We start from the raw sequence: 129,371 nt of genomic DNA, 5'->3' as shown, positions 1-129,371 counted from the left end.
AGTTGTACACGCGTATTGCGTAGATGTCCCCCGCCGGCCCCGCAAGACACCCGGGAGTCTGCTCCAGTAAGTCAGGCGGGGGGCCAGAGGTAAAACGCATCGTGCGGTTAGACAACCGCACGATGCGCTTAGACAACCTCCCGTGCCGGCACCCCCCCGTGGGAAGTGCTGGCAGGGGAGGCTGTCTGAGCGTATCGGGGAGTAGGATGCAGGTCCCCTGCACCGCTGCGGGGGATCTGTATCCTAACCCCGCTGCCTGCCCGGCGCCCGGGACTGCATGTCCCGGGCGTCGGGCGCTAGACCCCGAATATAGGCCGCACCCCCACTTTAAAGACTTAAAGTGGGGGAAAAAAGTGCGGCCTATATCCGAGCCAATACGGTATATATATATATATATATATATGATTAACAGCAATCACATTCCTATCATGCCCAGGCATACCCAGATTCCAGGGTTTACTCGCAGACTTGGCATGATAGGAGTATGATTGCCCTATCTACCCCTTCTCACTCTCTTCTGCCCTATCTACCCCTTTTCACTCCCTTCTCCCTATCTACCCCCTTTCCCCTGTCTCACTCCCTTCTCCCTATCTACCCCCTCCTAACTATCTACCCTTTCCCTCTTTGAAGTTCACTTACCTTTCAGGAGTCCTGCGGTGGGGGTGCAAGGCCTCTGCCTCCCAGCTCTGTATGGAACAGTATAGAGTGATGGGAGTTATGATGTACTTTTAGAGCATAATAAGATCATGAAAAATACATTGGAAATGGTACAGCATAACACCCATCACTCTCACACATTTACCAATCCACACATATACCAATCCACACGTATACCAATCCACACATATACACTAATCCACACATATACACTAATCCACACATATACACTAATCCACACATATATACCAATCCACACACATACCAATCCACACATATATACCAATCCACACATACTAATCCACACATACTAATCCACACATTTTTACCAATCCACACATATACCAATCCACATATATATACCAATCCACACATATATACCAATCCACACATATACACTAATCCACACATATATATACCAATCCACACATATACACTAATCCACACATATATACCAATCCACACATATATACCAATCCACACATATATACCAATCCACTCTCACTGAATGCTTTCCTACCTTTCCTCTTTTCTCCTTACAGCTCCTTTTCCTCCTCTTCGTTCTTCTTCTTCAGTTCTTCTGTCTTCTTCCGGGTCAGAGGGCACGGACAGCGGTGGGCGCGGCTTCAGTGTTGTGCGCCGGGATCTGACAACAAACCCCGGCGCACAGCAGCTGTTGCCGCGCGGATAACAAGGGAGCGGTATCGGAGGTCTTTAACAGACCTCCGGCTCCCTTGAGTGAGTTTAAGCCGGGTTCAAGGGAGATCCTTGAACCGGATTAAAATCACTCAAGGGAGCCGGAGGTCTGTTAAAGACCTCCGATACCGCTCCCTTGCGAGCCTGCTCCTCCAGCGGCGGACATTACTGTCCATCTCTGGAGGGGTGCCGGGTGCCCCCCTGATGAGCGGCACCCGGTGCGGACCGCCCCCCCCGCTAGGTACGCTGCTGGCGGGAGCGGAACGCCACGGTGGCGTCGGACCCCGCGGCGGCGTCGGATCGCGCGGCAGCGGCGGACCCCGCGGCGGCGCCCCCTGGAGTGTGGCGCCCTGTGCGGTCGCACACCCCAAAGGCCGGCCCTGACTGTAGTCATTCCAGTCTGTCTCTGACCCATTCTTATGTTAAAGAATAAATAAATTGTATTTTACATTAAAATTCTGTACAGATCTTTATAGGTTAATAACAGGTTCTGTAATCTGTTTTATATAGTATCTTTTTTCTGCACATTTCTTAGTATTTTACAGAAAATACTGGTATGTTTTCCCCACGGCTGGTTTTGCAATGGAGGCAGCAGGTAGGCTGTCGATGCCGTCAGCATGAGAACGTGTTGGCCGCCAGCATGAAAACCTGTCAGACAAGTTAGGATGGTGAAGTCAAGAGAAGAATATTAACCTTCTTATATACTGCTTTTCAAAGCAACTCTAGGAAAATGCACAGGGAAATTTCTATGACATATTATATACAAAATATTAATATTAAACACATTACTGTTCCTTTCAACATTTGGAAGAAATCAACTACAAGATCAACCAGGATAAGAAGCATTCTGCTAGACATCTAGCTAGTTGTGAGAGATCCAAGTTGAGGGGTATGAGGTATTGACCCGGTTGTGGTCAAACAGAACAATGGGAGCCAAGTTGCAATGTATGGGATCTAGCGGGGAACAGCTAGGCCAAGTAGCCAGGATATAATTTAGACCACATATGATAAGGAACTAGGGCAAAATGTTAAGCACTGGAAGCAGGATAAAGGACCTTTAAGGTCAATAGGACAAACTTGACTTATTGGTCTCTCAAGCAGCAAACATTCACTCCCCTTTCTACCCTGATTGTTCCATCTACCCCGTTTTCACTATTCCATACCTTCTTTTTTTCCTTCCTTCATCTCCGTTTCATTGTTACCCTAACATTAATATAGACGTATGACCATAGGCACAAGAGCAAACCCATCCTCTATAATATGAACAATTCCGCTCTGCTAGTTTTGAGGATTATCTATGATAAAATAATTGAAATTCATATAAATATATCATAGCCCATTAAGAGTGTGATTGGTGATATCTTATTTGTATCTTTTTATCTGTTCTTAGTATATCTTCATACTAGTATGTGTACGTGGTAGTTAACGTCCCAATAATGCTGGTGGATTTTTTTGTATTTGTCTGGATCCCTCCAGGCTCTTGTGTTTGCATTGCAGTATTTGAAGGACTATGGGCTGGTTAATGGTTTGACCGGTTAATGGGTTATGCCGTCCATGTTCAATGTCCTCAGGTCGCTTTCTCTACATGTTTCCCGATCACATTGTAACAACATTCTTACCATATCAGCATTTCTTAGCTAGAACACGAGTAGTATTACCGCAAAACTCTTCTAGGGGTTGGCAGGTTATAAATCTTATATACCTTCTTGGCTCGAATATAGGCCGCACCCGATTATAGGCCGCACCCTTACAGTCTGGTGCTATTTTAAAGAAAAAATACACCTGAGTGGAATGGTAAAACAGTAATTTATCCAATGAACAGGAATTTTGCCTTCTTTTGGATCAACAGCAATAAATTAACAGATATAGGAAAGGCTGAACTTGATGGACGCATGTCTTTTTTCAGCCTATCTAACTATGTAACTATGTATTTTATCATTTTTTGGTATCAGTTTGCCAGCATATGTTATATACAAACAGAAAACCAATAGCCATTTTAAGGCCCCCCCTTAATTCATAATGTACCTTACTTATAGATATGCGCCTCTGCCTCCTGATATGCCACTCTGCCCCCCCCAGATATGCTTTATAACCCCTGATATGCTTTATAACCCCTGATATGCTTTATAACCCCTGATATGCCACTCTACCCCCCCAGATATGCTTTATAACCCCTGATATGCTTTATAACCCCTGATCTGCTTTATGCCCCCAGATATGCCCCCCTGCCCCCCAGATATGCTTTATAATCCCTGATAAACTTTATAACCCCTGATATGCCACTCTGCCTTCCAGATATGCCACCCTGCCCCCCAGATATGCTTTATAACCCCTAATATGCTTTATGCCCCAGATATGCCACTCTGACCCCCCAGATATTCTTTATGCCCCCTAGAAATGCCCACCTTCCCCCCCCAGATATGCTTTATTCCCCCTAGAAAATGCCCACCTGCCCCCCCAGATATGATTTATGCCCCCCCAGATATGCTTTATGCCCCCCTAGGCACCCTTGGCAGATTGTCTGCTTCTCTGTATAGGTGGATTTTTAGTGAGCATTTAAAGTTAGAGTAGAGATGTAGAGAATCCCAGAGAATCGGAAGAACATACGTAAAATCCTAGATACCTGTGCGGTAAGAGGCGGAAGAGTGAAGAGGATGGTTTGGACAGTATTTGGAGATAAGAAATATGGAGGTTAAAATGTTTCCAAGGGCTCTGTAGGTCAGGAGTTTAGACCCGGTGGATATGGGGAGTCAGTGGGGGGACAGAAACGATGGGACAGCAAATCAAGAGCCACACAATCCCAGAATTAGTCTGTCAGCAGTTTCTGTACGGACTCGAGTGCGGAAAGGCAGGAGAGGAGGAGGTTTAGTAGTACGGAGTTGCAATAATTCAGGCGAGATATCACAAGGGAATAGATTAGTAATTTGGGAGTCCTTTGCGTGAAGACATTTTGAAAAACGTTTCAAAAGGGAAGGGACAGGATTTGGTGAACAGCTGTATATGAGGGGTGTAGTGTGACACCAAGGCAGGGAACGTGGTATGTTGGGGAGATTGACGGAGATATCAGGAATTGTGGGTAGTGAAGGTGGGGGAATAACCAGCAGATCAGTCTTGGAGAGACTGTGCTTCAGGTAGTGGGATGTCATTTCATAAAGACAATGAGTAAATTAGTGCCTCTTCTTTGGTGGTACCAAAAGAACAAATTAGTTGTCCAAGGGAGGAAATGTAGACATTGCGAGTGGAGTAGAGGTCCCAGTACTGAGCCCTTTTAAGCACAAAAGGGAAATGTACAAGAAGCTATATGATACGGCAACTGCTAAGTTTGGCCATAGGAATAGCCAAGCAGACATTGCAAATACAGCTATCACAGACTGCCCTCTGCTGTTGTAACTGCTAAATATTGTCGATTGCCAGAATCTAGCTAAAGAACATGTCAAAACAAGCAAATAACATATGTAGGGCCAGTTACTGGCCTTTCAATGACGCAGGCAGGTGCTTTCATGCTAGTGGGCAATACGTCTTTTACTATTCCATTCATTTCATTACTGGGGCACCAGCTGAATCAGAACACTGACCACGTCCAAGAGAAAACCATCTGACAACCGGCACAGAACTCACTGGGCAGACCATCAAAAAAGGAAAGGGAAAAATACATATGGGGTGATTCTGCAGAATCCTTCCATGCACTTCAAAAGGGATAACATGAAAAATGTAAATGGACCACAGAGCTATCAGTTAGGGGGAGGATTAACAATAGAGCCAACTAGGCAGTTGCCCCAGGGCCCATGGTGGCAAGGGCCCCCCCCCCTTTTATTTTTAGTCAGATACTAGTAATACTTTGTAATTGTGTTATAAAAACAACAAACTCAGAAAAAACTATCAAGACTTGCCAACAGTGAAATTGTTTTCAAACAATAAGAGTGAAGTGTCATCTGTGATGAACAGATTGCATGCAGGAAAAGGTCTTTCACAACAGAACAATGAGATGTAGACTTTTCCATTGGCAGAGCCAGCATCTGGGATAATACACGGAACTGAGGCAGAAAGTGTCCACAATTTGACCAAATCAGGGGCTATCTAATGTCAAAACATTTTAACTACAGCAGGTATTTATTTATTTAGGGGATTTTTGACACATACAAAACCAAAACTCCAGCACCCACTTTCCAGAGCACCAAAAAACATCAAACGTCAAATTATGAGCAAGAAAATATCGGTTGATAACACTACATTAATTCAAAATTCTAGATGGAACCACCATCAGTTGCAGGTTATTCAATACATCTACTACTCTTTAATATACAAGGTTTCATTTGTTCCTTACACTGTTCTAAAGCTTAGTGGACACAGTCATTCTGAAATATAGTAACTTTTACTATCAATTCCCTTTTAAACATATATTTATATATCTTTATTTATACCCACTTTAAACATATGCATTAGGCATTCTTGTGAAGGTAGAGATACATTTTCAATTTTTTTAATTACTAAAAGTGTAATGCAAAATACCGCAGTTAAACCAGAATTGAAACTAGTACTGATGTCAGGCGCGGAAACCATTAGGAACACCTAATAGCATTCTGAAAATGAAATGCAATGCCTACAAAATAAAAACCATTCTTAAATATTGTGCACATTAAAATAAATGAAGAGCTCTTTTTCTTTTGCCTTTCTGTTATTATAAAGCTGAAGTTGCAGATGCCAATTACTCAGCTGTAAGAAACCCATAGAAGAGTATTCTGTTACCATTTTATAATATATATGATCTTTCAGCCCAAACTTTACATTTTATTTGGCTTCTTCCCTCCATACTGACACTTTCTGCCTTTTTTCACCTTCCTCGTACCATTTCAAATATTGTTCCCATATTTCTAAGTCCTATTCTGTTCTGTTATTCATGTAGACTTGTGCAGCACGAGACCGCTTGTATTTAGCAGGCATGAGCAGTGATGATGATGACAGGTAGTGAGGGGACCCCGCTTGCTACGGTAAAGGGGTCTGAACTTGAGAGCAGGAATACAGGTGCGCTGGGTGGTGTGGGGGCCGACTAGGTGCATGGGGCCCTCTACTGCAGCAAGACAGACTTAATGTCATGTGACAGATCAGCCGGTATTAGCTGCTTTTGTGATCACTTGCTGCATGCAGTAAGAGTGGAAGCTGTGTGGCTGCCCGCTAGTGTAATGTATGGCTGAGAATAACAGTGCGAGGATCCCCCAGGCAGGAAGCTGCAGCTACAGGAGAAGAGATACTCTGCAGGTAGGAGTTCCCATCGGCGTTTATGAACGTCAGTGGGATTTATTCACTGAAAGCAGAGTTGGCAGGAGAGATATGGTTTCAGCACCTTAATATGGGAATCTTAAATACGCATAATGAAGATGGAACTCTTATGAGTTTCTTCTGCAGGATGACCTTTACCGCCCTATATAAAGCATATTTAACTCATCCAGATTCCTTCAGAGTCTGCTCAGCCATGTAATAATGCATTATAAAGAGCCAGCACTTGCTGGAAAAAACCTACCAGCTTTGGACTTTCATAATGAATATTAATGTATGGCGTTGAAACCAAAACTCCCCCTTTAGTAGAAATAATTATTTTTGTGTGCAAATGTGTATATTCACAGTATGTGGGATAAACGGCTGCCCTGCAGCATGTGGGATCATGAAGAATTGTTTTGGTGTGTAAATATACATAAAAGGTAAATTAAAACTGACACTGTGGGGCCCATATTCTGACTATATTAACATTGTTTTCATTAATTAAAAGTGAATAAAAACGTTTCAGAATTCGCAGATAACTCGCAGATATCAGTGGTGTTATATATCACTATTATTTCACTTTACATTACTTTGTCATTATTATTGTTACTAAAGGGGTGGCATCTGCAAGTCAACTGATAGAGGAAGTATTTTCACAATAGGAAGTATTTTCGCATCCCCCTTCCTTACATAGTTACAAGGAAATGGATACATTTCTAAATATTACAATGATACTTAAAATCTGCAACAACATAATAGGCCAGGGGTGTCCAACCTGCGGCCCTCCAGCTGCTGCAGGACTACATCTCCCATAATGCTCTTTCAGCTAAGAGGCTAGCTGAGGAGGATGGGAGACGTAGTCCTGCAGCAGCTGGAGGGCCACAGGTTGGATGCCCCTGTATTAGGCTTTTGTAACGGCAATACTATGAAGTTTTCTTCAGTGACATGCACCCGTTTAAGAAACTTGGTCCTGGAGTACCGGTAGTATAATGAAGAATTGAATTGTGTCTCCATATCCTACATCTTTCCAGTTATTGTTATACTTAGGAACTCTCACGCTGTGCTCCGGGGTCTCAGGATTTGTACACCAGTCTCAGGGTTTCTATGTAAAGGGGCAACTTTTGTATACTTTATTGTGTTTTATTGATGATTGAGCATCCCGATCACTCCATTTCTCTCTGGTATATAATATCTGAGTGCAACTGAGTGCAAGAAGACTCATAGAGCCAATGTCATTATGGCATAACTTGTTTAGTAGTTTCCTCGTTGTTTATTAGTTTCATGATTCCCATGAAGACCTAAGCTGTAGATACCGCCCATCACCTTACAAAATCACCAAAACTAAGTAAGAACAGGTAAAAATTGCACAGCCATAAACAGTCAGCTCGGAACGGTGTGAGTAGGAAGAGTCATCTTCACATGATGGCTTATAATGGTGATCCATAGGTCTGCATATCAACAAAATCGAAATCAGATTGTAAGCTCTTTTGAGCAGGGCCCCCCTTACCTCTTGTTTATGTTATACACTCATTTTATATCCTTTTTAATGGAGCTGTGAAATATAATGGCACTATATAAAACAAGAAATAATAATAATTACTATATATATATATATATCACTGTATTTCAAACTCAAAGAAAAATATTGTTCCATAGGACTGCCCTAATTAAGTGTCAAAGCCATCTGACCTGCTTTTGAAAAAGTAATTTTAAAAGTCTTAAATAATAGAGAGGTTCAACCTGGAGGGTTCAGAAAATTTCCTATGGATTGGCTATTACACAAATGTATGCGTCTCACTTATAAACAGAAATACCAAGAGAAATACTAACATAGAAAGGGGAGTATGTTCAGTGAGGGTGTCCCTGGGAAGTGAGAGCGGATAACTGGAAAGAGTTACAATTAAAGGCATAAGACTGAAAAGAGGAAGCGAGAAAGTTTAGGGCGGAAAGAATTTGAAAATGGGATGAGATAAAATGCAGGGGAGGGGAAATTTCACAGTGAAAATAATCTCAATGCAACCCGTGAGTTACATTTCACAGAAGCTGGACACACTCTGCCTTCTGTTCATGTGTTATTCTCGTTCATAATATCCCCCTCCCAGACCTCATACCAGACTGGAGCAGACAGAGGGCCGGGACACACAGCTTGCTAACTTTTTGGATCTTCTGGGGACATGGACATTTATCTGTTGGAGAATGTCTTTGTGGACCACGAAAGAGATCATTTGGTAAACTAGACATCCTCGACTTCAAAGGTTCTAAATGTCTTGTTCCTGGCACAAGATCATCATGTGTCCTGAAATAATGTCCCCAAAGTATCTCTTTCAGGTCATCGTTTGTGTTACACTTTCACTCCTAGTATGTTTTCCATCTGCCAGTGCTGACCCTGTTCTTAACGGTCAACCATTTGTGACGGTTTGGAATGCCCCAACCGCTAGATGTTATGAACATTTTGGAGTGACTCTTGACCTGGGAGCCTTTGATATTGTGAAGAATCAAAACTACTCATTTCTGGGCTCTGAAGTAGTGATCTTCTACAACACCCAAATAGGTCTCTATCCCTATTTTGATGAAGATGAGAACCCTATTAATGGTGGGCTTCCCCAAAATGCCAGCCTAAGAGACCATCTAGCTAAGGCCTCTGTTGACCTGGAGGCAGCCATACCTGATCCATTTTTCAAGGGGGTAGCTGTGGTAGACTGGGAGAACTGGCGACCTCTGTGGATACGTAACTGGGATAAAATGACAGTGTATAAAGAGCGTTCAGCTGACCTGGTGAGACAAAGATACCCAGAGTGGCCACAACAAAAGATATTGAAAGCTGCCAAGTTGGAATTTGAAGCCGCTGCTCGGGAATTTATGCAGTCAACTTTGGAGTTGGGATGTAAGATGAAGCCAGGTGGACTTTGGGGTTTTTATGGGTTTCCCAGCTGCTATAACTATAACTACAAGAAAACCAGACAAAATTACACAGGCGAATGCCCAAAAAGAGAAATACGAAGGAATGACCTTCTGTCCTGGTTGTGGGGGGCTAGCCGAGCCTTATTTCCGGATATATACTTGGAGCAGGATTTGAAGATGTCAGAGTATGTTGGAAGGTTTGTGAAACACAGGATTGAGGAAGGCTTCAGAGTTTCCAAGTTTGCAGGAGGGGTGGAACTACCTGTCCTTCCCTACGCTCGTATTGTGTACACATACAGCATGGACTTCCTCACTCAGGTAAGGTAGAGATGCTTCGTATAACCAACTTATATTGTCACTGGTTTCCTATCAAACAATATCATACAATGACAAATTGATGGAATATAAATCAAACAGGGGCAAAGGTTCATCATAACATACACTTGATGTCAACCATGCAGGTGAGTTCCAACAGCCATTTACCATGATGCACCTGTCCCGTAGTAGTCAACAAAGCTTCATGAAGAACATGGGTTGAGGGCAACAGAGCTTAGAAATGCCTGAAGTGGGGTACTCAATGTGCCAATGCCCAAATTATTAGTTTTTTAACCACTGGTTCATAAAGAGAAACTCACACGTTCTTTTTTATTGATGGTATAGTTTATGGGTTATGCGGACTGTTTATGGGTGTTAGATGCTATTTGTGACATCTGTATTCACGTGATTTCGTTGCTTGGTACATTGCGAGTAACGTAATCAGTGCAGTGTTCTGATCTTCGGCTTCAAAAGGAAAAGCTTCACGAGTATAAGAAGATCATGGGTAGGTAAGATGTGAAATACCAAGGTACATAAAAATGTACGTATTGCCTTTAATGATTAATTCTTCGTTTGAAAATAGTGGACAGGATGGTGGGAGTTCTTTTTTAATGTAATGTATGGGTCTGGCTAAGAACCAATGTGTGGATGGCTCAGCCAACTAAGAGACAATTTGAAATCACCTCCATGTAAAGTTATATTGATTATATCGCCCCATTCCGTATAGCACTTGAGTCTCTTAAAATTGGAAGGTTTCATGATACTTTGCAAAATAAAAGTACAGATTTTGAAGATGGCTACAACATAGAAGAGGCAGTCCATGAGAAGGGAATGTAGGTCCCAGATAGGACATTTAACATAGAAACATAGAAACATAGAACCTGACCGCAAATAAGAACCATTTCGGTTCATCTAGTCTGCCCAATTTACCTGGCGTAGAGACCTTAACCAGTCATTGGTCTCGTCTTACTTCCAGAATAGAAGTGATTTCTCCTCACCTTTGCATACCAAAAGCTATGTCAGGTCAGTGACTGTATTGAGCATTCAGTGATATTTTACTGGTAAGTGTATAATACATTTATTCATGGAGCACTGGAGTGGCTCATCGCTGACTCATAAATATGAGCCAGCTGGATGCATTCAACACAAACTAGAGAAAGCAAAGGAGCCAGAGATCTGGGAGGTCTGGTGTGATCTCAGTAAGACTCAGAGAACTTCTGTTAACCCAGGGTCGTGAAAAAACTGTAACATCGGCCAACTTGGCCTTGAATACTGAAAATCTAGATAGAAACATAGAATTTGACAGCAAAGAAGGACCATTCGGCCCATCTAGTCTGCCTGTTTTTCCTGAAGTAAATTTCCCAACTGTATTTAGCTTCTACCGCTTCTGAATTTCTCTGAAAGAGATGTGAAAGCTTCAGCCAGTTACCTTGGATGGATGTATGATGAGGTCAGACATAGGGCTTATTCACGAAACAGGGACTTATTAGTGCATTACCATTAAATACAAAACCTTATCTCACTACATTAACTACTATGCAATATGGGAAGCCAAATCCAACAAATGTCTTGGGGAAGAAGGGATAAGTTGGTCCTTCATAAAGCAAATTCATTAGTTTGAGCTCACATTCTTCATTTTACTGCAATTCATAGAGAATTAATTCCCAAATGGTATCACACGCATAAAGTCCAAAGAGTGACGACGCATCAGACTTGCTTGGCTTGCTATGTTTACAAGCAATGAGCCATATTTATAAAGATCACTCTTGAATGTTAAGCGGTCATTATGGAACATTTCAGGTGATTGCTGTACAATTAGAATTCTGCCCCCCAAAAATGCTGTAAGTAAATTATTGTTCTAATTTAGAACCCAAAACAAATGTTTGTTGATGTGAACGATACCATAATCTCTCTGACGATTGCACACTCAGGTCAAAGGCGCTCAGGAAGCGCTTTCAAAATGTGATTAACGCTATCGAGTGTTTATCTCAACTCAGTAGGAAATTGCTAAACACATTTTTTGCTGAGTTCAGGTCCTTGCCAAGTTAAGATTTCTGCTTACCTATTTAAACAACATACAGTATGTTAACCACATAAAAAACTAGAATGTTTCCTGAAAACTGTTGTGTATTACACATCCCGTGACTTGTATTTACCTTTATTGTGTATGTTCGCTTCAGGAGGATCTCATCCAGACATTAGGACAGAGTGTAGCTTTGGGTACAGCTGGTGTCATCCTCTGGGGAAATGCAGACTACAGTGTGAGCAAGGTAACTAAAAACGGAATATTTAACACTAAAAGGATTCAGGTCTCCTCTGACTTTATCACGTTCCTTTCTGGTGGTTAGCAACTTGGGTGATGCTCCTTAAAGGCTATATTGATTAGTGGATCGCACAGCCAACAGCTGTAGATGCAGTAGCTAGATCTCCTATGTTTTGGAATTGTATAATTGTGTAACCGAAACAGTGTATCACTGAGTGACTGGGCTATCAAACCTCCACAAGGACTTAAGTTTGATAGCCCAATACTAAGAATTTACGTCTGTAGCCAGACCAAAGCAGCTTCTGCCATTACTACGTTTACTTGCAGATCCGACTTCATTCCGTTCTATTTTATTCCCATTACTTGTTCTGATATTTTTGTAGTTGCTTTGGTCCTGATGATATATTTATAAGAACCATTTTGTACTTTATGTCATTTAATATCCCAAAATAATGTTTGTAAGACCCCCAAACAATGAAATAAATTGTAAGCCCTTTTCTGTGTATAATTAAATCCATAAAACTTTTGAACACTTCCAAACCTAAATAACTTTCTTCTGTTTATGGCTATGTTAATCTGGGTCAGAGAGATCTGATCCCTTTTTAATAATAAATATCTTTATCATTATCTTGATGTTTTCAGGAGTCTTGTCTGGCTGTGAAATCCTACATAGATGACACCTTGGGTATGTACGTGGTAAATGTGACCACTGGAGCTATGCTGTGCAGTAAGGCTTTGTGTTCAGGGAATGGCCGATGCGTACGTAAAGATAGCTCATCTGAGGTTTATCTTCACCTGGACCCGGGAAGCTTCATTATCAAGAAGAACCTTGTAGGCCAAGGATTTCTTGTGTCTGGGCAGAGCACCAAGGAGGACATCACACATATGGCAACATATTTCCAGTGTCGCTGCTATTCAGGGTGGAAAGGAACTGATTGCTCTGAAAAAAGCATGGTTGTGACTCAGTCAACTTAAAGGCTACATATATATATATCTGAGAATACAGCGTTCTTGGCATACATTGCCATTTAGTATTTTTCCTCTTTCTCTATATACTTGTATAGATCTGCCTGAAAGTGTGCTTTTGTTATTCCTACAAAAATAATAAACATATCTTAAGAAAAGCAGACTTTTGTAATTGCAATAAAGCTTACAACAAGAGTTCTTATACAGAACACCTCACATTCTCTGTTCTGGTGTAGCAAAGGTGCTTTGTGCATCTAAGAGGAACCGTCGCCATCACTGCCCTTGTCAATCAATGATGTGTCTCGGAGTAACGGAGCTTACATTATCTGATCAATTTCCTGTCCAGAGGTTCTCTCCCTTCCTCTCACTTACAATTTTTAAAAGTTGCCTCCTACAGATCACCAAGGAAGATAAGGAAGCCAGTTTGGGACCAGGGCCTTAAAATTCCACTGAACGCAGAAAGGGGTGGTAGGCCCAGGCAGTGGCATAACCAGTTATGGTTGACTGGGGCAGAATAAAAATCATGCTGCCCCCTCATCCACCCTGTTCCTGTGCACCTGGTTGTAAGCCTACAGCCTCACACACATACACTGCCCTTACACACTCCTGTCCAAACATACACATAATCACTGCCCATGTACACACATATGCACATACACTTCCCTACACACGCCAGCCCCTACATTCACACACGCATAAACGCTGCCCTCACACACCTGCTAATACATACACACATATAGATATGTGTGTATGTATTAGCAGGTGTGTGAGGGCAGCGTTTATGCTTGTGTGAATGTAGGGGCTGGCGTGTGTAAGGGCAGTGTATTTGTCTATATGGGTAGAGCATATGTGTGTGTAAAGACAGTGTATGTGTATATGTGTATACATGGGCGGCGAATATGTGTGTGTATGGGCAGGCCTGTGCAAGGGGAGTATATGTATGTATGTTTGGACAGGAGTTTGTAAGGGCAGTGTATATATATTTGTGGCAGCATATATATATATATACTGCCTTTACACAAATGCCTGTTCATATACACATACACTGCCCATATACATACACTGCCCTTACACACATATGCACTACCCATATACACACAACTACACTGCCCTTACATACACTGTATACATGTCTGCCCATACACATGGATGTTTCTCCATTCACACAAACACATTGCCTACCCTTACAGTCCCCCTTTTCCCCATCATCTGCCCCCTTTTTCTCACTATCCTCTACCCCCTTTCTCCCCATCTCTTACCTTTCTCGTTTTCCTCTTCCATCCTGTCGTGGGAGCGCAAGGTCTATTACTCCAAACCTCTGGTGCTGCCTATGCACTATGTGCTGCCAATTGATGCCGAGCCCCGGGATATGGCATTAATCACCGGCGCTTAGTGATTAGAAAGCACGGAAGCCAAAGTATGAAGTAACAGACCTCCTGCTTCCCTAATGTTGGTCCAGTTAGAGGGAGATTGTGATCCCCCACGGCGCACGCTACCCAGACCAGCGCAACCCTTGCACCCAGTATTTGGAGGTTGGAGAATGCGGAGCGGGTGGCTGAAGAGGTGAATACATCTCTCAACATAGAAATGTAAAATTTGACAGCAAATAAGAACCATTCGGCCATCTTTCCTGATGTAAAGACTCGGAACTTAATCAGTCCTTGGTCTTGTCTTAGATACAGGATAGCTTTATGTCTATCCCATCCATGTTTAAATTCCTTCACTGTGATTGCCACTTCTGCTGGGTGTCTGTTCCATTTATCTACCAGTATGTATCTTTGTATGCATCTTAATAAACAAACACGAGACAACTAACCGACACAAAAGAAGATAAAAGGGGGAGAACGTGGGCTGGGTGATTTAACTACTAATTTCAAGAACTCACCTAGGTTTCTGTAAACCAGACAGATTTGTGTTTATAGACAGCAGATAGGCTAGCGTTAAATGTATTAAGTATGTGTAAAAACACCTTCAGGATGCCCCACGCTGCCATGAAAACAATGGGCTCTAAAGCGTGAGGGCCCAGCTGGAACCAATAACATCCTCTGTAGGTAAAAGGATACCTGCGATAACGTTTCAGTGATAATGTGTGTAAAGCACCCACTGGATTAACTTCTGCCATATCTACTGGAAAGATGTTCCATGTATGGAATACCCTTTCAGCGAAGTAAAACCTTATGTTACATCTTAGGCTCTAAACCTCTAGTTTTAGACCTCATGCCACGTTACCTCCTTGAAAATCTGTACAGAATTTGTCAGCTTGTAACATATATATAGTTTATAGAAGTTTTCACTCTGAGACACCATTTCACTGTCCCGAAATATTTTACACCGGTAAAACTTAACAGGGTGCTTTACAGACATTTACCAGGAGGGGGCGCGCTAAGAACTACAGGTTCCAGCATGCACTCGGTGACCTTCGTTTGGCCTGTGACATCCTGGAATCTGATTGGACGGGCAAGAGAGAGCCTAGGAGCACATGGGGGACCCTTCAGGAGAGAGGTGAGTGCGGGTGTGATTTGGGGTTCGTGAGGCTAATACCTACCTAACTCATATGCGACCTCATACGGTAGTTCATGCAGGGAGTGGGATCGCCTTTCTCTTTACGTTGTGCCACAGGGCTGGGAAACAGTGTCTTCCAGCTAATGTCCTACCACAACTCCCACCACGCTCAGTAAGCAGGGGAGTTGTAGTCCAGCTAGGGGTCTCTCAGGGTCTTGCTCTCCGTGTTGGATGGGTTTGTGTTATGAGCTGTTTTTTTGGCTGCTAGGTATATATCCTTATAAGGGCAAATGTATATATAGAGAAGCCTGCGTAATGGCAATAACCCTATAAGAAAAAAATAACTTATTAATTAAATCGTGGAATTGTATATAATATGGCATTTTAAAATGTCTTGTTCTTTATTACACAAGTCTCTCGACTTCCATGCTTGTATATCAGCCAACCGACCCCTACAATGCAGTGCGTGACTTTGGGTACAGTCCGCGCGGTGCCGGATGTGACACAGGGTGAGAGTAGATATTTTTATTTGGCATAGACCATAAAATGAACCCCCTTTGGCTTCCCTCATTTCGCTCATTTTCCAGAAACGACCGTCTGCCATGAAAATCACCATTCTTTCTCTGTTTCAGGGTGGTTTTGCCATCTGATCTCGTCCTCGTCCCGTTGCACCAGCGCCCCGATCTGACAGCATCCTGCGCTGACCTCCTGAACCAGACATGGCGCAGAAGTCTGGGTGCCCGAATGCACTCGTTGGAGCGTTCAAGCGATGATTTCCCCGTGTGTCTCGTGCTCGTCAAAGTTTCTGGTGGCCCGGTCCTCGGCCATGTCCGCCTCTGCAAAGTGATAGGACTGTCGGACAGCCTTTTTGTTGAGTCCGTGGTGGTCAGCGAAGAGTTACGCGGGAAAGGTTACGGGCGGAAGCTGATGGAAGCCACTGAGAACTACGCTAGAAGAAGAGGTTTCCGAAACCTTCACCTTACTACCCACGACAAGCAGTACTTCTATGCACACCTGGGGTACGCGCTGTCCGAGCCTGTGCAGAACATGGGCACACTGGGCACATTGCTGCCTTCGGGAATGTTTCAGGGTGCGATGAAGACTGACTTCACCTCAATTAAGAAACCTCGATCACCCCTACGCCCAGCATTTCCTTCTGCGCCCCCTCTACCCCCTTCTGTATCACCACCATCTGTTATCACACCTCTACTTCCTTCTGTATCACCACCATCACCTCCACCTCCTGCAGCCTTTACTTCTGTATCCCACCATAGTAATATTTCTTCTCCGTCTCCATCACCCCCTAATATTTTATCTTCCTCGGCACAACCATCAACTCTTCCTGCTCCATCTCCACCACCTCCACCTCCTCTTCCCTCTTCATTATTACACACAAAATGTCTCGTTCCACCAGCTCCTGTTTTCACCGCACCTTGTTCAACGTCCGCCATGCCGGCACCTTCCTTTCCTTCATCTGGTGTTCCTGTCCCTCCTTCCCTGCCTTCATCTGCACTCCCTCCACATCCAGTGTCTTTACGTAGTCCTCACCCCCAGGAAGAAGGACAGGACGGAACTGCATGTAGTTTACAAACCCAGTATCGGGATTTCCGTGGGCAGCCGATATTCTGGATGAAAAAGCACCTCTGTGAAGGCGTGTGACAAGGAATTATTCTGAATCACATTTCCCATATCCTCTAGATTGTAAGCTTGTGCGCAGGGCCCTCTTTACCTAATGTATCAGTTTCTCTTCAGTTCTAGTTATACTCAATGTAAGGACTGTAAGAAGCGCTGCGTAAACTGTCAGTGCTATATAGGTAAAATAACAAGTAAGACAAGTCATTTTAAACGTATTTATTAAAACCATAAACATTATTTGTGCATTATAAGTGTTTTCTTTATAAGCGTATCAAATATGAAGAGGTTTATGCTCAGCCAACACGGCCCTTGCTGCAGGAAAAACTAACCAACATTGGCCCTTCACAATAAAATGTTTCATCTCTCAGTAAATACCTATATAAATAAATCCCCCCTGCCTCTTAAACCGTGTTGTCTTTACATATATTACGTTTTATGTATATGACCCTAAAACATCTTCCATGCAAATCATTATATTTAGGGGAACAGCCGTTTCCGGAAAGCTGTATGTTTGCTATAGGTTTGTGTTTTAGCTCTGTTGGTTTATCTAATCTTGATGTCTCATTTATTTTATAAAGGTAGAGGCGAGAGTTTGTACGCAGAAGTCTCATTGGCACATTTAAAAGCAGATACAGTGACAGCCTGGAGTCTACCCTGTCGGCAGAACGCAGCATCGATGGCTTCCTGCCATCTGATCGTTTGTGATGAGCGCCGGTACACCATTGTTCAAAGAATGCCTGATCGCAAGATCGGGCATTTCCTTCTGTTATGTGTCAATGCTGAAGCCCACCAAAAGTTCACCTGAGGACCGTAGCGCCTCGTGAGAAAATGTTGTTGGGCTCTCCTTTTGCGCCCTCTGCTGGCTGATCGCAATTACTTTGGGGCCCTGCTTGCTGATCACAGTGTGATTAACACAAACAGATCAGGAGGTGGAGAGAGAGAAAAATATGTTCTCCCCTTCCAAAAAATGAAGAACAAAAAGGGGAAAAATTAAATCTAAATGAAATTAAAAAATTAAATAAAATAAATTAGGAGCCTGTGATGTGCCAAGATATAAAAAATGTATGAGAGATCCCAAAGGGATCTCAAGCCATACTGCACCACAAACAAAAAATAAATATATATATTAAAAAAGTGCCGCTTAGCCCTTCTATATAAGTAAAAAATGTAAAGCATGTATACGGCCCTCTGGAAAATATGTATGTGGAGAATGGCTACCGGTCGCAGGCGGTTCTGCTGATGTAAGTGGGCGGTCCTGCTCATAAGTGGGCGGTCCTGCTCATATAAGTGGGCGGTCCCATTGATGTCACGTGATTGGGGTGTGCCACAACCCCCCTCCCATGACCCGGAGTTTCCCTGTGCTTCCCGGAGAAGAGGCGCTTCACTTAGAGCAGGGGTTCTCAAACTGCGGCCCTCCAGCTGCTGCAGGACTACATCTCCCATACTCCTCAGCCAGCCCCTTAGCTGAAGGAGCATTATGGGAGATGTAGTCCTGCAGCAGCTGGAGGGCCGCAGTTTGAGAACCCCTGACTTAGAGAGTTTCCAGGAAAATAGCTATATGTTTGCCAGCAAGAAGAAAAAAATACAGTGTTTTAAATGCTTTATTCCTTGTTATGCAACATGTACATGCGCAGGCAAAATATACTTCTTTCCATAGAGAAATTGACAACAGATGTCACCAAAAAAAAAACTACAAAATACCGTGGCAGGCCCTGTGATGTTCAGAAAATGATGAAAATCCATAATACTAGGAGTTTAATATGGGAGATCCCCACCCCATTTTTGGTCAAAATACCATTTGTGATAAATGTGTATAAAGCTTCTAAAATAAATGTATGAATAATTACACCTGGTGATGTAGAAATGACAAATATAATGTAATTTAATGACAGATCAACCTTTACAAAGTATGTTTACAAATTGGGAAAATGCATGTGATGTTTTTCTTTGGAAATCCACTTTTTATCCGAGGCTTGAATTCCCATCAATACATTGGGCTGATTCGCTCAAAATGGTAATAAATCATTAAAAGTTAAAGGGCGCACTTCTCCATGGACCCAATTCAGAAGTCATGACCAGCTATGTGCTGGTATACAAGATGTACAGAATTTTATGCAATTAACGTTATCTGCTTAACTCCCATCAATGCATCAAGTGGCACAAAGCTGGTTCCATAGGGGTTTAAAGTTAGATGACCAGAGAGCTTACCCAACGATCCTTCCTGCCAATGAAGGGCAGAAACGATTTGAATGCCCCGACATATATTTTAAGTTTGTCCCCGGTTAGAGGAGCTGCCTGGCTACCCAACTCCTGTCTTAAACACCTTGACTTCAGTATGGCCAATGTTTCACAGCCCTGCAGGCACGGGGTCTTTACTTCCCACAATATTAGACGAGGAAGATAGTTATTGGTCCTTAAAGAGTCACTAACACTCATTTTTATAGACAATAATCGTTCTGCATTACCACAATCAGAGCCAATGATGAACAACCGATGTACTATTGTCATGTAAAAGGGAATAGTAATCTCTAATAAAAAGGGGTTTTAGTCCACTGGTCCCTTCCGATGGCAGACAGACCCTAGGGATCTTATATACAGCCATTCAACAATTTAAACGAATACACCTAGCAGTAAAACCAAGTATAACGTGGTAAGCGCAATCATTTGGTTTCATCGTTTGGAGTCCCATTGGTAGAATCAGTAGGTGAAACGTGGGTTTTCCTACGATATGCGCCACGTCGGATGCTCAGGCTTTACTGGAGTTCACGTGGAGCCACAGCTGGAATCCTATATCCTGAAGCCGATGTAAGGCATGATTTTGAGTGTCCAATGTGTTGGAGAAGGATCTCACAACTGCGGCCAGATTCACTGGAAGAGGAGAGATCATGAATTGTGTGATGCTCCAGATACAGTTAGTTTCCAGTGATGCAGTGCCGAAGGAGAACAATTAACTACGTGCTATCTCTACTTCTTTAATCTTGAATGTAGTTCTTTATCGGGTCCAGGGCGTCCCAACATTAATTCTTAAACATCTAATCTTTACTGGCAAAATCTGGCATAGTTGTTGCAGGTAACTATATGACCTGTCACTCCCAGCCATTTAAAAAAGCATGCTGGGACATACATTCCAGACGCAATACTTTCTCTGGCACCCTCCGGCCCAGTGGGCAGAAAAAAGGCAAGTGGCCCCTACAGGCCTCTTGTCCCCACATACCCACCAGCACACATATTTAAACACATACTGTCACATTTACACCAACTTACATATTCACACTAGCACATACGCGTATACGCTCACGCTAACACACAGTCCCTCTCACACACACATACACTCCCTAACATATCTATACATACATACATACTCCCTCCCACCCTAATCATTATGTTCCAGGTCACACCAGCCCTATGTGAACAATTTAGGACTGCCAGCCCCTGACCCTCAGCAACTAGAAGCTCCTGGGGTTATGGACTGTAATTTCCGTAAAATAATTCACACCTCGTCAAAGTGTGTAATCTGAGGTTTTTTAAAGAAATTATTGGACCACAAGCCTTATAACAGCCATGGGGAACAAAGAACAAAAAAAACAGACAGGCACAAAGTTTGTACACGAGCAAAGCAGCTCTGGGCTCTCTCCAGATACTCACCACAGACATGAAGGGTTAACGTTAGCAGGATCAGCAATACGATAATGAAGAAGATTGTCACAATAAAACTAAACAGTATACAGGACTGTCGGCAGCTGGCCTCGTTACAGTAAGAGCCCGGGAAGCACCGCTCCTTTCCAGGAACAACGCGCTTCTCAGACCGCAGGGACTGCAAGCTTGGGGCACGACCTAAATAAGAAAAAAAGGAGAGTCGTAACATTAAAGGGGCTTCTTACCCACCATTAAAAAAAAATAATAAACATGGTACCCAGATATGCCTTATACCCCGTTATATGCCCCTCCAGAAATGCCTTTTACCCCCTATATGCCACTTTGTCTCCCAGATATGTCTCTTGACTCCCTATTTGCCAACCTTCGCTGCTGCTGCCGGCACTTCCATGAATGAGCACCGGAAGGTCATGTAATGCCAGCGCTCCGTCATAGAAGCCCCCAGGAAGTGCCGGCAGTAGCGGAGGTTGTCTGCGGGCATCGCACAGACCTCCACTGGCTGCTGGAGAGGAGGATCCGGATCCTATTCTTATAGTCAGACCTCTATTAGAGGTATGATTAGAAGACGACCTCGAATATAAGATGATGGTTATTTTTCAGAGCATTTGCTTCCTTCGACTATCACAGGAAGGGCACAGAGTCTGATAAGGGCTCAGTACAGCTGGAATAGTTGTTTCTACCCTTACGAAAAATTACTGCAGTTTTTTCTGAAGTAATACTGCAGTTTGTTTGTAAAAAACTGCAATACTGCACTTTTACTGCAGTATTATTGCAAACCTACAGTTGTACTTCAATGTACTGCAGCTTTATTGCTGTAGTACAGTGAAGTACAAATGCAGTAAAACTGCAGTAAATGTGCAGTAAAAGTGCAGTATTGCAGTTTTTTCATGTCCAAAAAACTGCAGGATTACTTCAGAAAAAACTGCAGTAATTTTTTGTAAGGGAATGAGTCTCGCAGCACAGATGCCGCATGTTTCACACCTCATATGGCAGGAATTGGCAGATCCTTGATCGTTGTCACCCGTGTGGTGAGCTTCCAACATGTATTGTGACGACAGGTGAGGCAGGCGACAACAGTCCAATAGTACAATTATTTTTAACAGCCACCATTATATAGCCTTACCTTTGTTGTAGTAACCAAGTGTTAATAGGAGGTAGAGGACTAAAATACCACATAGGTTAAATGTATTTAAAAATGATTACTAAAGAGCAATTCTGCTGCAAAGTGATATGGTTGGAAAAAGTTTAATAGGTTGCTATGGTAACTGCCCTAGGTGCGCCACTTTACACTCTTTAAGGATCACTTACCGACTTGTGCCCCTGGAGGTTCTATCTCTAGAGACACGGCGTGCAGGTCGTTGATGGATTCCACAGACAACAGGTGGACTTCAGGCTGGAGATCCTGGTCCGGACTAGAAAGCCCCTTGACAATGGGCTCCGCGTGCAACATGAGCCTGCTGAACTTCAAGCTGATGGGGCAGTTAGGGGCAACAGATGGGATAGCCAAAAAAAATATATAACGGAGAGAAACTAGGTGAAGATTTTGGGTCAAAGGGCGTATTAAGACAGTAAACTGCGTTGAAACACAGTATGGAGGAACGGCAGATAGATTAAGATGCCAGTAAGCGTGGAGAGGCAGAGACACAGGCGAGTCTGAGCGCACAAAATTCCCGACTCCCTAATATAGGACTGGGAGGAATGACTTGGAAGTTATTAATAGCCCACTGGTGGGGGTGGGCAGTGATGGAGAGAAGTCCTGTCACCTATCCGTCCCGGGAACAGGTGGCACCTTCACACACATCGCTTACCCTGCTACATACATAATGGGATTTGGCTGTTAAATAGTTAAACAAAAGAGGAACACAACACAGATAAACATTAGCCTACGCATTCTCACAACTCCTTCAGTGCCAGATGTCATTCCACAGAACTCAAATTCGGTTTCTAGGTTTAAGTTGTGATATTTTGTCCATGTCTATAATTTTACCTAAATAATTAGCATTAAACTAGAGTCAGAAATCACAAAATATGCTCATTTTTGCCACAAGTGCCTGCAAAGATAATTCAAATCAGTAATATGGCTTTGTGGACATTATTATTTCTTATTTTATATTCTGTAGCACTGACTATGTGTATTTATGTGAACTATCAGACCACACGATGGTTTAAGTGATAAACCTGCAATCTATTTAAATAAATTCTAATCATTGTTTTTCTTTTAGACCTTGAAACACTTTGTATCATACATGTGCAATAATTTAGTGCAATTCATTTTTTTAACTCCAACTTTTTTATTATTATTACATTTTAAAATAATAAATGGAAACAAGGCAACAATGTATTCTATGACTCAAATTGTATGAATGGATAAAACAGGATAAATGTCCTGTGCGGGTTTCAAATGTATAGGTCATAGCATTATATAAGAAAAAAAGATTAAGATTGTTATGTATCCTATACAGAATTACCTGGGCAAGACAGAGGGGTGTTGAAACAAATTGTTACATTTTCTTGAACTTAAAATTAATTTATAGTCCACATAAATTAACAAGCAGTCCGGCTGGACTCCATCCAGATGTCGAAATTGTCCAAGTATATGACCAAAACCCCAGGAGGTGGAGAATAAAAACATAATCCCATCACTAGTGTTTAGTATTGTGAGAGAGGACAGTGTAGGATACACAACTTGAAGGCCATAGAGGCAGCTGCTGAGAGTGTCAGCCACAGAATGGTTCCAGGAGCCAGCTGAGAAGCCAACTACAGGACTTGTCCAGGAGTTCAGAGACAGGTTACAGGAAGAATAAGCCATGACGCTCACCCTATTGTTGCCGCTAGAGAAGACAACATGACATGTAGGTTCCATGGTCTGTGGAGACCATACAAGTGCTGTAAAGCCTACTTCTTCATTGATGAGGTGTCCCACGCGGGTGATCCCTGTACGCTTCTTTTCACTGCTACGCTATTGTCCGGGTTTGAGGAAATCGCTCCCCTTTACCTTGTTGGGAATGTTTTTTGACAGGAAAGGCGCACATAGGTTTGGTGTAGTTGGAACGAATGCATCAGGAGCAGAGGATATGCTGTGAAGACCAACTTAGGGTCATAGTGACTTTGCAGGAGTACCTGGAAACGCAAGGAGCTCGCTCCATCCAGTGGGCACCTCTGGGCTTAGGCATTACGCGCAGTCACTCACAACTCAGCGCCATCCTTTATAACAGCAGATCTTGACGTCATCCCTTTTCCAGCTACTTACTCAACTTGAACTGTCCAAAATGTTAAAACGGGTCAATTAAAAAAGTTAAACAAAACAAGAAATGAACACATTTAACCAACACAGCTGTTTTAATGCAATTTGTCTGCATTTTAATTCTTCTTGGGCCTGTGAGGGGGTTTGCGAGTCTTCTTTTTAATTTTTTTCACATCTGCGGTTTCTCCAATAAAAGCCTTAGCCTTGTCTGGTTTCGCCTGCTTTACAGTATCCAACTTCTGCTTGAAATTTTTATTTTTGGGTTGAGATGATGGCTCTGTCACACAGCGTTTTATCCGCAGTTTTCTTCCCATTAGCTCAGAGTTGTTTAACTTAAGAGCAAGCTGGACGGCATCGGAAGTCTCAAATAAAACATAACCAAAACCTTTGCCAATTCCTGTGGCTTTGTCTCTAATCACCCGGACGGCTTCGACGTTTCCGCATTCAGAAAAATGTTCCCGCATTGCCTCTTCGTGTATTTCGTATGAAAGGTTTCCCACGAACACAGATCTCTTGTTGTCATGGGACTTACTCTTTGAGGCCAAATCAACTCTGATGTGAACCCCACTTCCAACTTCCGCCCCATTCTTCTTAAGGGCTCGAGCAGCACTATCCTCTTCTGTAAACACTACGTAAGCGTTGATATTTTTTCTTTTTGGGTGTGCTTTGCGTTGGATAGTGGCAGCTTTTCTTGATAGTTTTGCCTCTTCTCTAGCTATCGATCGGAATCGTACAGATTCTATTAGCCCAAACTCTTTGAAAAGGTTCTTGAGAGCCTGTTTTGTGCAGTCCACTGGCAAATTCCCCACAAACACCGTTCTTTTGCCTTTTACCTCCTCCTCTTTCTTCTGTATCTTTCTCTTGATGCGCTTTGTGATCGCCTCTTCTCTTGTGATTTCGGTTTTCGCAGTCTTATGTGCTTTCTTTTTTTGTTTCTGTGCAATCTCTTCCTCGTCTGCCTTTGTCAGCGCTTGCTCTCTGTCTGCTACCTTTCTTTCAGCCACAGAAAGCTCCTTGGATTTTGCCTTTTTAGTGGGTTCTGGGATTTCAAGCTGTGTTTCTTCTGGTTTTGTGACCTCAGCTTCTGGTAGCTTTCTTTTGGTGCTAATTTTTGGAGCAGGAACATAGACTGGCTGGACTGTGACAGCCTTGGAGTCAAAGAGTGAAAATAAACCGGTCTCTTTCTCTCCTGGTTCCTTCGCAAACAGGCTGCCGGCCACTTCCCCTGCTACATAGCCGCTTCGGTCTCCAGACGGCTTCGCATCCCCGTTGCTTGGCGTTTCGGGGTTGGAACCCGATTTCTTTTTGATCTTTTTCACTTTTTTATCCATTGCGATCGCTTCGTATTTTTGAGAAACAACCCCACGTTTCCGAAGCTGGCAGTCCCCTAAACACGTGCTTCCGGGACCCTTCCCGGCGCGTACTGATTACGTCACGATTCTGCTTCATCGCTGTAATACCTGCCCTATAGCTGGTATTTTGGGTACGGCACCGGGTAATCGCTACCGACCCATTTACCGACAACTGGAATACGTTAACGTTTCATTTTCGTCTCCTGTAAAACTAATACAGCTTGCAGGGTTAAATCCAATTCATTGCACTTTAGAGCTGTCATTATTACATCTAAAACAATGGGGGTTAATATATTAAACCCGTAGCAGCCAGCATCGCTTTATTTTGTATCCTAACATCTGTCTGCACAGAAAGTTTAAATCAGAAGAGAAATGTGAGAGCAAGAGGCGCAGATGTAACATAAGGAAGTGGGTAAGTTGAACAGGCGCCCAGCAGATGTGGTAGTGTTTATGATAGTAAGGTGATTTAAACATGCATGCTGTCCAGAATCTAAGGACCGATTAAGATCTGAGTCTGTGCAGCAGCAAAGAGAAATCAGGCAGATGAGATGGCAAAATGGTTCTCCGCTGTCATCAAAGTTTGTGTTTTTGTCCCAGCTCTGCATGTGCCTTGGCATCAGGCATACATATGTTCTTAAAGGTGCTACATATATATATATACATAGATATATATATATATATATACACACACACACACACTGTTAAGGAAGTATTCTATTCAACATCAATATGGATAAAGAATTACTCAGAAGTTATTCAACCCAAAAGTATTTTTTTGCAACCTAATAGTTTTAAAAACTTTGCAGAAAAGGTAATCGTGTCTGCCTGGTAATACATCAGCGCACGACACCCACTTAGTGATTTTCCTCTTCTAGCTGGCTTCACGATTGAATATATCCGCTCGTCTCATAGCGTCATATCCAGAGGTTATCTTTGGGAAACAGACGTACGAGTGCTGCCAGCATTGCTGCAGAGGTTGAAGGGGTGGGGGGTCAGCCTGTCCGTGCCCAGACCATACGCCGCACACGGCATCAAATTGGTCTGCATGGCTGTCACCCCAGAAGGTGCACAAGAAAGCCCGCAAACAGTTTGCTGAAGACAAGCAGACTAAGGACATGGATTACTGGAACCATGTCCGACGAGACCAAGATAAACGTATTTGGTGCAGATGGCGTCAAGCACCTGTGGCTGCCTACGGTCAAGCATGGGGGTGGGGGTCTCATGTTCATTGAGGGAACCATAAATGCCAACATGTACTGTGACATACTGAAGCAGAGCACGATCCCCTTCCTTCGGAGACTGGGCCGCAGGGCAGTATTCCAACATAACCCCAAACACAACTCCAAGACGACCACTGCCTTGCTAAAGAAGCTGAGGGTAAAGGTGATGGACTGACCAAGCATGTCTCCAGACCTAAACCCTACTGATCTGTGGGGAACCCCCAAACGGAACGTGGGAGAGCGCAAGTTCTCTAACATCCACCAGCTCCGTGATGTCGTCATGGAGGAGTGGAAGAGGACTCCAGTGGCAACCTGTGAAGCTCTGGTGAACTCCATGCCCAAGAGGGTTAAGGCAGTGCTGGAAAATAATGGTGGCCACACAAAATATGGAGACTTTGGGCCCACTGTGGACATTAACACTTAGGGGCGTACTCACTTTTTTTGCCAAGGTTTAGACATTAATGGCTGTGTGTTGAGTTAATTTGAGGGGACAGCACGTGTGCACTGTTATACAGGCTGTACACTCACTACTTTACATTGTAGCAGAGTGTCATTTCTTCAGTGTTGTCACATGAAAAGATAATATTTACAAAAATGTGAGGGGCGTACTCGCTTTTGTGAGATACTGTACGTCTACATACTAAAACTAAAAAAAGAACATAACATACCATGGGTGCTACTGTGCTAATAGACGACATACCGTTACCATCGGGCAAGGACCGCATACACACATACTTTCCCAGTATCAGTTTCTTTTAACGGACGTAACGTCATCACAATTCATTTACGCTGAGAAATCCTCAGTTACAGAACGGCCAGGACTCCCTGGACTCTCCAGCTTGTGGAAACGGATAGTTCCGCAACTCTATTAGCGGATTTTTACATTTCTCGGAGACAGGTTATATATACACAATACCTTACGTTACTAGTTTGTACCATAAATTTCTGTAGATTGTTTGCACACGTTGGAATTTTTTTTTTTTAAATAACTCCAGATCTACGTACATGGGGGACGGTCCGAACCTGAATCGTTCCCATATTCCACACAACCCCACCTTCATGATCCCAAAAGGTACAAATGCATATAAGAATGCCCTTATTTGACTGGTTGGGTTATGGTTGCAAGCCAAGTCTTTTGTTTGCTAACAGAGATTGACAGATTAAGCAAAACACACCAAAGCAGCAGATTTTCTCTTCTTCTTTATATATGCAATAAAAATAGAAATTTTTTTCCTCTTAATGTTGTTGAATTTGCCCCGAGAGACAAAAGCGGGGATCATAACCCCCACCCTTTCCCATTGTTAAACACTTTTTTTCCTTTTATCCCCTAAAAAAGTATTTTGTAGAATTCATTGTATAAAATCCACAAATATAAATATTTTTCATATTCCGATATTGTTGTGATGCACCTTTTTAATACACAGTAGTTTAGGCACCCCCCCCCCCTAATTGTATGTGAGATCAAGGCTCTGTTGTTCAGGCAGAAGGGATATTTTTTCCTCTTACTTACTGGACCTTTGAATATTTTTCCATGTAAACACAGAGAACTGGAAGCCATTATGGAAAGCAGATGGACACCAGGTTCCAAAAGCTGGGGGTTTAAATTTGCCTGCTATACAAGTTAAAGATAAATTAACCACGTCACTGCCACTGATTGACAAACCTTTGCAGAGCTATCCTGGAACACATGAAGCCCGTTTAAGTTTAAGAAAGTAAAATGAATGTGCTTAACCCAGAGCCTGCTGTGCAAAGGCCCCAATACGTCGCATAATTATACTAACAATGGTTAAGTCTCAGTTTTCCAAAATATTGAGAATTCATTTCCGGAGAGTAGTTAAAAATTCAAATTTTGGGTTCTGTACAAGTAAAAAAGGCATTAGTAAGTGGGCTGTCATACTTTTAAGATTAGATTGTAAAGTAAGTGGTTAATGCGCCCCAAAGGGCTCAGGGAAGAAGTAGCAGAGTGATCTGCAAAGCACCATTCGGAGCAGACGAAGGAGGTCACTTTTAAAAACTTCCCTGAAGGATCCTGCGACTTATTGCACAAGCAACAATGTCCGTCTGAGAAACTTGTACGCACAGCACAGCGATACATTCCAATTAAAACGTCGTGATAAAACAACTCCTGCTGTCATTATTTCAATCACACCACTAGCATTGTCTGCTGTGTCTTTTCTATTTCTGCAGGAGCTGGCATCAATAGAAAGAAAGTCATTGAAACAAAGTGGGTGGCTTCAGTGATAGCGTCCGTTAGAGGACATCGGCCCGCTTGTCCCGAACTCTGTTCCGTGCTTTCGTTCTGGCTTTGAAGGCAGCTGAGTTAAACATGTGCTGTATAGAGAGAAATTGCAGAGATATAACACGTACATTTACACATGCTGCATCACCAATATATACCAGATTTGCTCGATTATAAAACACCCAAAATTTCAATATTAATTTAGAAGAAAAAAGCCTCAATATAAAACTACCCTATAGGAAAAAAAAGTTACCAGTAAATATTAATTCATATGTAAACTATTTTTCATATTTAATAAAAACCATGCTTGAGAAAAATGCATTTTTTTGTTTTAAATTTCCTTTTATTTGCCAGCCTGCCCCCCAGTTATGCACATCTGCCCCATGGCTTGCTACTCTGCCCCACCCAGATATGCCTTTTACCCCCCCCTATATGCCACTCTGCCTCCCTGACATACCTTATAGCCCCCTATATGCCCCTCCCCGACTCATCGAAGCATCCACAGACTTGTCCCCTGTGCTCCACACTCCCTGATGTCAAGTGGGGACAGCCGGTGGACGTCTGCGTGATGCGCGCACATAACCTCTGCGGCCACCCGGGACTTCTGCCGGGGCTTCTAGGACTGAGTACCGGAAGGTCACGTTACATCGGTTCTCTGTCACAGAAGCCCCGGCCGAAGTCCGGGGTAGCAGGGGAGGTTGTCTACGTGCATTGTGCAGACATCGACCGGCTGCCAGAGAGGAGGATCCAGGTCTCCTGCAGAGCTGCGGGGGGATCTGGATCTTAGTCTCATAGTCGGACCTCTATTTGAGGTCTGATTATTAGATGACATCAGATATAAGACGAGGGGTAAATGCTCTGAAAAAACCTTGTCTTATAATCGAGCAAATGCGGTATATTATTAAGCCACAGCAACACAAGAGAATATAATACATGTGCACGAGTGTACCCGTGATTTACATCTTACCCCATCTGGAATAGCAACCCTTTACTAATTAGCTAAATACAGCCACAGATATTGGTAGAAGGCAGATTATTGAAATGTCTGCCAAATGCCATTACGTCTTAGCCCCAATTTCAACTCGCCATACTACGTGATGACGTATGGAAATTGGGGCCACAAAACTAGGAGGGTCGTCATATAAATACATAAAGCACAATATCAAAACATTGTTCACAATTTCCTTTCTGGAAAAAAAATGTCATTACCGCTAACCACATACCTTCTCTACTCTAGAGATTTTACTGGCCTTGATAGCTGCTGCATCCAACACAAGTGGTGAGCCCAGGGAGAATATATCACGCAGAACTTCATTATACTAACAAGAGATCAAAAGCAGATTTAGTACATAAAAGGGAAAGTTCTGGCCAAGCATTTCAGGAAATACGTATGTGTGTGGTGCTTGTGGGGGGTCTGCTTCAACCACATTGCGTTACCTGCAAGTGAAATCTTATTCCAGAGCCCAGGGCTTCTTTGAAGGAGCTGTAAGTTCTTCTACGTGTCCAGCTGTCCACATACATCACCTCTAGACCAAACTTGATGGTCTCCTCCTGGAACTCACCACTCTGCACGAGATGTAAAACGGAGAACAGATGTACAAGGATTGATATGGAAGGTACAGTTGTGTTTATATTAGTGTTAAAAAAATAAATAAAATCAAGTTACATTAGAGTTCTATATGCCAACATCACAATAACCTTCATATGTATAAGAACACTCCTTCAGACTTTCATACCTCTACGTAGTGTAGGACATCCCTGAAGATAGACCGCTGCTTGCGTCGGTCAGTCTTCGCCCGGTATTTATTGCTGTCCGTGGCTAATTTTTTCAATGTCACACATAGACCATCTGTGTCTTCATAAAAGAAATCTTCCTGTGTAATGCAAATAGGATGTATTATAGGAAAATATAGGATAACCGGTGATCCCCAAATGATCTCAAGACATATCCATAACTCTGCAGGGTTTCCTCACATTCATGTGATCATACTTGCAATTTGTTATATTCTGTCTATTCACCTGTATTAATGGTTGTTGGCTGTTCGCTTGGTATATGAATAATGTGGGATTCTAATAAATATTTAAGGCTTATTTAAATACAGAAATACCAATCAAATTTGAGAAAGGGATAGGGGAGAAAATTTATGCACTGAATCGCATGTGCTTGTTCTAATCCGACAAGTTACTAATAATCCTTACATCAAGATCCCGAGCAAGCTCATACAGGAGCGCGAGACACTCGCCAGTTGCAATGCGTAGGTTCACGTTTTCACTAGACAGCATTCCAGGCAAACGAGGTAGGTGGCTAGAGGAGAAAGAGCAAGTTACAGTCCGTCTGACGTGCAGAGACTTCCTCTGATCTTCTCACTTCTCTAGTTATTCCCACTTACCTCTCCAATACTTTCTGGATGCGGCTAGCCGGGCACACGGTAAGAAGCAGCGCCCAGGACTGGATGGCACAGCATAGCAGACTATGTAGTGCAGTGTTGGCTGTACCACAGTCTGAATTATATGAAGAGATAATCCCCTCGAGGCAGAAAACACTATTAATGAGGTCCTAGGAGGGAAGAAAGGCGATAGTATCAAGATACGGGTTCCCGGACATTGTGGTGTGTGTGTGTGTGTGTGTGTGTGTGTGCGCGTGTAGGCAGGATAGCGAACATGAAGGGGAAAAATATTACCTCTACATCAGCAGCAGCAATATAGCAGCACAGACCTAGAGACGCAGCACACTGCAAGGAGAGATGAAAATTATCATTAAAAGAACAAAAGGCATACTGAGAGGTCACCATCACAGCCTTTATAATAAATTATTTAATGAAAACGACCTATGGTTTGTGCCATTTGTCTTCTGGTGTTGTGGAAATATTTAATTAACCAAAGGGAGACGAGAACTGTTGCTTTAGGTATCAGAACTAAATGAGTGTTTTAAAATGGTATATATTTCACGCGCACACACTTACACTATCGCTATCATTTAAAATACCAAACTGCAAGATGTGATATTTGCAAAAGTGCTCTAGTTAGCAAATTATTTTTACATTAGACAACTGTTCAAGAAGCCCTGTACTCACACTCTGACGAGCGGACACTCCTGCACTGGAGTCTGTTAGGATGCTGATAAGCAGTGGCTTCAGACAGCGAAAGACCTCTTCCCCCTCAGGTCCAGAACCAAGCTGTATGCAGAGCAGAGACAGCACGGTGGCCGCTAGAGACTGTTCCTCCTCTTTACCTGTAAAACAGACAGGGCTGGAGTGAAATCACTGAGCAAGACTGACCTGCTGGCTGAAGAACACATAAGGGTCTGGTACACGGTCGCACACCGCGTGTGATGCCAGCTGCCATACAAACTGGTGACAATGAAAGGCCCGTGCTAAGCTGGAAATACATACCATCTTCCCACAAACTAGTTGATCGGACAAACCGATACACGCACCTTTCTTTAAGCAGCGTTCCAGAGCATCAGTGAAAGTGACACGTCTCTCCATCAGAAAGTCCCCCAAGGTGTGCGAGGATAAAGCAAGGCGCAAGTTACTCAATGCAACCTGTCTGGTCTTTATACTGCAAGGGTAGAGAGCAGAGAAGTTACATCAATGGTTTGAGACAATTATGCAGTTATCTGTGTGATTGCAGAATAGTTGGTGGACATTACAAAACACTCAGGTGCCCATTTAGTGATCATGTTAAATGGGCAGCCACACCATACCCCTTGTACATTTTCCAGCATGTAGGGGTAATTATGAGGGCTGTGTTAAGAAGTGCAGTCTCAGGTAGCCAATAAAGTCAAGTTGATTTTAAACTGATACAGTTAACATCCAGTGATGTTCTCTACATCGGCCTCACCTCTTGTCCATTAGGTTATCTATATCCTCTCTCAGCTTATCCTCCCGCTGATCTTGCTGGGCTTGGTTATCAAGTACATCACTTCCTACAGGAACACAAAGATATGGAACGGAGAGAGTAATAACAGTATGTTATTATACGGGGTTCGTTAAAAATAAATCAAAAAAGCTTTTGGTGGGGTGTGTTGATTTAACAGATGTTGAAAATACTCGAAATGTGATAAAAAAAAAATATTACAAGTGAAACCATGAAATGTGAAAATAAAAAATACTGTAAGATTTGGTCAAAGAATATACACCACTTTGTAGCTACCATTGGTTAAGAACAATAGTCACATACATAAATGTACATCATGTCCATGAAATTATATCATATATATATATATATATATATATATATATATATATATATATATATATATATATATAAGTTAGCAACCCTTTCATTCACTGGCCCACACGACGACATAACGCATCATCATGGCACTTTACTCATTTGCATTTCCCGTCGTCCATAATTTACTAGCGCCAGCAGCACATTTAAGGACAATGTCTTACAAACATCTGCTTTCCATCGGCGTAGGCAGAATCTTGACCAATACCTTAGTGCATTCAAGAATAAAGAATACTAAAGTGTACGCGTTACCTGAGCCCTCCTCTGCCAAGCTGACCGTTTCACTGGCACTGCTGCAGTGACTGAGAACTTCGCTGGCTGCCTCATCTTCACTGGCCTCGGAGTCGGCACGAGCGCCTGGTCGAGAACCTGGAACAAGAAGTCCAAACACCCATTAACATTACGGCCCAGGAGCAACCACAGCCGCTCAGCTTCCAAAAGCCTATGGGACCGGTAAATTACTAAAAATAGGAAGTCCTAAACTATTGTCAGGTATCAGACAGCAGCAGCATCACTTAACAGGCCTTTCGAGACGTGTGGATTCCAAATAGAAGTGTTACATCTGAGCAAAACTGCCCATGATGACATAGGTCACGGTGTTTTCCAAAACGGCACATTTAGCCAACTATAGCATTTTAATAAGCCATATACATTTTACGGATGTGTTAAACTTGTGATTGGATGCCCTTTTAACCAGAGGGCTGATCGGTGGCGTATAAATCACCGCTGCATAAACAAAATAGAGCGGAGTTCAGTGTTTAAATATTAAGCAGAATAAATACATTACTCAGCTAAATAAAACACAAGGTGAGCACAGAGGTACGTACCAGGAATTTAACCTATTCAATGTTTAAATGAAGTTTTAGAGGCATTTTTTAACCTACTATAGCACACAAAGATGACATGATTTTTTTTTTTTGGAAGCCTTATCCATTCGTACAAAAATGATTTAAAACGTAACCTACACAAACATCCCATTCACTGAGCTGAGTTATTAATGGCTCCTTACTAGAGCGAGGGTGTTTGTACCAACAGGATGATAAACGTATCTGTATGTTAATGCACATGGCAGCTGTGCGGTCCATTTGTGTAACCCCTTCCTATTCTGCAGAACCCCCCCCATGGGAATGCTACCCCCAACTATTTCCATTCGGCTGAACAAGTCTCCAGGTACATGATATATTTACCCTCAGTTAACTCCGGCATGTGTGTGTTCAGACCCCCGTGTGCATGAACAGAAGGACACTAGCATGGATCACCAGCCCATGGAGGAAAAGTAAGCGCGCTCATGTAAGCGCTCTCATGTAAGCGCTCTCATGTAAGCGCTCTCATGTAAGCGCTCTCATGTAAGCGCTCTCATGTAAGCGCTCTCATGTAAGCGCTCTCATGTAAGCGCTCTCATGTAAGCGCTCTCATGTAAGCGCTCTCATGTAAGCGCTCTGGGGATTCATGGGAATAATCAAGTAACAGGTTTTCACAAGATCACCTACACAACCGTGCTTCCGATACAGAATGCTAGCCTCTGTGGATCACTTACCCTAGGAGTATGCAAGCAACGATATAACACTAGGAGGAACGATATAATTAGCCTAAAAAAAATAACCAGAGGTGCATATACTCATTTTAAAAGTGGCTGGAAGACATAAGGACCCAGCAAGCTAAAAGGTCTTTATCCTATATATTCCTATTATAGGAACCTCTTCAGCCACATATTTTGGGGGGAATAGTCTCATAGTTCCCTACATGTGCTGCCTGTTTGGACTAAACACGACCTTTATTAGTTCAAGAAAAGAAAAATACCAGATTCCAGACTGAAACTAGTTTCTATTTGGGACACCCCCGGGGGGCGCGTTCGCTTCCTGTATGCCCCAGAAAGTATGACAGGCATGCGACAGACCGCCAGCGCAGAACGGTAATGCAGTCACGTGTAGTTGACCAAACAATTTTGCATTCCGTTCTGTACCTACATCCATGCGCAACAAAAAGCAGTTTTTACTGCTTAGCTGTGGAAGTATTAATGAATGGAAATCTCATGCAGTGCTATGGCAAAGCAGATGGCGGTGCCAAGGAAGATGGCGGCATGAAAAATGTTTCGAAAAAGCCTTTGCTAAAATCCAGGTTTCATTATTATAAAGGATCATTTTGTAATGTTCACTAGTATTCATCTAAAGGCTTTTATTTCCGTAAGTTCAAATAAAACAGAATTCAAAATAGAACTGAAATAGGAAGCAACGAGACTGATATTTTAATTAGGATTAATGCAATGGAATGACAGACAAGATACATAAATAGTAATTAAACCAGCAAATACCACTGCAGAATTGACTTCTCGTTTCTCCATTTAGTGAAGAGAAATTGTTGCGAACATTCAATGTGTCTTAAAACAACTCTTTATGCTTATAAAACTAATTCCAAGGAGTGCTGCTTTATTTAACCTTCCATAGATCATTAGAACACCTAAAAAAAGTTTTATTTGTTGACTGTATCTGCAACTATTCAGTTGACTGGGGGAAGCTATCTTTGTTGCACTCTTCACTTCCTGTTATATCAACAGTATAATATTCACAGAAAACCCAGGAACTAAGAGATGCAACACAGAATTACTTCCCCGTTCTTCTGAAAGAATAACATTTTAAATAGTTTTTTTTGGTTTGTTTATAGCAAAGGTTTTCATGAATATTACAAAATTCTTCTTTATATATATAAACCTTGCGCTATAGTTAGAGCTTTCCTTTAATGGATGGAGCTACATGCTTGGGAATGAAGCACACGGTGTACCTTTTAGCTGGTTCAGTTTATCGGAAACCTTCAGCTGGAGCAGCTCCTGTCTCAGAGAGCCTGGGGGGGGGGGGGGGCAATGGAGCCATAGGAGGATATAAGGGGTTGGCGACTTTAATGAAAATATCAGTTTATACATAATTAATAAATGCAGCTGAAAAAAGATAATTATGTGGAAGACAATAGCACATTTATATATAATATATACACACACATAGCAGTCATTCCAGCTGGTATTATTCTATACTAAGCATTTAAATATAAAACAGGTTGTTATTCTTGTCCATTCAATTAATGTATGAGTGACACAACTATCGTCAGCCGCTTATAAAAACAATGTTTCAATATTTATTTTCTGGGAGACAAACATTACACAAAGTATACACAGACGGTTGTGTATACACAGTACTGCCAGGCGGAGGGATCGGGGAGCCCAAAGCTTTCTGTGTAACATATGCCAGTATAAGAGTAAACGTATACCCCAGCATGGTTGGTATTACCGTAACTGCAGAAGGGGCAAATTCTTGAGCATGGGGGGATCCCAGGTCCATTTAAAAATAGCAATCAGGTAGATATAAAGACAGAGGGGGTGAAGGTTGTTAAAGGGAATCCATACCATATGCCACAGCAGCATACCGTAGGGGTGTTACACAGCACACCAACCTTCATATAACCCAGATGCCCTCTAACTGCCCCATTCACCTCTCTATTACCCCATCTTCACTCTGTAACTAACACCAGCCCAGTGTACCACTTTACTTCTAACTCTTATCTACTTACTAAGCGGCCATGCAACCGGCTGCTCCACACACCATGCCGGTTTGGCTCCTCGCCATTGGAGCACTACGCCCCGTTATAACCATCACCCACTGCCCTAAATGTGCTCCTTATCACACGCTCTAGTTCCCAACCCTTTTCCCCGGACTCACCGCGGCCTCCGTTACCCTTCTTGGAGGATAAGTTGGCTCTCCGGGCCCGAGGCATGGTCCCGAGCAGCTGTCAGCGTGTATCCACGAAGTGTGGGACTTGACCACCGCGAAGATGTTTGGGACATGAAGTTCCAGCACTGCCGCCTACTGCCGGTTACAACGGAGTAAGGAAATACAACTCCCGTCAGGCACTGGGCGTAACTTTCGGCTCACGCGCTTCACTGGCCGCAAGGCATGCCGGGCTCTGTAGCTGTGTATGGAGTAAGTGGGCGGGTACATAGAAAGATAAGGAAGGTGATACGCTACCCACAATGCTTTGCATCGTCTTGTTGTGGTTGATTGCTATGGAAGTTAGAGCGTTATATACAATGACATCATCAGTATTATTATTTGCACTGCTGTCATTGGATGTTTGCAAATGAGTGATTTATGATCAGTTTTAAAAACTTAACAAGTATGATCTCATTGTATCCAAATAATCAGTACATAAAAATGACAGTAAATGAAGTCATGCAGGGCATTACATGTTTTATGGATCCTAATTTGGAGATTTATAATTGTTATACGTGTTAACTTTGAGCAAGCGCTTGGTACTTAGTAATAACTGACGTGATGGATTGGATGAGTACATAGGGTTGGCGACAGTTGAGTTGCTGGAGTCCCAAATATTAACTTCAAAGCCTTGAATGTTTAAAGTATGCCTTAGCGACTAAAACAAACTTTGGCCCGAGAGTCTTCATTTGGTGCTATGGTCTGATAGGGGAGATCATAGATCGCGTGCAAGGTTTGTCCCTATAATGACCGCTCGCTCCCTGCGCCACCGCTATTATTAATGCCAAGTGCTGGGATATGGCTTCATGGAAGCGTGAGCGTAAACTGGAATTATGACAAATGCTAGTGTGTGTCTATGTATGTGTGTTTATGGGCAGGCATTTGTAAGAGTAGAGTATATGAGTGTATCCATGAGTGTTTTGGGCCTAAAAGGTATAATGCGTAAAGGGCGCGCATGAGCCAGACTGCGACTCTGAGAGAAGACCACTGTGGGTGCATTGTAAGTACGGGGTAAATCCTCTGAATACAATCTGGGCAGGTACTGTGGGTGCAATCTAGCTGCTGGGGCAATTCCTTAGGTATAAAATATATAGTAAAAATGGGATGTCTACAGCAGATATAGTTGGTTGCATATATTCACGGAGAAATACCGGTAAGACTTTTGTTAATTTAAAAAATGTTTGGCAGATATATTTTTTGTGTGTGTATATATATTTATATATATATATATAAATGTCCCAAGAATGGGAGCATACTCTAATCCATAAATTTATTTGCTGATCCCCTACCACAATTAGACATTCATGGAAAAAATAGGAGCACTTGGATTTATTAGTTTAGGTCAGTCTCCTAATTAGACGAAGGCTCCGTGTAGGAGACCAAAGCATCGATATGACCTAAACTACTAAATATTTTCACTTTAATAGGAAGTCGCGCAAGTGTGCGCAGCAACTGCCCCCAAAGCGGACTCCACTGCTATCAAATGTGCTATGGGCTCGAGCCCCGGATCTTTTGGAGACCCAGCAACGCCCCTGTATAGTATATGGATGGTGTGTCCAGAAGATCAATAGTATTTGTTGGTGACTATGTGCCAAACAAGAGATTTAACCTTTTATTTTCTTTAGGATTTTCTAAATCAACAAACGCAGAATGGGATGTGTCCAAAGGTGAATTTTTGTTTGTCTTGGTTACTGTGTATATTTTTACTGCAATGGGTAGTGACAGAATTGCCTAGAACATAATAGAGGTCCAGTGTCTATAGCTATACAGGTGCGGATAGTGAACAAGGCCCACAGAGAATGCCTTTCAACGAAAAGGGGCTTGTACCTCTTTTTTTTCCCCCCAAGCAAGTTTTTGAATCAGTTAACGTTTTAACGCATTGAATTATGTGTTTTTGGAAAGAGAAGTCTGCAACGTAGTAAATTGAAGTTTTGTTACTATAATACTACTCTTTCAAAGCCCCGTAATTCACTTTGGTCAAGTGCTGCTTGGGTCATGGCCATGGTGGGAATAGGAAGGAAAGGGCTTTCCAATTCTTTTAATCCTGAAGGGCTTGTTAATGCAGAAGATATACTAGGGGCTCACAGCTTGGAGGGAGTGCTTTTTTTTACTGTATTTTTATCTATCTTACTGTAATGCAATATTCTACTCTGTATAGTCGCTGTTTATGATTTAGTGAGCATCTGTCTTTCTAAATATAATCTTGTTACTTCAAGTTATTGCTGCTAGAAGTGGTTCTACAAGTTATTCAATCATAAGGTGTACTTAGTTTTTCACACACGGCTTCTCCATTTTGGCTTTATTTTTTAATGAATCATGAGATATTTTGAGTGTAATATGTAATATATTGTTGTTCATCTGAGGTTGTATTTACCTAATTTTTAGACATACTAAGGAACAAATGATTGTTATTATGTCCTGATATGTAAAACCTTAGAATTCAAAGAGGGTGTACTTTTTCACATGATTGTGTGTATATATATATATAAATATATATATACACACACTACCTATACTGCTGGTCACTTGAGTCCGGCTTGTTTGAAATACAGGAGCACTCTCCAATAAGAAGACATATTTGTCTACTATCTAAATACCATGCTCTTTCACAGAGAGGAGATCCAGAACTTGTACACTCACTACTTTACATTGTAGCAGAGTGTCATTTCTTCAGTGTTGTCACATGAAAAGATATAATAAAATATTTTAAAAAATGTGAGGGTTAAGGTATACTCACTTGTGTGAGATACTGTGTATATATATAGTATCAGTGTGCTAACAACTCACACTTTTCAGAGTAGACCATTGCTCTGTTTGCTGGTTCAGACCCTTTTGAGTGACTGTTATATTCTCTTCTCCCCTTCACTCTCGGCTCAAACAGGAGATGGACTACCATTGCTATGAAATGATTGCTCTGAACCAGAAGCCGGGTGATGAATGGACTTTTTAATCTAATGTAAGGACGTTTTATCCTTTTGCACTTTATTAAATACCATGATTTTCATGCGGGTCAGTCTCCTGTCTTATATTTGAGCCGTTGCATGAGAATGAATGGAAGAAGAGAATATAACAGTCACTCAAAAGGTCTGAAAGTGAACCAGTGAACAGAGCAGAAAAGTTTGAGTTGTTAGCACTAAGTTTCTTCACACTAATAATTTTATTGTTCCATGAGTTCTTCTTTAGCACATTCAACCAATAAAATATGCCTACTGATTGCACATTAACTTTGTTTGCAGCCCCCCTAGTATCTACCTAAGAGAGACCTTAGCCCTGCTGTGCACAGTGTGCTAAACCGATGCCACACATATGCTCACAAAAACAAGCACATCTTTTCCTGGGAATCTTTCTCCATTTTTTGGTCCAGATCAGTCAGACTTTGAAGTGAACATCAGATGAGTAACACTTGCTTCTGAATCCAGACAATTTCTTTTGAACTATGGCCAACACTCTATGTTACTGGGCTCCAGACATCCCTTAACATCAGAACAGTTCTTCCATAATGCCTCCAGAAGCAGTGAGCACCCTATGCAGATTTCAAGGAAAAAACATAGTTTTCACTTCCCATTGGCTTATGTCAACAACACATATGAAACATATGAAAAAAGGCATGCCCCATCGAGCCTATGATATTCCTATATGGGCACAAGTCTAGAAGACCATTCAAACCTTGCCACTTTATATCACAGTCAGTACGAGTGCAGACATGTCATCTCGATTCGTGGTGGTACTATTGGATTACACTCCTATTTTTCTGATTACTCCGTGGGATATATCCTGAGTAATATACCGAGATAGTTTACATCTTGGATATTAAAACTGAGATTATTATTTATGTACTAGTTTTGTGTGTAGAGTTTCACTGCTGTGCCATTTTATTGTCACCTCTAGAACAGATGTGGACACAATGATGGCCCTGGCTGCCACCAATGTTAGCTTCCATATGTATATGCATACAAAATATCTCCAACGATTTTACAGATTACCAAACAAAATGCACAAAATACAGCTATTTGTAATAAATTAATGTCATTTTGCCAAATGCTGTAATGGCAAACGTTTCTGTTTAAGTCTTACCAAAAACTGTAATTCATTACCTCTTGGCTGTTTCGCTGTTCATTGGGTTTTTCCATGAGCCAGCCAGGCATCTGTTCTTTAAACGGACTCGTTTATTAACTTTCTTCACTCTTATACTTTGTGAAGTTATGTTTTGTACATGAAGATACAGCTCTCTTACTGTAGTGATACAATACTTATTTTACGATACATACATCTAATGTTAATCTGCTGTTAATAATCCACAAATCCTCAAAGTAAATGCTTTTTTTGGTGTTAATTTAATGTCATTTTAGTTTTACCTCTCCAGTTTCCCCCCCATACAGTTCCATCCATGTCAAAACGTTATCTCTAATCCCACCATTAACACGATAAAGATATTGTGATTGACCACAATCTGTAGCTGCAGAAAATGTAATATATACATCATATATATCAATATATACACTAACATGGCTGTATTCATTAGCGCATGGGATCCCGATTAAGAGGGGTTTTGTTAATCAAGTTAACCTATTGGGTGCTGGTCCGATAACGTGAGGTGCTGCTGAATTTATTGGAAATTTGCATCAGGCATTCAGTAAAGTACTGGGAGGTTAACGTCCGCCTCTTTACAATCTCAGCCTGCCTTAAAATCAAACCTGCCCCGCAAGATGCCTTTTTTATGCATATCTCCGTTTAAAAGAACATCCAATCACTGGAACCTAACTTTGTCCATCTATATCCCGCTAGTTGCTTCTGAGGCTGGCTGAAGATTATGCTCATAGCCGAGTACTGCAGTCATCACGGCTTACTTGTGCCAGGTCAATATGTTTAAAACGTATTTGTTACATTTTGTGGTGGGGGCCAGTTATTTGCTCACCAGGTGTAAAATTGGCTGAGAGTTGAAATGAAAATTGGAGTTACCTGTAATGATTATGATGAGAGTTTTCAGCCAAATGCAAACGGTCAGCCCTGCTTTACCAAGGGAAAGCAGTCCATCCCAGCCCATGGGCCCAGAGCTTACGAGGAAATCATAAGAGAGAGTAGAGATTCTCATAATATTCATGGCTAGAACTGGCAGATCAGGTATACCAAACAGCTGACTCTCCGCCACTAACTCTCGTATATCATCAGAAAGTGCTCTTAAAAACATGGAGAGCCTATGGCTAGCTAATTTATATATCCGTAAATGCTTAAAATGTCCAAAGAGGTCTCTTCTTCGGATGAATATGATGCCTCTGAGGCCCCAAACACGTATGTTACGTTACATCATTTTCTATGTTGGCTGAATAAAAGGAATCAAACCTCCATTTTCTTTTTGGGTTAATACAGCTATATCCGCCTTCTTATTAAATTGTTCAAAGAAGGATAAGCTTGTAATGTTTATGTCCATACTATAGGTTTTTGGGCTGTAGAACATTGTGATACTTTCATACCCACTAAACATTCAGAGTTCCTAGAAAACTGCAGCATCAACAGAAGAAAGAGGGACAGATACATTTGGGTCCAAAGAGGGACTGCCTGGTATGTTTATGAGAAACTTAGTTTCACATCAGGTAAAGAACATCTTGTTGGCTTCCCCTGTGTTAGAGTAACAAAAAATCATCCATATTGTTATATCCTTTGAACTGTATGTTTACATGATACCTGGGAACTCTCTGGGTTTTGCCTGGAGACTCTGGGTGAAGCTCTGCTTCTCTGGGCCTCCATGGAGGAACTCCTGGTTACAGGAGCGGTGTTGCAGCACACCCCACTCCCTGGCCACTTTCCCGCCAAAAAAGGGCAGCTTTCAGTGGGACCACTCACCAACATCAGTGGAACGCTCACCAACATCAGTGGAAGCTCACCTACATCAGTGGAAGCTCACCTACATCAGTGGAACGCTCACCAACATCAGTGGAACGCTCGCTAACATCAGCAGGCCACCCGCCGACATTAGGTGATTGTCCACCAACATCTGCAGACCACCCACCAATGTCAGCGGGACCTTCTACCTGAATTCTGATAAGCGAGAGCACCGGATAGCCGGAGCCTGGATGCTCCCAGGTATAAATATTGGACTGTGTATAGTTTGACTCGTAGGAAGCCAACTGTTTTGTGATATGGGTAGCACACAGAGGTGTATTCTTTGCTATATCTGTGTGCTTCTCATTATGTGTTATTATGAAATTATGCTTAATTTTTGTATGTATATTTCTAGATATAATAAAATATGTAGTTATCAGCAGGGCTGGACAGATACAGCATTTCAGAGCCAGGGATGTTTTTTTAGGATCCAGGAATGAATATATTTATATATAGAGAGAGAAATTATAAATTATTGGCAGGGACTATGTCTCAAAGGCTCCTAGGATTTGTCCAGCCCACTGCATATACAGGATTATTTCACAGACTCTCAGTAAGGTACATCTTCTTCCAAACATTGAGACCTCTTTACATAACAATCAACAGCGAAGGTCTGACAACAGTAAGTCATCCTTGAAATCCTCAGCCTCATCATACTGATCACAGTCCTATGTGAGTCTGGAACGCCAGGTTACCTCCTTTCACCCAGGTTACCTCCACTCTCTGGGATATAGAGAGTCTGTCTATTCAGAAGTAAAATCCTTGTTTGATGAGTTGTGAGATATTCAGTGAACGCCTTGGAAGAATGAAAATGGTGGAAGATGTATAGCAGGAGAGGGGCGTTTGGAGAGACACTCCATTCTGTGTACTACTAGAACAATTGTCTGTAAGTCCATCTGGCTGAGATTGGGTTATTAAACAAAGCCATATTCCTCTGTGGATCTTTGGCAGTTACTATGTTTATAGAGCAATGTAAATCCATTTTGCTCAGTGATATATCAGAACCACAATATCTGTCAGATTATAAATAATAACTGCCCCTCTCGTTGGCTACTCTTTTAAAACGTACCCCTCCCCCTTGTACAGTCTAGTGGTTCATATAGTTACACAAAGCTCCCTAACTTGGGGCACTCCTCGGGCCACGATCTGCCCTGGGAGGGTCATGCGTCCGGCGACTCCGCACCTTTTTCTTGTCCTCTAGGTGTTTCCATTTCTGGGCTTTGGCCTTAACGCTGAGAGGCGGGAGGGGTCGAAAGCTAGGTCCTTGAGACCCTGGTAGTTGTGGAGATCCTTGTGGGCCTGGTGGGTGCGAAGGTCGGCCCTTGCGAACCCACAGCTCCTCACACATTTGTTCTGCAGAGCCTGGCTGCTGAACGAGGCGCATGAAGTCCTGATACCAACGATGCTGGTGGCCACGTTGTTGTCCCGGGAACTCCTCTGCACGAGAGTAAGGAATGACCTCAAGATAGATTCGGAGCAGGGTTTGGGTGAATCCATGCTCTGAAGAGTAACAAAGGAAGGTTCCTCCATCACGGCGTAGAACATTGCGCAGGAGAATTCCACGATCTGTCTGTATAACACGGTCATCAAACTGCACCTGGGGAAGGAAACGTGACACTCGGTATGTCTAAATGATAGCTGAAGGAGAGCCGCAATTAAATAGATATATATACCCTGCAAAGTTTTGGTTGTAGACATTTCTTATCTGTTTTGTTCCAACCTATCTCCATGTTATGTCCTGCAGAAGACAGCCAAGGGCACCCTTACTCAGCCTTATCAGCTTATAATTAGACATGCAGTGTTAAGAAAGCCATGCATACCTTCTCCTAGTGATCTGTCTCATCAGTTCCTTTGTACTAATGAGCAATAAGGGATGTTTGAAACTTAGCAGCTGTCAGGAAGGGGTAGATAACCTTTTTCATGGTGGCTACATGATACTTTATATCTTCTAATATTAATAAATCCCTTGTTGTCCAAATTGGGGAATAAATTATTTCATAGTAGGTGGTGGTCAAGATGAACTCTCATGAATCTAAACCAATTTCTGGCCAGAGACAGACTGTATGAGAATTGTAGGGATATCTGTGGAGCTACCTGTGGCTTCCCCTTATCTACAGTCATGATAACAGCAGTGGGTTATAACCAGGTGCTAACGGTAACTGCCAGCTGGCAGAAAGTATCTGTTTATATAAATGTGATGTCTAGCTTGACAAATGTTGAGTAAATGAGCAGTGTACAGCATGATCATTAAACCATCTCCCTGCATGCTGTCAGATAACATGCATGAAATATGGAATTTCATAGTGAGATATCACCCACAGTTCTAAATACTTTAGACTGAATATCTAATTGTATAATTGGGGTCTGAAATAGACAATGTTCGAGAGTGTTCACTAATAGTTAAAGAATTTAATAGTGCTAATAATTTAAAGAGACCAGAGACCAGACTTTCTCAAACTTTTTCTTAACGAAGCACCCACAGAGAGTTATTTCTCCAACAGCAACCCCCTGGGTCACACCGAGAGCTTTCCATTGAATAATTTATCCAGAAACTCATGAAAATAGTGTCCTTCTAGGGTAACTTGTTGATATCAATGGAGACTCAACTCCGGAGAACCCACAGGAAATGGTACTTAGTCTTCAACTAATACATTTACCAAGTGCACACTCACTCCCACGTTTCAACAAGTGTCAACCCCAAGAGTGGCATTTGTGTTTCATATGGAGCTTCAGAGAAGTTCACATTATTTACCTCCTTTCTTGGGGTGTCTGGTCCTTTCTGATGAGTCCAGGTGACCTGCGCTCTCAAGGACTTTGGAAGACATTCCAGGAAGACAGTGCTGGTCTCAACCCCTAACAGACGTTTTTCCTGTATGGTGAACCGTTGCTGCTCTGTGATGGACAAGCAAGAACATTATGCAATTATTTAAACATATATGTCTATATTGTAGGCTTGTAAGCAGGGCCCTCTTTACCCAATGTCTGTCAGTTCTACTTTTGTCATTGCTTTTGAATGTATGTAATGTATGAAGCACTGCATTACTTGTTGATGCTACATAAATAAATAATGATAATCAATCACAGGGACACCAAAAGCTTCCACACTCACCTCCTGAACACAAGGTGTTGGGGTCTCCGTTCCGAACATCCTGGCGTCGCGACCGCCTTAAAAATAAATACATCACAAGTTTCATTGAGATGCACAATAATTAAGCACAGAAAGAGAACATGAAGCGGTGTGAAGGTTCTCAAAAGGACTTGTTCCTTACCTCTTAGTGTTGGGCAGGTAACGGGTACAGCTGACACCATCCCATGCACAGTAAGGATCTCTGGCCAGGCAGCATTCTGCGCATGCCTTCCCATACACTGCACAGCGATGCAGGGCTAGCTGGGAGACTCCACTTGCAGAGCCCACATACAATTGTTGCTGTGGGAAGATTGGGATATAAGGTGAAGGGGGAAAAAAGCACAAGAAAATGTACATTTGTGGTAAGGATAATTCTGCTTACCCTCTTAGATGAGATCTGCATGCTTGTGATGGGTGATGAGTCCTGCAGGAGACGTGCAGCAGTAATGATCGAGGGAGCAGAAGATATGAGCAAAAGAAATAAGAGGAACACCAGAGGGGGAAAAGAGGAGGCAAGGGAAAAAAGATAAAAGCATTAAACATGTATTTGTGATTTTATATATATATATATATAAATATATATATATAAACAGTCACGTATTACTGAATATTATTATTATTATTATAATATTAGTATTATTGAATATTACTGTAACAAGTCCTTTCTTTCAAGTTTATTTTAAAGTATTTCCTTTCTTCTCTCATATATACTGTGTTACTCTTCTCTCAAATACCTTGAAGACCTGCAGCTCTTCCAGGACAACCTCCTCGGTATGGCGCCAGCTCTGCTTTGGCACAGAGACCACTTTCAGCACAGAGCCCACATCTGGAGAGAAACACAAGTAGACGGGACAGTGATCAACAAGGGGTGACGAGCTTAGGTTTTCAGATATATTTATGATCATCAGGTATTTTTTTTTCTAGGTCCCATGTGTTAAATTACAGGACCCGCTCACCTGTTCCAATGAACATGACATCGTATTCTCCGTCTGCTGCTGTCACTCTGTCCACCGTCAGCTGCGTAAACGTGACATCGCTGTGGCTGCGCAGGAAGATTGGCCGTCCAGACCCCGGTACCACAGGATTGAACATAAGTGGGTGATTCCGAGCAAACTGAAGGACGTCATCTGGGAAGTTCTTTGTAGATTCAAAACTGCCAAATGTCTTACTTGGGCACTGGAACCAAACCAAGCGATTACATGCATATCATGGGTCTCTCTCATATATGTACACTTTAAACTTTATACTTTAAAACTAGCAGGGCGTGTCAGGAGACGCATTATATGCAATATTTCCTTATTGAGTATAGTTCTGACTGCTGCTAAGTGAAATCTTACTTTTTCCATTGGCTATTGAGTTACGTTCAATTTCTCATAGGAAACTGGAGCTCACCGCATCGCTTTCTTGCGCCAAAGCAGAAGGCAACCCATTGCCTTTTCATTTAAACATCTGTTCCTTCCTATTCCTTTGTCCATGTCTTCATGCTCATACTTATGTTCCATATGATCACTCACCATCCCCGGGCGAGGATACGGCACTCTGCCCTGGTATGAGATCCACTGATAGTTGGGTCCCTCCTTGTGTGCAAAGGGTCCCAGGAATGCTCTGCGCACATCATTCATGGTGTAGACACAGATTGCGGAGCCACGGAATACAGAGCTGAAGGAAGAGACAGGGAAGAGCATTCTTATAATGCAGAACATTCAAACACATGGTCTATACCATAAACAACAGTTCTCCACATCTCCAAGATTCTTTTACATGCAAAGCATTCCACTAGATGCTGTAAATTCTCCACCGCCAAATGCAAAGCTTATTAATCTACCACTCGCACAGCGTTCACCCACATGCAAAATGTACAGCCTAAGCTGTATGTTAAATTGCATTCGTTGTTTCACTGTAACTGTTTCATCTTTTTTATCCAGATCTGACAATAAAGTCTTAAATTAAAAAAGGCAACTTCCACTTCTTATCACCTAGATAAAGTGATTGTAAGCCCATCGTTCTTGCCAGGAACTGTATATAAAAGTACCTTAAAGCGACATGGCAAGCTTACAGGCAGGGTCCTAATGTGTCTGTATGTAATAATGTATATTAATGTAAATCACCATTAGCATTGCCATAAAGGATCAGCTCAGTGTGATGTTCGAGCATGCAAAGCCACTCAAAATAGCAAATGACTGAAAACAATGGCCGCCTCCGCGTCTCAGGTCCAATCATCCAAACATTCAAAGTATCCAAATGATTTATACATAAGAGGCAATATTTATTCACTAATGCAGAAATTGCAGGAGAGTTGCAATCACCAACTTCACGATACATTATAAAGATCCAACTCCTGTGAGCTTCAGCAGCTAGAAGAGCTTCACTTGATTTAATCACCAAATCACCAAACCTTGCTTAATGTCTCATCGTAACATATATTCTGTTCTGTGAGGTGATCTTTAATAAATCGCCACCATTTTAATTATGCATTAAATAGAGTTATAACCACAATTTCCTATCAATTACCTCTTTAATGAATAAACCCCACATGATGAGGGGTACATTGGCTTTCACACATACAAGCGAAATGTTCTACTTCCAAAACAGAGATAAAACACCTTTGGACATGGACAGAATGTCCTTCTTCTAACAACATCAAATCACCCTACTGATAACTTAAAGACACAATGCACATAATCCCGAAGCAGACAGAAGACTGCCTTATCGTTAAACTACTCCTCATCAGTAATTCAAAGACAAAACACTTTGCTTCCAACACACAGACATAATACCATGTTCCTAATACCCAGCAAACACCTTGCCCCTGACTCAAAGACAAATGCCTTACAACCAACATACAATAATACAGCTTCCGGCCTTAACGAAACCCAAGCATATAGCGGACATTCCAGTGAGTGTCCAATAAGCAACAATGACTTCCACAGATCTCCTTGCTGAAACCATTGGACCTCAAACCCACGCTTAGGACCTGCGTAGATTTAAGAGGAAAGGAATGGTGCTCAATGGCCAACTTCGTTATACCCCTGACTTAGATAGACTACCCTGCCTTTTGTATATACATTCAATATGCGTGTCGCTAGTTATGACCATGATCACGCCACTGCTCCAAGTCTCTGTTAGCATTACCTAGATGTGGAGAACAGAGCATATATGAGCGGGTTCCTCCTGTCTCTGGTCTGCACCAAATAAACATCTCCTGTAAAGAGGGAGAGGCAGGGGTTTAGTGTTCATTAAATTAGGTATTAGCATTATTATATTCTATAAATAAGCAAATTCTTTTAAAGATATCTACTCTACTGGCATTCATTACTAATGGATTATCTAAATCCACTATGAATACCCAAAGAATAAGTATATAGATATGTCAGGTCTAATTAACTACATGCTTACTGAGCTCATCAAAGTAAGTATCGCCCCTCGATTCATTCCCAGGAACGCTGCACACAAGCCGGGCCTTCAGAAACGTTGTCCATTTGTTCACAAGACTGCGCTGACCTCCCACATCATTCTGAAATAAACAAAGTTAAGAACAACCTCTGAGATGTAGGCACATCAGGAATTTCCAAACAGAGGAATTGTGTCATTACTTGGTGTACTTACCCTACATACTTGCCCAATGCGGGCATACGACTGCTTGACTCCCCCCAGGCCCTCCACCGGTGTCTCCCGAAAGAAGAAGTACATTTTATCATCATCAGGATTTTCACTTTCCGGAATCCAAAAGACTTTCGTGAATGTGGGTTCTGTAAATGCCAGAAGACACAGAGTTCAATGTCACACTGATCTGTGACGCCATCCCTGAACCACAACATCACTCTGCTCAGTAACAAGGATTTCATACCCAACTTAGTAGATAAATACACGATCCACTACTTTTTTAATCATCAAACCAAAAGTACAACCAGCCCATCAATCAGCTTGCCCAATTAATACCACATAATCTTCCACTCTATGTAACACGCATTGCTTCTTATATCAGCCCATTTCTTTAATACAGTCTAATGCAGTCCTCATAGGACTGCTTTTGATGGACATGGGTCCACAGACATTGCTTCTGGGCAACTCAAAGCTTCCCTGAGCATCCCCTGCCATCTCAGCATCCATATAACTTATTTTCCTCCTCTCTCATTTCAGTCAGAAACACTGGATAATTGTGACCATAGACAGCGGTTATTTTCCCTGTATAAAAAAATGAATCTGGCTTCTTCACTTTGGCTTTACGTCACTTGGTCGCTCAACTCTGGTTCTACTCCCGCACATGCCCTCCCGAGACTGGGGCTGACTCACATTCCTCGTATTCTACCCTGTCCGAATCCTTCACACCAATCTCATGTTTTTATTTTCCTGCCACCTCATCTTTATACAAAGTTACAACTTTGGTTTCTTCCCATTTATTGTGAGCTATTTTCGTTGAGTGTTCAGCATTTTATGTCGTTCATGCTTAGGTAAGCTCCATTCAATCATCTCTTCTAGGTGACACTTTAATAAGAATAATAATCCCTAAAACAAAAATCTTCGCCACTGAAACTTATGTTTCTGTCGAATACCCACATACTGAAAAAAAACATTAGTAATAGAATAGAAAAGCCTGTTAGGGCTTTTATGGAGCTTACTAAAATATAAGGATTTCAGGTTCACAAAGCTTCTCAAAAGAATATAAAAGTTGGTAATTTACAGAAGCAAAATAGAATATCACCCGGTTATTTCTAAATATTCCACCAGAGGGCAGTTGGATGCCCCTCACTGACCATTAAGCCATCGAGAATCATGCTGCTCAGTGCGAATTGGGGGCCGTCTCCCCAGACTTCGGAAAATGGTGAAATCACGGCCCATCAGATCAGTAGCGACACCTGAGTATAACTCCTCACCTAGACAGTCGGGAGGGACAGAGGACAATTAGAGAAATGAGCAATAGATGATTCACGGAGAACATGGCAAGCCTCGTAGGTGTATATATACTGAACAAATAAAAAAATGGCAGGTTATCGCAGTGTTGGCCAAAATCTTTGCAGTTGCCGAACTACTTTTCCCATAACCCTTTTATGGTTGCACAAGAATGAAGTTAAACGTAGTTCATTAGCAGCTGGGGATCATTTTGTTATTACAGTGTGTGAATATAATGGCATCATTGGGTATACAGGGCATACGAAGCAATCCTGGCGATGTATAATGGATATATATAGAGAGCAATGTAAGATGGGGTAAGCATTATATTGGGAAGGTTTATTCTCACCAACAAGAACAGAAGCTGCTGTGTGTTTTGGGTCATATGGGCAGCGTCCCTTGCCGTCCACTGTCCCTCGGCCGTCAAATTTAAATATTGCCTCCTGCAACGAAAAATGTTGTACGTTCAAAATCAGTGACCTTCCACAGGTGACCCTATTATGACCGCATTTAGTCATTTTTTCAGAGCATGTATACATTTCAGATATTGCTGGTCAGCATATATAAGGTTGTGGGATGTATACACTCATGGATCAGTTATGAATTACTGGAACATATTCACCCCCCCAGTGCTGTCCTATGCCCAACCCAGGGCCACTCAACCAGCTGCACCTTCCACACTCCATATGGTTAGTGGCTGGTGATCTCCAGTTTAACCTACTAAATGAGAGTTGGTGCTACAGGTAGCTTGATTGTTCAAAAAGGACAATTGGCTCCCTGATAGGAGGCAGAGGGGCTGCCCTCCCCTGGACCTACTGCCCTAGACCAGAATACCCCACTGCATGTCACTGCAATGAAGCACTTTACATGTGGTCACCCTACCATGCGCCCACCTAAAAGCCATTCTTAAGTCAAACTGACAGATCATGTGATATCTCATTTTTTTCCCACTCACATCTGACCGGTGTCCCACATGGATGAAGCCGCAGGTTGGGTGGAAAGCTCCGGTTCCGCACGCGAACAGATGTGTCCGATTATATGGTTGCAGGATCTTGACGAAGTTCATACAGTCAGTCTGCGGGGACAGGGATGGGACATGTGTGTCACAAACTGTTGTCTCTGAATATTTCCACTCCCTTACGCCACATTTCTTTTCTTCTTCAATTAACAATTCCAAGAGTTTGTCTCCCTGTCCTCCCTCCCCACCTCTCATATTCTCTGTTCAACATTCACACTCAAGAGATCTCTTTCCATATGTCAGATATCTGGCATAGCTCAGAGAAGGATGGGGAGACCTACTGATTAATAGACTCAGAATATGCTGGGGAGAGGGACTGTCCCACCCCCAGGCTGGAATTCACTAAAACACCCCCCACACTTGACCCTGACCTCCTTGCTGCGGCTGATAACAATATAGGTTTATGCTAATACACTGTTAGCCTTCTGCGAAGAATGTAACCCTTGTTAAATCACAAACCAAAGTTGCTCTGCCCGCTACCACTACTCCCTGTGTACCCCTTCACCTGATCTACACAAAACCAACGGCTGAAGAGAACAATGCTCCACCATTAAATGTTCTAAAGTACACCTAAACTACATACTGCGGTGTGTTCTATTCACCACTAACACACAATAATACACTATATCAGGGGTAGGCAACCTTCGGCTCTCCAGATGTTGTGAACTACATTTCCCTTGATGCTTTGCCAGCTTTATGACTGTAAGAGCTCTATGGGAGATGCAGTCCACAACATCAGGAGAGCCAAAGATTGACTACCCCTGCACTATATCAACCACGTACTCAAACTGAAAGGAATACTATTCCCCATTAGCACTGTGAGTCGCACTGTTCACTGTTTACTCACAATGTGCTGTGCAATATTTACCATTAATGCACACTGTGCTGTGCACTATTCATTGATACCATACATCACACCATAGAGTATACTGTTCACCAAGGACTCACACTAACGGTAATGTTATTCAGTGATAACGCTGTTGGGTATTCTATCCACCTCTAACTTTTATTGCTGGGAGTACGTGCGCTGCAACACGCGTTCTTCTTCGGATGCTGTCATTTTTACTCTTATTACTCCCGCAGTATAAAGTTCTCCCTTCTGCCAGCTCACGGCCGGGAGCACTACACTGACATTACTCATACTTCAGGGAGTTTTCTGCTTCGATGAGGGATTATGTATAAAATCTGATACTGGTGCTAAGTTAGAAGAGTGGTATTGTTGTCGTAGCAACCAATGGAATATGCCTACTGATTGGACCATTCCATTGGTTTGCATGGCGATGACTTCATCTTTTGGCTTAGTGCCCCTAAAACCGATTGCCCTCGCACTGCAGTTTAGGGATACCCTCCTAACCTAAATGTGGCAGGATAACAGGACCACTGCGTAGGTGGGAGAGGATAAGTTCCTTCCACCTCCCCGTCTGCACCTGTCCTCCTCATAGTTTCCATGTTTCCTGTCTCCATCCCTTGGCTCACACACACCTTTATTTGAACGCTGAGGACCTTTGACACTTTCTGCATAGGTGCCACGCTAACAGCTCAGAAAACAAACATTACAACAAGCCCTGCGAAAGCAATGCACCCTGGGTAACTGAGTCTGTGCTCACACTACTCATGGGTTAAAGGTATTTCACCTCACACGACCCTGTATGCACATCGCACTAGTGTGTCACCGCTGTACAGGGTGTGTCACCATATAGACTGTGAACCGTTTAACTGCGTGAATGTCTGAGGGTCACTGGGGATAAAGAGATCAATGAAGCCATGCCCATCATTATGAAGTTCGGCAGTAGCTGTACGCTACACTTCATGGCAGGTGCTCACCAGACCTAGTAAGAAGATGGCAGACCACAGAAGAGCCAACACAGGCCTTCAGTACGAATTCAACACATCTGCCCTGCGTGTGCATGACACATGCTCAGCAAAGGTCTGCAAAGAATATTGAACTATTTTAATGTTTTTCTGGAACACATCTACTTAATAGGGAAAATGGATGTAGCCAAGAAAAAGTGGGGTCTGATATCTGTTATCAGGCCAACATAGAAGTAGATGTAGTCACATATGACTCCATGTGAAGAAGAGAGCTCTGAAGTCGGAAGCTTATGTCATTCACTTATGAGTATGCACTAGTTGGAAAACATAGTCCATGCTATACTCTGCAGTACTCTATGTATATGGCAAAAATACCATAGGGGATTCTTGTCCATGTATCCAATGTGAATAACCTTAAGCTCTTGCTGTGGCCGCAGCTCGTTAAAGGGACATTATAGGCACTCACTTATGTTATTTCCATGAAATGTTAATGTGACACTGGGGAACTCATAGGGGACTGGTACATTTTCACTGCATCCAGAATTGAGCTGTAGAGGACCTTCCATTCTTTATCCCCTCCAGTTTTGTCTGGGTCATTGTTTCAACAAGTGTTCCCTTTAAAAGGAATTAACGCTGCTTCATTGCACCTGCTCCAAAGCCGGTAAAAGAACGTTCTGTGGGAGACCCCATGAATCACTTTAATGTTTAGAAATCCCAATGAAAAAAATTCAGCGCTTGATCCATGAATATTCAAATACTAAGCATTATTCCGCACTCACAGTTATGTCTTTTCCTGCCCAATTGCACTCTTCTCTCCACTCAACAAGAGCAGGCCAGTGAATCTGAGGAGAGAGCAGATAATGTCATCAGATTATGGGAAATTAGACAGCCGGTGGGAGTGCGAGGATAAAGAGATGATCACGTAAAAGACATCTCACCGGAAAGTCATGTTTGCTGATGTCTTCCAGACTCAGAGACACCACGTAATTCTTGCTCCCCACAAAAAGCCGGCTGCGCTCTTCGTCCAGTAAGAGAGTGTCGTAACAGCAAGAGCGCTCAATTGCGTATGTCTTAAGGCCATGTGTTATCAGATCTGTGGGGATGTTACAATGGGTGTGAGGATGAAAAAGAACAAGCGGCAGGGTCGGCCCGACACTTTTGAAGGGGCGGCACTTTCCCCCCCAAGCCCTTTTTTTTTTAATTTTTTTTTTAAAGCCGAGAAGAGAGAGAGGGTGCCGAGTGGTTTTATGTTACCAAGTTGTCAGTACTCGCTCGACGCCCCTCTCTCTCTCCTCTGCGAGCCCTCTAGCTCGGTCTCTGTGCCGGCTTGTAATGCTGAGCGCCGGAAGATGATGTCATTTCCGGCGCTCAACATTACAAGCCAGCACCGAGGCCAAGCAGGGAGACTCACCGTGGGACTGCTGAAAGGTAAGTACGGGGGGGGGCCGGCAGGGAGAGGAAGGGTAGATAATGGGGGGGGCGGCAGGGAGAGGAAGGGTAGATAATAGGGGGGCGGCAAGGAGAGGAAGGGTAGATAATGGGGGGGTGGCATTTTAAACTTCGCCCCAGGCGGCATTTGGTCTTGGGACGGCCCTGACAAGCGGAAAGCAATGACACATGAGCCGGGCTAAGTAACAGGTAGAAAGTAGGTCAGTACAAGGTTTGGGACGGAGAGAATAGAATAATAAAGTAACAATAAAACCATTTTTTAAAAAGAGAAGAAGCATTTTTTCAATATATATGGTATATTTTTTATGAAAGCACTCCCACTGCACTCGACTTCAGAAGCTTATTTGGCCCTGTATCATTTCAATAAGAGTTCAACTATATAAAGATATGACCTTCAACTAAAGACTCTATATTATCTCGGACCGATTTTCCTTCATGTGAGCGTCTAATCTTAGTTTTTTATAGACCTGGTGTAAGAATTAAAGAATTGGGGTTAATACGCTGCGTGTCGTTTGTGCCGTGTGTTCCATGAAAGTGAGGTCATCATTCATTACTAAGAAATATCTTACTAACTGCTGAACAGTTCTAATCTTGTTTAACGCAAGATGCAGACAGTTCCTTTCTGCTCCATTGATTAAAGCTCTTTAATGGGAAACTAGGTTTGGATTGTACTCCCTGCTAACGCCAATGCGGTTGAAGTTCATGGATGGAATCATTGAATATTTTATTAACAGTATCTGGAAATCTGGATATTATACCTACTCTAAAGGAAGATCTGATAACACATATTTGGATTATGAAATAAATGTCCCACAATACTTCTCATACCCGAAAACATTATGAGAAGATTTAGGGGGCACGGATAGTTCTGCAATTTACTCTTATTGGGTAATCAGCTTGCTTGCTTACTACACTTGTTGGCCACCCCTGCGATGCCCTCAGTGCTATTTGCTATATGTATACTTCAAGACAAATAAACATATTTAAAAAATATATATTAATACAATCTAAAGCAAAAATAGTGCTGTTAAACCTCTTGTAGTATTTTTGAAATATCACAATATAAATACAATAATTGAATGTATTTAATACACGTTAACTCCCTTACTCCCGCTTACCTTTAGCTCACAATTCCTAGTCCCTCTCAAGCTTATGTACAACATTATTATTATTTTTTAACTAGTGTTGCTGGTCCATCGCTAAGAGCATGCACTACGTGTTATGTCCTGTAAACCCATTGTACAGCACTGCGGAATATGATGGCGCTATATAAAGCGATAAATAATAATAAAAAAAATAATAATAAAGTCACAAGTCAAGTGCGTGAGGTTTGAATATTTGGAACGTCATTCCCTGGGGCGCTTAATAAATGCATGCAGTAACAGAATTTGGTTACCAAGCAGTACAGAGGGTGGCTGATGGTCATGGGAGCTGCAGTCCTAGAATGATGTGAATATAAACGATAAAAATATTCATAAGTAAATCTTTAATGTCACTCACCCTGATAAGACAATTTGAGGCGGGGGGTGATCGCTCTATCCCCTCTCACTCCCAAACACAGATAAATGTAGAGACACAGGTGTCCCCAGAGGGGTATCATCTTGAAGGAGAAACTGCCCCCCGAGGAGCTCTTATTCTGCAAAAGAAAGGGAGAGGATTTCACATGGAAATGATAGAGTGACTGTTACATAAGGAGGTAGAAAGTTGGCACATATATACATGGGATGTATGGGGGTACAGAGACATGAGATACGGGTATTTAAAAATGACACAGAATGAAGAAAGAAGAGCGATAGAGAAAGGAACAACACGAGAAAGAAAATAATACAGAAACATAGCACTTCTGACGAGAACATCTTAGCTCATCCTTCTTGCACCTCCTGTATTGTCTACATCTTGGGCAGATTTATAGCATGGCTACAAGCCGTTCCCATCCTCCATCGTGGATCTGGTTGTACCACCTACGAGGAGTGCTGGTTCCAGAAGTACCTCTCCCTCTATCCATTCCCAAAGTTCTTCACATTCCCTTCTACATTCCCAGGACACCTGGATGGCCCTAAATACTAACATATCACTAATCCCCCCCTCCACCTAAATATTTATATTTTATATTTTATTATATTCTTTTTCTTGCATTGTTTATTGATTGTCTGTATTAACCCCTTATATTTTTGTCTTTTATTGTATGTCTCCAATGTTTTTTGTTTTAAATGTATATTTAATATTTACCTTTAACTTGTTTAATATTAGTTTTTTTTTCTTTTAATAAATTATACATCTTTATAGCTACATATTGCTTGAGAGCTGTCTTCTTTTAGTTAATTATTTAAACTTATTGGATGGTTTCTGTTGGCTGCTATGGTGATAAGACCAGTTTTGTTTTGCAACAGTGTCACTATATATATATATATATATATATATAATAAAACCTCAAGGAATAAAAGCACTCCCTTACAAACAAAGCCCAAAAATATTCCTCCAAACTTAATTCTGCAAGGAGAGGGTAAAATGGCTGCACATTTTAGTAAATTCCTCACACGTACGGCAGCAGGGGGGGGGGGGTGTTGTGTAATCATGAGATATTATCTATTATTTAATGATGTAACGGACAACATATTTTGCAGCGTGCTGGTTATGTGTACGTTAAGGTTCATTTCGACATCCCGAAAACAAGTCTGCCTTGAATACCATAGAAACTTCAAATATTTCACTGGCAGTAATAAAAGTCCTCCAGCTGTGAACACATTGACACATCTTCCCAAACACGCCGGGGTGGGAACGGCAAGCGACAAAATGATTTTCTTTTAATTTCTGGATGCAGGAGAGCCAGACAAGAGAAATGGCATAATATTACAGTTAAAATCCCTGCTTGAAAGCAGGTGACTTCTTCACCAGCACAGTTATGCTTATCATAAGAAATTCCATTAGAACCATTTGGTTGCCACCATTGTTGAGTCACACAATAGGATCTTTGGATGTGTTATAACGATTAGTATTTGGTATTAATATATCTAACTTACTACAAGTCTACACATGGGGGAAAATTGTGTTTTTGACCCGATATTTCGTTTTCCGATGCATAGAGAGGTTTCTATGGAAAATGTCAGGCTTTACGCAAATAACGATGAGTAGAGAAAATAGAGGATATGTAAAAAAAAGTCGAGGTTGGTATAACACATGCTTGGGTTGGAAAGATGAAAATAAGTCAACAAGTGGATGTTTGAATTTGGTAAACAGGGTCAAAAAACTCTTGCTAGCGGTACTTGGCTGGAAAAGGCCGAGAGACCCCTCTACATGGATGGCGAGGCAATTCCAGACACGCAGACCCCGCTGTTAGAAGTGCCATAGGGTTTGATCCAGAAACAAGGGAAGCTCAGAGGGGAGTATCTTATTTACTTGGCCACTTCAAGATTAGATAGGGGGCGATAGGGAAGTGGGCGCTTTTGAAGCAAACTTTAATGTTATTTTCAAAGAAAAATTGTCTTTTGATGTTGTCATTTAAGTTTAATAGGCACCTGGCGTGTAGCCAGCACACACATAAACCCTTTGATATTGCACGCAGAACAATACCATACAGTATTAAAAAAAAACTACATGGGGGGCTCGAAAATGGGCCAGAAGAGGGACTTATCGTAAGCTCATGGAGGAAGAAATGAAAGCATTCACATGGACTATAAGGCGGTGTTATACGGATCATCTACATGAAGCAATATACGAGTATATACGAGTATAGTCGTAGCAGGGATGGGTAACATAAGGCCAAGGGCCAGATGTGGCCCATTTAGAGGTCATTACCCAGCCACCTTAAGGTAAAGGTAGGCAGTAACAAGGAATAACTTTACAGTTGAACAATTTTAACCTATTGGCCCTAGTAGTTGATGCAAACAATACGCCGTATTTCATTGTAGAAATACATAATTCTCTTTCTGTGGAAATGCGTTATATAAAACACATGGTGCAAATTAGAGGTCAACCACAGAAACATCATATAAAAATGTGAGCGCCTGAAAAATGAGCTCCTATTATAAAAGGAAGGAACCGGGACTTTTCACTGCCCGACCAAACAGAACAAGAACCGTACTATAGCGCATACGCAATACATAATACTTATATATTATAATAATTATATTTTAAATAATTTTAGATCTGATACAAGCTTAATATATCGGAAGTTCCTGCCGATTGGATCGCCGCATTGCCACTTTTTGGACATCGCATCAGAATTATTTTTAATACATATTAGTGGCAGATTAATTCGTTCTGGGAATACATGGGACAGAGCTGAATGAACACAATGTGATATTGTGGTCTGGCTCCACACTAGACTAGTGACAATAAACCCACTAAATGTTAGGAACTGAAGCTATAGAGAGCGATTGGAATTTCAGTGGGAGGAATCTTGGTTTTGACGCTACAGCAAAGTTCTGTCCTTGGGCCGCTGGGCACGTTTCTACCTACTGCACGTGCGGCCTGCCCCGGAAACTGCATTACCAAACAAGTTAGACGTCTGGGGTCATGTACACAGTAAAGACATTGTAACGGGAGAAGGCCATGTAACATTAATCTGAAAGAAGGTATGGATGACATGTGACTTCCTGAGATCAGGTGGTAAAACCTCTCCTTCCCCTTCCTTATTAAACATACTGTGGCAAGCTATTCGTTATGCTGGTCACAGGGCAGCGCCCTAACTACACTGCCATGCAAGCAGTCAGGTTCACTAGATATAGATTTAAATGAATCATTATATATAATACAGTCCTTACCATTTATGCTTATAAGCATTCAACAAAATACTGTATAGTTCAATACAGACATAATAATAGATGCTGAATATTAATGCAATACTGAATACAAATAACATATCAGGGCAATATATGCACGCCCGCAATCATCCAAATACAGCACTGTATACACTGCCCCTACTACTTGTAAATATATACAGTACTGTATACACTGCCTTTTCTACCTGTATATAAATATAGCTTTGTATACATTGCCCCACCACATGTATATAATATACAGTAATCCTCTTTAAATATAAATACAGCACTGTATACATTGCCCCTGCTACAAGTATATAAATACAGTGCTGTGTACTCTACCCCTACTACAGGTATATAAGTATGGCACTGTATATACTGCCCCCGCTACATGTATCGAAATATAGTACTATATACACTGTCCTGCTAAATATATATAAATAAAGTATTGTACACTGCCTCTGCTACATGTATATGAATACAGCACTGTATACACTGCCTCTGCTACATGTATATGAATACAGCACTGTATACACTGCCTCTGCTACATGTATATGAATACAGCATTGTATACACTGCCTCTGCTACATGTATATAAATACAGCACTGTATACACTGCCTCTCCTACATGTATATAAATACAGCACTGTATACACTGCCTCTGCTACATGTATATAAATACGGCACTGTATACACTGCATCAGCTACATGCATATAAGTATGGCACTGTATACACTGCCCCTGCTAAATGCATATATAATAACGATACTATATACACTGGCCTCCGCTATAGTTATAGAAATACAGCACTGTATACACTGCCTCCCCTACATGTATATAAATACAGCACTGTATACACTGCCTCTCCTACATGTATATAAATACAGCACTGTATACACTGCCTCTCCTACATGTATATAAATATCGCACTGTATACACTGCCTCTCCTACATGTATATAAATACAGCACTGTATACACTGCTTCTGCTACATGTATATAAATACAGCACTGTATACACTGCTTCTGCTACATGTATATAAAAAAAACACTGTATACACTCCCTCTGCTACATGTATATAAATACAGCACTGTATACACTACCCCTGCTAAATGCTTATATAATAACTATACTACATACACTGCCCTACGCTATAGGTGTATAAAAACAGCACTGTATACAATGCCTCTGCTACATGTATATAAAAACGGCACTGAATACACTGCCTCTGCTAAATGCGTATATAATAACGATACTATATACACTGCTTCCTGCTACATGTATAGATACAGTACTGTATACTGCCCCTGTTACACGCATATCACAGTCTGCATAGTATACATCACCCTGCTACACATATAAAAATACAGCACTGTATACACTGATTCACACATATAACTACAGTATAAACGGCCCCCTCTACAGATATATACGTTTTAAAAAACACCATGCTACATTTAGCGATACATTAACTTCTGTTATATATATATACATTGCAACCATTACATTAATATCACATGTATACACTGTAACTACTACAGAACTGCGCACCCAGCATCAAAATCTATAATATGTATGTATAATATACACTTATAGAACTTTTTACAAGACTCTAAGTAAAAAGTCTTATAAAAGTGTCACAATTCACAAAACCAGAACTTTACACACAGAAAAAGATACTGCCAACAGTATGCAAACACACACACATATATATACCGTATATTATATATATATTCACAGTAATCCATAAAGACAGATGCTATGTCTATATTGTGCATCACCAGAGATATGTAAATTAATTGCGTGAAACACTAAAAAGCAGCAACATTCTGATCCGCACTCTGACTGCTACACATCACCTCCACCGAGACGCCTGCCCACCATCCCTGGTTTCCTAGTTATCCCGGCAGTGCCTTGTAATCCACCTAGGATGACCCCATTATCCTCACTAGTCCCAGGAGCTGACAATCTCCACCCGTTGCCTTAAACAGCAGAGCTTGCATTCCTCGAGTGAAAACCCACCTGTTATTGTATCCCCACAAAAGAGGCGAAGTTCCAAAAACCCAGCGTGAAGCCACGATGAACAGCCCTGTGGGGTCTCGTAGTATGTCTGAGAGGTAAGAGCTTTTTCCTCTCTCACCCTGTGTGTCTCCCTCCCTCCACTCAACATGCCATTCACAGCTCTGGAGAGAGAGAGAGAGAGAGAGAGAGAGGGAGAGAGGGAAGGGAGGATGAAGGGAGGTGATTTAAAGGAGGAGAATGTAATATTGGGCTGTGACCTATGTTTTGGACAGAAGAGAAGATCTTGCATGTCTTCAACACACGTTTCCACGAATCCGACACGGCCACAGTTACCACAATACTTCATCAGAAACCCAATACCACATCTATAACACAGCAATGCACCCTCGCACCCAGGTGCTCGAGAACCCTTGTGCCTCCCCATCTGTCAGTGCACCCCAAGATGACAACATTCCTGTAAGGCCCCCAATCTCTGACAGCCCCATAACAGATGCTCACACGCCAAGACCCCAGAGGTCAATTCTTCATAAAATCACAAAATTAATTTCTACCAACACATCACTTTAGACCGCTGCACCATGTACCATGCGCACCCCTGACATCCATCTATTTACTTGTGTTCTCCTCTGCCCCACAAAAGGACAAAACTTACACACTAGCCCCAAATGACACAAATTGTGTTTTCGCGAGACACTTTAAAATGTTTCACTTGCATGCTAACCCTTCTCACCATATCAGTCTCTCCCCGCTGGCTCACCTCCTCTGTAGAACCAGACAGTAACAGTTGCCGGCAGGCTCCCGGTCACGCTGCCAGTTCTGTTAAGATACCCAGGGGGTTTCAACTGCATTGAGACGTTCTTCTTAGATCATCAGCTGTGGCTGTGAAGAATTACCAGCTGAACCCTGAGGACTTGAAGATTTTAAAGATAATCAAATATTACACTTCAGCAACCACGCCGAAGATCTGTCCTAAAGACATGGCCGAGTACAAAAGTCACAAACACAACAACTTCACAATGAGAGTGCGTACAGTACAGAAATATGAAGTTTATTACCCAAAGTCTATGTGTAAACACCCAGTCTGCTACACATACACACCAAAACGTATGAGAATTAAAGTACCGTTTGTGTGTACTGCTGAATGCACACTCGATAAGCTTTGACAATTGTGTGCGGTTGTGCCTTCCTGGATGGCAGTGTCAAGAGTCATACACTGACACACAGGAAAGAAACAAACATTCCACAGTGTGACAAGTGTGGGCCTCATTCACCAGCCAACAAAAGGAAAGCGGGGAGTAAGCGACAGTAAGAGAGGGGGCTGTGGGGAGGAGGAAAGTCAAAGCGATCGGGGGGGTAACACACAAGAAAGAGGTGTGAAGAACACAGCAGTGAATGGTGGGGCGGTGGGACAGGAAAAGCCCTGGCCCAGGCAGAGACAAAACCGACAAAGGAAAGAAGGCTGAAGGAGACAAGGGGGGATTATGGGATCAGAACAGGTTGCAGGTGCATAAATAGAAAGAAAGTCACAGGATGAGATGGTGGAATGGAGAAGAAAGAGAAAAGAGGCAACACAGGAGCTTAATGCATCTCAGTTTTGTTTCCCCTAGGGGTAGGGAAGAGACACACACCAGACACAGGAGGTATTATGTGTCCCTCCCATGTCACAGGTCATTTACACAGCATTTAACACATTGTTACCTAAGTGACCCGCAGCAGCGAGTGGAGTCAGAGGGCGCCCTGCCCGGTGACCCTGCTCATTCTCCATCCTCAGGGAATGTATTAAGTGCTAGCATCCCATTAGGGAGAGAGATGTGAGAGCGAGGGGTCATGCCTGACCGTCCATATACCTTGCAGGTGCATACCTCCCAACGCTGCTTAAAATGTGAAAACGCACTTATTCACTAAGAAGCCTGTAGAAATCTCTGCTATTTTCTATATTCTGGGGAAAGCAGGCTTGATATTTTTTTAACAAATGCCTTTTTTATTTTTCTGCAGCTGTCAATCAGCATTAAAGCGATAAACCCATCAAAATCCACCACTTTCTTCACATGAAACAAGTTTCGCACTTGATGTGTTACGAGTTCTGAATCGATATGGCTTCGCTCTCTTTTCTTCTACATGCCCTGACATTTTGCTGGGCAGATGTTTGGAAGTACGTTTATGTGATGTATTTTTTGTAATGTTTTCGCTTTTAAATCATGGATGTCGATAAATAAAATCAAGTTTCACTCACGGTTCCTACACACAATGATAGACACACGTTGTGATCACACATACATATCAGCCCAGAAGAAAAACATACACTAGGTGACAGTTTCCATATCTCCATCCATTAGCTCTGGCTAAGGGTTTGGGAGTTGGGCTCCTATATAAGAAGAAGAGACTTTAGGCAGCCCAATTCTGCTTTGGTTAATGGTCAGACTGGTTGCAGAGTATTACAACTCTCCAACAGACAGACAGAGAGACACTCTGCGTTATATTACTGCGCTTCCGATGTTGGCTCTCTAAAGTATGGGGAATAAAAAGGATATCAATCCAACACGAAGCAGCTGAACAGGTGTTTGACCTGAGGAGCAAACATAAGGCAACCTGGATTATACGACACATTTTCCTCCAAACAACACTTTCTTCTGTCATTTTACACATCATCCCTTTGTTTTCCTATCGTGGTCTTCTATTTTAATCCACATGAATTTCTGTCTTCACTTTCTGCTTTTGTTCCTTTTTCTCTCTCTTTTCTTTCCTCTCCCCATTTCATCCCTTCTTTCCTCCCTCCCTCCATCTGTCTCACACATGCCTGGCCCTCCCCCAGCTCCTTACAAATACATTCTTTTGATGCCTTGGATTTTCCAGCTTCTATTTTCCCTTAAGCACTGACTGTTGCACCCCATTCCCTCTTGAGAACAATTTAGTTACTACCTCGCCCCACTTCACGCAACAGGTGATCTCTCTGCCATGACGTCATCACTCACATTTTGCACAGTGACAGAGAAGTGATGTCACACCAGAATGCGTAAAGGGAAACTAATATTAATTATCCATGTGGCACCTTCTACCATCATCATCTCCCAGCTGGTTCAGGGCAAGGTTAAAACTCAGGGACAATTAGTTTCTATAACGCGTGGGGAGGGGTAGGAATGATGTCACCAGCTGAGTCTGTGGCCTCGAAGTGGAGGAACAGGAGGATGGATTCCATAGGTCAACCCACACTGTAATAACAGAGGCAATGCTGAGGCAATAAGGAGCTCAGTGGGAGAGAAGGACCCAAATGTTATAATGCGAAGAAGAAGCTCATGAACAACATAATGAAATGATGGACATTACACAGATCCTGGAGGTGTATCAGAGGATCTCTTTACTTACAATAGTTAAATAGTAAAGGTTAAGAAAGCGTTAGGACAATCTGGCAAACTACAACATGATGTTTTGTTGGCAATGAGACACTGAGACCAGGCCAAAGACATGACATGTATATACATTCATATATGAAGGAGCAATGCAGAATAATGACTTTTTATAGATAGCCTTTCTTGTTTTCATTTTCAAAAGTAGATTTAACAGACACGGCCATTCCTAACAGACACAGCAACTAGGAAGCTGCCTTGGGCATTGAGATGGTTGGATGCACCACCGCCATGTTGTCCAATATGTCAGCAAGCAGGGGCATGCAGGAGGTGGGTGGCACAGACATGGTTTGCCCCCAAGAATTATCCTGCTAGGAGAGTTTCCAAAGTAACATCCCATTGACTCCATTTTCAGACTAAGCTGCTAATTTCTGATCCATGACATCCACCATAAACCAGTTCTGCAAGTCACTCCTGTATCAAGTCAGGGCTGCCCTCCATTAACCATACCCACTACCCAACGATGCACTACCCTCCTCCAGCCAGACACAAACTGCAAAGTTACGGGTGATAAATGTCTTAACGCATAATAAGTTAGTAAGATCAGAATTAGAGATATAAAATTGGAATGCAGAGAAACCTCACACTCGGGTTCTATACATTTTACTTACAAGTTTAAGACGAGTTCTCTCACTGACAATAGCCCTGTACATCTCCTCTATACAAGTTCTGGAAAGATAAATCAAATTCTTCCGTCCAGTCCCTCCACTCTAATCCCATCCATTGAATTATTATTATTTATTGTTTTATATAGCGCCATCAAATTCCGTAGCGCTGTGTAATGGGTAGACGGGACATAACAATCAGTAAATAACATAACAATACAAGCAGGTTATTACTGTTATACAAACCTAGCATATTATAGGTTAGGGCTGTCTAAGTGTGCCCCTCTGGCTGAGGTTTATGGGAGTTCTAGTGGAGTGTCACAGTTGGAAAGCCCTGACCGATTCATGTGTTTTCTTCCTAAACGCACATGAAAAAATACACTATTTCAGCATTCCCCTGAGCTTTCTGGCTCATGCTTTAATATGAAATATGTCTCCCTCATGTTTTAACCATAATTATTTTTGATATCTTTTTTTAATACCAGGCCAACAAATTGCTCAGAGCTAAATACGGCAGATTACGGAACATTTTATAGAAATCAATCTTACAAGATGACAGACCAACCACATCAGGATTATGCAAGTATATTGCACAAAGCGTATTTATAGATCTATGTGAACAGGTTGGAGAAATAATGGTCTACAATGGGAATATCTTAAATGCAGACCCCTAGCTCTTGTCGAACCATTGTTTGGCTGCAAATCATAGGAGTTGTACTCCAATAATAGAAGGGTTGTAACCTTTCACTTCTGGTACCGCAATGGCTCAGTCTGCCAGACGGAAGAGTTAAAGTGGTAACTCTTGTCTCCATGGCTTTGAAGGCCGCTATGAGAGGGAGAGAAATGGGGCTATAGACTAAATAACTTTCAGGGCCGTGCAGGAGTTGCCAGCCACTCAATCTCTTGAGTTGCCAAGAACAGTGAACACGCTTTAACCAACATGGAAAAGTCGCAAAGGCCCAGAATGCTACCCTCACAATTAAAGAATCGTTGTTCTACTCCAATACTACTTGATAGAGAACAATGGTGCATGGAAAATACTGAGCAAAATGAAGGGGTTAATCCAAGACCTTATTAACATACGCAAACTACTTAGAAGTGTGAGGCAGGAATTTGGTCACGGGCTTTTAATGTGCTTCAGCAATCACTACCTTGTGGCTCATAGACCGGCCTCAGGTGACACAATGTGTCACCAACTGCTTGCCAGAGGACAACCCGCCCTTCATGCGGGTGAGTATGGAGTGCGAGTATGGATGTCTAGTCTGAGGCTGAGTAATGATAATGATAATATGCAAGGTATGTTAACCTCGGTAGCTTTTCATCTAGGTAGGAAGACCTTTTCAGCGACCGTGTTATTCTACAGATCATATCCATAGAATAAACTTTACAAGCTGTACCGTCCAGAGAATGATGTCAACAGAAGGACTTCTTCCACCAGATGAAGCTCAACCAGTGCGTGCCCAACCAAATGTGGCCTGAGGATCATGGTAGTCGTGCTTCAACATTTGCTACCCCTGCCTTAGACGATAACTGCTTTTGATTCCTTTTGCCATTAATATCATATTGTGGAGCTCTATTTTGGAGAACTGTACGAAGGAGTGGTAAGCAGGTCCGGTGTCTTCTTATTCAGGCAGCTTCTTATTCAACACCGGCATCTCTCACTCTATGTAAAGTCCAGCATCTTGCACTTCAATATATCTTTTTGATAACTTTCCCCAAACAGTCAAGTTAACAAGAAAAGGGCTTAGAAAACTTTTTTTTTCTTTAAATGTAGTGGCTGTGAGGAGTAGCTAACCGGCAGCAGTGGCAGAGACTCAATACATTCTAAAGGCATTTATCTTCATCCTAGATTATTGGTTATAAAAAAAATGCTTACAGTAGGCTGCGAAGGACCAGCCTACAAATTCTTATCAACAAGTGAAGTTGTTTTGGTTTCGCTTCACTCCCCTCTTATCCTTGGAGTCAGCCTCTATCACCAGAATAAATTAACTGCGTGTAAACCTCTCTCTGCCATTAATTACAAATCCATCCACTGTTTTTTCACGGGAAAAAAACGATGCTGCGGCTACTTGCTTTTTTTTGGCTATTGGGACAGTCACCGAAACTCATAAATTTCTACACCTCCATTTACCGTGGACAATGGCTCCCATTATTCTCAGCCGTAGGCTGAATAAGCATTACAGCGATTGTACCCCACGTTAGGTGGCAAGTGGCTTTCTATATCTGCTCACAGATTTAGCCCCTCGAGTGTCATTAATAGGCTGCGCTTGATGAAGAACGTCGTCAACACCCAGTCCAGGAAACACGCTTTCTATGTGTCATTATGTGATAACAGTATATTGAATGAGCAGGCTTCTATATGTAATATACTCGATATCACCTCCCTGCGCGAGGGCAAAGTCAACAAAATGGCAACAACACAGTCCATGTAACTAAACAGATTTATAAAACAACACCTTAAACTCAACAACAAACACAAGAATCCCTTTGGTAAGTCGCAGCGATTACTGGAAAGCAGTGAGTATCTAACCCTCTGTCACGCAATGTGTGCTTGTGTGAAACCTGATGCTAAGAAAGAATAATAGTGCAAAACATTTACACAAGTACCGATCACAGCGAGCCGCCTGAGCTCTGTCACTCTATGCCACAAACACAAAACAGAGAGCGGCGTGTACAAACGTATGCCCTGTGTGTGTTCTACATACCTGCGAGTCGCAGGACCACGGCTCTCATGGCTGCAAGGTCAGATAGGAAACACGGGAGGGAGGAGAGAGCACGACAGTGACGCAGAGGTGGACACACAACACAGGCAGGAGGAGAGGGACGCTGGCAGCTCAGGGGAAAAAGAAACGCAGGTAACAGGAGAGGCGGCGGGCGCACCTGTACAATGACGCAACCAACACATACATTCTCGCTCTTACTCTACATGCCTGTTTACCTACCAGGTGTTGTCCACTCGCAGGCTTCAGTCCGGATGTTATGCCCTAGTGCCAGCGGTGGGATACCCCAGGCAGCTCCATAGTTTAGGGTCTCTATCCTGTTTGTTCTTGTCCTCCCCTGGGGGGGACATCTGTTACTTTCCTAACAAGAGGGGCGGTACAACAGACCCCCCCAAACACTTACATGAATTTCCCCTGGAGGTAAGAATAGGGGAGATAAGATTCCCAGACACTTAACCCACGCACTGCAAGGACATACTTTCAACGAAACATAGTCAAGATGCCGATTAACCTATGTACTGCTAGCACACCTGGGTGCAATAAAACACGGGGTAAGGGAATCCTAGTTAAGCATTTCATTTGGTTTATCATTAAACATAAACAGTGAACGTCGGGACGACTTGTTTTCATATTATTCATTTATTTGTAAAACAATAGTCCATTTCCAACGCTGTGATTTTTTATATACATGTGGATTCATACCAAATCCTCCCAAATGTGAAGACTGGTCAGATTACCGTTACCATGGTAGATGGCTGACTCTAACGGCCTCGCCTGCCAGCTAGGAATGAGCTATCTCAGGATTCAGTAAGTTGACAGAGACCCCGCTGGGTTCCAACGAGCCCTGATCTTTTCAGCTTAACTTGGAAGGAACTCTGCAGTAAACTCTGTATCAGCAGGTGCTTGGCTGGAGCAACGTATCAACTCATACAAAGTTAACATTGAACTTAACAGCCCACCGCTGGTTTCATGGAGGAGACAACACAGTCTTCCAGGAAAGCCTTCTGGGTTTATATGGCAGGTCCAGGAGAGAGTGAGTTGAGATCACCATAGCTGATGATATGTTCAAGGTGCTCTCAGTGCCTACAAGTTTTACGCTCTCACATTGACGGAGGCATCTACATGGAGCATGAGGATAAGGGTAAACAGTAAAAGTAGAGCGAAAATAAAGAAGGAATGTGGAAGAGGGACTTAGAGGAAAGAGAAGGAGGCAGCCAGAGGTCTGTCCTGGTCGGTGTGTGTCAGCAAATCTGTTACACTCATCACATGCTCAGGTCTCGGGTCTTTCTGTGCCAATCACACTTCTTTCCTCCAAATCACTCGTTCTCGTCTCAGTCATCTCTCCTCTGTTTTTCCCCTCATTTCTTCAGATTCTTAGTACATTTCCATTTTTGACACACATTGAAAACCCATCACTTTTGTTTTAATGACATCACCTTATAAGTATGCGAATGCCCTCCAGAGCATTTTCCTATAACCCTTTCCATTTGGATGGCTGTCACAAGCTAAATTAGCGACCCAAAGTGACAGTTTTCACCTATAAAAGTGGAGCCAATCACAGCAGCGTCAGTAGAATGCCAAAACCCACAGTGAATGGCACCCACTCGGACATGTAAAGCACGCAGAACCCATCCATTCACATCCAGCAAAAAAGGGCCACAGACTCATTTTAAATCACGCGGTGGAAAGTTAGATATCTGATACAGCAGCGGTAACAACCCTCCCTGTCCATCCAACATACAACGCCGCAGGGCATTGACATAATGAATTTAGGATAACAGATTGGGAAGTGGAGGAGTTAACATGCCTTTTAGACACGGAATGAGCAATAACCTTGGAAATGTTTCCATTGTATAAATCAAGAAGCCACACAGTGCCAACATCTCTTTTGTAAACCAAGTTGCAGTCAACATCTCCATCCTCATACAGCATACTGCAAGAGCTAATATCGGAAAAAGTCAATACCAACAGTGCCAGGTTCCCCTTTGACGATAGAGTGATGAGTATGCCAAGCTTTCCTTCATTATCGGGCAGGTTATTTCATTCAACAATCACCCATATCATGCAAAAGGCACGGGCAGTGCCAAGTTCCTACGATAACAGCCTGCCATGGTGAAGGGAGCCTAGAACCCTAGGACCAACATTATGGGTCTTTTGTCCTGGTGGGCTGGCAGACGTGGAATGTGCCAGCATATACCGGATCTCATTGCATTTATGGCCTTAAATATTAGGTGTACACTACTTTAGATCACCGAGTTCACACATTCAGATTAACGGCGACTCCGCGGAATGCTTATTCATTCCTCATTGGACCAGTTCCTTCTTGCAGAGCACAACGTAGCGCGGGGTGAAAAGTGCATTTATTGATCACCTCCAGGGGTAACATTCCTTTAAGAGCGACATCAATCATATATTTTCCAGACAGCTATAAATCTTTCTGTGTGTATATTTCATACTTACACTATATGCTGTATGTCTATACATTCACATACACACAAACAGCAGTAGCCTCGGTTTTTATGTTGCACTGTGCAGTTTTGGGGTTAATCCCATTTCTTCCATTATATAAAGCAGATTATTGAAGAATTAACGTTTTTACAGAAAAGCTACAGCACTTTCACTGTTGTCATGCGCTGTCTGCAGTGGGAGATGGTTATGTTACGGTATGTCAGCTGTGAAGTGTAGTGTTTGTGTTGTGTGTGGTGTGTAGAAGTTGTGATACTGAGTGTGATCTGCTGTGTGTCACAATGTCTGTTATGAATATTATGAATATTAGTGCCCTGATAGTGGTTTTTGTTTGCATGGCACACTGTCCATGGATCTGGAATACAGCCGGCCGGGGGCCGTGACTTCATGCCACATCCGGTTTGTGGAGTTGAATAGCATGTGGCGTTTGGGCCAGGCTCAGCTGAAGGGTCTTAATGGCACAAAAGTTGCTCAGTTGTGATAAGGAAGAAGCACATAAAGGAGGAGATGCCCTTTATTGCATTATGTGCCAATTAGTCTTGAAAGTGGCAGGATTTCCTTGGAACGTCTCCCGCTGGCACGGTTTGCTGGGTTCACTTCAGTTCATAGCCGCTTATGCCCCCGAGTGACAGTTTAGTAACCAAATGATCCACCTTCTCTCACCCTGCCCTCCGCCGAGCGCCTTGTGGGTACCAGGCGGTCTCTGCCCCTCCTTTCCCCTGCAGCAGCAGGACTTTTCATTAATCACTTAAAACGAGCCCATGCGGGGTGGCGAGGAGGGGGGGATTCCTGTGCCCCCTTCAGCAGCTCCATGGCACCCCCCCACCCCTAAAATGAACAGCAGCTCTCTGCTGGCCAATCGAAAGCCTGGACCAAAACATGCCACAGGGACCGTGAACTGGGAAAAGAAGAAACAATAAGAGGGGGCAATTCTGTGGCTCCCACACCTGCAGAGCATTGTGTACCAGCCCTACAGAGCATCGTGCTGGAAACATGCACAATAACGTACCCCAGCCACACACTCCCAAATCCTCGCAGAGCAGAGCGTACCAACCGGCAGTATGTGTACACCTTGGGAAACTTATGACTTCTCAAGAGGACTCTTCAAATCAGTTTAATTCCAGAAGTTAATGGTATCTGAAGGGTTCTCTCTGAACAAAAAGGCTGACAAGTTCTAGATGTAAAAAGGAAAATAAGACCTGCCGAAGAGCATTGGCAGCCAACAAGTAGTCACAGTCGGTCACTGGACTATAATTCCTAAAAACCTTACTTTGCGCAAGGGCTTACTGCAGATACTGGGAGTTGTAGTCCATTACATGTTGGATAGCTAGTTGCTAGATACCTCCGAGGTCCTAAACAAATGTTTTTTACCGTCTAATAAGTGTACACCTTGGGGTATTTTTAATGGGTCCAGGGGGTATTTTCAAAAATTTAAAATATATGTGTGTGTGTATATATATACGGTATATAACATTATATATATATATATATACACATATATATATTACAGTATATATATATATATATATATATATACACACACACACAAATATTAGTAAGTTTATTACTATTAATACTTGGTTGGAAAAAGGTACACATTTTGGCAAACACTGTTGCAAATATATTTGGGTCCTACGTTTTCTTCAAACCCGATACATGAAAAGAACCCCCTATAGAGGCAGAGAATAATACAGAATTGTATAGCTCACTGTATTCTAATGCTGCAGGGGAACCTGACCTAATCCTCCCGGAACTGCATCTCAAGCCCCCGAAACATGACTGGAGGAGGGCCTACCTGGCAGCCCCCCTTTTTCCCCTCCTCCCATAACCACAATAAAGACATACACCAAATGTAATTTTAACAAATTGACTTTATTTATTTAACAATGTCAATAAAAGTCAGATATGGATTAATATGTCCACGGTGCAATCCAACTTGCATCTCCGCACCGTGACACTAACACAATTAATGTGTCAAGGGTTAAGTACCATTAACCCTTTGTAAACTTTACACCAATGTGTTGGGCGCTTAACGAACGCCCCTTTTAACAATTAACTAAACACCATCAAACTGAAACAGTAACCAGTGAAACCGTCAATGAATAAACACCATCTGGCATAGGCGTGTAAACCATATACCCGCTGTGACTGACGGCGTCCCTTGCCCGTCAGCCCGTGGCACCAATAGGAATCGCAAGGGCCCTTAGCCCAAGGAGTGTCTTGCACTTAAGCCCGAAGGCTTGTGCACCACGAGCCAACCACCCCTAAAGGTGAGTAGCTCTAGCACCATGCCAGCATAAAACCTACACCATAGAAACAAACACAAAAAAAAAAAAAAAAAAAAAAAAAAAAAGGGGAGGGTGGGAGGGAATATTTTCAGGCAAACGGCAGTAAGGAATAATGCCCTACCCTGTAGGGAGCCAAATTTATAGCCCATATCATGGGGGGGGGCACCAGGGGGCTGCTGACCAACCCCGAGTGACCCCCTAATCTGCAGATTTACATATAGCTGGGCAATTAGTAACTTTATACAGTTCAAAAGGTGAAAGTGGAGGAGGAGAGGAAGGGCAGCCCAGGCCCCCCCAGTCATGGGCCCCTGCGTCCATTTCTCTCCCTCCAGGGCTGTGCTTTCTAATCTCCCAAAGCCTTGAGCGTTATAAAAGTATTTGTGACGTGTGCTTTAGAGGCTCGGCAAAGCACTGTACTATAATCCTGCAGAGCGTTTTGCATTAACCCTTCTTAAAAATTACAAAATTAAACATTGCACGGAGTTACAGGCTTATTCTAGAAAAAAAACAAAAACGCGCACTGACCTTACACAGCCGTGCACGCCATACCTGCAGAAGTTTGCACACTGGATCTGTAAGGAACCAACTGCTTGTCCTGATAAAATATCCCGTAACGCTGCAGAACATTGCACACTAAGCTTAAAATTCTTCAGCTCCGGGCACATTATCCAAAATGAATAAATTCCTCAGCCGCACTGCATCTGCATACTCCCACCTTCAACAGAAAAAGGCATAAGCAGGATTTTTTTTCTCAAGAATTTGCAAAATTATAATTAACAGGCATGCTGTAAAATGCGTACTATATGTTACGGGACACCAGGACGGTATTATAATTATATAGATTCTGCTCATTACGCACCCAGCTTTAGCCAACAACTGATATTTTGCGCGATCCAAGCCTATACTTGCCAAATCCATAAGCGTTTTCATTTGCTTTAGTAAATGCAGATAATAATCATTGTCCAATTGTTGACCAATAATTGTAAACGGAGCAAATTGTAGCTCAGATGCTGATACAGTTGCCTTATTGTTTATTCATAAATATATTCCATCACCGGGAAGAAAATGTCTTTTAGACAGTGGTGGCAATTTAGCTTCGATGGTACGTCACACGCTCAGCTCTGTTGGCGCCAGCTGGAGAACATTCACTATATTTAAAAAAATATTGGAATAATGTAGATTATATCAAGTAATCAGAACACTAATAGAACAAAAGAAATGAGAATAGGTGAGCTATAGATACTAATTAGAATATTTAAACCACAAGTGATCCAAAAATAATATAATATACTTATATGTGTGAATATATATCTCTCCACGGATACTCGTCCAAGTCAAATGATGATCATATACATGAAAAAGAAAAAATCCAAACATAGCGTTTGTTTTTTGTTTTTTCTTTTTGTTTTTTCTTTTTTCTTTTTCATGTATATGATCATCATTTGACTTGGACGAGTATTATTTTAGATTTTTTACAGTGCTTTAATTTCATTTTTTGGTTACATAATCAGAACAATAATGTATGAAATATTCCTCTATAGTATATTTCAAACTTGCAGCCCTAATTGAAAGAACCAAGTAAAGTTAAAGACATACAGGAACAAAGATAAGACTTTATATTAAATACGATTAGAGCTCATAGCATTATGGAGGTTGTGTGCTTCTATCAAATGTTTCCCATCTGAAGAAGAGACCTCAATGCCAGGCTCAGACTGGCCGTCTGGCACACCGGGCTCCAGCGGCATCAGACGGCCGCTGGCCTTAAAGCGCCAGGGCCACCCCGTCATCGTCTGTCTAGCTGCGATCCAAGGTCCTGAAGGCTTATGTAACAGTACAAAATGTTCTGTGTAAGCCGCATATAAAAGTACCAATTTCAGCCAAAGACTCAATTTTCTCATGGGCTGATACGGCTATTTCCATTTTTCTGACCCGAGTGACAAAACTCTTTCTAAGGGATGGATCATAATTAGGAAATGATCTGCATGTGTCCAGATATATGGAATTTTTTGTTTTGTAAGAAGGAAATAAAAGAAAGCCCTCTAATTCAGAACGCTAATAAACCCCTCTGTGTTGGCCACCCGCAGATAGTTGTCTCTCTAATTATCCGTAGGCTTGTGTAACTGTTGCATATGTTGGGGGTAGGGGAGAAGACATGGAAAAGATAGAGAAGACTATACACCGCCAAACAAGGTGCAGTGACCCGTGGAAGGGACGCCTTTTTCTAGAAGTGACCCCTCGTCTGTCCGTTAAAGAGAGAAGAAAGAGTGAATGGGGCAATACCAAGGTGGTGGTTTATTAGTGGCACTGGCAATGAAAGGAAATTAAAGAATAAGAGAGGGGGAGGGCGAGGAGAGACTACGGGAGAGTCCAAAACATTTCATAAGTTGTGAATGGAAGAGGCTAACTGCAGATAAAAGATGTTCCCTTGCCTGCTGTGTGGGCGCAGAGTCGGTGGAATACAAGCACAGCATGTGGGACTGACCTGCTTGTATATAGCTGTGTATTGTTTTGTGTGGGTACAAGGACTTTAAGCAACCCGAGAGATGGGAAAACCTTAGGTAACCCACTTTCTCATATTTTGGCGTTATTGGATTGTAAGCTCTTCAGGTTAGAACACTGTGTGTGCAGAGGGCAGGTCATTCACCACCAGCACAGAGATACAGAAGGTCTCTAAAACATCATTTTCAATCTTGGGTGTTTAGGATTGCTCGAGAGTATTTCGAAACCCAGTTAATTTCAAATGTTAATGGGATTTGTTAAGACACGATTATAAAAGACATACTTAAGAAATGGTGCGTTGGGGGTACTCAGTCGAATGCCCTGGCACTGTATAACTCACATATTCAATGGCAAGAGAAAGTAAGTGAATATTTGGAATCAGGGGTGGCCCAAGACAAAATGCCGCCTGGGGCAAAGTTTAAAATCCCACGCCCCCATTATCTACCCTTCCTCTCCCTGCCGCCCCCCCCATTATCTACCCTTCCCCCCCCCCGTACTTACCTTTCAGCAGTCCTGCGGTGAGTCTCCCTGCTCGGTCTCGGTGCAGGCTTGTAATGCTGAGCGCCGGAAATGAAGTAATCTTCCGGCGCTCAACATTACAAGCCGGCACCGAGACCGAGCTAGAGGGCTCGCAGAGGAGAGGGCTCTCTCTTCTCTCTCTCTTCTCGGCTTAAAAAAAAAAAAAAAGGGCTTAGTGCCGCCCCTTCAACAGTGCCGCCTGGAACGGTTGCCCCACTCGGCTCCATTGTCGGGCCGGCCCTGTTTGGAATTACCAGCATTTATTGATAAATTTGTCTTAAATATGATCATGTTAGTCACAATAATTAACAAACACCATCTGTTTTAACTAATAAAACCTTAACCCATTAGAGATGCTGTGGAATGACCCCATGAGAGCCGTTCACACCACACCTCCTAGGAACAGGGCCGGCCCTACAATGGAGCCGACTGGGGCAATTGCCCCAGGCGGCACTTCAGAAGGGGCGGCCCCAAGCGGTTTTTTTTTGGTTTTTTTTGAAGCGGAGGAGAGAGAGAGGGGCACCGAGTGGTTTTTGCTTACCCGCTCGGCGGCCCCTCTCTCTCTCCTCTGCGGCGAGTTTCCCTGTTCGGTCTCTGTGCCGGCTTGTAATGCAGAGCGCCGGAAGTGACGTGAATTTCCGGCGCTCAGCATTACAAGCCGGCACCATGGCAGCACAGGGAGACTCGCCGCAGGACTGTTTAAGGGTAAGTACCGGTGGGGGGGTAGATAATGCCGCCCCCTCCCCCGGCGTCGGCGGGGGGCGGCATTTTAAACTTCGCCCCAGGTGGCGTTGAGTCTTCGGCCGGCCCTGCCTAGGAATATGGCTGGTCTTAAGCTGTTCTGATCCGAAGCTACCAGTACCGCTTCTTTAAAGTTCTTGCTGCCGAAGGAGGTTTGACCCATTGTTAAATCCAAGGGTTCGCTTCCTTTTTCCACCAGCACTGTGAATGTTTAATAGGTGTGAAAAATAAAGAGCATCATTGTTTGTGTGTTATTAGCTTAAGAGCATTGTGTTCGTCAGATCAAATGCAGAAAACCAGGGAGTTCCAAAAGGGTTCCTTGACTATTTCTTGCCACTGCTGATAAATACTGCAAACTAGCTGTATTCCGTATTTGGGCTATTAGCCAAAAGGCTGGTTAGACTCAGTTAAGAAAAGAGTGATCAAAAGGTTAAGATGCCACTCTAATATTAATGTGATACGCAATCACAACCCCATCCTTCTGTCTTCATTGGGATACCAGTGACGATGGAAGGCTATTGTGAACGGTGGGAGACTGGGGTGGTTCTAGGTCCTATAGCACGGCATGGGAACGATGATAGAATGTAACCAGAATTTAGATTGTGCCAGTGAGAGCAGAAGACCTGGGCAAATGCCTTTTTTCTTTGAATGGTAACTGAAAGTTTTGGTTAGTGGTTCCTGGATACTTGTGCACAAAAGCTTCATTAGGATTCTACATAGAAAACCTAATATCCCTGTTTTTTTCACCGGCTTGTCAGCCCCATGCATTTTATAAGACAATGAAAGAAACTGCAATATAGATTAGCGCTTGTTCTAGCCCATAAAAATATAATAATACAGTGAAAGCTCAACCCATAAAAAAAAAAAAAGATTTGTGCAATAAATGTGTACCTGCGTTGATCAGATCAACGGAGCTCAGAGGTTACATCCAGGAAATAAAGTTCAAAACTCAATGACAAAATACATATACTGAGCAAATCAGGGATATGATCAGATACAGAGGCAAGCAACAGCAAGACAAATGGTAGATGGACCCTGCTAACACTGCGATCCAGACTGAAAACTCTACCTAGAAAACAAAGACTTATATTGGATCGAATATGCTTGTAGAGACCGCAGCACACAATCCTTAGCACAGGTGTTGAGACACACAGTGTTGTGAACATATATCATTTATTCCACCCCTTGCCCTGGGCAAACAAGGTATACTTTGCAAGCACCAATATCAATCTGTAATTTGTCATCGATTCTGCGATGAGTTGGATGGATGCATCATTTCTTTAGTTCTTTATCTAAAATGACCAGATCGTGAGATCATTCTGACTCAGTGACATGGCCTTTAACCACTTAACCTTTAACCATACAAACAGGAAAGTATATGAGAAAGACTTCTCACACAGAGCAGACAACAGGCTACCGGAATATGACACTTATTATACAATATGTATAATATACCGGAATATGACACTTATTATACAATATGTATAATATACCGGAATATGACACTTATTATACAATATGTATAATATACCGGAATATGACTTAATAATACATGAAGGCACAGTATCTTACACAGGCTGCAAAGCACAGGGAATTAACAAGAAAGCAAAAATAATCACAAAAAAAACAAGATTGTGTTTTGCACACACAGAAAACTTTGTAAGTTATGATCCCATGTGCTCCATACTCCATATATACCATGTCCCGAATCCCTGAGATGGGGGTGTGCGTAGTCACAATAGGTTCTTTTGTCCTTTCAGGTGGCTTTGGTCCAAGGGCAAAGAGTGATCCCTCCCAATTCCTGGGGACAGAGAAGGCTATTGTCACCCGGAGCATGTGACCCAAGTCACCATCGAACTGGGCTCCAGTCTGAAAGCTGAGGTTACATAGGTCATACCGCAATCAATACTGCGTCACCATTATATGACCAGGGAAATGGAGATACAAAGGGGGACCACAGGGTCTCATTAACGATGGCTGAAGTTTTTCATTCTTTTGGAACCTGAAGGAAACAGGGTTAGAACCTTTGATCTCCAGACAGATACTGTATTCTAGCCAAACAGAAACAACACATCGACAAAGAATCTGGCGCGCATAGCGAATACTGTACCTCCAGCCCTCGCATGCACACAGACATATTTATAGCATATGATAAGGGCGAGACCAGCCTTTTCACTAAAAGCAGATTCTGTAGCAAATGAATTGAAACATAACTATACCGCCTTATCATTCTTCAATCTCGATTGAGAGGTGACCAAGTTCTATATAAAATTTGAAATATGCCATTATAAAATGTGAACCTTAAGTCACTGTTGGCGCCGAACACATTCGTAAGCATAACCGTTCAACTAAGAATAATTTGTAACAATACCCTAAAACTCTAGAATGACTTCACTGTCGATTCCCAGCCATGTAGTAACTTGCCAGCCGGTCGATGGGGAATTCTACAGAGAACGCTGGGAGGATTTACAGATTACTGGACAGCTCGTCATGGGCTGTGACTTAGTAATATGTTGTATAAAATCAACACAAATCAGTAGGGTCAGAACATTTTTTTTTAAACAAAAAATAATAGTTAATATACGTTTTGTTTTTAAATCAGTCGAAATCGGGTAATTTGCTGACTGATTCAAAAAGCTTATGTAAAAGTAAGAGGAAGAGTACTTCTGGACATTTAGTTTTGGTGATATTTACTTAGACGTTGACCTTATGGAAGCTGAGATTGAGGGCAGCCCATGGCAGGGCCAGCATTACGTAATCAATTACATCCACTCTGCTCTTACAAAGGCTGCTTGTAGCAATCAGCAGCTTAACAATGATGCATATATAATATACACTGATTATTATTTACCTTAATATTTGTAATATGTAGATATAATATAATGGGGAGGAATAATCATTTAGATCTTTGGGAAAGGAAGTATAGGTACATTTCCCAATGCATCATTTTTGGTTTTTTTTTAATACTTATATGGCTTATTTTGATTTGTAAACATCGTTATACTGACTTATTTAGCATATGAAGCTACTCACTAAAGCAGCAGTTTGTAGGAGTCAGAAAGAGAATTTTAGCACCCTGCTTCACTAAGCATTGCAATGGGCGAGATCGAGTGAGCCTCTCTTTTAAGAAGAACATCTTTGTACAATGCAAAGTTAAATAAGTGAGATTTCTTAAAGGTCGCTTCATTGATTGAGATACCGTTGAGTTAAAACTGAACGGTCCTGTAGACTCATGCTTTAGTGAATAAACCCCAGTATGTTTTGGTTTATTGAACTCATGTTCCAAACGGTCCTAGCCCATTTTTAGGGAAATATGTGTTTATGGCATTAGTACCTAAGTGTCCCCATGTGATGTTTCTACTCTATGGTTCCTATTTATAACACTATCCTAATGGAATAGAATGTTTCACTTCGCCCCAGATTGTTCTTTATAAATATATTCTATATTTTGTTATCTGCAGTCAAGCACATTATGCCATGTTTTGCCCTCCCCATCTTTCACCCTGGGTGCCCTTTTCATCCCCGGTCTACATACTTAGTGGTAAATGCAGCAGCAAAATTTAATGTGGATTTTCCTGCTGATTTAACATAAGAAGCGAGATCTCCATGAAATCTGCATTGAATGTATCTGCGTTCAGTTCCCAAATGACCTAAGACAAGCTGATTTACCTTTTAGCGCACTAGAAATTCACATTTAATGAGTTTCGTGTAGAAGCTGTTTCAGACAGCAAACACAAAACGGGGAAACAAAAAAGATTCTCGCACCCAATATATTGCAAACAACTAATTTTTTAATAGCGTAACTAGTTAGCATGGAGATTCACCACACTACCTCTCACCCTTTCTCTGTGCCTTATGTTTGTCCCCCCATTCCCTCAAGATTGTAAGCTTGGGGTTTGTCTTAGTCTGTCAATTCATGTCTTGTCATAAATAATAGCTAATAATAATAAATAATAATAATAGTGAATTGATGCCTTCCTTCCATTGTGCACAATTGGTTCTTTAAGGATTAAAGTATTTCTCTTCGTACCAAGTTCTTTTAGTAGACCTGTTGCGCGATGTATGCTCTGAAGAATTAGTGTAATCTCGGTCTATCTAAGAAGAATTTTCTTTTGGCTTATAAGTAGTTATTTCACGCACATTTCTGTTCTCTTATACTAGCGAAAGGTTCTTCCAAGGGCTTGGCTCCACCATCTGGCCACATTATGAAAAACGGCTTTAAAATACAGGTTTATTGACTACGGTGAAAGTTTTCAGGAAAAAAAGGCTCTACCCTAGGGTTTAGATGTGCTCCTCTATTTTTGTATTTTTTTTGCATATTTGGAGTTTCTGATAAAACATAGGTGCCTCAGTAATGGTGTCAGGAGAAGGCTTTGATTTGCTTGAGAATCACATTTGCTCCTTGGTAAGCAATACAGCCACGAAAACTTAGATAGGACTCCCCAAACTTGTAGTACTTTAACGCAGTGGGGGGCTAAGTTTTTTGTTGGGGATGCACTGAATTCCAGCTGGATATGGCGGCCGCACGCTTCGTAAGCATAGAAACATTACCATTCCTGGGAACTTGTGGGCTCCGGCTACCTACCCTTGTGGGACTCGGCCAGGGCAGCCCACCAGTGGCGACTCTAGAAACAATATATAGGGGGGGCACACAAGATACCACAGTCAAACTGGGGGGGCATTAATAATTTACACCATTAAATCATACCACTGAAAAAACACACACACACATATATATATATATATATATATATATATTGCCAAAAGTAATGTGCTATGGAATGATACTTTTGTTATTGGACAATACAATACTTCATCATTCAACATGGGAAGCCTGAAGCCACAATTTAGTACGACTAATCCTTGAAATCCTTTAAACAACACAATACCTTAACTTTTCCACTAAATGATTTCAGGGCCTAATATTAGTCCCTGCTGCCGATATATATATAAATATAAATATAAATATTAGACCCTGCTGCCGATAGCAGGTATAGATCAACACATTAACACACAAACCCAGCTTTGCATGTATAGATCAATTGAAATTCACTTGTGATCTCAGCACTGAAGGTATATATCAAATAAACAGAATCAGACATACAAATCCTGTATTTGCAGGTATACAATAATAATATATGAAATGTAGCATTGCAGGTATAGATCAAATCAATACATGGAAACAGCATTGCAGGTATTAATCAACTGAACAAGACATACAAACCCTGTATTTGCAGGTATACATAAATAATATATGGAAACATAGCATAGCAGATATGGATCTACAGAATAACACAGAAACCCAGCTTTGCAGGTACAGATCAATTGGAATTCACATAAAAACACGGCATTAAAGGTATATTTAAAACCCCCTAAATTACAGGGATAGATCACAGGTTGCACACCCCAACCACGCTGCCCACATAGAACCTGGCCAGCACCCAGATAACACACATAAGATTTGCCATCTTTGTCCCATATACACCCTGCCTGTGCCATCCTGTTCCCCAAGGCTCAAACATCCTGCTAGTGCCATCTTTGCCCTTCCACAATTATACATCTATGATACACACAATCACATTAACTCATGCTCTCCCTCATTCAGACAAATCATCCACATATTAACTCATGCTCTCCCTCATTCAGACAAATCATCCACATATTAACTCATGCTCTCCCTCATTCAGACAATTCATCCATTTAAAGAAACTACACCCCTTGGAGCTTCAAATGAGGGGCTACATGTATTTCTAGGACAAAAGTTGAGTGCACAAATAATGATGGAATATGTCGCTTTGGTTTGAAAATATGTTTTTTCTAACCATAACGACATGTTCATTTGTGTCTTGCGCACTCCAGGTTTGTACTAGAAACACATGCAGCCCCTCATTTGATGCGCCAAGGGATGTCGTTTTTGCAAATGTGTACTTTTTGTGCCATAATTTAACTTCCTACGTGAGCAGTAATGCCACGTCAAGGCTTCAACCCTAATTACTGATCATTCACACGCCTTTCATATCTCCATTCACTCACAGAAGCACACGCCATTCTTTCCATAAATTTACTCACAGTACCACACGCAATTCTTTCCATAAATTTACTCACAGTAGCACACACCATTCTTTCCCCTTACAATCCCAAAGAAATGATGGTAAAGGGAGAAAAAAAAATCACTTTTACAGCAAAAATAAGTTTTGCCGTAAAAATGCAAGGCGCTCCAGGGATGAGATGGTTACTCACGTACCGCACAGGCTAAATGGCTGATTTTAATAATATTTGCAGTTCATCAGGATTTCAAAAATTGCCTCCCTCTACCGTTGGCTAAATTTAACCCCATGATCAAAGGGATCATAGATTAAAAATTAGTATCGGCCATTTTTAAAAAGGGAATGTGACTTTTTATAGCTATATGATCGCTGTGGTAACATTGGCTACCACAGTGATCATTTAGCTAGAATACTTAAACTTTTTTTTTTTTTTTTAAAGTTAAACTACTTTATGTTTAAATAATTTAATTTGGGGGTCTCTAGGCAATTTTGATCTTTTTTTATCTGCCTTTAAAGACCCCCAAATCATTTTTTTTTTTTTTTTTTTTTTTTTTAACTTAATATTTTTTTATTGCCCCCCTGTAGCGACGCCACTGTAGCCCACTGATGTCAGGGGGCGGTCCCGCTGATGTCAGTGGGCGGTCCTGCGGATGTCAATGGGCGGTCCTGCTGATGTCAGGGGCGTTATCGCTGACATCGCGGGAAACACCCCATTTGAAGGGGAAATAAATGGGCAGGGAGTGAGACATGTCAAGACCCCGAGCAGTGCTTTACCTGGAGAGTTCCTAGGAATATTACGTGCGGCTGCGCATATCCAGCCAATGGTTTCACTTATATCATACCCTTTACCCCCAGTCCAGCACTGACAGATAATCAAGATACATGCGAATTTGTAGAAAGGCGCTTGGTATGTTTGAGTGAGCAGGAAGAGATGTTTTATGTCCCTTATGCCATTTTTAGGCCTCTGCAAAAGAGAGCTGGTGTTCTAGATAAGAAATAAAGAAATAACGGTAATAATAATTCTGGTAGTAAACAGTGATTTGGAGCGCATGTCATATTCTATTCCATGTCTGATCTGTGCTATAGCTGATATAAGAGGCATGTATTTCAGGTGAGTGACTTTATGGGTGTCATGAGTTATTACGGTATGTACCAACGCTGAATTGGGTGATTTTCATTCTTTGGGTATAAATCATGCATCATTGCATTTCCCACTTAAGGAAGGATGAAGGGGAAAGGAAATGGATGACTGACGGGTTGACCACATGTACCAATTACCTAGAATGACCCTGCCATTATATAAACATCCATGGCAGTTACCATATAGGAATATAATTCTGTGGTCCCAGAGAAGGATCAACGACATTTAAATGCAAATTGGTGAACTTTTGCATTATATTCTTATACAACTGCCAAAGAACTATGTTTGCCAGCTCCCTTGGCAACGACCAAGCGTATGTCCTGGCAAATGTCCCATTTATTTGGACTGCCAACAGCATAGCATGCATTTTGATGTGTGATGTCATGATGTTGCTGCATAATGTTGGTTGAGGCTAATATCGCATCACCCTGTATTTTGGTCAGGTGTAGGATTCTGGAGAGTTGAAGAAACGCTCTTAGAAATGCTAATTTAATGGGTTTTTTTAGGATATTGGCCCAAAAAACTACATAAGATAAATTTATTTTAAAATACATATGCTCAGGCATCAGATGGAACGGATGATTCCACTAACATACACAGGCATTCATCTACCTATACATCTATTTATTTGTCTTGTATTTTCCTCTATATAAACAACCCTGGGGGACCACCAACTTCTCTCTCCTGATTAATACGGCTTCTGCTCTCTGGTATACCCAGGTGATATATTGTAAACACGCTTATAGAAAGACAAACACTACTCTTCTTATACACACAGATGCAAATGTCAGACACGGCTCGGTACATAGACACACAGAAATGTGCTTTGTATAAACACGCAAATCCTCCTGTGTACAAGCAAATATCCACTGAATAAACATACACCTTTTCAGATTACCTTTAGCAAACCAATATTTCTAAAGTTATGACACACTGTATGGATGTACATCTAAGCATGTCCTTATACATGGCGCGCACAAAGAGGTCTACACCACACTGACCAAAGGAACATGGTAGGTCAGGCATCTAAACATTTAAAACAGTTTAAACCAGTATAATGAAGCATTAGTGTTTTTGAGGGCTAAGGGTGGACCATGAAGAGGCCTGTGGACCTCCCTACGCCTTACTAACTACCTCCTCGGGCCAACAATGTGATACCTGGATCAATGTTCTCTCCTAATCAGCCCAAGGAGAAAATTGAAGTCTGCGGCGTGACTGTATTCATACTGTTTTCTGTGTGCACATGGGTGGCAAAAATATTTAGATGGTCTATTTTTAATACACCTAAGCCTATCTAAAAATAAATACATGATGGATAACCTTATGGTGAATCTATGTATCACCCTCCCATGTGATCTAAGTAGCTGCTTAATCATCTTGTATGGTAGCACCGCCTACACATGTGCCACATCTGTGTGTTGTGATAGTTGAAGGTCTTTTGCTATTTTGCGTAGGACCTCAACACTACATGACTGCATGTTATTGTACAAATATTTAATATCTGATTCAAATGTATAATATCGCTGAAGAAGAGACCTATATAATCTTGAAAGAAGCCAATAAAGGTATCATTGTCAACAAAGTTGTTTTCTCTCTTTCTATGGCTAACACAGTGAGAGTTTAATGATGTGAATTATGCTGTACCATTGTCAGTGTCTGGCTTGCTATATATCGATATAATAATGTATATAATAATAGTATATTATAATAGTATATAATAATGGGACACCCTCAGTGTCTGACTGGAACTTTTTAGGGCAGTGGGTGTGGTAAATTTTCAAGCTGTACTGCAAAGTGTCTCTAGAATTATTTTCAAAGCAACTATGCATTTGATTATACATTTTGTAAATAATTGAAGACACTGGCAGCTTGTCTGTGTTCAAAAGACAATCCATGGACCCCGGACACATCTAGGTATCTGACTGTGGCATCTATATGATTAGGGTTGCTACCTGTCCAGATTTTTAGTCATCTATTATCCCTCAAGATTGTAAGCATGTGAAGCGGGCTCTCTCCACCTAATGTATCGGTTTGTCTTAGTCTGTCAATTCTCGTCTTGTCAGACCCCTTGAATATATGTATTGTAAGAAGCGCTGTGTAAATTCTTTGTCTTCTTTTTGCTCCTTTATCACTTCCTTTCTATCTTTTTCCCTTTTCTTTTCTCTCTTGTCTCCTTCCTTTTTTCTCTTCTCTTGTCTTTTCTACTTTTGTCTCTCCTACTTCTTCCCTCTCATTTATGCCTACTAAACCAAACAGTTTAAGTGTCCTTGGTAAAACCAAAGCCCACAGCCAAGCTTTTCAATGAGTGTCCAGGAAACAGCTGGACAAATGGTGGCAAAACCATCAATAGATATTAGTCCTGAATGTAGGAGAAAATGCATTGGGGTGTAAGTAACTGTTCTCTGCTCCTGTTAATGGATCTGCATTTCTGTTCTCAGAATTCAGTTCTCAGTGTTTTCCCATTGAGTCAGCTTAGGCACTCAACCAAAGGCAAACGTGTCAGGCCCAAATTACCAGCAAGTTCCCTTCAAATTAATCAAGGAAAAAAATCCTAAGAAGTATGCGCTGAAGTCACCGAGGTATCCAAACACATTTCCTTTCTGAGTTCACTTTTCAAAGAGACTGAAAATAGAATGTTCCAAAAATGACAATTGGAGGAAACGATCATCTCTTGGTTAATAAGGAACCAGCTCAACGCTTAGCTTATAGACTAACCTGGACTTGTAATGCATGCTTCCAAATTGTATACATTCTGTTCTCTTTTAAGATAAACAGATATCCCACAACATATATTAGCCATGTTTGCGTTCGGTTTCAGGCTAGATTCTAATAGAATTATAACTGCTGATACAGAGAAAAAGGTATTTTCTCAACAAAGGCATTTATATTGAGATGTAAATGTATATAAACAGAATGGAATGTGAAATCTTGGTATGTATATTTTATGGATTACCACTCCCTATGCGGTGTTTATTACAGAGTTTATGGCCAAACTGCAGTCCATTAACAGAGAAAAATGTCCATCATCCTCAGCCATATTAAGCCCTATTGCGGGGCAAGCTCAGACTAACAGGCATATGTGTATTTAGATCTAGATAGTCACTAAAGGAGGAGTTTGTAGTAGAGTTGGTATCACGCCTTAATATCACTACACATTACCAGCCAATGAGTTTTTCCTGCGAGAAGATCTGAGATCACCCTGTATAGTGCGTAATTAATGTGGGAGAGTCTTATTAATTTAACTTTGCATTATGCAGGGAAAGCTCATCCCTTCCTGCAGCAGAAGCCCGCTGAGGTTTGTCTTTTACAGTGCATAATGAGTCCAAAAAATGGTCCTAAACCAGCTGTTCTTAACAAACCCCGTTGTGGGGTTAACTAAAGCAGGACATTTCCGGTGAGATTGCAGGAGAGTTCCAGAACTTCTTGACTTCACTATTCTTTATAAATGACATACAATAATGGCTGAATTTACCCCGCATAATGCAATCCACGAGGTGACCTACAAGATACACTATATGGACAAAAGTATTGGGACACCTGACCATTACACCAACAACGACTTTGATGACATTTCATTCAAAATACGTAGACATACATAATATGAAGTTGGTCCCCCTTTCCAGCTATAACAGCTTCTACTCTTCTGGGAAGGCATTCCACATGAGTTTGGAGCATCTCTGTGAGAATTTTTGCCCATTCATCCAGTAGAGTATTTGTGAGGTCAGACACTGATGTTGGACGAGAAGGTCCGGTTAGCAATCTCCGTTCCAGTTCATCCCAAAGGTGTTCCATGGGCTTGAGGTCAGGGCTCTGTGCAGCTGGTCAAGATCTTCTACACCAAACACACCATGTCCCACCATGTCTTTATGGACCTTGCTTTGTGGAGTGCTGGTGATGAGACAAAATCTCCCTGGGCTTTTTTCAATTGAAGACTTTACACCACTGTCTAAAGTGTGTTTGAGTGTGTTTTATTTCTAGTTCCACATATAGCCAACAAGATGCCTACAGTAACAAGGAAATACAGAAGGTACCATACAGCCGCGGGCATTGTCAGGTTACCTGAAGGAAGCCAGAATCTGTGCCTCTATGGGGTTTATTCACTAAACTATGAGTTGCCAGGTAAGTTTGCAAGAGACTTGTGCTTTTAACACCTTGATTTTACTGTTCATTATGAAGGGCATTTCCTAGCAAATGTACCCAGCAAGAAGGGCTAAGTTGGCCTTGTTATAATACATAATGGGTCAATGGGTGAGGAGACATTAGAGAAATCTCACTGATTTAACTATACATTTTACAGGGTCAGCCAAACTCTCCCTGCAATGGAAGCTCACTGGGTTGGCCTTTCATAATGTATCATGAAGACAAGGAGCAGAAATATCTCTCCCTTTAGTGAATAACTTCAAAGGTCGCTCAACTAGTATAGTTTAACAAATTCATATCCCAAAAGGGTATTGGCAAAATTGCCCTTTTGATTAAATGCATCTGTGTTTGTGTTACTTAATCCTCACTTGCATGTTTCACTCATCATTTAGCATGAAAAGTATAAGAATAAATCTTAATTTAGCGAGCCTATGTTGCAACTAAGTAATTATGAGCAGAAATTGTGTCATTTAAAAAAAAACTTACCCTTTGCTTCTTTAATGGACTAAAGCTGATGGAAAGAGTTAAACAAAAAACGATACTCTCCTGGATCCACTAAATATTTTCCTCTGACGTCAATTATATTGAAGCTATTTCAAGAATTGCAAAGGGACGCTGTTCATAATATATAAATATTTTATAGCACGACAGATCACATGTAAGTTTTGACACAATGCTAGAAGTGATTTGTCATTTTAAAGTTTTGCAAACACATTTGACAGGGTACAATTTATAGATCACTTACAGTATGTTTAAAAAACCTGAGGGGAAACATTTTTACTAAATTTTAAACAATGAAAATAGTGTCTCATGTTTTGCAAATGGGAAACTGGTCAACTGAGTGAAAGTATAACCATCGTAAGATTTGGACAGGATCATCAAGAGTAGAAGAAAGTCAGAGCCAAGCTGACTTAAACACTCCCGATCCTTTAGGATTTTGAGTCTTATCTTATGTTCCTGGCTCGGTCCTAGGACAGATGATGCTGCACAAAGACAGCATCCATAACTATTTAAAGCTGGTCTAAGGGGTGATATCCAGGAAATTGTTCTATGCAACATCATAAAACAAGCCACGTCAAACTAACTCGATTGGACCAGGGAGATGACTTTGGAACCATGCCACACAATACCTTACTATACCCATTAAAACACATAGGATTGAAAGGGCATATATGGCTACAGAACTGGTTGACGGACATAATACAAAGTAGCAATTGATAGAACATTTCCCAGTTGGTCAAATTATTCAGTAGAGTTACCCGCTAGAGGTAGAGCTTGCTAAATGTAAAATCAACATTGATGCGGAAAAGCAACTATGGAGGGGGATCAGGTTTCCTGCAGGGCAGTCTCACAGCAAGTTGCTGCTAAAGCAACCAATGTTTTCAAAAAGGTAATAAGTGTACAACATTTCCACTTTATATACTTTTGTTAAGACCATAACTTGAATATACCGCGCAAACGCGGGAACCAGTTCATAAAATAGGCTGATACTGTAAAGGGTTTAGAGATGGGTATTTGAAGAATTTGCAAATTGGGCTTGTTTACTTGGGAGGAAAGGGGTCTATGTAAGGAAATGGTTACCATATCCAAGTATGCTCAAGGACAACATAAAAACCTAACTGGGGACCGATTTACTCAGAAGTGCATATACACAAGAGGGACTTCCTCTAAGGGTCTGGGAAAGGTGTGTTTTCTTTTATTACACCCGGGGCTGTTAAGATGTCTAATGCAATCAAACGAGATGGTTTTTGTGGATTCAGTTGCTACTTTCAATAAAAGTTGGATGCCTTACAACAATTTTACTTTATCGTATGTAGCGTTGAGGATTATTTTTGCTTCTTTGGATAATGCCAGGTTTGGTTTTGCTTTATCTTCTTCTGGATCAACAGATAAGAGTACTAAGGAAAGGCTGAACTTGAAGGACTTGCTTTCTTTCAACCTATGTAGCCACCGACTGGGTCTCCCAAGTAAGAGGCACATTAGCTATAGATAGAGAGCTCACCTGGTAACACGCTGAAAACCTGGGATGGGTTCAGAGGTCTTAACAATTCTTTTGAAATTCCATTATTTACTGATAAACAAAGCTACAATACCAAAGAGCTTTCAGAAAGTGACCTTAGCATAGTAAAGTATCTGTTTAAAAGGAAAGGCAGTACAATGTGGAATCCATTACGCACCCAGGTTGCACTTGTAAACCGCAGATATATACTTTGTTAGAGCAATTAGATTTCCCAATGGGGATCATGATCCAGGGAATAATGTAATTGCATTTGGAGCTGTAAATAAACTTAATAAGCCTTTTCAACTACAAGTTTGTTTTTTTACTTGTAGCTTCTCCTTTATCAAGGAGTGATGGAACATGGAAAGGTAATCTTAATGGGATAAAATCATTTTCTACTTAATAACGAAACTGAAAATTTCTGTAATTAAACTGTCTTTTTCTAGAACGTCCCTTACGAAAAAATTACTGCAGTTTTTTGGACATGAAAAAACTGCAATACTGCACTTTTACTGCACATTTACTGCATTTGTACTTCACTGTACTGCAGTTTTACTGCAGTTATTTTTGTACGGAAGTACAAATGCAATAAAGCTGAAGTACATTGAAGTACAACTGTAGGTTTGCAATATAAAAAAAAAAGTGCAGTAATACTGCAGTAAATGTGCAGTATTGCAGTTTTTTCATGTCCAAAAAACTGCAGTAATTTTATGTAAGGGGTTGCAACAGATGTAGCAAAGAGGGTTCGAGAAGTTGAGCCTCTGATTTATGCATATGCCTACTTGCATAGTGTGTGTATCATTGTATAATAACTCCTTCGAACCAGGATGGTATGGTCCATTTCAGCTAAGCAAACCATCTGACTATGGATAATATAAGCCTTTTCATGTTCTTGATAACATCTTAGGAGCTCTGCATACCTAAATAATTAGGACACCTATGGTTAATATGATGATTTGTGTAGTTTACCTTCACACTGCTGTCTCGATTTGTCTCACCATACCCAATACCTGTTAATTGCTTTCAAATTAACTTCTTGATTATCCAATAATTATTATTCCAGAATTTGGTGGAAAACAATATGAATAGAGACAAGGATTACTTTCTACATTTTATTATTTAAAACTCTGAACAATTTCAGAAGGAAAAAAAAAAAAAGATCAAGACAACTGTGAAGAATGAGACGCGGTACAGATCCTGCAGGGAGTAAAAAGCAATGTACATTAGGCAGTCCTCCTCTCTCTTCATCCATGTCTTGGCAACTTCCCTTCCCACAAAATTTTCTACAGCAACTGTTCGGGTATAACGGCTCAGTATGCCGCTCTCACCCACACTGCTTCCACGCATATGCGGCATTAGTAAGCACTTTAAAAAAATAAACTTTGCTAGAAGAACGGCAAATGAAATAACAGATCAAGGTACATTTTTGTCTCATTACCCTCAGAACAGTCTTGAGTTCTGAACATCAAAAGACTGATCCAGAAGCCCATAAAAAGTCTACATTGGAATATAATAAGTTTTTCTATAGGGGTCATATGGTAAGGTCATGAGATCAGTGAACTAGCACATTAAAAATCCTCTTGATCTCTACACTTGCCTGCCATAATGTTATGAATATTATCATGCTTTGCATTTATTTAGTGACAGTTTCTCTTTGCAATGCTTGTATCCGAGTTACGCTTCCTTGTCGCTGCCTCAAAAACATACCGCAGCCCTTTAACTCATATCCCCCAACTACCTCCACACTGTCCATCTCTCCCTTCTTCTCTTTTTTAGAGCTACAGTATTCATAAAGAAACTATTTGTCAAACTGAGTGTTCATCTTGAGACAGAGGGACAATAGCCAGGACTCTACTGCTATGGCTCCAAATTAAGGATATCCCTGCTTATACACAATAGTCATAATATCAGGCATTGTGATCGGGCCATCTGTGCTTAAGCAGGAAATGTGTCTGATAGAAGTCCACCAGCATAGAATCTTGCCACCAATGTTAAATGGAAAGCATTTGATGGGATGTAGTAAAGAAGGTCCCATCTGTGGGAAGGGAGGACAGCATGAAATGAAACGAAAAGGAGCAGGAGAACTGTATATAAGACGACAGACCGCAAGGAATAGAAGGAAAGACAGTAACAAGGAGCAAGAGGCAGCTATTAATATTATCCTGTTGTGTGCTGAGCTAAAGTTACAATATTTATTAAGATAAAAATAAAATATAAAAAAAAAAAAAAAAAAAAAAAAAAAAGAAGAACACACAGAACAGCTGAAGGCACAAAAGCTACTGGTAGATTCCTCCCTGGGGAGACACCCTATATAAATCACCCCCACAACAGTAGAGGTTATTCCTCCCCAGCTAAAATATTCTAGTTTCTCATTTTTATTTTTTCCATGTTTTTTTTGTTTTGTTATGACACCTTAAAAAGGAATGTGAGTTTGCGTGTTGGGGTTAAACCCTTCATGGCTGGAAGTGCACGCTCTACAATATAGCAGTGGTGCCGGAATGTAAGTTAACCCTGCCACTAAAAGAAGCCACAGGTGAGTGCACTGGACCTTCTTAGAAAAATAGTTAACACACAGTACAGTGTTTTACAAGCAGAGACTACATGGATAAACTATTTAACCTCTTCAGTGCCAGACTGGAATGCTGAAAGCCCAAGTAACAGCCATTAAGATAACCTACTCCATGCCCATGGCAGGAAACTGGCTAAACCTTTGCTTGGGCTTGCAGTTTTCTGGCCTGCTCATATCTGTCCATGTAACCAAGGACGTTAATTTTAAACCCCTAAAGGCAGATAGCTCCAATGTTGGGTCAATGGCTTTAGTGCTTCAAAACGTACAGTATTCAAATCTTCAAGGCCATCATGGAATGGGAGAGGCTGCGGCATGTTCAGGTTCCAAAACATTTCCCTAACCAAGCCTACTAAGGAGTGTTTTAGGCTAGCTGTGAGGCTAGAGGTGCCAGAAGGGTTAAACTGAAGAGCAGAAGGCCCCTTGTAAAAAAAAAAAAAAAAAAAAAAAAAAAAGTTTACAACCAATCGCTGCCAAGCATGGACTCCGAAGCACAGCCTTGCATAGTGCATGGCTCTGCTCGGCAGACTTCAATCCAGCAGAGGAAGGGTTAATTACAAAATGCAACAAACTCGGGATAAAAACTGTAAAATCCAGAAGGGTAAAATCCCCCAATCCACAGACAGCATTGACACACACAATCCTGAAAAAGAAAAAGAAATCACCCAGTAAGTATCCAATTTAGAATTACATTGATTTTGTAACTAATGTAGAACACACAATGCATTAAAGGTGGCGTTCTGCTTAATGTAATGTTTGTAACTAAACGCAGCATTAGAAGCATCATTCCTCCTAGTAAACGTCCAAACACTCCACTGAAATTCATGTAAAACAACAGTCATATGCAAAAGCAGGCACTGATAGGATGTTGCCATAGAACTGTAAAAAGCTTTGTGTTTGTTTTTTTATGATAAAACCTTGAGAGGAAAGAACATAAGATCTGCTAATGCTTAGTGGCTTAACATACTGGAGTGCAATATATACAATGTATTAATAGCGATGTTACTTTCTTCTGTTGACGTTATTATATATTCTTTCCCTCACCTCGGACTCAGAATAAACCACAGTCCTTAAGGTTGTTTTTGATGATCACATCTGTCACTGCGTCAAACACAAATTGTACGTTCTTTGTGTCAGTCGCACACGTGAAATGTGTGTAAATCTCTTTTGTATCGCGCCTCTTGTTCAGGTCCTCAAATTTACTCTGGATATAACTGGCTGCTTCATCATACTGATTAGCACCTGGGTGGGGAAGAGAACAAGAAGCTCTGGTTAAAAGGGGACAAATTGGCTAATGGAAAGTTTCAAATGAAACTACAGGAACTTGTTAGAAAAGAAAACACCACAATATGTAACAAAGTACAGAAAATACAGTATATATACACACACTACAGGAGTAAACAAGGGCAGTGGAAGGGAACATACACAAGAGGAATGAAACTAGCAAGTGACGTTGATACTTTGTATTGGGTTATGGCATAAGTTCTTCTTACATCTGAAGAAGAGACCACAAGGTCTTATGTGACTTTACATCGGCCAAATAAAAAAGGTATAAACTTTGACAATGGACTCCATCTTCTGTTTAGCAAACACAACTATATCCATTTCACTTAGCTACCAAAGTAAAACAAGATGAAGATGAGAGAGTCCAGGGCCTAGACACCCTAAGTAAGGTAAGAGGTCTCAAAAAAAAAAAAAAAAAAAGGGGGGCAAGGAAGTGTACCTGTGTATTCTGGGAAGCAGATGGTGAGGGGGCTGTGTGTGATCTTCTCCTCAAACAGGTCCTTCTTGTTGAGGAAGAGGATAATGGATGTCTCTGTGAACCATTTGTTGTTGCAGATGCTGTCAAATAGCTTCATGCTCTCATGCATGCGGTTCTGTGAAAAAGAGACAGCAAAAGGGTTCACGTCAATTTATAACAAAGGGGGTGGGGGGGGAACATGTAAAACTGTCAGCAGTAATGGCCTCGGCTGTACAGTAAAACCTGGACACTGTAACCAACCAAGGTCCATAACACACTAGACTCTCCGTGGTATATTACAAAACAAGATAAACTTTAGTGGGCTTCTACATGAGCAGAAAGATGCATTAATGCTCAAAGGGACATTTGTTCACAGCCAATGGCTACCCGGTAGTGCAAAGATAAACACTGTAACCCAAGCATGATGCGCTGGGGAAGTTTTTAAGATATATGTTGGATGAAGGGAACTGCAGTCTAATGCTTTTACAATACATGCTATTTACATAGCTAATAAGACAAAAACCTACCTATAAACTCTACTAGCTGCAATGGAAGACATTAGAATCCCCCTGTTATCTCTCACCAGATCCCAACTAACCAAAGAAACTGGGGCAAAGCGTGTATATATAAAGCATATATCAAGGGAGTCAAGCAAGCCCCTGAACATGCAGGAGCGGCCATGCTATACTGCCGCATCACGTGACATTGCTAACTCCTGCTCTCGATGGCTGCTGGACATAAAACCCGCACAGAGCGGCTTCTTGTGTCCAGCAGGCGCCGGGAAGCAATTCTCTCCCTGGTGACCTGGGTTTTGCCGAGACATGCCATAAAGGGAATCAACAAAGTACACAAGGGATGTTTATTTCAAAAGGAGGAGAAATGTTATAAACACGTCATATGCTTGACATTTAGTAGATGACATAAAATAGATGTAACGTAAGAAGCTGCAATTCACAGTGATAGAACCTTCCAGCAAAAGTGGTAGACGTAAATAGAGAGATGGAACCCAAACATGCATGGGTCGTCAAACAAAAGTACCAAAGTTTGGAGATTTGGACAGACTAGATGGAGGGAATAGTTCTTCCATCCAAATCTATGTTTCTACACAACGGACATCGTTTCACCTTCTCCGTTACTCACCATCTCCTCATCTTCTGCCAGCACCAGATCATAGGCACTGAGCGCCACACAGAAAATGATGGCTGTCACGCCCTCGAAGCAGTGAATCCACTTCTTTCTTTCAGATCGCTGGCCACCAACATCAAACATCCTAAAATAAAAAGATAACAGGCAATGCATCATCCAGTCTCTACCTTCGCAGTTGTCCCTCACCCGAATATTTACCCTGCTGCAGGTGTACGGGCTGGGCAGAATGTGTCAGTTTTGCACAACATACTCTTAGCCCTCATTGAACCCATGCTAGTTTGACTCAGCATGGTGTGTATGCATGAGTGTACGTCAACATGGCCGAGAGCGGTCATTATGATTAGTCAGTGAGTAGTGAGTGTGAACGTGCCTCGTGGGGTTGAGTGGTCACTCCGGCTGATGACGATTACTGAGCTGAGTGTTCGTCACTCTAGCTGATGACAGTGAGATTGAATCGTTTGAGATAGTTTGGCTGTATGTAGGTTGCATTTCATAGTATACCTCTGTAAAGGACGTTAAATCTACATATATTTGAGAATTCTGACATAAAATATGCTTTATTTTCCATTAAAAAACAGTTTGCGGCAGCTTTATTCTGTCTTTTCGTCACTCAGTGTAGTCATTGCTAGAGCCAAATGTTTAATTTCCCTGCACAGCATTTCAAAGCCTTAATATGCGGTATACGGAGGAGATGTCGATGTAATTGACAACAGATGTGCATCCGTGGACGCACTGAGCTCTCCAATAGACAGATTTCATTTTTAGCGTGTGTTGCGACTTGTGTGTCAGCCCCTGTACACCCGATAAAGACATCACTGCAGCAATGTGATCTCTCCAGCACAGGCATATGTGGTTAGAACGCACGTCATGTTTGAGGCAGTCAGCTACTTGAATAAAGACCCCGCTGAATGCCAAAGAGTTCCAGAATATACTTATTCAGTCTCTCGCGTCGGGCATTACTCCCAACAATTAAACAACTAAGCTCACAGCTGGCATCATGAAAATATTTTAGTTAAGCGTTAAATTAAAACATGGGTGGATCCGTATTTTTGGATGGTTTGGGCTTTTTTGTGTGTTCTGCGGACAGATACGTTTTCCCCAAACAGAGAGAGATTGAATCAACAGAGATAAATTGGAGAGGATTATCCTGCAGGGAGAATAAACTCTCCCGTTCCTACAGTATTCTGCTGGTCCATCTCACAATAAACAAAAAAACAGAAGTATGTAAACACTTCCCAAACATGGAAACAACGAGCAAACTATCGTGAACTGGGCTGGTTTTCCTCCTAACTATTTTTTAAACAAGGGTTTACATTTTTAAATGTTCTATTTATTTTAATTTCTCACCCAAACTTACAGTGCGGTCTGGATCGGTTCTAAGTAGCCAAGTTGGTCAGGTAACGGGTTTCAAGGCACATACTCCAAATAACGTGTGAAGTGGTTTGACATCGTCACATCGATATTACGCTCTCTGGCCATCGTGCGTTTGCCCCCTTCTCCTGCCCACAAGCTTTTTTTTCCCATGCAGGAGATTGTTTGGCCAAGTATATCTCCGGATACATGATATACTTACCGCTAACCAGCTGCCGATCGGCTAACACTGTGTGTGGAAAGCAGACATATTGATGTCACGCTGGGACATGGAGGGAGCCCTCCAGCTGCTGAAGGACTAAATTTCCCATACTCCTCAGCCAGCCCCTTAGCTGAAAGAGCATTATGGGAGATGTAGTCCTGCAGCAGCTGGAGGGCCGCAGGTTGGACACGCCTGCTCTAGCCTACAATTAAAGAATCTACCACCCTTTCCTTTCACATCTGGTTCTTCTAGCAGCACTTGGTCAAAAGCATCATGTCCCCGTGGTTGGGCGACACGCTCGCACGCACCTAGACCAGATGATAGACATAATACGGGAAACTTACTTGAAATGCAGATCTTTAAAGGTGAAATGCGTCTCGACGATGCCTGTAGTTTTCACTCGCGTCCTAAGAACGTCCTGCTGAGTCGGTACATAGTCTGACCGTGCAATTCTCTCCAGATCATTGAGATAACTGCAGACGGGGAGGAATTAAAAACGTTACAAATATGGCAGCCTAGGTCAGCCGTTTTCAGAAATTTCATAAGATCACTTCCATGTCCAATCAACGATTTGCTCGGAAGGCGGGGGTGTAATTGAAAATAGAAATGAAATCAAACCTCTACAGTATTTTGTATTGTTTGTTTTTTATAGGGTTTTTTTATTTATTTATTTATTTAACAATAAAGGCAGAGCTTCGAAAGGGTACCTTATCAATATGAGAACTATTACCTTAAATTAACCAAAGCAGATACTTTTCAGATTTATTGCAGTTTTTGCAAAAACATTAGGTTCCAAGTACAAGAGACTAATGGTCTGGGTAATAAAATAAACTTACATGGACCACATTACTTACTACCCATGGATGACGCTGTGTAATAAATAGGGGAGGGGGTTAGGTTACCCTTATAGCATTATGACTCCCATAGAAGGTATTCTCCTACTAAAATACCTTTTAAATTATATATATTTTTAAATTTATTTTAATGTATTTTTCTCATTGGGAATCCCAGATTTTCTAGCACACGTTTGCAGATTTAGGCAACGGTGACAAACGTAATCTACACCGGGGCTTAAACACTTATAAACAATTAAATCAATGTGCATCCGCTCGTTACTTGCTAACAAGGCCCTGTCCCTGTCCCAGGGAGCACAAGGCTCGTCGGAAAGAGACCTGCATTCTGGGTCCTGACATGCTCGGGTCTCGTGGGGGAAACCGATGCGTACGAACAATTAAACCCCTACGGAGGTCGTCACTTACCACCCTGCTAATTAATACTGATTTACCCTGGTTTGGGGCTCTAATGAGCCAATTATGCAGCTGCTGGAGGAATAGTATGATGGCGAGAGGAAAAATAGATTATCGTACACAGATACTTAGCAGACTAAACCTCTACGGGAAAGCTGCAAACAAGGCTATGGGGACTCCATCTTCACAAGGAATTAGAATTCTATTTGGAGTTAAAATAATACAGCAATAATATAACTACAGAGCAGCATATGATGAGGTTTATGCTATACAACAAGTATACTGTGGGATGGTAAAGATGGTCTTTATGCTCAGGAACAGCAGCCTGTTTGTTCCCACGTAACTTCAACGCCATTGTGTAGACCAGATCCAATCTTCTGGAGAATCTCTGGAGCGTGATAAGGTTTGCAAGATACTGGGATCAGTATTGGGTTTGTTTTGTCTAAGCCATTATTGGCGCCTTACACTCAAGCCCTGGTACCATACGATGCTACAGCTTTGACCCCAGTTTACCAGAACCATCAGCACCTGCGAGAGGATAAAGGCCAACGTAGATGAAAGAACAGCAATGAAAAGTCGCGTTAGACATCCAAGGCGTTTTTGGGGATGCCAATACAGTCTTTATGGACCAAGTAATAGCTTATCGTTGGTGCGGGGGGGGGGGGGGTTGGGGGTTGTATTGCCTATAATGAAACATCTGTATGTACCGAGTATGGTATAGCCATTCTGAACATGTGAGAAAACCCTGGACCACTAGGTTTTTCTCTACTGCCACACGCTATTTATTTTGCACACAGAGGATACATGGGAGGTGATGGAGCCGGGAGAAAGAATTTGCATTTTCTGCCCTGGCTTTTGTTTTGGAACAATTTAGAAACATAAGACACTGGATGATCTGGTTACACCAAGCTCCCAAACAGCTGTCCATGCAAAGATCTGCTTTACATAGAAACATAACCACAATGACGAGTCTTCAGCTGGACGGGGACTATGGAACCGGCGTTGGATGGGTTAAATATATAGTGCTGATGAGATGATAAACACAATTATAGCAATCAGGTTGGGCAAAAGGAATAATATTACCCACACGAACCATCACCAGCCATGGCAAGGTACGCAGCCTGCGTCTCTTTACGGAGGATAATGGGGATTGTAGCTCATTAGCATCTGGGGTATCTAGTGGTTGCCACTGCTACATCCCAACCTCTCGGACCACATAATTTGGTGTTTTGCAACGAAAGGATTATCACAAACCTCCACAAAAAACAGCAAGCGGTATGGGGTTAAGATCAGTTAAGGGTCAATGGAAAGCATGTGGGAGCTGAGAAAAGCCTGCAGTGAATTTGCATCCAGGAATACACCACATGCAAATCAGTATTTTAATATCGTCACCGCTCCCTGCCATCTCGCTTTCACACCTGCGAGGGCACGGGTTCAACTGAAACACTCTGATGAGGTGGTCTGCAAAATGTCCTTGGTCTGGAATCAAACGATCACAGCGTGGGTTATTTGTTTAAATCCAGACTTCAGACTGCCAACATATCAGTGCGGTTAAAATATATAAAACAATTTATTGCCAAATACAAAACACTAATGCTGACAAGGATAGGATTAGGTAACGGACCAGCCAACATGGGGTTAAAAATATGGCAGTATACAAATGTAGAGACAGGGCAGTAGAGATAAGTCACGCGACCAATAGATGGCGCCGTTTTCATACCATGCGGTCTATGCTATAGAGCCAGGAAAAGGGAGACTGTTGCCTGAACGTCATCTGTGTTACCATTTGCCGGGGGTACTAGGCCAAGGGTGTCCAACCAGTGGCCCTCCAGCTGCTGCAGGAGTACTCCTATGCCAGCCATTGAGGTGAAGGAGCATTATGGGAAATGTAGTCCTGCAGCAGTGGACACCACTGTTCTACGCCATGTGCTCAAGAGACGATACTGATAAGGGTGCTTGAAAAAAATGTTGTGTGACCCCCCTGGGTATATGACCAGTTGCAAAGCAAAGGTTTATTTAGGTAGAAAGAGGAGGACACCGACGGACATTACGTCCCAGCCGAACGAGAGCCCAGAAACAAGCAGTGTGCAAACGAATGCAATGCATCCAGCGCACTTACTATGCAGCAGAGTCATTGAGCTGGTACTCCCTGGAACGATTAAAACAGGCCTGCACTCCTTGGTCTGCCCATAGTCTTCTAATCACTCCAGCCAAGTCATCCGGCAGTATGCCCTGCTCTTCAGCTGTGCAGGACAGTGCGAAGAGCTGTCTGGCGTCATCCTGAGTGGGGAAAGGGGAAGGATGTGGAAGCATGGGGTCAGTGACTGGATCTAAGGACAATGGGGGAATGGACGGAGTACAATAAAAGATGACAATGAGCGGAGAGGAGAATATCAGAATGCATTGGAGAAACGACACCACAAAGACCAGTCCAGGGTTCCCATATCACTACTTTCAATCCTGATGTGTTCCCAGTCAGCGGACAAAGAGACCCAAACAGCTTCCACCATAATGGATTCGGAACTTACCGGTAATAGGGCAGCAAACCATCATAGGGAGGAATAACAATGCAAATACCGAGAATAAGATGCATGCATTAGGGATTCTAATACATATCTCTTATGTTAATAGATTCATTACGCACGCTGAATAATAAAAAATGTACTTTGTGAAAACAGACATCAGCTTTAATTGTTTAGATAAGAAGAGGTCATTTTTTCTTCTATACAAGCAACTTGGAAGGCAGCAAAATCAGAAATTGTAATTGGGCAGGCAGGTTATCGCAGCATTCATGCACTTAAACATTGTTGCCTTTTGCAGGCAGCCTGAGAAAACTGGTAAGTATATTTTACCCTCTTTAAATAACAGAATCTCTAAATAAACAAATTTGCGTGCAATACATGGTAGGATTTTTAGGCACATCAATGTTTTGTAAATGAAATATGAAAAGGTTAATAGCTGATATCTGTCAGACTCGTGTTTAGCGGGGTTAAAGACCATTAACATCAGGGGAGATCAGATGAGATGGAGCTAAACATCCCCAGGGAGGAATTTAACAAGGTCAGCACTTAACAAGGTCCCCGGCTCCCAGGATCCCGCTCCTAATTAGATTACACAGCCCCTCTGTGACCGATGTTCCACCTGCTAATTATCTCCATGATATTCAGACCGCTCACGCTGGAGTTATACATCGACAGCTTGAAAGCATAAGGGGGACGGGACGCTGCAGCTTTACGTGATGTGCGGATAGATCAACCAAGTGGGATCATGTGAGCTTCTGACTCTTTGTCAAGCGTACATATTAGTGCTAAAAAGAGACTAATGTGGCTTCAAGCGTAGATTAAAAAATAATTTCTATTGTTTATTATCAAAAGCGATATTAAAGATACACATCTAGCTGAGTAGATGAAACTCAGCCCCCGACCCACATATACACACAGTACGGATCAATACCAGACACGTACCGCTCGGGCAGCATCTCCAAAATCAATCTTCAGGTTCCCCATAGCCTTGATAATTGCCATGATGGACTGAATGGTGTTGCTGTATACCACGGCGCGGTACTGCCGGCACTCCTCTTCTGAATACCCGTCCTCATGTATGATCCTGGTGGGAGAGAGCCGGGTTAGTAATCTGGCACCATAGAGGATAGAGCTTCCTCTCACAGATGTGACGGTTATTATGGAACCCAAGTCGCCCCCCCCCCCCCCCGAGACGGAACAAATATTCGTCAACCCCAACTTCCAATATACAGTTTTTCTGGGCCCTGGGATTGTCTTTTTAAAAGAACAGTCATGTTATTTCTATTCCGTTTATAAAGCTGCATTCCCCATAATGGAGTTCTATGTGAGACACTCTAAAGCTTCAACAAATGCCCAGATATATGCCTACCCTGCTCAGTGTGTACAGGAGTGTGTAACTATAAAATGTATATACAGAGTGCTTACTTCATCTGTTTGACGATGGTACTCTTTCCAGACTCCCCCGCACCTGATGAGACATAAAAACATCTAGTTATAATCGGCCTTCCACACAAGCATTTTTTTTTTTTCAAACACACATCCTATGCCCTGCATACAGTGATCACCGCACAAGCGAGGACAGGAAGACAGGACGCGAGCGAAGACAGGACGCGAGCGAAGCACGTGTGCATCCCACCCATGACTTCTCACGATACAGGCTTCCGAGCCACAATGCTTAAAGAACGCTTTCAACCCTCTGCACATCAGGTACTACAAGAAACAGAAACACCCAAACCGGTGACAGTAATATCAGAGAGTATTACATGCCGTTAACGATGGTGTTTGCAGATCAACTCCTTGAATTCACTCTGTATTATAAACAGTCATTCCTGGCAAAGTTCTCTATCAGAAGCTGATCTGGCCCTGCATAATGCATAGTTCAATCAGTGAAGGGGCTTTCATGAAATCTCCCTGACTCAAACATGCTTTATACAGGGCAAGCCAAGCTATTTAAAAGCTCATTGAGGTCGGCCCTTAATAATGTTAAATGAAATTTAGTCAGATGAAACTGCAACTTTTCTGCAAACTCCCTCTTAAGTAGATAAGCCGAGTGAGCAAGACAGGACCGGTGAGCCTCAGCCACCAATTTTATGTAGAATTTAGGGGACGGACAATCATAAAGGCGCATTTTACTACTTCATGCCTACGTGGCTAAAAGAAGGGCATCCATGTGTACGGATATCAAAGAAGCGGAGAGGAAGACGTGATCGGACAGACAGAGCGAAGGTCCTCTCCTTGATTGTCTTGCAGCAGGGAAAGCAGGAGAGGCTTAGGATTAATTAAAAAGCAGCTGACTGTCCGAAAAGTTCCAGCTCTATGAGGTTATTCAAAGCAAGAAAACAGACGACATGCAAAGGCCGAGAGCTTTAACCGCATGTACTGCTGGCAGAGGGTGCGGCTGCACTAAACGTATTGTAGTTGGAGTGGTTTTGGTGTATGAAGAGGTACAAAGCTCCACTCATCACGCATATACATTTAATGTATAGAGATTTACAGTGCAGTGCATAGACTAGCGGGAGCTACACTCAATACTGTTTTCTGGCCAATTGTTCACACCGGGTCCAGCACTGCTTGCGTCACACATACACGCCGAGACAGCTGCAAAGGGTCCATATCACAACTGGCCCTGCCCGAAGCACAATAAACACTTTGTGTCCACCGACCATTTGCTCCTACAGTCCACCAGAAGCCAACAACGCCAGTTTTCAGCTCACATATCCACTACCGATGCACATCAGTGGAAGCCTGAGCAGCAGCATACAAAATATATACAACCAGGTGATGTATGACGCCCACCCCAAAAACGGCAAACCATGTGCCGTGTGAACAGATGCTAGGCAGCACCTAAATTTTTTCCCAGCTTTGTAGGGGTGCGGGCATAAATTGGATCTGGTAGCAAAAAATATTTTACTGCCGGCACCTATTTTATTTTTATTTATTTTTTTTATTATTAATGTATTAAAAAAAAAAAATAAAGTTAAACTTGCTTATAATACGCTCTGTCTTTCTCCAGTTTTGTCCAACTCCATTTAAATATATATATATATATATTTAGAAATATATATTTTGGGATGGCAGAGCCATCTGCGGCAGTCACGGCAACCTCTAAATTAGTCCTCTGTTATAAAACGCTCCACTTGCTCCAATACCCAGGCTAAACACATATAATACAGAGAGCTTTGTGCGCAGATAGTGCCAGTTTCTCTGACCATCTGCATATTGCCCCCGATGAGTATAAATGCGCTTTTTACCCAGCATGATTAGCCGCTTGTTAGCATATAATCTGCTCTAATCTGATCTCCTGTGTATCGCTAAACTCTTTATCCTGGAACATTATCTCACCCGCAATAAGCCAATCAAGGGGGTAGTGCCAGCTATGCCTCGTGCCCCCGGTACGCCCGAGCCAAGATTTACCCCGCATCTACTGCCCTAATCACCTTCTTACTAAAACATGCCACAAAAAGAATTGAGCTTGGAAGGGGCCAGACTCACAAGACCCCAGCCACATTGAAACACCTAAAATAAATGAACTAAATCTTTAGCTTGTGCTTTTTGAATTTCAATCAGTGTAGCTTAATGGTTACAAAAAATTATTTGAAGGAAGAATTGCCAAAATCTGCGGATTATGGAAAAACCAACATAAGAGGAGCAGATAACAACAGGGAGGAATAATCACAATATAAGGTGGAAAAGACGTTAAAACACCCAATAATAAATGCCGTGTAGGAGATGTGTTCAGGACGGATAAACTCGCCTCCAGCTCCAGCGCTTGCTCAGGGAACTCAGCATGCGGGGGTCTATTAAGACCCCAGTGCACAGGTGTGGAAAGTGCAGCCATTAAATTCAATGGGGGGCACTTTCCTGCCACTTACTGGCTGTTTCTAGCAGCCAATCAGTGACAAGAATAGCAAGATCATAGAGATGGGCAGCTGCTGCTTCAGGACAGCCTCTTCGTGGCCACTAAGAGCTCCAACTTCATGTTTCCCCTGTTTTGGCAGAACGCATATTAAAAAGTATCCTTTACAGGGGTGTCATGGACATTAGACTGTCTACCTTTCCACCGTTAAGAGGCCACCCCAATCCGCCCTGTACTCTGTGTGATGTATAACTAAATACATGGCTCCCTTACACGGGATATATCCCGCATACTGCTGGCCAGCGCTCTGCCTGTGATGTAATGTAAATTACAGAGCTGCGCCATTTCAATCTTCACATTCTGGCCAAACATTTCTGAAACGTGAGATTATCATAAAGACAGAAAACATCTAATTTTACGTTCCAAAATACCGTACAATGGCAGCCGTGGCAGCCTCCCATCAGGGCTTCGTGTTACAGCAGCGGTTACTTGAATATAAGCAGACATTAAATTTAGACAGAACTGGAAAAAATGCCACCGATGTCCACCAGAGAAAACCAGATTGCTGGAACACCTAGCGTCATAAATACAGAACGGCAGAATTCTTCTACTTGTCTTATTTTTTTTTTTATAGCAAGCTAGACACAGACTCATGGAAATTTCCTATCCTGGAGATGACAAACACGGCAAAGGAAAGGAAGAGAAATCACTGCAGAATAATGCTTGTGGTGTCTCTCAATCCGCAGCGTGCACATTCCGTGGGGTGCATCTGATGCGGTGCGACTAAAGTCAATCACATTTAAAGAGACAGACGCCCAATTATTTCAGTCCCTGACAAATAGGACACTTTTCTTGGCATCACTGGTTCATCGTATCAGCCCCAGTGAGTCAGGAACGCCAGGTTAGCACCCACACATGAGCATTGAATGGGAACGTGTATGCTCTCCCAGTGCATTCTTCCACAGCAGCAAACCCGATGACTCATCTCCATGGCAACGGTATGAAATGCTGGGAGATTATGCTAGCACAAAAGAAGAGCCAAAATAGCAAATCTAAAGATTGAATTTGATTCATATTTTTATTACCAAAAAAAAAATAAAAAATTGGTTTACATTACGGTAACAATTCCCTGGCAGGTGCGGGGAAGCCAATATTTGCCCCCTCTCATTTACTCCATTTTTTTTTGCCAGCACTTGAGTGCATGCGTTAAATCATTGCCAACTTACTTACACCCACCCATGCCTCCCCGGCAGCCGGTTCCAGCACCGAACCCAGCGGGTACCGCTGGCAGGCTAGGAAATCACAGACGGCAAATTAGAGATTTTAGCGTTTGCATGGGGGTTTCTGTAGGAAATAACGTCAGATGCCAAAGGAAGAAATCAGCACGTCTGCCGGAGCCGTGGCTAACCCACTGTAAAGAACTACAGACATGTAGCTACAGTTGTTTATATGAACAGAGGATGCCCAGCCTTTATATCTGGGATGAAGATCCAATAACTATAATCTTGACTCCAAATCCAGGGGCCAAACAAGTCTGACCCCCATGAACCTCTTGGCAGGTTCTTCCTTATTCTTTTATTTAACAGACAGAAATCAGATTGACTGCTGAAGTGACAGAAGACAGCAACAGAGAGAAGAACGTTTTCATATAAGACTGTGATCAACTTTATGGCGCTAGCGCAATAACTTTTATGGTTGAGATTTATTACTGTATCAGAGTTTATAAACTGCTCTGTATTTGAAGTCATTTTGTATATAAATCTTATCCCAACAGTTCTAAAACATTGGGGGTTGCCGATACACCCCCCCCAGCACTGAAAGCACTTGCATGACAGATGAAGGGTTAACACCAGAGTCGAATGCAGGAAGCGGAGGTCTTTCCTGAGGCACACCCAGTGCTGGAGGAAGAGACGCAAGATGCGGTGCGGGAGAGGGTGAGAGTCCTGTGATTCAGGCGAGCGACGCCCTATAAATAAGATGTGACCACCACACAACCCTTTTAAGGGTTTCTTATGGCGAAAGACTAACACATAAATACTACATTAAAATCTACTTTTAAAATACTGTTATGTGATTGGCTGCAAGCTAAGCAATGACATGCAACGAAGGTGGTCCACGGACCATAAACGCATGGATGAAGACAAACCAACAAACGTCCCCCTGCTCTGAAATACAAAAAATGGCTGATGAAAAAAACCACAATCTAGTGTGGGCATTAGATTCTGTCACTGGCCTTACATATTTGGTCTTTGAGAAGACCAGTTAGAAATGTGATTGTACGACTTCACAGCCAGTACTGTTACTGGGAACACAGAGTCCTTTGTGGAATAACTAAACAGAAGAAAGAGGAGATCCCTGCTCGTCTCCATAAACATCGCCGTGACCCTGCATCACCTGGGGACACGCTGTACATACATTATACATATTAATGTGTTTGATTCTTCTTATTTTAGCTACAGGGCTTTCAACACAGGAAAAGGGCAAACACGTGTTTATATAGTAATAACAAGTGGCCCTGCCATTGTTAGAAGATTGGGAAAGGGTGGGCTGACATACGTGGGGCTTCTGAACTACACTACGCAGTTAAATGCACTGTGTGTCTGTATGTGTTGATGGACAAAAACTATACAAAAGATGAAGGAGCCAGACAGGGAGGGGTCCATTAACATAAATATATACATTAAATCACAGGGATGTGCTGTCTGTTTATACAGTGAAGATTACCAGAAACCCCCCCATTTTCCAGTTGAATAGATTTTTATTTTGGAAGTTATCACTTCCAGGACATCACAGGCTTCTTTCCACTATCTTCTCTGGGTCCGATACAGTCATTTTAATTTTGTACTAATCACAGAAAAAAATTCCCAGGCTGTCTACTTGTCTCTGGGGGAAACTTTATTCAAAGTCCGCTTTGATACCTAATAAGTGGAAAGTATAAAATACATGTTCTAGAGATTGTGACACGGCGCCGATCCAGATGAACGTCACAGCACAACAGTATCTAACTAAAATGATGTGGATGTACTGAAGCTGTAATCAAAGTCTAGCCTACAAGCACATCGGGGATTGAATGCACAGAACAGGGTCAGGAATATGCCAAGATATAACAGCCCCAATAATAACGATTAAATGTTGGTAAGCCAGCCAGTGGCGAGAATGAGCCAGCTGAGACAGACCTTGGGTTATGCAAGAATGGAGCCAGTCTTGTCCATTACACACTTCTGTACGGGCTCCTGGCGGGCCTGGCATACATAGTATTTAGTAGCAGTATCCCTGCAACGTCCAACAAACCCATGCTGCCGATACGGGCAGCAGAACGCTTATGAGCCTTTGCCTCGGTATAGTGTAGTATTTTATTACTTTTGTTACCTGCAGACATCTTTCTTTGTACCCTGCTGTATAATCATAATATAAATAAGTTATACCGCAGTAGCCATAGGAAGCCTAGTTCCATACACAAAGCAGATCACCCTGAGAGGACGGGAAACCTCAACATGAAACCCAGCTTCCTGACTAATAAATCCTGCAGGCAGTGCACCACCTCTGGATAAACTGTTCCGGCTCGCACGGCGACACCAGGCTGCCTCGCTTGCGATTTATCAAAGGCTGGAGCAGCCCTGCTTACATACCGCGCTGCTATGTATCTCACCAACACACACGCTTGTGTTTACAAGGCGAGAGCTCCATGTACAAGGCCGTGTTTATGCACATTATCAAATTTATTACAAACAAAAAAAAAAAAACTGGGTATACACTTCCTGTCGTTGCCTGGATACACAAAGAGGGGAACAGACAGGCCACAGCGGAGACTCGTTACATAGAAGGCCTCGTTTAACACTTCACATGCTAGAAGATCGGGTACCCACTTGTGCAGGTAATGAAGATTTGCTCATGATTTTGTGATCGGACTGGCGCATGTGTTTGTGATCGTATAAGGACAGACTGGAAAGATGCTCCACATCAACATGTAGCTCTTAAGATGATGCATTGCGGTGGAGTTCCTTTTTAAAATGGCGCTTCCACGCAATGTTGTGTGCAACGTAATCACTGAAGTCTTCCAAACTTCAGTAGCCTTTCAGGTGGCAAGGGCTAAGGCTAGAGAGTATCAGAGGATCATGGGCAGGTGAGTACTCAATACATTTACATAAAATTAAAGATTTAAAGAGTTTTATGATGATAAGGCACTGTGTATGTATTTCTTACAAAGTCAATGCTTTTCTAAAATAAAAGAAACAATGACCAGGACGGTCTCTTCTCTACGATCTCTTCTCTAAAATTCATTGCTACATTGTAGCCACACATCAACAAACAAGTTGGGCCAGATATTGTAAGAACGAAGAAGAATGAGCTCCATACAAAGAAACTCTGAGTCTTCAAATAAGGGGCTACCTGCTGCAGCAGACTGAAACCCAACAGGCATTTGCTGATCTAGACAAATCCGCCAATGGTGCAGGAATAAAACATGAACAAACAGGACAGACTTCATAAAAACTATAAAAGCTGGAAAGTAATTTTTGACTTAAGATGCTCAATGTCATTAAAAAGTTATTTTTTTCTCTCTGCTGTGATTAATACCTTGGCAAAATCGTCCCTAGCATTTTTATAGTTCTCTGTGGATTTAGGCAGCCTCAGTTGCTTCTCTCCTCATGTAATCCCAGTCATCTTGAGGTCAGGGCTCTGTGGGGGCCACACCACCACTTCTAGTTGCGAAGGGAAGTAAGCATGATGTGTTTTTTATCTGCTGCACTGTCTCCTTTGTCAACCACTGCGTCTACAGTATTCCGACATTTGCATTCCTTTAAAAGAGCTTGGACAGAACATCGGCAAACCCCCCTGCCTTGAAGATTCTGTCTGGGAGAGAGACCTTGCTGATGGAGTATAACTACCTTGTGTCTTGTTGCTGTGCTCAGTTTCGCCATGGCATGACTTTTGATATTAAACTGTCTTTAGCAACCTTGTTAGTGAGTCTGGCTATTCCTCACCCGGTTTTACCCTCTTACACGGCTGTTTCTGTTTCAGTTAATGTTTGTGTTTCAACGTACAGATTAAATTGAGGATCATTAGCACCAGTTTGGTATAATTGTTTAATCATCAACCTAACTATATGCCTGCGAAATCCCTGACTTTCTGCAAGTGTACCTAGAAGAATTTATGCTGTGTTGAAGGTCAAAGGGTGGTCACATGAATATTGAATTGATTTAGTTTTTCTTCGGTTCTCTCACTTTGTAGGTTTTAAATATTTTTACAGCATTTGTCTTTCACAACTGCCTGAAACTATTGCACAATACTGTACATACATTTCAGCCCAAACAGTTTAGCAAAAAGACTAGAGTTGCCCAGGAGAGGGGTAATTCTGAGGTCAGAGAATGAGAACAGGAAAGGACTGTTTAAACAAGGGCACTGCAAGGACACTACATAAAATTATTCAGGTCCCTATAAAATGCTCAGATCACCCTCAAAGCAACAAATATTTTAATAAGTTAATTTCCATCAGAATCAGCAGAACAACTACGCTTCTGTAGAACATAAAGCACCACATGTTTCTGAAAATATTGTATTGTTAAAACAGAATATAAACTCATGAGTTTGTAGGAGAGGTGAATATTGTATCATTCTCACTATACCTTATGAGGAGTGACCAACTTCTCTGAGCTTGTCCTGCAAGAGGAGCCAGAAAACGCTTCCCAATTCAACTGTGCGTTATACAGCTCCAGGTCCCTCCTATTGGAGAGGAATGCCACTGGGATTTAGAAATCCATAATTCATGATTAAGTGTCCCTTAATGTGTGAGATGTACTTGCTCATACTCAAGATGCTTTCAGTAGCCAATTGCATATACACTCACTGGCCACTTTATTAGAGACACCTTGCTAGTACCGGGTTGGACCCCCTTTTGCCTTCGTGGCATACTTTCTACAAGGTGCTGGAAACATTTTTTGTCCATACGGACATGATGGCATCACGCAGTTACTGCAGATTGGTCGGCTGCACATCCATGATGTGAATCTCCCGTTCCACCGCATCCCAAAGGTGCTCGATTGGATTGAGATATGGTGACTATGAGGCCATTGGAGTTCAGTGACCTCATTGTCATGATCGAGAAACCAGGTGGAGATGATGTGAGCTTTGTGACATGGTGCATTATCCTGCTGGAAGTAGCCATCAGAAGATGGGTAGACTGTGGTCAAAAAGTAATGGACATGGTTAGCAACAATACTCAGGTAGGCTGTCATGTTTAAACAATGCTCAACTGGTACTAAGGGGCCCAATGTGTGCCAAGGAAATGTCCCCCACACTATTACACCACTACCACCACCAGCCTGGACCATTGATACCAGGCAGGATGGATCCATGCTTTCGTGTTGTTTACGCCAAAGTCTGACCCTGTCATCTGAATGGCAACGTTCTTCCAGTCTTCCATTGTCCAATTTTGATGAGCCTGTGTGAATTGTAGCCTCAGTTTCCAGTTCTTAGCTGACAGGAGTGGCACCCGGTGTGGTCTTCTGCTGCTGTAGCCCACCTGCTTCAAGGTTCGACGTGTTGCGCGTTCAGAGATGGTATTCTGCATACCTTGGTTGTAACGAGCGGTTATTTGAGTTACTGTTGCCTTTCTCTCATCTCGAACCAGCCTGCCCATTCTCCTCTGACATCAAGGCATTTTTGTCCACACAACTGCCGCTCTTTTTCAGACCATTCTCTGTAAACTCAGGTGCATCTGACAAAGTGGCCAGTGAGTATGTTGGCTGAACGCATGCACCTAACTCCCATTTTAATGTCAGTGCTGCAGTACATGTGCAGGAATTGTACTTACATGCACTTCTTGTTTCAGTAGACGCGAACAGCGGGAAGAGAAAATGAGAGAGAAGTCTATTTTTGCCACTATAATAAAAATAGGTGAGAAAAACGCTCTTTCAAATTGAATTAGTTTGTAGTCACATCTAAACAGACCCATCTGTGCTAAATGTTGAGCAAGTCTGGCCCTCGCAGACACCCAAGAATATAATCTGGATTACAATAATTTATGCAAAAAGAAAAATAACATGCAAGTTATATCAAAGACATAAGTGGCTACTCTCACTTTATAAAGGAGACCATGAGCGCACGCAACCACCAACCGTTTCTATAAAAGAATGTACTCGTCACGAGGCATTACTATCTCACAAACAATATTAGGAAAGGCACCATGTGATATCCTGAGTACGAGCCGTCCAACGCATTCCGTAATCTTATTATTAATTCCAGATTCCACTGGCTAGTGAAGTGAGTTTTGCTTTGTATGTTACTTCAATTATATACTTAAAAAGTAGAGGTTTAATTACCTTTAAAACGTGTAATGACTAATATTTGTAAGTAGAAGTTCTCCTTATGCCTTTTGTGGTAATCACAGCAATGAAGGAGCATACGATTGGATTGAATGCTTCAGTCTAACCAACTATTAAGGATCTGATAAGCAAAAAGGGAACATTTGGAGGAAGAAAAGTTTCAAAGATCTTAAAGATTAAACAGACATACATTATTAATTTAGAACGTTTAGACTAAGAATAAGACTAAGGAGCCTGCCAAGATGTATAATTACATTAGAAGTAGTTGAAGAGAAAGAGGATAAAAAGCATACACAGTATGCTTTACAGATGTTTTATTTTTGTAGGTTATATTTATAAATCATATACAGTCCACCAATTAAAATAATTGATCGTATATTAAAAATCCTGGTGCGAAAGGTGCAGACACCAGAGCAACAAATAGCATGTCGTTAATGATGTTGCCAACCTTACCACCCGGCATAAAAAGTATTTTACAATAGGTGAACCAAAATATTGATAACTGTTTTACTAGTAAAACAATTATCTTATTTCAGAATAAAGAATTTTTTTCTATTACAATAATATTTCATTTAGAAATTGCTTGTCTTCGGTTTTATTTATCGCTTTCTGATAGCCAAAAAAAGTAGTTGGAACCCTATTTGACTACATTATTATCATCTTTTATTTATATAGCACCAACATCATACAGTATATATATTCAAAGGGTCTTACAAAATTACAATAGATAGACTAGGACCAGCTGATATATTAGGTAAAGCTTACGTTGCCATTAACAACCGAAAGCCTGGGTTTAATTGTCTGAAGACAGATGCCGGATATTATATACATTTCTATATCTCTGTATCCTCAGGTGACTTCGTCCTCTAAATGAAAACTATAGAAAACCAAAGCCATAAATTGACATGCTACCAAAAAGAGGAACTAGAAAAAACATAAAGTGCTTGATGATACCAAAAGAATCTAAACAAAAAACAGTACAGAAAAGTGTAACGGTGGCTACACTGCTAATATTTTTTACTTTCTACAGAAATAGATGTAATCTCAGCCTCGGACACAAGGATGGACTTCCAGTAATACCTCATTTGATAATTGTCCATCATGCCATGATATTATCACAATGGTTCAATGATCGACGGATGATTAGCTAATATCGATTACCTATAAGGTTCCTATAACCTCACCCGTATCTCTGTATAACTCGATTCTAGAAGCGGAACAGGCTCACATGCAAATTTGTGGTGGGGATTGTAGACTTTTTGTCTATGAATGGAGGAAATGATCTTACACCACAGTGCGCAATGCGCCTGTAAAAATACCCAATTACCAACCTAGGCTTATTGCATGCTGATAGTATACAGTAGTCCTTATCATGCTGTCATACTATTATAGAGGGAGTAAAAAGTTCTTAAAACTTCCAGAAGCGTGATATGTTTTTAGGATCTACTTAAAATGTGTGAAACCTTGTGGCTTCTCTTCACAGTTTAATAACTGTTGTTTCATTTCCCCAAGCGTCACATCACAGGAGCGCCAGGCAGAATGTAAAAAGTAAAGCTGTTAAAGACAGTGTGTATACACAACAATTACTTGTTAGGAGGTTTTTACTGTCCCTGTTATGTTCGAGATCTTCTTCCAGGCATTAATGGCACCACTGAGCCCAAGTGCAGTTTTTGCGCTGCTGCCGTGTTTTCCACTAACCCCCCACTCACTTCTCGCTAGACTCAGGACTACAGCTGCATCAGCCGACTCTCCATTTCCTGCTATTCTACTGCGAAACTCATAAAAGGGAAGTGAGCGCTGATGCAGGAAGGGGAGCGCCCACAGACTCGCTGCCACCTCGTACTCCTCTCATAGGCTCCGAACCTGATTAGATTCTCTGGACAGGATGGAGGGAGGCCAGATGCATTCACTGATACCCAGAAAACATGTCACACGCACTGCCTAACACCCATCTGTCATAAATACAACCCAGATTGTGCACAGTCTGTCTCCAGCCACAGGGTGACGGTGACTTGGAGCCAACTAAAACCTACAGAATGTCTCGCTTCCCAAGCATGGTGACAAGAGAGGTGACATCGCTAGACCGTAAATCTGCCTGTCAGACCTCAGTGCTTGTACAGTGACCGTCATCTTCCCCACGTAGAGACACAGAACATGGTTTAGTCAATAATTGGCTTATGCGTTAACCATGTCTCATATTTGGTAAACTTGATCCATCCGGCAGGAGAAGCTCACTTGCATTGCTGATGCGCGATGCATTTGTTAAGGAGAAACTCACCAAATAAAACACCACTAATGTACTAATTGGCATCCTTGTTTGCACCAACAAGCGTTGAATCAGTCAAACCCAGGCCTAGACAAATGTATACCGATTGTGGTCTTAGTTGAGGATCTATAATATTCTGGTGATTCTAGGCAGAGAATCCCTTAAACGGGATGCCGGAGCGGTTGTGCAGCAGGATCAAAATACCCCAGTTTTCCAACTTCAGTCACTCAATAGGGGACCACAATTACCATCCTTGTAAGCTGGAGCATCAAGGGTTGTCTATCACAGTTGGGGTTTGACAGTTCCTTTGGAGAGAGGCTATGTGAGCCACAAGAACAAATGAACACAAGACTGCACATACGGGACCAGATGGAGAGTCCAACATCACACACCCTGCATCCTTCCAAGAGATCATAGAATGCATAGCTTACACCTTACATATATTGATAACTGCCCCGCCGATACCAGAATACCCCAAGCACACATACACAGATCACCAGCCAAAAAATAAAACGCCAGTTGTCCATACACAGTGCACAGCGGTGTATACGCTTGGCAGAGACAAGACGCCAAGGAACTGTATAATTACAGTGAGCCATAAATACGAGGCAGCATTGGTGGGGGAGGAAGGTACTGGAAGCTTAACCCATTTGCTCCCACAGATTTATAGCTTGGGTGTATATAAATTGGATACCCATTACTTTTTCAGTTAGAAGGACCATGACCACAAAAGTGTGACTTCCTCTTCTAAACTTCTAGTGATAGCGGGTCATGTGGGGGTGGAGAGAGGAAGAGAGATGATTAACCCATTCAGGGACAAAGAAATGTGCAACACACTACAGCCAAGGATAAACATATGATGGCCAAAACTATTTTTAACATGTTGTGCAAACAATTTAAGTGGCACCCTTATCCATATTAAAGCCCCGTCCGGCTCTTCTGTAGCTGCGTATAACCAGGTGCTACTGTACACAGTTTACACAGCTTCTTCTACACCCTCTTGGGTAAAAACTGGAAGCGGAACTGCGGGGAGGTCTGTGGTTAGATTGCTTGCGTAGGTGAGCTAGTATTGACAGCTATGAATGCACAATCACATGATAGATCAGGATGTTCAATTGCGGCTCTGAAGACCTTGCCATATCCTAGTCTAAAAAACGATTTGCTTGATGCTCTCTTAGTAACCCCCCCATGTGTCCAAATTGGGAGAACTTTGTTAGGTGACGGGGATAAAGGCAAGACCAGTACAACAAGTTATGAGGTGGCCACATGGGAGATATTAGAGATCTGTACGGCTATAGCACAGACTTATATGAATTAACATCTCACTCGGCTGGTCCATGGAGTTCAGATGCTCTCACCAACCGGCAGATGATCCCCGCTACCTGCAAAACGCTGCAGAGTGAAGTAGCTGTGAGGGACAGTACCCCGAAATCTGGACTCTAGAAAGGTGCGGCCATGCACTGGGGGTTTGCAAAACAATCCCTGTTTCAACTCCCAGACTTTAGTATGCATTAAAAAGGATCAACCACAGTGAGCCTGACAAACAAAAATACTGGCCCTGTATAATGCATCAGTAATTAGGTAGTCACCTCTCTGGTTTAACTGTGCATTATACAGAGTGAGCTCAGAGCCTTTACATATATGAATTCATTACAATGGGCCGTTCATATTGCAGGAAGGTGAAATATTCAGCACCTCATTTGGAAATGAATGCTGCACAAGCCTTCTGACACTAACATTAGATATAGACAATGAATGTCACTGCCAGGACAACATGTCAACTAAATGTGTACAAAAATGAACCTACAACAGAAGCTGTGATCCTCTGCATCTAGTAGTGAAGAAAAAAAAAAATCAAACAATCCATATAAAAGCACCAAGGAAATCACAGACTTGGGGAGTTAAATCTGTCAGATGCTGTATTACTACTTGGCACCAACTCTACCAAACCCTACAAAGGACTAACAGTTAAAAAAAACAAAACACATGGCATGCCAGCATGGCATAAAGTCACAGTATAAACGCAGCCAATGGCAGGGACTTGGCCACAGTGACCACAATAAGAGTACCACAGCTGGACAGACCAAGCCTTTTTTGGTAGATACCAGATTCAATTACCAAAAAAAAAAACATGATAGAGAACCAAGAACCTCACCCATCCACAAGCAGATACATGATGTAACCACTTCATAAACAGCGTGACCCATCTGTCACTTTCAATTACATAGTACACCACCTTATGTCACACCCTCCACATAAGCTGAATGTATGCGTGGACCTCAGAGCTGGACATTCTACAAATATCTTTGTATGAGGACCTACACAACAGCAGCATTTCTCAATCTACAAGGTTTAGAAATCTTCCACCGCCCCATCACACACACAAATCCTTCTGATCCCTCTGCTCTCTCTCACACGATCTGTGCTCCCCCAAATGCTTTCAGAAGTCCCATTTGCAACCAATTACCAGAGGTCCATGAACAATAGTCATCAGTCTCACCCCTACATATCTCCTTTACCATGCATCACCCCCCTGGTCATCCCATACCTTTTGGCCGCTAGTATCATCTTTATGCAGATAATACACAAATCTACTTGTCTTCTATAGTGTCTGCTATTTCTTCATGGATGTCACAATGCTACCTGAAACTTAATCTTTCTAAAACTGAACTCATCTTCCCTCCTTCGATCTCCACACCAGTACCTGAATTCTCTATCGCAATTAACACAACTATTTCTCCTAATAACCAGGCTGGATGTCTTGGGGTCATCCTTGACTCAAATTTCTCCTTCATCCCTCGCCAGATCCTGATGCTTTTACGTAAAAAAAGATCTCTCCCATTTGCCCATTCCTCACCCAAGAATCTTATTTCCCGTCTTGACTACTGCAACACTCTTCTGGTCTCGACTCTCCTCTGCAGTATAGCCTAAATGCTGCTGCTAGGCTCCTCTTCCTTGCATGCCGCCTTCTGCTTCCCCACTCTGTGAAATCCTCATCTGGCTCCCTATTACCTTAAGATTTACAAATCATATTACTCAAACTACTAACATATAAAGTCCTCCATACATTTCTGCCCTCATAAACAAATGCTCCTCTACTCGATCTTTATGTTCTTCCCATGGGCTGAGGCTCTCCTCCTCACTTATCACCTCTTCCTTTTCCCAGTCTAGAAGATTTCACTTGTGTTGCCCCATATCTCTGGAATCTACTTCCGCCGAACCTTAAGCTTTCACCCTCCATCCGACACTACCTTCCCGTTCCTTATTTTTGTCCTCACGCCATTCCCTCAAGATTGTAAGCTTGCCAGCAGGGCTCTCTCCACCTAATGGATCAGTTTGTCTGTCATTTATAGTCTTGTCATACCCCTTGAATACATGTATTGCAAAAACAGTTGCATAAATTGTTGGGGCTATATAAATAAAATATAATAATAATAAGGCTTAACCATCCACCCTAAAGCAAGGGGGTATTATGGATGAACACATTCAAATGACTCTTCTTACTCCTAGGGAAGTTTCCATTTATACATTAAACCATTACGCTAGCACCTATATGAACTATGCTGTGTACAGGGCAATCCAAAGCCTAAATTTGACATGACAGAGGAATGGTATGTGTAGCCCCAGCTTTATCACCATTGAATTCAAGGTTGTTAACACTGTTGTCCATAACGTTCTTTGTGGTCCGGATGGGCCAGATGCTCAGAGAGGCTAATCTGTGACTTCCTGCGCAGGTGGCAATAGCAAGAGTGTGTGAAGTCTTTACGAAATAGAGGCTGTAGCTACTACCGTCCACGCTGTGCATCTGTGGGAAAAGGAGACTGAATGAGCATTGTACGCGTTCGTGCGAGGGGGAGGCTGGCACCGTCACTACCTGTGTGGTTTATGAATCCCCGTGAGGGGGAAGCTGGCTCCATTTCTCAACAGAAGGAGAGTTCCACGGTGTACGTCTGTTGGGTTTATTGTGATATAATTACAGCTCTCGCTGGCCCGGTCTCCTACCCGCAGTACAGCGTCCCGCTATTGCTAACTCAATGTCCTCATAATACTGCACATAAGTGCTGAAGGCCCTGCTAACACCAACAGTGACTGTACACCCGTACCATACTAAGCCGTCTCCATTCAGAAGATGGTTATAGCGACGTAGCAAGCCAGAAAACATTTGGGGACTCCCACAAGAACAGGAGTTCTGTGCAGGTCCCAACCTGAAACGCTGCCATTTCCCATACTCCGTTTGAGACACATGAAAAAGGGACAGCGATGCTACCAAATTTTCATGTGAAACCCATAAAACATTTTAGGGATGGGGCTCGTCTTAGACAATAGCGAAGACAATTGAACCTGGGACTACAGGGACTCGATCGGGAGGGGTCACATAAACACGAAGTCTTACAACGCCTTACAAAACAATAGGACTTTTTAACGCTACCTTTATCGGCACATTAAAGAACAACAGATACATTTTGGGGGTACCCTACAGCCTGACCCAAATGCCATTGGCATGAACGAGTGTCACCGGCACAGTCACAAGAATCTGCATTTTAACACTCATCCGCTAACGAGCACTCCATTGAAACCAAAATGATTGCTGCTGGAGTCCTGAAAGGGTTAAGGTGTCAGCTAGCATGGATAACCCATGAAACAGGATTGATCCAGACATTGGCAACAGTTAACCCTTTGCTGCGAGACAAAGGCTTGAATTGTAACTGGTGTAGTAATGGACTTTGTCCCAGGAAGAACCTTCACCCCAGTTGCTATGTGTAATGTGGAGAGGAGCTGAACGCTTCTACGGTAGCAGTAAACACAATGCTACATGTGCCGGGTTACCATAGAGTCTATACATGTCAAACAGTTAGCGTACATGCAACATGTATGTACCAGCCACATTTTCATATCTCTGCTAGTCTTTCCATAATTCCACATACGAAAACTTTTATTTACTATAGCAGCGTTTGTTATAAATGTCAATCAAATGTAACCAGCCATAGATCTATCTGTATTTGCATATATAACTGATTTTGGTTATTTGCACAGCCGGACTATCATTTTCTTTTCTCATACTTGTCTATGCGTAAAAAGTCTTTGACATGAATGAAGGTCAGATGAACCTGAAAGCAAAATAAAGTCTCATCTTTTAAGCATGATTCAGAACCCGATCAGTTAATGTCACTTTGTTCTAATTTAGAATGTTAACATATAGAGAATCTTGTATAGAACCAAAAGGACACAGACAGAGCGGAAATCCAGTCGCCCAAAGGGTTACTTTCACTAAAAGATATTTTTCAACATTGTTGAATATGCATATTTAACCCATTTCAATGCAAGATGGATTATTTATGGTAGCACCTAAGGAAACAAGGGGTTAAATCGGCCTTCCAGTGGCACAGGGCTGGCTGACCTTTTGACAACCAGCAGCATCCAGTCCAGTACTTGTAGGGTTAAGCTCCCCCCCTTACACATCCCCAGGGTCGGAAGGGGTGCGGGGGCGACACTGGGCAGCGTGGGAAGAATCAAAGAATAAAAATAGCACATTTAGCAATGGGATTTGAGAGAATCCTGAGTGTTTGGGGAAAAATGATCCTGCTACTCTTCAAGGTCACAAATTCATGAACATACTCATTATACACAGGAAAATGGGAAAATGTGACACGCAACTTACACCGGGGCCGGACAAACGCAAGGAGCCCGAGAGTTACACTGCTTCACTTTAATCCTAGTGATTGTCCTTCCCTTAAAGGTGCTGTTCCACTCTTTAGTATGTTAACCAAATAAACCTTGGCAGATCTGTAATTAGAACGGTTTACCAACATGAAAACCACGCAGACACTTAAGAAGTTCCATGGAAACAACCTTTTTTTGCCTGCTTTTGTGAGATTTACGTGATTATAGAATAATTTCTGTGAAAGAATAGGGCATTGTGTGTCTAATGTTGACTTTAATTACATGTATAGGTGGAACAGCAGCTTTAAAAACGTCCCTGCCTCCAACTAGTGACATTTGTTGAATCATTGTATAATAACACATCGACTGTGTTAACGTCAGCAACACACCAGCTAAGGATGATGAGGTTATACAATTGATGTCATATAGTTTTAAGATTATGTCTTCTGCTATGACATCACATAAAAAGAAGCCAGGAATACATACACACACATATATATATATATATATATATATATATATATATATATATATATATACACACACATACTGATCTCACGTTAAACAGTGTAATAAAATCTGAAATTATTCTCGTTTAATATTCTGAAGTCACTCGTGGGTCTATCTGGAGGGGTTAAACAGAAACCCTGTTTATTCAGAGGCCACGGCACACCGAGAGGACTGGCGACGGGCAAAGCTGTGTATAAACAGGCGTTATTTTTAATGTAAATATTATCTTCAGATGGGGCCGCAAAATGAAGCAAAAACAGGAAGTCCCATTCATATTTCTTTAAAATGCACTCAGATGGCAAAAACGACCCTAAACAAATGTGTTAACCCTTCTGATACTACAGACATACGCACTGCCAAAAATAATAACCAAAAGACGGAATATTATGATTTAACTGGCCAAGAAATGTGTTTTACGGTAGAATTTATTGTTGTTTCTTATTATTATAAAAAAAACTCACTGATGGACAGGACTAAAATAAAGCCCACTATGAACAAAAAGCGTAGGAACGTTGGGAGTATTAAGGAGTAACCCTCTTAACCCCTTGACAAATCCCGTACATGTTTGGGCTCAAAATGCATTGTTTTCAATGGGTTTAGGGACCGCCCATTGTCCTTAAGGGGTTAATAGGCAAAGAACCTAAAATAAGAAAAGATCGGGGCAACGCAAATGTAAACCAATAAAAGTAGAGGACTGCTAGAACAAGGGGCAATTATCGGGGGTAATAAGGCGTTTAGGGTTAAAAGCGGCTTTAAAGTGCCAGAGACTTTTTTTTACTCCTCCTCAACATCCGAGACGGAGCTCTGAACACAACGGGAGTCCATCTTCATATACTCCCCCATTACATGGATGTGGGGTTCAGAAATGAACCAAGGAGCACCCCACGCATGCCTTTGGCTCTATAGTCTGCAAGAAGTGCCCCAGGCCTGGCGTATGTAAAGGGGGTAGATTTACGCACAAAACGCATTTCTCCTGCTGCAACGACTGCTGCTTGACTTCCAGCAGAGAGAGCGGCGAGAGATTAGGAACCCCTGACAGATACATGGCTGCCACGAACAAGATGTCAAATTAAGATGGTAATTAACGAACAGACTAGACAGCCCTGATACGTAAGACACAACGTGTTACAGATTCAGTAGCGACAATCATAAACGTCTCAATGAAAGGGACTAGACAGATGGAGACCAATCACAAAGAACACGGAGCGACTACCTAAACGTGGCATAAGGGGATGACCACGTATCCAGAACACGCCACATAAACATGACATACTAGAAAGGGTTAAGTGGGGGGAAAAAGGAGAAGTAAAACACATTGATGTTTTGGAGGGAGATGAGAAGCAAATATGGAAGTCACTTCAATAAGGCTTCCTACTTCTGTGAGCGAGTCGCACACGTAGCAGCGCCGACCGGAGATAGTATACCGTGGGAACACGTGAGCGATAGCGACACATGCCCACTTCACACCCCATATCACAACGCTCTTACCCCATGCCCTGCAACCACCACCGAGAAACTCCACTGTATTCCGGTGACATTTACTAAGATGGCGGTCGATAACCAACCAAGATGCAGACGTTGGCCGGAGCGTTTCCGCCTTGCCATTTCCTGAGCAGAGAGTCGCGCACCGAGGAGGGGATGAAGTACTTGACAGGAGGAAGTGAGGGGGGGGGGACAGTGACCGGCAGAACTAGGCCGGGGTGATGCTCAACGAGCCACCATTTCAACACAGATTGCAGAAGACACGGTTGCCTCACAACGACATCGCGCATTAACCTAAAGACAGGACAGCAAAACAAAAAGGCTGCTGTAACCCGCGTGAAGAACGGCTTCATTCTGCCTCCAACACTCAGATAAAGGAGATTCCGGCATCTTACACTAAATAACTATTCAGATATAACGGCTCAATCGCCCACCGGGTCTCCCAAACAAAAATGCTTAGTAGAGAAAATGCGGAGTTGTGTAAAAACTCCGAAAATGTTACATTTAGAAAGGAAAAACAAATAATTTACATTTTCTGTGATTGCAACTAAAGGGATTTATTTGGGGGGGGGGATCATGTGTGTCATATGGTATCTTTGGTGGTGGAAATGAAAGTACTATGCAGGTAAACAAGGTCTTAGGACTACGGTGTATTCCTATAGAATGCATACCGTACCTTCTATAGGGACAGCAGCATTCTGGAATACGTACCGAAATATAAAGCACATACTGACATTTTATATTATTAAATTATTTATGTGATTAATGTGGTTGTGCCCAAGAGGACTCTGCGGTATTTAGAATGTATTTAGGCACATAATACATACATTCGGGAACATGCATGTATCCATATACATAAGGTACACACACACTACACAACATCCTACATATGTAATATTATAAAGTCGGAAGGGAAATATGACGCTGCCACCAACGCAGTACGTTTCCACCTAAAAGGCCCTACATAGTGACATGCAAGGGTGGGCAGTAATGCATCTCTGAATCTGATTAATGCACATATATGAAGCGGATGATTGCGGGGCAATCACAAAACGTACCGTATACACCTACCAAGGGATGAGCAAAACGGCCGAGGGCTTCTTATCTCCGTCACGTTTCTACATTAAATCATCTGTGTCGCTCTATTGCGTGAATATACACACAGCCAAAACTTACATGGCGTATAAAAACACACACTATAAATGTGTATGTATATATATATATAAATAAATAAATGATAATAATAATAATATATAATAGATGCATTCATTGTGGGAAATGCAGAAGAACAATGCAGAAGAGGTGGGGGCGCACACAGAGCAATGCAGAACCATACAGAAGGAGGGGGTCACAGCAACATAGAAGAGGTGGGGGCACACAGTATCACAGAAGAAGGGGGGCACACAGAATCAAAGGAGGAAGGGGCACACAGAAACACAGGAGGGGGGCACACAGAATCACAGAAGGAGGGGGGCACACAGAATCACTGGGGGCATATAGTCGGGGGGGGGCACATAGAGTCACAGAGGGAGGGGCACACAGAATTTAATTACCCAGTAGGAGCAGTTTAACCTCCCTCGCAGCTTTCTCGCCATCTTCCCTCAGGTTTTTATCGATAATTTTCGACCTCTCGGCTGCCGCTTTGTCCTCGGCGCTCACGGTGCAGCCCATGGCAGCGATGTGTCGCGACAATGCGAAACGACCCGATAGAGCGTTGGATCGCGAGCCACGGGCCCCGCCGCGATTCCCGGATTCCTCCACCACAGCGATATCCTACAACCGATATGTCACGACGAGGTGCGCCCAGGCTCCAGCAGCCCTGCTCGAGAAACAGATGTATCCAGACAGAGTGAAGTGACGCCCTGTGAGCGACAGAAAGGAGGAGTCCCGCCCTGCAGCTAACTCCGCCTTATGATACGCCCCCTGGCCGTCAACGCCCACTGACCCCACCCGGGCCTCCCACAGCTTGACAGGGACCAAGGATGTGAAGAGAATGGGAAGTGGGGGGTGAGGGACGCGCTGGATGCAGAGAACATCTCTGGGGACCCTGGGAGCAGCGTGAGAGGAACTGCGGCCTGGGGGTGGGATATGCACCAAGCCCCCGAGTGAGAGGAAACCCGCAAGCTCCCGATTCTGCTTGTTTTGTTAAGTGGGTCTGTCGTAGGAAACCGGTGTGTGTTTGTTATAAAAAGGTTAACCGGTTTAATTGCATTATGACCCTCGTAGTGCCCAGCCATGGAATGAAAACATAGAATCCATCCACCCATCTAGTCTGCCCATCACCTACCCATGATTCCTGTCCAGGGCCATAGTTACTTCCAGTGCTGCCCTTGGCCTCTGCGCCACCATCAACTGCCAGGATATGACTCCTTATCCCAGTGCTCTGCATTTTAAGGACACAGCGAGCCAAGCATACATTAAATATGGAGGCTTTGCCGACACAGCACAGTCCTCCATACCATTAGTGGCGGGATGGGGACATCAGTGATTCTACAGGGACCCAAATGTTCTGTTCACTCCCCGCTGGACCTGCGACCCCAGGCCAGAATACTCCAGAGATGACGGTGCTTGGAACGTAGCCTTTGACACTATCCCATGAATAGCTGCAAATTGTAATATGAAGCTTTATGAAACGAGTGACTTGATGTCATAAAAGGAAGTTGCGTCTCCATGTGGTCTAGCTGGGAACTCTATGGGTTTGGTCCTGAGAACTCTGGGACAACCGCCAGTTCTCCGGGTCAACACCCACATCCTCGGTGTCGAGGGAGTGGGGCCTTGGCACTTCCCACTCCCCGTCCAATTCTCCTTTAAATGGAAACATCTGTGGGACCGCCTACCTATGTCAGCAGGACCGCCCACTGGCATTAGTGGGCAGTCCTGGCCCCATCCCGCAGGGGTCGCCCCCCATTAGCCGGAACCTTTCCTCAGTGCTGCACCTCTTGGTTACTGCCATTAACCCTTCATGACAAGGGGTATTCTACACCCCAAAGACTCAAGCATGTGTGGCAACCCCACTGCCTATATTCTGCCATTGTGAATCTGGCACCATACACATTCCTGCGAGGGGGGGGGGTACAGTGAATGCTATGCTTCCAATTTTGTGGGAACAGTTTGGGGAAGACTCTTTTCTATTCCAGCATGACTGTGCCCCAGCGCACAAAGCAAGGTCTATAAAGACATGGCTGGATGGGTTTTGTGTGGAAGAACTTGACTGGCCGCAGAGAGCCCTGACTACCTTTGGGATGAGCTGGAATGGAGATTGTCAACCAGGCCTTCTCGTTCAACATCCCTGCCTGACCTCACAAATGCTTTACTGGATGAACGGGCACAAATTCCCACAGTTATAGCTACCAACTACATATTAATGTTGATATATTTAGAATGCAATGACATAAAAGTGCCTGTTGGCGTAATGGTCAGATGTCCCAATACCTTGTGGCTATATAGTGTATGTCTTATCCCAAGGAATATCTAATAAATTGCCTTGCCACCTAATGCAGGTGCCTATCTCATTTTTCCTGTATTTGTAGAATTCTACTGTTTGGGGTAAGGTTAGCATAATACCAAACACCATAATTACCACTATCGCAAAGCCACATTGGTTTCAATTTTCTTTTGTTCTACCTATAAGGTAACGAATGTAATGATTGACTGCCTTAACAATTACATCATTTAGACATTCCAATTTCTCCTTAAACCATTTTTAGAATCAACTGTTGCACTTATGCTGCTATTTACAACATTGTATTTTATCACTTAAGTAACTTAAGTATACAAAATTACTCTCTCTTGATATTGTCTCTGGTCCTCTGAGTAGAGCTACCAAATAACTGCTGCATGACAGGTCCCAAGCTACTGCCTCACCTTAACGTACTTCCGGTAAACGCACAGCTGTAACACTACACGCTAACACAAGTCTTCTAAAGCAGTGCAGGATATGTTTAGAAACATAGAACTTGATGGCAGATAAGAACCATTCAGCCCATTATTGAAACTCCTTTTAGTCCTTGGTATAGTCTCATGGTGAGGATAGCTTCGCGTCAATCCCATGTCTGTTTAAATTGGCTCACTGAGTTGACCTCTTCTAAGCCTCCGAAGCTTCAGTTTTAAAAGAAGACCTATTGCCTCTTGTACTTCGTTAAATCCAAACCCAAGTATGTTAATGTTTCCATTACACCTCCCTTCTCTCTTCCTTCCTCCAAGCTTTACATATTAAGATCCCTTATCCTTAGGTCCTGCAAACCACATTTTGGATCCCTTCTCTCAGTTCTTATTGTGAAGTGGTTAAATGCAACAGTATTGCCAGGAGACTTTGAAGCTCTTTTAATAACTGTGGGTGTATCTTAATATCTTACTATATAGTATATATGGGTGCAGCCCATCTTTGCTATAGAATCTGTAGCCGACTGCAAATTCTGCCTAGTTCTCTAAAAAACCCAAATCCCTCCCTTTGACATGACTTTCGCAACAATGCATGATCTACCTAAGCTCCCTAGTGTGGGACATGTTAAAGGTAATTTTTCAGATCAGATATGATGTCAGAGCTGAAATGTACAAATCTGAGCAATTAAAACAGAACTAGTGGCGTAACTGTGACTTGTTCCTGGCTCCTCTTAAAGGTTCACAATTGAATAGAAAGGGCCCTTCAAACCTTGACCCCACGATGCGCTAGCAGCCGGACAGGAAGCTGCTGGAGCAATTAGAGGTAAGCGGTTGTGGGTGGGGGTATGTGTGTTTAGTTATTTGTTTGTATGTATGTATGTATGTATGTGAGCATGAATGTCTTAAGTGTGTGAGCATGGATGTCTATGTGTTTGTGAGCATGGACATTTAATTGTGTGTGTGAGCATAGATGTGAAAGTGGGGTGAGATAGAATGTGTACATGTGTGTTAGTGAGTATGAGTAACTGTGTAAATTCTGTATAATATGATTGCATATGTGTGCCAGAGTGTATGTTGGAAGGGGGAGCAAGGGGCAAAGAAGGTACAGCCAAGTGGTTCGGCGGGCAATGATGGCACAAATAGGCTGTTTGGGGGATAAGATGGCACTAAATAGCTGATTGGGGGAAGGCAGTCAAGCTCTTTAGCTGTTTAGGGCAAATGTGGCACTGTGGGACAATTTTTGTACCGGGGCGCTGTGGTTTCTAGTTATTAGTGAACTAGTGGCAGTCATAAGCAGGTAATTACAGTGCAAAGCAAGTTTTAGGCTGACATTTGTGCACTGGTGTGCTGTCCCACTACTAAACTACAAATCATAACACCAATTATTGAATTTAAAGGGGAAGTCAGTGGAAAATAATGTTTCTCCTTCACCATAGTCCAGTGATGCATACTGTAATGTGGCTCGGCATTGAAAAAACTGTTTTTTATTTGTTTTTTATTTCTTCCAATAAACTTTCTTTGTATGCAGGCCTAGAAGCTGCCATCAGTCATGTGATATTTTGGGTGACTTTCCCTGCACAATGCTAATGAAGTCCATTTCTGTGTCCAACTGGGTGATTAAAACTTAGCACTTATATTACATACCAAAAGCAGTATGATAAGGAGTCAGTGTGTAGATTGGGCTAAAACTACAGAGCTAGAAGACAAACAAATGGCTAATATACAGCTGCCTGAAAACATTATTATCTGATACCAGTAACAAAATAAATGGTGGGGGATCAATAAAAATTCCAATACGTGTTTTAAAAAAATCCCAGTGAATTCATCATGACATTGTTAGGGGTTCCCTCTAGTCCCTGGAGTCTAGAGACCTGTAAAACAAAAGTAAGGAAAACAGTGAAAAATATGATGAAAATACTATACATACCATACTATATTTGCATATCCTTGAATTTTTGTGTACTTATTTATTTTATCTATAAAAAAGACACACATTATTTTGCATCTGGCTCTTCGAGTTCTAGGGCCTGAACTAATGTAGATTTTAATTATGGCTTTGTTAAATATCTAATCTGTAATTTCAACTGCACTCATTGTAGTCCGTTTAATCAGTGAAATATATCTGTTTGAACTGTTGCCTACGTCTTGGGAAGTACCATCTTCAAGTTGTTATTGAGCTACTGTGATGGTAATTTAGCCTTTGGCTAGACAGAGATTTGTCTGTATGTGCCCTTATTTTTATGAGCAACAGTCCCTCTTTGGGAACAAATCCCCCCCTTCCTTTCCCTGATTTTAACGTTCTCTCATGTCTGTACATATGGTAATTCTGCTTGTAAATTAAATGGGAATAATAAAATACATTATTTTTATATTATTTGCTGACATACATTCATGCTAACACCATGCACTAACACGCACACACAATAAGACCATACAGTAACACACATACCCAATATCCAACAGCCTGAAAAATTAGAACTGTAAACAGCAAAAAAGTTTTGAAAACTTACTTTGATACTAGTAAAAAGAATGGTAGGAATTTCCCTTTAATATCGCCCAAATGTGAAAATTAACTGCCATTAATAAAATAATGAAACTTTAATTATGGTATGACTTTAAAACAAAATGGTCTAACATACATAATTTTGTTTAGGTTTGGCAAATAACCACACACAGACATTGAAGATACAAATTCTCAAATGCTTATAAATAAACATATTAGAATGCAAAGTGACATTCACCTGGGCATTCAAATTTCTGTTATTGTTACGCAGCGGCCTTAACTGCGACAGTCACACCTATTAACAGTGTTTCATCAGAGTCCTACGCCTATATCACCCTGCACATGGCTTCCGAGGGACATTCTGCATGTACAGGGTGATCTGGGCAAAACCTACGCAGGTACAGGGGATGACTGACAAGTGTCTGGGGGGCAATCACTGCTTGATCTGCTCTGATTTTAAGATTTTGAGCCACCGCCATGAGGTCCAGACTAACTAGGGTATTGTGCAGTCCATATTTGCAAATATGTATTGGACAAGCATCAAGATCACAAAAGGGTAGCCTAGAGCTCAACATTAGATAGCCTTATACACATACACTACTAAACAATTACACTATCCATGGTGGACATATGGAAACCCAGACTTAAGGTCATATAGATACATAGCAATTAAG

The 129,371-nt window shown here is 42.1% G+C and overlaps 4 protein-coding genes and 1 pseudogene across 5 annotated transcripts; 1 reads left to right on the top strand and 4 right to left on the bottom strand.

Annotated features, from left to right (window-relative positions):
- The first annotated feature begins 8,783 nt into the window (after positions 1–8,783).
- LOC149285389 (hyaluronidase-1-like) lies at positions 8,784–13,063 on the top strand. The gene is made up of 4 exons (XM_089495340.1): positions 8,784–8,837; positions 8,938–9,828; positions 12,006–12,095; positions 12,731–13,063. The coding sequence occupies exons 1-4, from the start codon at positions 8,784–8,786 to the stop codon at positions 13,061–13,063; spliced, it is 1,368 nt and encodes a 455-aa protein (XP_089351466.1).
- Positions 13,064–24,205: 11,142 nt separating this feature from the next.
- On the bottom strand, positions 24,206–25,420 carry LOC149285388 (RNA-binding protein 34 pseudogene; annotated as a pseudogene).
- A 3,491-nt stretch (positions 25,421–28,911) lies between these two features.
- On the bottom strand, positions 28,912–36,898 carry LOC149285387 (interferon-related developmental regulator 2-like). Its single transcript, XM_089495417.1, has 12 exons — positions 36,844–36,898; positions 33,389–33,505; positions 32,744–32,828; positions 32,337–32,461; positions 31,975–32,132; positions 31,582–31,632; positions 31,291–31,457; positions 31,100–31,205; positions 30,637–30,774; positions 30,338–30,466; positions 30,124–30,219; positions 28,912–28,992 (listed from the first exon to the last, which is right to left on the bottom strand). Exons 1-12 carry the CDS (start codon positions 36,896–36,898, stop codon positions 28,912–28,914), a joined length of 1,308 nt encoding a protein of 435 aa, XP_089351543.1.
- Positions 36,899–43,891: 6,993 nt separating this feature from the next.
- On the bottom strand, positions 43,892–75,121 carry LOC149285386 (semaphorin-3B-like). Its single transcript, XM_089495338.1, has 19 exons — positions 74,962–75,121; positions 68,984–68,994; positions 56,571–56,706; positions 54,560–54,714; positions 54,401–54,463; positions 51,747–51,866; positions 51,141–51,234; positions 50,656–50,775; positions 49,508–49,650; positions 49,298–49,415; positions 49,034–49,103; positions 47,416–47,560; positions 46,858–47,077; positions 46,636–46,727; positions 46,284–46,325; positions 46,044–46,201; positions 45,884–45,939; positions 45,527–45,666; positions 43,892–44,371 (listed from the first exon to the last, which is right to left on the bottom strand). The coding sequence occupies exons 1-19, from the start codon at positions 75,119–75,121 to the stop codon at positions 43,892–43,894; spliced, it is 2,523 nt and encodes an 840-aa protein (XP_089351464.1).
- Positions 75,122–94,037: 18,916 nt separating this feature from the next.
- On the bottom strand, positions 94,038–123,983 carry LOC149285385 (guanine nucleotide-binding protein G(i) subunit alpha-2). Of its 2 annotated transcripts, none has more exons than XM_089495425.1 (8): positions 123,866–123,983; positions 102,641–102,683; positions 102,158–102,299; positions 100,813–100,973; positions 97,791–97,919; positions 95,868–95,997; positions 94,710–94,863; positions 94,038–94,228 (listed from the first exon to the last, which is right to left on the bottom strand). In XM_089495425.1, the coding sequence occupies exons 1-8, from the start codon at positions 123,981–123,983 to the stop codon at positions 94,038–94,040; spliced, it is 1,068 nt and encodes a 355-aa protein (XP_089351551.1). The 2 variants fall into 2 exon arrangements, with proteins under 2 accessions (XP_089351551.1, XP_089351553.1); XM_089495427.1 differs by lacking the exon at positions 123,866–123,983 and adding an exon at positions 104,467–104,476.
- Between the last annotated feature and the right edge of the window lie 5,388 nt (positions 123,984–129,371).

This window comes from Sceloporus occidentalis, unplaced genomic scaffold (genome assembly GCF_023333645.1).
Source record: "Sceloporus occidentalis isolate IW3139 unplaced genomic scaffold, rSceOcc1.0.p SCAF_79, whole genome shotgun sequence".
Lineage (NCBI taxonomy): Eukaryota > Metazoa > Chordata > Lepidosauria > Squamata > Phrynosomatidae > Sceloporus > Sceloporus occidentalis.
The sequence above is the reverse complement of the archived record's forward strand: the minus strand, read 5'-3'. Positions and strand labels throughout refer to the sequence as shown.

Bases quoted from the DNA above. Each gene is read 5' to 3' on its own strand.
- LOC149285389 (XM_089495340.1), top strand. From the start codon at position 8,784: ATGGACATTTATCTGTTGGAGAATGTCTTTGTGGACCACGAAAGAGAT. The intron at 8,838-8,937 runs GTAAACTAGACA...TATCTCTTTCAG, and splicing joins ACCACGAAAGAGATCATTTG to GTCATCGTTTGTGTTACACT. The intron at 12,096-12,730 runs GTAACTAAAAAC...TGATGTTTTCAG, and splicing joins CAGACTACAGTGTGAGCAAG to GAGTCTTGTCTGGCTGTGAA.
- LOC149285387 (XM_089495417.1), bottom strand. From the start codon at position 36,898: ATGCCTCGGGCCCGGAGAGCCAACTTATCCTCCAAGAAGGGTAACGGA. The intron at 31,458-31,581 runs GTAATATTTTTC...CTTCCCTCCTAG, and splicing joins TTGCTGCTGCTGATGTAGAG to GACCTCATTAATAGTGTTTT. The intron at 30,220-30,337 runs GTAACGCAATGT...ATCTCTTGTTAG, and splicing joins GAATAAGATTTCACTTGCAG to TATAATGAAGTTCTGCGTGA.
- LOC149285386 (XM_089495338.1), bottom strand. From the start codon at position 75,121: ATGACGGGGTGGCCCTGGCGCTTTAAGGCCAGCGGCCGTCTGATGCCG. The intron at 54,715-56,570 runs GTGAGTGACATT...ACATCCCCACAG, and splicing joins CCTCAAATTGTCTTATCAGG to ATCTGATAACACATGGCCTT. The intron at 50,776-51,140 runs GTGAGAATAAAC...CCGACTGTCTAG, and splicing joins AGCAGCTTCTGTTCTTGTTG to GTGAGGAGTTATACTCAGGT.
- LOC149285385 (XM_089495425.1), bottom strand. From the start codon at position 123,983: ATGGGCTGCACCGTGAGCGCCGAGGACAAAGCGGCAGCCGAGAGGTCG. The intron at 102,300-102,640 runs GTAAGCACTCTG...CTCTCCCACCAG, and splicing joins ACCATCGTCAAACAGATGAA to GATCATACATGAGGACGGGT. The intron at 94,864-95,867 runs GTGAGTAACGGA...TCTTTTTCACAG, and splicing joins TGGCAGAAGATGAGGAGATG to AACCGCATGCATGAGAGCAT.